This window comes from Hyperolius riggenbachi, chromosome 10, assembly GCF_040937935.1.
Source record: "Hyperolius riggenbachi isolate aHypRig1 chromosome 10, aHypRig1.pri, whole genome shotgun sequence".
NCBI lineage: Eukaryota > Metazoa > Chordata > Amphibia > Anura > Hyperoliidae > Hyperolius > Hyperolius riggenbachi.
The window spans coordinates 214,522,957-214,645,789 of NC_090655.1; the positions used below are offsets into that span (position 1 = coordinate 214,522,957).

General features: G+C 50.3%; 17 protein-coding genes across 18 annotated transcripts; 7 read left to right on the top strand and 10 right to left on the bottom strand.

The window, feature by feature from the left end:
- Positions 1 to 19,797: 19,797 nt before the first annotated feature.
- Positions 19,798 to 20,211, top strand: LOC137536261 (histone H3). Its single transcript, XM_068258400.1, has one exon. The coding sequence runs from the start codon at positions 19,798 to 19,800 to the stop codon at positions 20,206 to 20,208; it is 411 nt and encodes a 136-aa protein (XP_068114501.1). The 3' UTR covers positions 20,209 to 20,211.
- An 819-nt stretch (positions 20,212 to 21,030) lies between these two features.
- LOC137536262 (histone H1A-like) lies at positions 21,031 to 21,716 on the bottom strand. Its single transcript, XM_068258401.1, has one exon. It carries the CDS (start codon positions 21,714 to 21,716, stop codon positions 21,048 to 21,050), a length of 669 nt encoding a protein of 222 aa, XP_068114502.1. The 3' UTR covers positions 21,031 to 21,047.
- Positions 21,717 to 49,850: 28,134 nt separating this feature from the next.
- On the bottom strand, positions 49,851 to 50,200 carry LOC137536264 (histone H4). The gene has a single exon (XM_068258402.1). The coding sequence runs from the start codon at positions 50,187 to 50,189 to the stop codon at positions 49,878 to 49,880; it is 312 nt and encodes a 103-aa protein (XP_068114503.1). The 5' UTR covers positions 50,190 to 50,200; the 3' UTR covers positions 49,851 to 49,877.
- Positions 50,201 to 52,520: 2,320 nt separating this feature from the next.
- On the bottom strand, positions 52,521 to 53,811 carry LOC137536265 (histone H2A type 2-B). The gene is made up of 2 exons (XM_068258403.1): positions 53,613 to 53,811; positions 52,521 to 52,824 (listed from the first exon to the last, which is right to left on the bottom strand). The coding sequence occupies exons 1-2, from the start codon at positions 53,809 to 53,811 to the stop codon at positions 52,631 to 52,633; spliced, it is 393 nt and encodes a 130-aa protein (XP_068114504.1). The 3' UTR covers positions 52,521 to 52,630.
- Positions 53,812 to 54,974: 1,163 nt separating this feature from the next.
- Positions 54,975 to 55,358, top strand: LOC137536799 (histone H2B 1.1-like). Its single transcript, XM_068258999.1, has one exon. It carries the CDS (start codon positions 54,975 to 54,977, stop codon positions 55,356 to 55,358), a length of 384 nt encoding a protein of 127 aa, XP_068115100.1.
- Positions 55,359 to 56,549: 1,191 nt separating this feature from the next.
- On the top strand, positions 56,550 to 56,978 carry LOC137536266 (histone H3). The gene has a single exon (XM_068258404.1). The coding sequence runs from the start codon at positions 56,568 to 56,570 to the stop codon at positions 56,976 to 56,978; it is 411 nt and encodes a 136-aa protein (XP_068114505.1). The 5' UTR covers positions 56,550 to 56,567.
- An 844-nt stretch (positions 56,979 to 57,822) lies between these two features.
- LOC137536267 (histone H1B-like) lies at positions 57,823 to 58,491 on the bottom strand. Its single transcript, XM_068258405.1, has one exon. The coding sequence runs from the start codon at positions 58,489 to 58,491 to the stop codon at positions 57,823 to 57,825; it is 669 nt and encodes a 222-aa protein (XP_068114506.1).
- Positions 58,492 to 78,943: 20,452 nt separating this feature from the next.
- LOC137536268 (histone H4) lies at positions 78,944 to 79,282 on the bottom strand. The gene has a single exon (XM_068258406.1). The coding sequence runs from the start codon at positions 79,280 to 79,282 to the stop codon at positions 78,971 to 78,973; it is 312 nt and encodes a 103-aa protein (XP_068114507.1). The 3' UTR covers positions 78,944 to 78,970.
- A 2,328-nt stretch (positions 79,283 to 81,610) lies between these two features.
- LOC137536269 (histone H2A type 2-B) lies at positions 81,611 to 82,113 on the bottom strand. The gene has a single exon (XM_068258407.1). It carries the CDS (start codon positions 82,111 to 82,113, stop codon positions 81,721 to 81,723), a length of 393 nt encoding a protein of 130 aa, XP_068114508.1. The 3' UTR covers positions 81,611 to 81,720.
- A 394-nt stretch (positions 82,114 to 82,507) lies between these two features.
- On the top strand, positions 82,508 to 82,908 carry LOC137536272 (histone H2B 1.1-like). The gene has a single exon (XM_068258409.1). It carries the CDS (start codon positions 82,508 to 82,510, stop codon positions 82,886 to 82,888), a length of 381 nt encoding a protein of 126 aa, XP_068114510.1. The 3' UTR covers positions 82,889 to 82,908.
- A 1,196-nt stretch (positions 82,909 to 84,104) lies between these two features.
- LOC137536270 (histone H3) lies at positions 84,105 to 84,533 on the top strand. Its single transcript, XM_068258408.1, has one exon. It carries the CDS (start codon positions 84,123 to 84,125, stop codon positions 84,531 to 84,533), a length of 411 nt encoding a protein of 136 aa, XP_068114509.1. The 5' UTR covers positions 84,105 to 84,122.
- An 827-nt stretch (positions 84,534 to 85,360) lies between these two features.
- Positions 85,361 to 86,046, bottom strand: LOC137536273 (histone H1A-like). The gene has a single exon (XM_068258410.1). It carries the CDS (start codon positions 86,044 to 86,046, stop codon positions 85,378 to 85,380), a length of 669 nt encoding a protein of 222 aa, XP_068114511.1. The 3' UTR covers positions 85,361 to 85,377.
- A 22,875-nt stretch (positions 86,047 to 108,921) lies between these two features.
- Positions 108,922 to 109,260, bottom strand: LOC137536275 (histone H4). Its single transcript, XM_068258412.1, has one exon. The coding sequence runs from the start codon at positions 109,258 to 109,260 to the stop codon at positions 108,949 to 108,951; it is 312 nt and encodes a 103-aa protein (XP_068114513.1). The 3' UTR covers positions 108,922 to 108,948.
- A 2,410-nt stretch (positions 109,261 to 111,670) lies between these two features.
- Positions 111,671 to 112,092, bottom strand: LOC137536276 (histone H2A type 2-B). The gene has a single exon (XM_068258413.1). It carries the CDS (start codon positions 112,090 to 112,092, stop codon positions 111,700 to 111,702), a length of 393 nt encoding a protein of 130 aa, XP_068114514.1. The 3' UTR covers positions 111,671 to 111,699.
- Positions 112,093 to 112,485: 393 nt separating this feature from the next.
- LOC137536277 (histone H2B 1.1-like) lies at positions 112,486 to 112,886 on the top strand. Its single transcript, XM_068258414.1, has one exon. The coding sequence runs from the start codon at positions 112,486 to 112,488 to the stop codon at positions 112,864 to 112,866; it is 381 nt and encodes a 126-aa protein (XP_068114515.1). The 3' UTR covers positions 112,867 to 112,886.
- Positions 112,887 to 114,099: 1,213 nt separating this feature from the next.
- LOC137536279 (histone H3-like) lies at positions 114,100 to 115,323 on the top strand. Of its 2 annotated transcripts, none has more exons than XM_068258415.1 (2): positions 114,100 to 114,191; positions 114,992 to 115,323. In XM_068258415.1, the coding sequence occupies exons 1-2, from the start codon at positions 114,100 to 114,102 to the stop codon at positions 115,308 to 115,310; spliced, it is 411 nt and encodes a 136-aa protein (XP_068114516.1). In that variant the 3' UTR covers positions 115,311 to 115,323. The 2 variants fall into 2 exon arrangements, with proteins under 2 accessions (XP_068114516.1, XP_068114517.1); XM_068258416.1 differs by having other exon boundaries at positions 114,100 to 114,185; positions 114,986 to 115,323.
- An 826-nt stretch (positions 115,324 to 116,149) lies between these two features.
- Positions 116,150 to 116,818, bottom strand: LOC137536280 (histone H1A-like). Its single transcript, XM_068258417.1, has one exon. It carries the CDS (start codon positions 116,816 to 116,818, stop codon positions 116,150 to 116,152), a length of 669 nt encoding a protein of 222 aa, XP_068114518.1.
- Positions 116,819 to 122,833: the final 6,015 nt, after the last annotated feature.

Genomic DNA, 122,833 nt, shown 5'->3' on the forward strand with positions numbered 1-122,833 from the left:
TGCAACTGGAACTACTGCAGATGAAACATGTGGGTGTTGGGTGCAGGTACTGGGTATCACATAGGTGCAAATACTTGGTGCCATGCCTGTACTGGGTGCCAGCTCTGGGTGGGTGTTGTGTGTCACGTGGGTTCTGAGTGCAGGTACTTCGGGTGCTAGTACTGGTGAGTGGGTGCCATGTGGATGCTGTGTGCAGGTGTGAGTAGTGAGTGACATGTCAGAGCTGGGTGCAAGTACTGTGCCATGTAGGTTTGAGTACTGGGTGCCAGCTGTAGGGTAAAGGGGTGCAGGTATTGGGTGTCATGTGGCTGTTTGATGCAAGTACTAAGTGCCATATTGAGGCCGCATTTGTGTATTGGGTGCAGGGTGCTTGGTGCAAGTACTGGGTGCTTGCTATAGTGGGGGTTACTGGTTGAGTGTAATGTGGGTGCTGAATATTGGTGGGATTGCTGTGGGTGCAGGGAGTTGGAGGTCACTGTGGGTACTGCTATGAATGGCATAGTTGCTGCTAGGGGAGCTTGAGGTCAGTGTGGTTGATGGGGAAGGGTAGGTCACTGTGGGTGCTGGGGGGAGAAGTAACTGTGGGTGCTGTGGAAGGTAGAGGTCAGTATGGATGCTGGAGGAAAGGGAGGTCACTGTGGGTCCTTTGGGGGAGATCACTGTGGGTCTCGGGAGGTAGAGGTCATTGTGGGTGCAGGGGGTGGGAGGTCACTATGGGTGCTGCTATGAATGGCATAGTTGCTGCTAAGGGAGGTAGAGGTCAATGTGGGTGCTGGGGCAAGGGTAGGCCACTGTGGGTGCTGGGAGAAGTCAGTGTGGTTACTGGAGGAGGGAGTGGATGCTGGGTGTTGGGAGAAGCCACTGTGGGCGCTGGCAATGGGAGAGGTCACTGTAGGTGCTGCTTTTGGGATTGGAGGTCCCTGTGGGTGCTGCAGGGGACAGGAGGGTAGCCACTGGGGGAGGGAAAAATCACTGTGGGTGCTGGGGGAGTGATAGGTCAGTGTGGGTTCTGGGGTAGGCAGGATCACTGCTAGAGCTGGGGAGGGAGAGGTCACTGTGGGTGCTAGGTGGAGGGAGATGTCACTATGGGTCCTAGGTGGAGGTAGAGATCACTGTGGGTGCTAGGTGGAGGGAGAGGTCACTGTGGGTGCTGGGGGAGGGAGAGGTCACTGTGGGTGCTGGGGAAGGGAGAGGTCACTGTGGGTGCTGGGGAAGGGAGAGGTCACTGTGGGTGCTGGGGAGGGAGAGGTCACAATAGGTCTCAGGTGGAGGGAGAGGTCACCGTGGGTGCTGGGTAAGAGAGAGGTCACTGTGGGTGCTAGGTGGAGGGAGAGGTCACTGTGGGTGCTGGGGGAGGGAGAGGTCACTGTGGGTGCTGGGGGAGGGAGAGGTCACTGTGGGTGCTGGGGGAGGGAGAGGTCACTGTGGGTGCTGGGGGAGGGAGAGGTCACTGTGGGTGCTGGGGGAGGGAGAGGTCACTGTGGGTGCTGGGGGAGGGAGAGGTCACTGAGGGTGCTGGGGGAGGGAGAGGTCACTGTGGGTGCTGGGGAGGGAGAGGTCACAATGGGTCTCAGGTGGAGGGAGAGGTCACCGTGGGTGCTGGGTAAGAGAGAGTTCACTGTGGGTGCTAGGTGGAGGGAGAGGTCACTGTGGGTGCTGGGGGAGGGAGAGGTCACTGTGGGTGCTGGGGAGGGAGAGGTCACTATGGGTCTTAGGTGGAGGGAGAGGTCACTGTGGGTGCTAGGTGGAGGGAGAGGTCACTGTGGGTGCTGGGGGAGGGAGAGGTCACTGTGGGTGCTAGGTGGAGGGAGAGGTCACTGTGGGTGCTAGGTGGAGGGAGAGGTCACTGTGGGTGCTAGGTGGAGGGAGATGTCACTGTGGGTACTGGGTAGGGAGTGCATACCTTCCAACTTTTTGAGATGAGAAAGAGGGACACGTAAGCCACGCCCCCGCCACACCCTGATCACGCCCCCATCACACCACTAGTCATGCATACGATAGAAATTTCATTAGAAAAATATGTTATTTTATAATTCAAACCACACTGGTCCTTTCTATCCTGGTTCATTTTCCATCATTTTAACATTTTAAAATTAGTAATATATCAATTTAAAGGATGGGAATAAAGTTTAGAGTCAACCAAACACACTTTTTAGTAGAGAAATATATATATTTACACAGAAAGAGGGACAAAGTCCTGAAAGAGGGACAAATGAGGAGGAAAGAGGGACAGAGGGACAGGGCTCCCAAAGAGGGACTGTCCCTCTGAAAAAGGGACAGTTGGGAGCTATGGGAGTGGTCACGGGGTACTAGGTGGAGGGAGAGGTCACTATGGGTGCTGGGGGAGGTAGAGGTCAGTATGGGTCCTAGGTGGAGGGAGAGGTCAGTATGCCACACTAGAGTTCCTGTCTGGGCCTCTTCACTTGAAAGTGTCCCAGGCGGGGGCGGAGCTTCCCGCGGGTGGGCGGGGCTTACCACGGTCGGGGCGGAGCTTATTTTGCGCGGCGAGAGGGGCCTTTTTTGAAGATTTAAAAAAGGGGGGTGCCTGGGCACCCAGAGCACCCCCCTGTGCACGTGCCTGCCTCGGGTGTACATGGAGTTTATGATTTTTTGCATGTTTAAGGAATGCCGTTCATGTGAGAAATGTGAAAGTTATCTCATTCTGCTGGTCCGGATCTTGTGAATATTTTGATATTAAATTGGGGCCACTGATATAACCAGAACACAAGGTATTCCACTATTTCGTAACCGGGCATGCAAACGCGCCCAAGTTTGGTATCATATGAACTAGCATATTCTGAGAAATATGAATCCGTGGCCGTTAAGTGCGTGCGGGGAGCGTATGCCGAGGTATGGAAAATTTCATATTTGGTGGGCATCAGGAACCCATCCAGGGAGCTAACCGCCCCCTGTCCAGCCCCTGGGCTGAACCTGAGACTCCACCCAAAGATGGGTGTCAGTCAAAAGTGTTTGCAAGGGACTCCTCCCTCAGTCCTCCCCTGTGTACCATCACCTGATCAAGCCAGCCAGAGGACCATGTGGCTGGCGGCCATTTTCATGAACAGAAACAAAGGACATTACCCATGTGCTCAGATTTTCCCAGAAGGACATATTTCCATCAACTAAGTATTTTCTCCCTTTTTATTTTCATACTAGCTATTAATGTTTCTATACCGTATTTTTCGCCGTATAAGACGCACTTTTTCTCCCCCAAAAATAGGGAGAAAAAGTCCCTGCGTCTTATACGGCAAAGGCAGGGAATCCCCGACTTACGAGCGCCCGCCGATACGAACCGCCGACCCGCCTGTCGGGGATTCCCTGCCTTTCAGTGCCTGCTTGGGTGCCTTCCTTCCTCCCTCCCTCCCGCCCGCTCGAGTTTGCTGATCCCCCCGTCCGTCCCCGAGTGTCAATAGCGGAAACTTACCTTTCACATGCTCCCGCGCCGATCCCACATAATTGCGCTGCCCCCCCCGCTAGTGATGCTCAAATACCCCTTTTCAAAATTCGAGTTAGGTCGAATTCGAATAGTAAATTATTCGAGGTCAGTCGAATATTCGAGTCGAATAATTTTTACTATTCGATTCGACCTCGGACTTCGAGCTCACTATTCGAGTCGGTATTCGAGCTCACTATTCGAGCTGACTATTCGAATTGGCCTTAAATAGCTTCCAACACTTGTTTTGAGGGTGAATGATGCAAGAAACATCTTTTTTTCCAAGTAACAACAGCAAGTGATTATGTGGGGATGTTCCTTTAAAAAAAAATGTGGAAAGAGAAGTTGTGTCCTTAATTTTGTTCAGTAGTGTTACTGTATATACTTGTTCTTCTTCTTCTTTATCTTTCTTCTTCTTCTTCTAGATCTTCTTCTTCTATATCTTCTTCTTCTTCTTCTATATTGTCTTCTTCTTCTTCTTCTTCTTCTTCTTCTTCTTCATCATCTTCTTCTTCTTCTTCATCATCTTCTTCTTCTTCTTCTTCATCATCTTCTTCTTCTTCTTCATCATCTTCTTCTTCATCTTCATCTTCTTCATCTTCTTCTTCTTCTTCATCTTCATCTTCTTCATCTTCTTCTTCTTCATCTTCTTCTTCTTCATCATCTTCTTCTTCTTCTTCTTCATCTTCTTCTTCTTCTTCTTCTTCATCTTCTTCTTCTTCTTCTTCTTCTTCATCTTCTTCATCATCTTCTTCATCTTCTTCTTCTTCTTCTTCATCTTCTTCTTCTTCATCTTCTTCTTTTTCATCTTCTTCTTCATCATCTTCTTCATCTTCTTCTTCATCTTCTTCTTCATCTTCATCTTCATCTTCTTCTTTATCTTCATCTTCTCCTTCTTTTTCAATATCGTCTTCTTCTTCTTCACGTATTTCTCTTTTCAATTTTTTTTTTAAAGAAATGCAGCTATTTTTGAGCGTAACAAATAGCTGGTGGGCGCACGCATGTTGGAAGCGCCATTGTATGTGCTCCCTGGCAGTGGAAACACAAAGACAGCAGGAGGTAAATTCAGCAGCAGGAGGAGGAGGATGAGTGTGTGGCAGCAGGCAGTCAATGAGGCAGGCAGCTCGCCGTGACAAATAGCCCTGGTACCTAGCGGTGATACCAGGGCTGTAAATAAACACAACAGGAGGTCCCAGACAGCGGTCGTGCAGCCCACATTGTGTCCAATACACAACTGGGACAACACAGTTTTCAACCCGGGCACCTCAGAAAAATTAAACCTTTTTTTTTTTTTAATGGTTTGTTTGGTTTTGGTTTTGCAACCAATATAGCTATTGTTTGACGTAATAGCTGGTGGCAGAGTGGCAGCAGAAGGTAATTCTGTGTACCCGGTCCCTGGCAGTGGGAAACACAGACAGACAGCAACAGCAGCAGGAGGAATGGAGGAGTAATGTGAGCAGCTATTGTTTGACGTAATAGCTGGTGGCAGAGTGGCAGCAGAAGGTAAATCATCTGTGTAGTGTACCCTGGCAGTGGGAAACACAGACAGACAGCAGCAGCAGCAGCAGCAGGAGGAGGTATGGAGGAGTAGTGTGAGTGTGGCAGCAGGTAGGCAGCGTGACATAATAGCCCTGGTACCTAGCGGTGATACCAGGGCTGTAAATAAACACAACAGGAGGTCCCAGACAGCGGTCGTGCAGCCCACATTGTGTCCAATACACAACTGGGACAACACAGTTTTCAACCCGGGCACCTCAGAAAAATTAAACCTTTTTTTTTTTTTTTTAATGGTTTGTTTGGTTTTGGTTTTGCAACCAATATAGCTATTGTTTGACGTAATAGCTGGTGGCAGAGTGGCAGCAGAAGAAGGTAATTCTGTGTACCCTGGCAGTGGGAAACACAGACAGACAGCAGCAGCAGGAGGAGGAATGGAGGAGTAGGCGAGCAGCTATTGTTTGACGTAATAGCTGGTGGCAGAGTGGCAGCAGAAGGTAAATCATCTGTGTACCCTGGCAGTGGGAAACACAGACAGACAGCAGCAGCAGCAGCAGCAGGAGGAGGTATGGAGGAGCAGTGTGAGTGTGGCAGCAGGTAGGCAGCGTGACATAATAGCCCTGGTACCTAGCGGTGATACCAGGGCTGTAAATAAACACAACAGGAGGTCCCAGACAGCGGTCGTGCAGCCCACATTGTGTCCAATACACAACTGGGACAACACAGTTTTCAACCCAGGCACCTCAGAAAAATTAAACCTTTTTTTTTTTTTAATGGTTTGTTTGGTTTTGGTTTTGCAACCAATATAGCTATTGTTTGACGTAATAGCTGGTGGCAGAGTGGCAGCAGAAGAAGGTAATTCTGTGTACCCTGGCAGTGGGAAACACAGACAGACAGCAGCAGCAGCAGCAGGAGGAGGTATGGAGGAGCAGTGTGAGTGTGGCAGCAGGTAGGCAGCGTGACATAATAGCCCTGGTACCTAGCGGTGATACCAGGGCTGTAAATAAACACAACAGGAGGTCCCAGACAGCGGTCGTGCAGCCCACATTGTGTCCAATACACAACTGGGACAACACAGTTTTCAACCCGGGCACCTCAGAAAAATTAAACCTTTTTTTTTTTTTTATGGTTTTTTGGTTTTTGGTTTTACAACCAATATAGCTATTGTTTGACGTAATAGCTGGTGGCAGAGTGGCAGCAGAAGAAGGTAATTCTGTGTACCCTGGCAGTGGGAAACACAGACAGACAGCAGAAGGGCAGTACACAGCAGCCCACTGTAGGTGTAAAATGTGTGGCTGCAGGCGACGTAATAGTCAAAGTGAACCAGGCTGGCTTAGTGAGCAGGAGCCAGGAGGTGGTAAAGGGTGGTAAGGCACATTAACGATGGTTCCGGCAGCCAGTTCATGTCCCCCTCTCGCCGACAACAGGGGCCAGGAACTCGCCTTCCACCCACGCCTGGTTCATCTTGAGAAACGTCAGTCTGTCCACAGACTTGTGAGACAGACGTGAGCGTTTCTCGGTGACCACGCCACCAGCTGCACTGAAGCAGCGCTCGGACAGCACGCTGGAAGGGGGGCAGGACAGCACTTCCAGGGCGTACTGCGCCAGCTCGCTCCAGATCTCCATGCGCTTGACCCAATACTCCATGGGATCAACAGGGGCATCGCTGTCAAGCCCGCTGTACGACCCCATGTAGTCAGCCACCATGCGGGTCAGGCGCTGGCTGTGACCGGAGGAGGATGCTGCTGCATGCATCTCCTCTCTAGTCACTGCTGCCGGAGCCTCTACAGTCCTGTAGAGCTCGTGGCTGAGAGACAGCAGGTCTGTGGGGCGCTTGCTGCTGCTGGATGCAGGCACCTGCTGCTGCCTCTGTGCTGGCTGCTGGACAGTGGGGGTGGAAGGCTGGGGGAAGGCTTCCTCCAAGCGCTCAACAAGGGCCTGCTGCAAGCTCCTTATTTGTTGCGCTGGGTCTCCTCCTGCAGGCGGCAGGAACTGGCTCAACTTCCCCTTGAGGCGTGGGTCCAACATCATGCTGATCCAGATGTCCTCCCTCTGCTTCATCTGGATCACCCTGGGGTCCCTGCGCAGGCACGTCAGCATGTGCGCTGCCATTGGGAAGAGGCGGGCCACGTCTGCTGGCACATCGACGTCAGTGCTGTCCTCATCCTCCTCCTCTGCCGCCTCATCCTCTCTCCACCCCCGCACCAACTCAGCTGCGCTGTGCTGATCCCCCTCATCAGCAGCCAGGTCAGGGACCTCCACCAAGTCCTCCTCCTCCTCCCCCTCAGAGGTGGACTGCGCAGCTGGTTGCCGCTCCTGCTGGTCCAAGGCTGCCGCTCCCTGTTCCAGCAAAGCATCGAGGGCCCTGTTCAGCAGAGAAACCAGGGGCACCCACTCGCAGACCATAGCATGGTCCCTGCTCACCATGTTTGTGGCCTGCAGGAAGGGAGCCAGCACAAAGCACACCTGCTGCATGTGCCTCCAGTCATCATCGGGGACGATGGACGGGATGTTGCTGGTCTTGTCCCTTCTCTGAGCGGCGGAAACAGTGGCCAGGGCAAGGTACTGGTTGACAGCGTGCTTCTGTTCAACCAGACGCTCCAACATAGCCAGGGTGGAGTTCCAGCGAGTCGGAACGTCAAGGATCAGCCGATGGCGTGGCAGATCCAGCTCCTTTTGCACGTCTTCCAGGCTCGCACAGGCTGCAGCCGAGCGCCGGAAGTGACGCACAACATTCCTTGCCGTTTCCAGCAGTTCGCCCATCCCCTGGTAGGTGCGCAGGAACTTCTGCACCACCAGGTTCAGCACGTGGGCAAGACAGGGGATGTGGGTCAGGTTTCCCCTGTCTATTGCGGCAACCAGATTGGCCCCATTGTCGGCCACCACCTCTCCGACTCTGAGGCCTCTGGGGGTCAGCCAAATCCTCTCCTGCTCCTGGAGTTTGGCCAACACATGGGTTGCCGTCAGCTTGGTCTTCCCAAGGCTGACCAAGTGCAGCAGCGCTTGGCAGTGGCGGCCTGGCGGGCCTTCACGCTGCTGCTGAGGCGGGGGGTTTGGCCAGGTGTGCCGGAGGATGGCAGAGGATCGGAGGAACCTGCTGCAGTTCCCCTGACCCTGCGGGGTGGCACCACCCACTGTGTTGCTGCTGCTGCTGTGCCCGCTGCTGCTCTCCCATCCTCACCCCCTTCCACCAAGCTGACCCAGTGGACAGTGAAGGACAGGTAGCGGCCTGTCCCGAAGCGGCTGCTCCAGGAGTCCATGGTGACGTGGACCCTTTTACCAACCGCGTGCTCCAGCCCTCGCTCCACATTGGCCATCACAAAGCGGTGCAGTGCAGGAATGGCCTTGCGGGCAAAGAAGTGTCTGCTGGGGAGCTGCCAGTCTGGGGCTGCGCAAGCAAGCAGCGCACGAATGTCGCTCCCCTCCTGCACGAGCGTGTACAGCAGGAGTTGGGAGCACATGGCCCGTGCCAGCAAGCCGTTCAGCTGCCGCACGCGACGGCTGCTGGGAGGCAGAGCCCTAACCACCCCCTGGAAGGACTCGCTCAAAAGGCTCTGGCGTGGCCTTTTGCTGACACGGGAATCAGCAGACACAGCAGAGGAGGCCACTGAGGACTGGCTGCCAGAACAGGCCTCAGTGTCGGCGGCAGGAGTTGCAGAGGGGGGAGGAGCAGTGCGTTTCCGCACTCCTGCTGGTGCTGCTGGAGGAGCAGGAGGGCGGGTGGCTGCTGTTGCTGCTGCTGCTGCTGAAGGCTGTGCAGTGATGGGTGTGGTGCCACTGCCAGCACCAGATGCCTTCAGCCTCTGGAACTCCTCATGCTGGTGGAAATGTTTAGCCGCAAGGTGGTTGATGAGCGAGCTGGTGCAGAACTTTAAGGGGTCTGCACCTCTGCTCAACTTCCGCTGACAGTGGTTGCAAGTGGCGTACTTGCTGTACACAGTGGGCATGGTGAAATATCACCAGATTGGTGACTTAAACATCCCCCTACGGCATGGAAGCGCTGCTGCCTGTCTCCCTGTGGTGGTTGGGGGGGGGGGGCTTGGGGGGCTTGGGTGCGGCTGGTGGTGGTACTGGCAGATGCTGCTGCTGCTGCTGCTGAGCCTGAGACACCAGCAGGCTGTGGGACCTGCCTACTGCTGCTGCCAATGCTTGCAATGATGCGCCTCCTTGCAAGGCCCACAAGAGCATCCTCCTCCTCCTCCTCAGAGCTGCTGAGGACGACATCCCCTGGATGTGGTGGCACCCAGTCTCTGTCTGTCACCGGGTCATCATCATCCTCCCCCTCCTGAAACATGTCCTGCTGGGATGAGGACCCCCCAAACTCCTCTCCTGATGCATGGATGGGCTGCTTGACTGTCGCCACAGTCTTGCTGTCCAATCCCTCATCCCCCAAAGTGCCCATCAGCATCTCCTCCTCAAAATCGCCAACAACAGCAGACAATTGACTCATGATGCCTGGGGTCAAAAGACTGCTGAATGACAGGTCGCCAACTGACGGTGAACTGGCCTCCTCCCCAGGCCCTGCTGGGCGGCTGCTGCGAACAGGGGTGGTGGTGGTGGTGGTGGTGGTGGTGAGGGTGGAGGCCTCGGATGCAGAGCTGATGGCGGGCTGCTCATCCTCCGTCATGAGTTGCACCACAGTGTCTGCATCCTTTTCCTCAATGGGACGTTTCCGACCCGGCTGGAGGAAAATGGGAGCAGGTGCTACACGCTGCTGCTGCTGTGTCTCTGCAGCGTGAGTTGCAGATGCTCCTGCTGGGCGGCGCCCAAGGCGTCCACGGCCAGTGGCTATGGGAGGAATGTTAGCCACTGACGCTGCTGCTGCTGCGGAACTGTGCATGGTGGCGCGCCCGCGGCCGCGGCTTGCCACAATGCTGCTCCCTCTCCTCCTGATTCCCTTGCTGCCCTTGCCCTTGCCCAAACCGCGCTGGCTGCCACTTCCAGACATCTTCAATGTTTTGGGCGTATAGACAAAAGTTTTTTAAAAGGGCGGGTGAAAAGTGGGGTACTTTAATGAGGTGAGTTGGTTGGTTGGTGAGGTGACTGAGTGAGTGTCCCCTAGTACAGTAAGTAAGTAGTAACAGTCAGGAAGTACAACTAGCAGTTACAATAATCAGTAGTAATCACAAGTAAATTTAGTGTGTGTACACTCAGACAGTGAGTGCACGCACGCAGGAGCTAGTAGCCTATGAACACAGTGACTGAGTGTCCTAGACTCCTAGTACAGTAAGAGTAAGTAGTAACAGTAAGTAGAACTAACTAATTACAATAATCAATCAGCGATCAGAAGGAAATGGAGTGTGGGTGTGTGTACACTCAGACAGTGAGTGCACGCACGCAGGAGCTAGTAGCCTATGAACACAGTGACTGAGTGTCCTAGACTCCTAGTACAGTAAGAGTAAGTAGTAACAGTAAGTAGAACTAACTAATTACAATAATCAATCAGCGATCAGAAGGAAATGGAGTGTGGGTGTGTGTACACTCAGACAGTGAGTGCACGCACGCAGGAGCTAGTAGCCTATGAACACAGTGACTGAGTGTCCTAGACTCCTAGTACAGTAAGAGTAAGTAGTAACAGTAAGTACAACTAACTAATTACGATAATCAATCAGCGATCAGAAGGAAATGGAGTGTGGGTGTGTGTACACTCAGACAGTGAGTGCACGCACGCAGGAGCTAGTAGCCTATGAACACAGTGACTGAGTGTCCTAGACTCCTAGTACAGTAAGAGTAAGTAGTAACAGTAAGTAGAACTAACTAATTACAATAATCAATCAGCGATCAGAAGGAAATGGAGTGTGGGTGTGTGTACACTCAGACAGTGAGTGCACGCACGCAGGAGCTAGTAGCCTATGAACACAGTGACTGAGTGTCCTAGACTCCTAGTACAGTAAGAGTAAGTAGTAACAGTAAGTAGAACTAACTAATTACAATAATCAATCAGCGATCAGAAGGAAATGGAGTGTGGGTGTGTGTACACTCAGACAGTGAGTGCACGCACGCAGGAGCTAGTAGCCTATGAACACAGTGACTGAGTGTCCTAGACTCCTAGTACAGTAAGAGTAAGTAGTAACAGTAAGTAGAACTAACTAATTACAATAATCAATCAGCGATCAGAAGGAAATGGAGTGTGGGTGTGTGTACACTCAGACAGTGAGTGCACGCACGCAGGAGCTAGTAGCCTATGAACACAGTGACTGAGTGTCCTAGACTCCTAGTACAGCAAGAGTAAGTAGTAACAGTAAGTACAACTAACTAATTACAATAATCAATCAGCGATCAGAAGGAAATGGAGTGTGGGTGTGTGTACACTCAGACAGTGAGTGCACGCAAGCAGGAGCTAGTAGCCTATGAACACAGTGACTGAGTGTCCTAGACTCCTAGTACAGTAAGAGTAAGTAGTAACAGTAAGTAGAACTAACTAATTACAATAATCAATCAGCGATCAGAAGGAAATGGAGTGTGGGTGTGTGTACACTCAGACAGTGAGTGCACGCACGCAGGAGCTAGTAGCCTATGAACACAGTGACTGAGTGTCCTAGACTCCTAGTACAGTAAGAGTAAGTAGTAACAGTAAGTACAACTAACTAATTACGATAATCAATCAGCGATCAGAAGGAAATGGAGTGTGGGTGTGTGTACACTCAGACAGTGAGTGCACGCACGCAGGAGCTAGTAGCCTATGAACACAGTGACTGAGTGTCCTAGACTCCTAGTACAGTAAGAGTAAGTAGTAACAGTAAGTAAGTAGAACTAACTAATTACGATAATCAATCAGCGATCAGAAGGAAATAGAGTGTGTGTTGTGTGTGTACACTCAGACAGTGAGTGCACGCACGCAGGAGCTAGTAGCCTATGGACAGTGACTGAGTGTCCTAGACTCCTAGTACAGTAAGAGTAAGTAGTAACAGTAAGTACAACTAACTAATTACGATAATCAATCAGCGATCAGAAGGAAATAGAGTATGTGTTGTGTGTGTACACTCAGACAGTGAGTGCAGTGCGCACACGCAGGAGCTAGTAGCCTATATGAACAGTGACAGTGAGTGTCCCTACGGGTACAGTAAGAGTAAGTAGTAAGTAAGTACAACTAACTAACAATAATCTATCAGTAATCAGAAGGAAATAGAGTGTGTGTACACACAGACAGTGAGTGAGTGCACACACGCAGGAGCTAGCTAGTAGCCTATAAACAGTGACAGTCAGTGAGTGTCCTACTCCTAGTACAGTATAACTACAATACTATTAGTAAAGGACAGCAGAAATACTGGTATAGATGAGAGAAATAAACAGAGGACAGCTGCCCACAGAGGCAAGGCCCCCCTGAGGCCTAAACCTGTAAACTTGCAGCAGCTGCCTGTCTCTAATGTAACACACAAGCTACTAACTAAAATACAATGTCTAAATAACTAACAACAATATAGGTGTGTATAGGAGGTGTATGTGAGCAAAAACGCTAGGTAAATGACCACAATAGAGCTCTTGCTAAGCCAAAGCACAAAGGAGCAACTCTCTCTCTGTACAAGTCTCAGGCAAGCACGGAGAAACGTAACATGGCGGCCGCTATTTATAGGGTAGGGGCTGGCCAGGGTCCCCCTCTGTGATTGGCTGCCGTCAGAGGGCCTGGGAGCCCTCTGATTGGCTCTAAGGACATCAATCTGGGCTATGACGCTATTCGAGCTCGGTACCGAGCTCGAATAGTGCCGGGTTGCTCGAATAGCTCGAATAGTGAATGGGCTATTCGAGTGTACTCGGATAGCCCATTCGAATAGCTCCAGCTATTCGGAGCTCGAATACCGAGCTCGAATAGCTGAAAAAGAGCTCGAATATTCGAGCTACTCGAATATTCGAGCTCTGCTGAGCACCACTGCCCCCCGCTAGCATGCGCTCCCTCCCCCTTGCGGATCTGGCCCCCCCGGGTGTGTGAAGTAGCGGCAGCTTACCTCCACGATGCGCCCGCGATGACTGGAGACATCCCTCTCCCCGGCACTTCGCGCTCTAGTGACTGGCTTGAACTGATGACGCACAGTTCAAGCCAGTCACTAGAGCGCAAAGTGCCGGGGAGAGGGATGTCTCCAGTCATCGCGGGCGCATCGTGGAGGTAAGCTGTCGCTACTTCACACACCCGGGGGGGCCAGATCCACAAGGGGGAGGGAGCGCATGCTAGCGGGGGGCAGCGCAATTATGTGGGATCGGCGCGGGAGCATGTGAAAGGTAAGTTGCCGCTATTGACACTCGGGGACGGACGGAGGGATCAGAAAACACGGGTGGGAGAGAGGGAGGAAGGCAGGGGGCCACAGGAGGACACATGGGGGGACAGAGGCAATATGAGGGGCAAGTGGAGACACATTGGGGCCACAGGAGGACATGGGGGGCACAGAGGCGACATGAGGGGCAAATGAGGACACATTGGGGGCCACAGGAGGACATATGGGAGGCACAGAGGTGACATGAGGGGCAAATGAGGACACATTGGGGGCCACAGGAGGACATACAGAGGGCACAGAAGCACCCATGAGGGGGCACATAAGGACACACAGGACACATGGGGGGGCACACGAGGACCCATGGGGGGCACAGGAGGACACATGAAGGGCACATGGGGGGCACAGGAGGACACATGGGGGCACAGGAGGACATATGGAGGGCACAGGAGGACATATGGAGGGCACAGAAGCACACATGAGGGGGCACAGAAGGACACATGGGGGGCACATGAGGACACACAGGACACATGGGGGGCACAGGAGGACACACAGAAGGACACATGGGGATATGGAAAGCACAGGAGCACACATGAGGACACACAGGAGGACATGTACAAGACGCTGCTGGAATATGGACGCACCAGGTTTAGTATTTTTTTTTCCCCTGGTTTTTGCCCTCCAAACTTGGGTGCGTCTTATATTCCGGAGCGTCTTATACGGCGGAAAATACGGTAATTGTTGATTTTAATAATTTTCTTTATTTATTAATTATTTATATTGCATTTAATAAAACAGCGCTACCATCATTCTGTTTACTCAGCTACCCTGCTATTCAGCCGCACAAACTGAACCTGGTCTCTGAAGAGTCGCTACTATTGTTGCTAGCTAGACAGAATAGAGTGTGTTTAACCGTTTTTATTTGCAGGTCTAGACCAGTCAGTGGGCTCCTCTGTCCCATGGTAACAGAGGTGGTGGCAGTTATACCCTGAAATAGTGTGTAATTTGTAATTACCGTAACTCACAGGCTCCCTTCTAGTCGGTCTGCTGCCAAAATTCCAGCGGTTTCTGCACACCGAGTGCGACCATAGCTTGCATGGTCTGTGTGCTGAAACCGATTGGAAGGCATTTTGCGGTCCGGCCACTGGGGGTCCTGTGACAGTGTTTGGCAGAGTTTGGGATCTGTGTTGTGCTGAAAATATCTAAGATTGCGCTATCAAATTAGCCCTATCGAGAAACGAACTAATTTGTTGGTAGTAGCTGAATGCAATATATTTTTTATATATAAAGAAGAGACTGTGTAGCCAGTACCCCTCCTCAAAAGTTTTATTTTATTTGGCATGGAAATGTGCGGGAACTACAAGGTCATGTGCCTGGCAGACCTGCAAAATCTTTGCCAAGTCAGAGGCATTGACATCCGCCGCAAGAAACAACAGGACCTGATAACAGACTTGTACAGATGGGATAGCCAGCAGCTGCGGGAGCTGGATGTGTCCGCTGAGGTGGACTCCAGCCCATCTGACCCAAGTCGAGGGGAACCAGAGACTGAAGATGCTGACCGTACAGAGGTTGTGCATCCTGAGGGCCCTGCATCAACGGCTACGCAAGAGACTGTCAGTGTGGACCCCGATCTCAGAGTTTCTCCGAGTACTCGCAAGAAACCGGCCAGTACTGAAATGTCCATTTGTGCTGACCCGGTAATGCAGCTGGCATTACAAAAGCTGATAGACACTGACCTGGAAAAGTACCTGCAGTACATGCAAGCGCGAGAGGAGCGCCAAACTGCAGAAGCGTGAGAGGAGCGCCAGGCTTCAGAAGCGCGTGAGGCGCGCCAAGCTACAGAACGGGAGCTCCAACGACAGCATGAACTGAACATGGCAAAAGTTCAACAGGCCAGCCGGGGTTCCCCGTCCAGCCTCCCTGCTGAAGGAGCTGCATCACCGTAAGTGCAAAATTTAAATTTGCTAATATTGAAAAGGACACAGACATTGACTTGTTTTTGCGATCTTTTGAAAAAGCATGCCGTCAGTATCGTCTGTCCCAAGACCAGTTGGCCAGACATCTGACACTTTTGCTGCGCTACAAAGCCCTTCATGCTTTTGCAGAGTTACCTGCGGAAAAAGATAATGATTATGCAGCTATAAAAGATGCTATCATTACTAAATACCAGTTGACACCGGAAGCATATCGCAAAAAGTTCAGGTCCTGGCAGAAAAACTCTTCTGACTCTTATCGAGATGTGGTCAGCAGTCTACTCACCACACTCCGCCAGTGGACTCTAGGCCTCACCAAAAGGTCTTATGATGTATTGGAGTAGAGTTGAGCTGAAATTTTCGTAATTTCGCATTACTATAATTACGCATGCGAAATTTGTGATTACGATGCGAAATTAGCGTAGCGAAATTGCCATTAAAATCGTAATTGAAAATACCATAAGCGTAATTTTCAACGCGAAATTTCGCGTTTCGTTCATGCCGTAATTTCGCATTAAACGCTACCGTAATTTCGCGTTAAACGTAACGCTCCGTATAATATAAAAAAGCCGCCGACTTTAAGGGTTAATAGCAAAGCCCCCTTAAATGCTAAGAGCCTCAAATTTGGAGAATATATTAAGGAGATCAGGAGGAATAAGAGGAAAATTTTTTTTTTCAAAAAGACCTTATAGTTTTTGAGAAAATCGATGTTAAAGTTTCAAAGTAAAAATGTATACATTTAAAAACCCGCCGACTTTAACGGTTAATAGCAAAGCCTGCTTAAAGTTTAGGAACACCAAATTCCTAGGGTATATTAAGGGGATCAGTGGGAATAAGAGGAAAAAATTTTTTTTCAAAAAGACCTTATAGTTTTTGAGAAAATCGATTTTTAAGTTTCAAGGGCAAAAATGTCTTTTAAATGCGGAAAATGTCAGTTTTTTTTGCACAGGTAACAATAGTGTATTATTTTCATAGATTCCCCCAAGTGGGAAGAGTTTTACTTACTTCATTCTGAGTGTGGGAAATATAAAAAAAAAATGACGTGGGGTCCCCCTTTCAGACCTCTTTAACCCCTTGTCCCCCATGCAGACTGGGATAGCTAGAATGCGGAGCACCGGCCGCGTGGGGCTCCGCACCCTGACTATACCAGCCCGCATGGTCCATGGATTGGGGGGTCTCGGAAGGGGAGGGGCAGCCAAGCTTTCCCCTTCCCCTCCGAGCCCTTGTCCAATCCAAGGACAAGGGGCTCTTCTCCACCTCCGATGGGCGGTGGAGGTGGAGGCCGCGATTTCCTGGGTGGGGGGTTCATGGTGGAATCTGGGAGTCCCCTTTAAAAAGGGGTCCCCCAGATGCCCACCCCCCCTCCCAGGAGAAATGAGTATAGAGGTACTTGTACCCCTTACCCATTTCCTTTAAGAGTTAAAAGTAAATAAACACACAAACACATAGAAAAAGTATTTTAATTGAACAAAAAACATAACCACGAAAAAAAGTCCTTTAATATTCTTAATTAACCATTAATACTTACCTGTCCCTTTAAATAAATGATCCCACGCAATATCCTCGGAAATGTTCTATCAGTTACAATGTAACAAAGTTATTACAATGTAACAACTTTGTTACATTGTAACTACGCCGCACCCGACGTCACTCACCGCCGCCGCCGCCGCCGCCGCGTCTGCGCTGCAGGACCCGACAGAGCTCTGAGCTATATCTCAGAGCTCTCGAAAGCATCTTTGTATTTGGGCTCCAAGGAGCCCCATTGGTCCTTAGCAGACCAATGGGGTTCCTTCTGATTTGAAGGAACCCCATTGGTCTGCTAAGGACCAATGGGGCTCCTTGGAGCCCAAATACAAAGATGCTTTAGAGAGCTCTGAGCTATATAGCTCAGAGCTCTGTCGGGTCCGTGCAGGACGCTAAGTCCCCTCCGGCTCCGCTGCCCTCCCCGCCTCTCCCACATGTCACCCACATGTCACCCACATGTGGGTGACATGTGGGTGACAGATGTGGGCGGGGTGGACAGCGGGAGCTGCGGGGACTTAGCGTCCTGCACGGACGCGTATGCGGCGGCTGAGCGGCGAGTGGCGTCGGGTGCGGCGTAGTTACAATGTAACAAAGTTGTTACATTGTAATAACTTTGTTACATTGTAACTGATAGAACATTTCCGAGGATATTGCGAGGGATCATTTATTTAAAGGGACAGGTAAGTATTAATGGTTAATTAAGAATATTAAAGGACTTTTTTCGTGGTTATGTTTTTTGTTCAATTAAAATACTTTTTCTAAGTGTCTGTGTGTTTATTTACTTTAACTCTTAAAGGAAATGGGTATGGGGTACAAGTACCTCTATACTCATTTCTCCTGGGAGGGGGGGTGGGCATCTGGGGGACCCCTTTTTAAAGGGGACTCCCAGATTCCACCATGAACCTCCCCCCCAGGAAATCGCGGCCTCCACCTCCACCGCCCATCGGAGGTGGAGAAGAGCCCCTTGTCCTTGGATTGGACAAGGGCTCGGAGGGGGAGGGGAAAGCTTGGCTGCCCCTCCCCTTCCGAGACCCCCCAATCCATGGACCATGCGGGCTGGTATAGTCAGGGTGCGGAGCCCCACGCGGCCGGTGCTCCGCATTCTGGCTATCCCAGCCTGCATGGGGGACAAGGGGTTAAAGAGGTCTGGGAGGGGGGACCCCACGTCGTTTTTTTTTTATATTTCCCACACTCAGAACGAAGTAAGTAAAACTCTTCCCACTTGGGGGAATCTATGAAAATAATACACTATTGTTACCTGTGCAAAAAAAACTGACATTTTCGGCATTTAAAAGACATTTTCGCCCTTGAAACTTAAAAATCGATTTTCTCAAAAACTATAAGGTCTTTTTGAAAAAAAAATTTTTCCTCTTATTCCCACTGATCCCCTTAATATACCCTGGGAATTTGGTGTTCCTAAACTTTAAGCAGGCTTTGCTATTAACCGTTAAAGTCGGCGGGTTTTTAAATGTTTACATTTTTCCTTTGAAACTTTAACATCGATTTTCTCAAAAACTATAAGGTCTTTTTGAAAAAAAATTTTTTCCTCTTATTCCTCCTGATCTCCTTAATATATTCTCCAAATTTGAGGCTCTTAGCATTTAAGGGGGCTTTGCTATTAACCCTTAAAGTCGGCGGCTTTTTTATATTATACGGAGCGTTACGGTTTAACGCGAAATTACGGTAGCGTTTAATGCGAAATTACGGCATGATACGACTGTAATGCGAAAATTACGCGAAAATTACGCTTACGCGAAATTTCGCGAAATCCTTCTTCATTACGATTATGTACTTACGGCCATAATCGTAATTACACTAATTACGCGAAATTTCGCAAAATCGTAATTAGGTCATTACGCTCATCTCTAGTCACAAGTGATGTGTAGCTTCCCAGCCGGCTGCAGCTGCCTAGATAGATACAATATTTGGGCTGTTCATGTATCTATTTCTCTCATCTGTTACAATGTTTCCTCTCTGGCTCCGGTCTCCTCTCCTCCTCTGATCTGAGCCGATACATAACAGCTTGTGCTGTGTGAGCTGCAGAGAAACAAGTACTTTATTTTATGTTCCTAATCCTTCCACTATTTCCCGCGGCTTTATAATTATCTAGTATAGTTTTTTTTTATTTTTAGTTTAATTAATAGGCAAGAATGACCTCTTAGGGGAAATTGGCGGGCTGCTGCTGGAACAATAGCCTGGCGGTACATTTGAACAATAACGGATGCCCTCCAATAGCCAATCAGGGAGAGACAAGACACGCCCCGACCAATCAGAGGGCAGAGCTCAGTATAAATAGGAGTAGCGGCGGCTGTGTCTCCCCATATTCGCAGTAGAGATGAGAAGTTCGGATCTTTTCAATGATCCGGATGATTCGAATCGGATCATTGAAGAGATCCGGATCTTTGATCCGAATCTCGGATCATTTTACTACTGGAAGCATTCGGGGGTGAAATGAACAGCAGGACAGGTCTGTGGACAGGAGAAGGGGAGGGAGTGGACACACAGAGAAGGGGAGAAGATGGACAGAGGGCAGGGAGTGGACAGAGAAGGGAGGAGGGACGAGCAGAGAGCAGAAATGTTTGCACGTAATACCCACATGCTGAAGTCATATGCTTTACATATATTTCACCTATATGTTCATCTGTACACTTTGAAAGAAAAGGTCGCACAGTGAAAGAAAGCATTCCCAGAAGATAAGTGCAGCTGTTTAGTGCCGAGTGCAGGAGGATTATATTGCCTTTCAAGCACACTGTCTGCAAAGTTACTGAGCTGTGCTGAGCCAAAAGCTTCCAATGTGATCACTGTGCAGCACTACGGAACAGACAGCCTGTAATGGGCAGCACATTGCAGCCAGTATGTGTGCTCTACACATATCTGGCAGTGGCACCCATGTCCCCCTCTACCTCTCTCATCTACCTGTCTCCCTGCAAGGCTGCCTCCCGAGTCCCATCCAACAGAGCGATCCATCTCTGCTCTGCTTCCAGGACCCCCGCTGCCCGCTGAGAGGGGGCGTGTCGCTCCTGGCCCCGCCCCTTTTGAGATCCGAATCACTCATTTTGATGATTCGGATGATCGACTCATAAAATAGATTCGGATCAAAGATCCGAATCGTTCATGATCCGGACAACACTAATTCGCAGCAGCACATTAGTGACGCTGATTAGCAGGCATGGCCAGAACCAAGCAGACAGCCCGCAAGTCCACCGGCGGGAAGGCTCCCCGCAAGCAGCTGGCTACTAAAGCCGCCCGTAAGAGCGCTCCAGCCACCGGCGGAGTGAAGAAGCCCCACCGCTACCGGCCCGGCACTGTGGCTCTCCGCGAGATCCGCCGCTACCAGAAATCCACCGAGCTGCTAATCCGCAAGCTGCCCTTCCAGCGCCTGGTGCGGGAGATCGCCCAGGACTTCAAGACCGACCTGCGCTTCCAGAGCTCGGCCGTCATGGCTCTGCAGGAGGCCAGCGAGGCTTATCTGGTGGGGCTCTTCGAGGACACCAACCTGTGCGCCATCCACGCCAAGAGGGTCACCATCATGCCCAAAGACATCCAGCTGGCCCGCAGGATCCGCGGCGAGAGGGCCTAATCACGTCACGCAGCCATCCTATTACGTCACACAAAGGCTCTTTTCAGAGCCACCCCACGTTCTCCTTGCAGAGCAGTTTTACAAAGTGTATTATCACTAAACTCTTCCAATGTGCCAGTCTGATCCAAGGGGAAGGTGGGTGGCCGAGAGATTTGGAAATGCAAGGACACTACCGGCTCTCTACACGAGGAAACAATCTGAAGTATAACATTGTTCTAATTTCTAACAAGTATATATTACAGTAGCGGATTCTACATAGTACACAGCGGGTCAGATCAGCATTCAGCAACGCTGATCCCTCTGTAGGGACCGATCCTTCCGCCTTAATCACTAAACAAATGTATAGTAAGCCATTGCATTTGTCTCAGCCATTCACTTCGACATCGCCGACGGGTACTTGACTTGCAGACATTTGAGCAAAGCTACAAGCCACTGTAGTGCATATATATTACACATTGGATTTTTAAGAGGAAAGTGGCCTTAGCCGACATACGTTGAGCTGCGGTGAGTGAAGCAGCATGTTATAGAACAGCCATCACAGTAGCCATACATCTAAGCCTTCGGTACAGGGTGTGACTTGGAAGTGCTGGGATGCCGGTAGAGGAGTAACACCATTTAAACGTACTGCTGCCGGCAGTTTTAGCAATGAGCAGACTAGGATATATGGGGGTAACGGATCGCTTGAAAATTGCTGGACTCAATGACATGTCTAAGTTTGCAATGCACTCCGTTACATGTACTACCTACACGCCGACAAACAGAAAACATCACAGCCCTTTGGGGGAGAGATTGGGTGGCTCTGAAAAGAGCCTTTGGGTTTATGAGAGACAATCTTAGACTTATTTCTTCTTAGGAGCGGCCTTTTTAGGTTTGGCTGCCTTCTTTGCCGGGCTCTTAGCGGCTTTAGGCTTGGCTGCCTTCTTTGCCGGGCTCTTAGCGGCTTTATGCTTGGCTGCCTTCTTTGCCGGGCTCTTAGCGGCTTTAGGCTTGGCTGCCTTCTTAGCCGGGCTCTTAGCGGCTGCAGGTTTCTTGGCCGCTTTCTTCGGACTCTTCTTGGCAGCACTGGGGGCTTTCTTAGCTTTCTTTGGAGACTTGGCCGCAGCAGCCGGCTTCTTAGACTTAGCCGCAGCGGACGGCTTTTTCTTGGCGGCCGCCTTGTCTTTGCTGCCCTCCTTCTTGCTGATCTTGAAGGAGCCGGAGGCGCCGGTACCTTTGACATGGACAAGGGTGCCCTTTGTCAGCAAGCTCCTGACGGCCAGCTTGAGGCGGCTGTTATTCTTCTCTACATCGTATCCTCCGGCAGCCAGAGCCTTCTTCAGGGCGGCCAGGGAGACCCCGCTGCGCTCCTTAGAGGCGGACACGGCTCTGACGATCAGATCGGACACGCTGGGACCGGAAGGCTTCTTGCTGGCTTTCTTGGCTCCTCCGGTTGCCGCCTTCTTGCTCTGCTTCTTCTTGGCGGCGGGCTCCGCTGCGGGAGGGGCGGCTGCTGGTGCGGTCTCTGCCATCTTCCTGCACAACACAGTGTAACATTGCAGGGAGAGCACCAATCAGCGCATATATAGCCTCTCCGGCCGCGCTGCCATTGGCTGCTGATAGGAGCGCGCCTCGTCTTCCTATTGGAGGGATCCGGACTCTCTGCCGCCCCTCCTCTCCACACAGCTGTCACTGCTCGGCTCTCTGCTTGTGTTTCCTGCCGGGAGAAACGTGGGTTTATTCCCTCCGGTATATAGCAGTGTGCCCCCTGTGTGTGGCCGCCCGGCTGGCAGGGGTCTCCCCTCCCCCATTACAGCTCCGGGGGACTTCTGAGCGGAGGCTGCGGCCGGGAAATCCCGCTCTTATGTGACCAGCTCTGCTTACTGCTCCCCCGATCTCTTCTGTCTCCATCATTATCAGGGGGAATACAACGTCTAATATACAATGTTTTCTGTCACTCCCCCCTCAATATGAAGAAAAGTATCTCCGCCATGCATCATATGGGGCTGGGGGGCTACTGACCCCTGGAGGGGAATATCAGGCTGAGAAATGTGCAGGATACTAGCACATAGGATGGGCCTACATCACACATGAGATGTCTAGAGTGTTTGTATTTCCCAACTAGAATCTTAGACTTGCATTATAGATACTAGTAAACAAGTGTATGCTGACTGCTGGTCAGGCCGAGGCAGACACAGGGGACTGGGGGAGACTATGGGCAATGGTTACAGAGGGGATGAAAAGGAGGCACTTAATGGTTAATAGAATAGATGCAGAGTAGTGATGGGCGATCATCCAGATGTTCGGGTTCGGCCGAACATGCCCCCGATATTCGGCATGTTCGGGCCGAACCCAACCCGAACATGTCCCTTTGGGGCCCCTATAGGGTCTCTGCATAAAGGGAAAGCATGCCCCCGAGCGCGGGGGGGGGGGGGGGGGGGGGGTCGGAAATGCCCCCCACCCCTCCCCGCTAAGCTCTCCCTTCTGCTGGACCCTATAAAATTAAATCTAAGTCCCCCGAAGGTACCTTGCAGGCTGGCAGGAGGAGGGCAGGAAGCGGGCAGCCGGAGAGCATAGGCGCTAGTACCATCTGATACTTCCGCCCGCTCTCTGACGCACTTCCTGTTTACATTTGTAAGTCACGTCAAGAGAGAGCAGAACATGATGACACGTACCCTCGTACGCGTCATCGCGGTACTCCTGCTGTCTCTTGACGCGACTTACAAAAGTAAACAGGAAGTGCATCAGAGAGAGGGTGGAAGTAGTGTTGGGCGAACAGTGTTCGCCACTGTTCGGGTTCTGCAGAACATCACCCTGTTCGGGTGATGTTCGAGTTCGCCGAACACCTGACGGTGCTCGGCCAAACCGTTCGGCCACATGGCCGAACTAAGAGCGCATGGCCGAACGTTCCCCGAACGTTCGGCTAGCGCTGTGATTGGCCGAACGGGTCACGTGGTTCGGACCCGAACGCGCTCTGATTGGCCGAACGGTCACGTGGTTCGGGTAAATAAATACCCGAACCACGTCATATCTCCGCCATTTGTCTGTGGGTTTAGCTTTGGGTAGGCAGGCAGGGTAGTTCGCGCTCCAGCCACGCTAGCCAGGGTCCCCCCCAGTCATTGTGTGTCGCAGCTGGGAACAGTAGTACACCGCTCGCTCAGCCACACTATAAATAGCATTGTTTACTGCCACTGTGTACCTCGCTCAGCCACACTATATAGCATTCTGTGTACTGTTCTGTGTCTGCTGGGAACAGTAGTACACCGCTCGTTCAGCCACACTATATAGCATTCTGTGTACTGTTCTGTGTCTGCTGGGAACAGTAGTACACCGCTCGTTCAGCCACACTATATAGCATTCTGTGTACTGTTCTGTGTCTGCTGGGAACAGTAGTACACCGCTCGTTCAGCCACACTATATAGCATTCTGTGTACTGTTCTGTGTCTGCTGGGAACAGTAGTACACCGCTCGTTCAGCCACACTATATAGCATTCTGTGTACTGTTCTGTGTCTGCTGGGAATAGTGGTACACCGCTCGTTCAGCCACACTATATAGCATTCTGTGTACTGTTCTGTGTCTGCTGGGAACAGTAGTACACCGCTCGTTCAGCCACACTATATAGCATTCTGTGTACTGTTCTGTGTCTGCTGGGAACAGTAGTACACCGCTCGTTCAGCCACACTATATAGCATTCTGTGTACTGTTCTGTGTCTGCTGGGAATAGTGGTACACCGCTCGTTCAGCCACACTATATAGCATTCTGTGTACTGTTCTGTGTCTGCTGGGAACAGTAGTACACCGCTCGTTCAGCCACACTATATAGCATTCTGTGTACTGTTCTGTGTCTGCTGGGAATAGTGGTACACCGCTCGTTCAGCCACACTATATAGCATTCTGTGTACTGTTCTGTGTCTGCTGGGAACAGTAGTACACCGCTCGTTCAGCCACACTATATAGCATTCTGTGTACTGTTCTGTGTCTGCTGGGAATAGTGGTACACCGCTCGTTCAGCCACACTATATAGCATTCTGTGTACTGTTCTGTGTCTGCTGGGAACAGTAGTACACCGCTCGTTCAGCCACACTATATAGCATTCTGTGTACTGTTCTGTGTCTGCTGGGAACAGTAGTACACCGCTCGTTCAGCCACACTATATAGCATTCTGTGTACTGTTCTGTGTCTGCTGGGAATAGTGGTACACCGCTCGTTCAGCCACACTATATAGCATTCTGTGTACTGTTCTGTGTCTGCTGGGAACAGTAGTACACCGCTCGTTCAGCCACACTATATAGCATTCTGTGTACTGTTCTGTGTCTGCTGGGAATAGTGGTACACCGCTCGTTCAGCCACACTATATAGCATTCTGTGTACTGTTCTGTGTCTGCTGGGAACAGTAGTACACCGCTCGTTCAGCCACACTATATAGCATTCTGTGTACTGTTCTGTGTCTGCTGGGAATAGTGGTACACCGCTCGTTCAGCCACACTATATAGCATTCTGTGTACTGTTCTGTGTCTGCTGGGAACAGTAGTACACCGCTCGTTCAGCCACACTATATAGCATTCTGTGTACTGTTCTGTGTCTGCTGGGAACAGTAGTACACCGCTCGTTCAGCCACACTATATAGCATTCTGTGTACTGTTCTGTGTCTGCTGGGAATAGTGGTACACCGCTCACCCGCCACTGTATAGCATTGTGCTCTGTGTCGCTGCTGGGAATAGTGGTACACCGCTCACCCGTCACTGTATAGCATTGTGCTCTGTGTCGCTGCTGGGAATAGTGGTACTGTATAGCATTTCTGTACTGCCACTGTACTGCTGCCAGTCAGCGTGTACTGTAAGGATAAGTGAAATGAGGAAGAAATCCGGTGAAAGAGGGAGGGGCAAGGGAAGAGGTGTTTCCCCTGACGGTTCACGTACAGGCCACAGGGGAGCACCCAAGAAAACCCACTCAATACCGCCCATGTTGTCCAGGACAACAACCCTCACAAATCCAAAAGAACAGGACCAGATAATTACTTGGATGACCTCTCAAGCGTCCAGCAGTGGGTTAAGCAGCACCAGCACATCACGCACGAGGTCCGAGTCCTCAGCCAGTTACAAGGAGCCAGTGGGCACAAAGCTGACACAACCGGCAGCGACACCACGCACACAACTGCCAGATAACCAGTCCGATGAATTACCTCAGGACACAATGGGGTATTCGCAGGAGCTATTCCCAGCCCAACAAACTTCCACCTTTCAAAGGTCAATGGAGGAACAGCCAGAAATGTTGTGCCTGGATTCACAACCGTTAACTGTGGGAAATGCACCGCGCACTGAAATACAAGGCGAGTCCGAAGAGGACTCGGAAACCCAAATCCCAGAGCAATTTGGGCAGGAGGGGTTGCAATTGCAGGAGGTCGGCCGACAAGATCTGGAAGACGACGTTGGAGTGTGCTGCGCAGAGGTTGTTGTGGGGAGCTCTACTCCACGGCGGCGGCCCACAATGACATATGACGAGTTTGAGGAGATGGAAGAGGAGGGTATGGACAATGTGGACAGAGACCCAGATTTTGTTTGTGAACGAGAACATCGCCGTCGTAGCAGCAGCACAGATGAGTCTGTTGAAGAACCCACTGCTGCACGAGCTCGCCTTGTGCCACAAGGTAGGCGGCGCGCAATTTCAGGCACCACAAGCGTGGAAGTTCAAGTGAGAGGCAAAAGAGGAGCAAACAGAAATCGCCAGCAAGGAGGCAGGTGCTCCAAAGTCTGGGCTTTCTTTGAAGACTGCACTGAGGATGTTACCATGGCGATTTGCAAGGTGTGCAAGACCCGCCTGAGCAGGGGGAAAAGTATTAACAACCTCTCCACCACCAGCATGAGCCGTCACCGTCACATGCTATCCAAACATCCCACTCTTTGGGCAAACGCGTCAGGACAGGGTACCAGAAACAACACTGCCTCCCTTGGGTTCACCAGACCCGCCTCAGCAGCAGCAGTAGCCCAGCCATTGCGTGGTTCACAACATTCACAAACATCAGACGACGCTGACACTGTCACTTTCCGGAGTAGTGCTCTTGAGGTCTCCCAGTGTTCTTCAAACACAACAACCAACAGCCCTTCCGTGTGCAGCGCTACGGTTCAGTTGTCTGTGTCGGAGATGTTTGAGCGCAAGAGGAAATTGCCAGCAAATGACCCCCGGGCCGTGGCAGTAACAGCCAGCATAGCCAAGCTTCTGGCCTGCGAAATGCTGCCATATCGATTGGTGGAGACAAACAGCTTCAAGGGCATGATGTCCCCACGTTACGTGGTTCCCAGCCGCTACCACTTTGCACGCTCTGCAGTGCCTGAGTTGCATGAGCACGTGGTCAGCAAAATAACCCGAAGCTTGAAGAATGCCGTTGCCTGCAAGGTTCACCTCACCACTGACACCTGGACGAGTGCGTTCGGCCAGGGTCGATACATCTCCCTTACCGCGCACTGGATGAACCTTGTGGAGCCTGGCAGCGATTCCTCACCTGCTACGGCACGGGTGTTGCCCACGCCACAAACAGCTGCACCGCCGTCCCTCACACTGGATAACAGCAGCACCTACCTCTCTGACTCCTTCTCCTCCAACGCATCTCAAAGCTGTACCTCATCCGGAAACGCTAACCCAGCAGCAGTAGGATCGCGGAAGCAGTGCAGCACAGCTGTTGGCATGCGTCAGCAAGCGTTGCTGAAGCTAATCTGCCTTGGGGATAAGCAGCACACAGGGGAGGAAATTTGGAAGGGAATAAAGGAACAGACGGATTTGTGGCTGGCACCGCTGGACCTGAAACCGGGCATGGTTGTGTGTGATAATGGGAGTAATCTCATTCGCGCTTTAAGGTTGGCTAAGCTGACACACATCCCTTGCCTGGCGCACGTGATGAACCTAGTAGTTCAGCGGTTCCTGAGGACATACCCAGGCGTGGCCGATCTTCTGTTGAAGGTGCGTCGAGTGGCCAAACATTGTAGAACTTCCAGTACTGCTTCGGGGGCACTCGCCAAGATGCAGGAGCGCTTCAATCTCCCCCACCATCGCTTGCTGTGTGATGTCCCTACGCGCTGGAATTCTACGCTGCACATGCTAGCCCGCTTTTGCGAGCAGAAGAGTGCAGTGGTCCAGTACATGACGGCGCAGTACCGAGGCGCATCCGGCCAGCTGCCAAGCTTCTGTGGAACCGATTGGGCCAACATGTTGGACCTCTGCCAAGTCCTCCAAAATTTTGAGCAATCCACGTTGCTTGTGAGCAGTGACAACTCTTCAGTCAGCATTACCATACCACTGCTGTGTTTACTGAAGAGGTCGATGTTAAAAATCAAGGAAACAGCTGTCATGATGCAACTGGGGGAATCTGAAGGAGAAAACGATCAGCGTGATGGTACCAACATCAGGCCATCCGCCTCAGGGAACGCTGGCCCCAGCAGCTATGACGAAGAAGAGGAGGAGGAACAGCTGGAGTTGGAGCAGGAGTTTCATGCCACCACTGACGAGGGCCAGAGCGGTGCACGTTGGACTTCCACAATTCAACGCGAATGGTCAGCAGAAGCAGACCAGGAGGAAGGTGACGACTATGATGCATCACAACAACTATCACAACGCTCACAAGAGGATGATGAGGATTCTGGTGGGACTCTGGCACACATGGCTCAATTCATGCTAGACTGCATTGAACGTGACCCACGCATCGTGCGCATTCTGGACAACACCAATTACTGGGTTTATACCCTTCTGGATCCACGGTACAAACACAATGTTCCAAAACTGCTTGAAGAAAGAGTCAGACAGGTCAAAATGGAAGAATACCAGCAGGCCCTTGTGGAGACTTTAGAGAGGAGATTGACATCCTCCCCCTCCTCTAGCCAGTTGTACGCAGACAGACTGACTTCCGCAAACCCAGGACGACCAGGAGGGCAGCAAACAACGCAAGCCGCAGCTAGTACCCAAAAGGGAATGGTATCGGCAGTGTCCTTGGAGTGGGAAAATTTTCTGACACCCATGCAGCAGCAGCCCACTGAACAGCAAGCGTGCAGATCCACCTCCAACACCGATCGCCTGGAGAAGATGGTCAAGGACTACATGTCAGATGACGTAGCTCTGTCTAACAATCCATCTGCACCCTTCAACTATTGGGTATCGAAGCTAGACACCTGGCACGAACTGGCAATGTACGCAATAGAGGTGCTGGCTTGCCCGGCAGCGAGCGTTATGTCGGAACGCTGTTTCAGTGCTGCCGGAGGCATCGTCACAGATCGGCGTATCCGCCTCTCCACAGAAAATGCAGACCGTCTGACTCAAATTAAAATGAATCAATCCTGGATTGGAAACGACTACGCAACACTCCAGGACCCCAACCAAGTAACATGACCAATGAACATCTGGGATGGTTTAGCGTTTCCGGTCCCTGTTTATTGAACCTCTCATCTGTATTACACTTATGACTGCATGGCGGCAAAAAGCATTGCTATATCCGCACGCTTTTTGTCCTCATGCAAGGCCTGTGTTGTTGTGTCTCAAAAAGCTTGGCCTTCTCCTCCTGCGCCTGCTCCTGTTCCATCACGTCTGCTGCTGCTGGGTTAGCATTTCCAGTCCCTGTTTATTGAACCTCTCATCTGTATTATATTTATGACTGCATGGCGGCAAAAAGCATTGCTATATCCGCACGCTTTTTGTCCTCATGCAAGGCCTGGGTTGCGTCTCAAAAAGCGTGGCCTTCTCCTCCTGCGCCTCCTCCTGTTCCATCATGTGTGCTGCTGCTGGGTTAGCGTTTCCAGTCTCTGTTTATTGAACCTCTCATCTGTATTACATTTATGACTGCATGGCGGCAAAAAGCATTGCTATATCCGCACGCTTTTTGTCCTCATGCAAGGCCTGGGTTGTTGTGTCTCAAAGCGTGGCCTTCTCCTCCTGCGCCTCCTCCTGTTCCATCACGTGTGCTCTGTGCTGCTGCTGGGTTAGCGTTACCGGTCCCTGTTTATGGAACCTCTTCTCTTTATTACATTTATGACTGCATGGCGGCAAAAAGCATTGCTGCTATATCCGCACGCTTCTTGTCCTCATGCAAGGCCTGGGTTGTTGTGTCTCAAAAAGCGTGGCCTTCTCCTCCTGCGCCTCCTCCTGTTCCATCACGTGTGCTCTGTGCTGCTGCTGGGTTAGCGTTACCGGTCCCTGTTTATTGAACCTCTTATCTTTATTACATTTATGACTGCATGGCGGTAAAAAGCATGCTATCCGCACGCTTCTTGTCCTCATGCAAGGCCTGGGTTGTTGTGTCTCAAAAAGCGTGGCCTTCTCCTCCTGCGCCTCCTCCTGTTCCATCACGTGTGCTGCTGCTGCTGCTGGGTTAGCGTTACCGGTCCCTGTTTATTGAACCTCTTATCTTTATTACATTTATGACTGCCTGGCGGTAAAAACCATGTTACCTGTGCAAAGAAACATGACATTTTCAGCATTTAAAAGACAATTTTTCCTTTGAAACTTTACAATCAATTTTCTCAAAAACTATAAGCTCTTTTTGCTAAATTTTTTTTCCTCTTGTACCCACTCCCAAGGTGCACATACCCTGTAAATTTGGGGTATGTAGCATGTAAGGAGGCTTTACAAAGCACAAAAGTTCGGGTCCCCATTGACTTCCATTATGTTCGGAGTTCGGGTCGAACACCCGAACATCGCGGCCATGTTCGGCCTGTTCGGCCCGAACCCGAACATCTAGATGTTCGCCCAACACTAGGTGGAAGTACCAGATGGTACTAGCTCCTATGCTCTCCGGCTGCCTGCTTCCTGCCCTCCTCCTGCCAGCCTGCAAGGTACCTTCGGGGGACTTAGATTTAATTTTATAGGGTCCAGCAGAAGGGAGAGCTTAGCGGGGAGGGGTGGGGGGCATTTCCGACTCCCCGGGCTCGGGGCATGCTCTCCCTTTATGCTGGGACCCTATAGCGGGCTATGTTCGGCCGGACACGGCTGTGTTCGGCCGAAAAAAGAAGGCCTGTTCGGGTTCGGGCAGCGTGCCCGAGCACCCTCCCGAACACCATGAGGTGTTCGGGGGGTGCCGAACCGAACCCGAACAGGCCAAAATCCGGGCGAACCCGAACAGTGGCGAACACTGTTCGCCCATCACTAATGCAGAGTGAGTAGATCACAAAATGTGCAGATTCGGTGCAGAATTAGAGTAAATGAGAGGAGGGTAGATAGGATCCCAACCTGAACAGAGAACACTAAGGGCCCTTTTCCAAGGGCTGCAAAACTGCACATTCAGTGAGCACAGCAGTTAGCAGCGGGCACGGGCAGTTAGCAGGCAGCGGATAACAGTTATGAGTTGTGTGTCAGTCTTTCCACTGCCTATCAACTGCTCGTGGAAAAGGGTCTTATGATCTTTAGACAGTTAACATCGGCATCAAAATGTGAACCAGGTAACTTTCAGCAGCTGCAAGACATTGGGGAAGGTTTGTGGTCTGAGTATAGCCTAACCAGGGGAGAGAGGCAACAGGGAAGGGAGGTAGACTGCCAAGAGAACAAATGAAAAGAAATGAAATAAACAATTAAACAGTGTATGCTGAATACACCTTCAAGGGTGATACCGGGCCATGGTCGTTGGTCGGGGGCCAGATTATGAAACCATAGCCTGAGTACAATGACAAGCACCAGGCATGTGACAAACACTGCAAACCAATGTGGCAGAATTGTTCTTTTTATATCTGACCTTATTTTCCATCAGACTGTTCCTACAGGTGAGCATCCTCCTAATTCATGTTCAGAGTGTGGGAAATGTTAAAATAATAAAGGGTATTTATTTAACCGCCAAAGAAAATGAACAGGTGATCACGTGTATCCCTGTTCAGAGTGTGAGGAATAGTTAATTGATAAACATAAGCTTTGTAGACAGCAGAGAAGTCTCACGGGGAAGTGCCCTTTTTGTGCAGAGTGTGGGAAATGTTTCTGTGATAAACAATATCTTCTTTTACACCAGAGAAGTCACACAGTTGAACGGCCTTTTCCTGTTCAGATTGCGGGGAATGATCCATTTTGATAGGAAACCTTCTTAGACACCAGAGAAGTCCCACTGGTTAGCGTCTTAGTGCAGATTGTGGGAAATGCTTTATGCATAAGGCAACATTTGTTGCACACCAGATGCACCACAGCCTCTCTGAAGCTCATGACAGGCGTGTTGTAGTTTTAGGAGTGTTTTGTTACTGCAGCAACATGTTTGTATTTAGCACAAGTACATCACACCCCTGAGAGGATGCTAAAGGGTCATTCATGGGAAAGTGATATTGGTTTCTTAGCTGAAGTCTGAGGGAGAGAGCTAACCGACCAGGACAATGTCACACTTGGCCCTTGCCAGCTGGCCAGGTCACCTGCTATCGATGTCGCCTCCATGGAAGTTGGAGCCTCCTCACTCTACACAGGGATGCTCAGCAGAGCTCGAATATTCGAGTAGCTCGAATATTCGAGCTCTTTTTCAGCTATTCGAGGTCGAATACCGAGCTCGAATAGCTGCAGCTATTCGAATGGGCTATTCGAGTGAACTGGAATAGCCCACTCACTATTCGCGCTATTCGAGCAAACAGCGCTATTCGAGCTCGAATACCGAGCTCGAATAGCGTCATAGCCCAGATTGATGTCCTTAGAGCCAATCAGAGGCCTCCCAGGCCCTCTGACGGCAGCCAATCACAGAGGGGGACCCTGGCCAGCCCCTACCCTATAAATAGCGGCCGCCATGTTCGGTTTTTCCGTCCTTGCCTGACTTGTACAGAGAGAGATCTGCTCCTTTGTGCTTTGGCTTAGCAAGTGCTCTATTGTGGTCAATCACCTAGCGTTTTTGCTCACATACACCTGCTATATACACCTATATTGTTGTTAGCTAGATAGAGATTGTATTTTAGTTAGTAGCTTGTGTGTTACATAGAGACAGGCAGCTGCTGCAGGCAAGCTGTGTGGGCAGCTGTCCTCCTGTCCTCTGTTAGTTTATTTCTCATCTATACCAGTGTTCCTGCTGTGTATTCTACCCTGTCTTGTCCTTTACTTACTGAGTGATTATTGTATTTTGTAGTTATACTACTGTACTAGGGACACTCACTGTTACTGTTCATAGCTCCTGCGTGTGTGTGCGTGCACTGTCTGTAGTGTACACAGTACACAGTATTCCCTTCTACTGAATCATCTGATTAGTTACTACTGAATCTGATTATTGTATTTTCTAGTTGTACTTACTGTACTAGGGACACTCAGTCACTGTTCATAGGCGTGTGCGTGTGCGTGTGCGTGTGCGTGTGCGTGTGCGTGTGTGTGTGTGTGTGTGTGTGTGTACTGTACACACACTCTATTTCCTTCTACTGAATCTGATTACTACTGATTATTGTATTTTCTAGTTAGTGTACTAGGGGACACACTCACTGTTCACTGTTCACACTTACTGATTACTGATTATTGTATTTTGTATTTGTACTGTACTAGTAATCACTTAGCGATCTAATCACTTAGTGTCTGATTAGTGTCACCTCACCCACCAACCCACTCCATTAAAGTTCCCCACTTTTTCACCCGCCCTTTTAAAAAACTTTTTTGTTTACGCCCAAAACATCTAAGATGTCTGGAAGTGGCAGCCAGCGCGGTTTGGGCAAGGGGAAGGGCAGCAAGGGAATTAGGAGGAGAGGGAGCAGCATTGTGGCAAGCCGCGCCACCATGCACAGTTCCGCAGCAGCAGCAGCTGCGTCAGTGGCTAACATTCCGCCTATAGCCACTGGCCGTGGATGCCTTGGGCGCCCAGCAGGAGCATCAGCAACTCACGCTGCAGAGACACAGCCGCAGCAGCGTGTAGTACCTGCTCCTATTTTCCTCCAGCCGGGTCGGAAACGTCCCATTTAGGAAAAGGATGCAGCCACTGTGGTGCAACTGATGACGGAGGATGAGCAGCCCGCCATCAGCTCTGCATCCGAGGCCTCCACCCTCACCACCACCACCACCCCTGTTCGCAGCAGCCGCCCAGCAGGGCCGGGGGAGGAGGCCAGTTCACCGTCAGTTGGCGATCTGTCATTCAGCAGTCTTTTGACCCCAGGCATCATGAGTCAATTGTCTGCTGTTGTTGGCGATTTTGAGGAGGAGATGCTGATGGGCACTTTGGGGGAGGAGGGATTGGACAGCAAGACTGTGGCGACAGTCAAGCAGCCCATCCATGCATCAGGAGAGGAGTTTGGGGGGTCATCATCCCAGCAGGACATGTTTCAGGAGGGGATGATGATGATGATGATGACAGGGTGACAGACAAAGACTGGGTGCCACCACCAGCACCTGGGGATGTCATCATCAGCAGCTCTGAGGAGGAGGAGGAGGATGCACTTGTGGGCCTTGCAAGGAGGCGCATCATTGCAAGCATTGGCAGCAGTAGGCAGGTCCCACAGCCTGCTGGTGACTCAGGCTCAGCAGCAGCAGCTGCATCTGCCAGTACCACCACCAGCCGCACCCAAGCCGCCCCCCCCCCCCCCCCCAACCACCACAGGGAGACAGGCAGCAACGGCTCCAGGCCGTAGGGGGGTTTTCTTGTCACCAATCTGGCAATTTTTCTCCATGCCCACAGTTTACAGCAAGTACGCCACTTGCAACCACTGTCAGCGGAAGTTGAGCAGAGGTTCAGACCCCTTAAAGTTCAGCACCAGCTCTCTCATCAACCATCTTGCTGCTAAACATTACCACCAGCATGAGGAGTTCCAGAGGCTTAAGGCATCTGGTGCTGGCAGTGGCACCACACCCATCACTGCACAGCCTTCAGCAGCAGCAGCAGCAGCAACAGCAGCCACCTGCCCTCCTGCTCCTCCAGCACCACCAGCAGGAGTGCGGAAACGCACTGCTCCTCCCCCCTCTGCAACTCCTGCCGCCGACACTGAGGCCTGTTCTGGCAGCCAGTCCTCAGTGGCCTTCTCTGCTGTCTCCGCTGATTCCCGTGCTAGCAAAAGGCGACGCCAGAGCCTTTTGAGCGAGTCCTTCCAGGGGGTGGTTAGGGCTCTGCCTCCCAGCAGCCGTTGCGTGCGGCAGCTGAACGGCTTGCTGGCACGGGCCATGTGCTCCCAACTCCTGCCGTACACGCTCGTGCAGGAGGGGAGCGACATGTGTGCGCTGCTTGCTTGTGCAGCCCCAGACTAGCAGCTCCCCAGCAGACACTTCTTTGCCCGCCAGGTCATGCCTGCACTGCACCGCTTTGTGATGGCCAATGTGGAGCGAGGGCTGGAGCACGCGGTTGGTGAAAGGGTCCACGTCACCATGGACTCCTGGAGCAGCCGCTTCGGGACAGGCCGCTACCTGTCCTTCACTGTCCACTGGGACAGCTTGGTGGAAGGGGGTGAGGATGGGAGAGCAGCAGCGGGCACAGCAGCAGCAGCAACACAGTGGGTGGTGCCACCCCGCAGGGTCAGGGGAACTGCAGCAGGTTCCTCCGATCCTCTGCCATCCTCCGGCACACCTGGCCAAACCCCCCGCCTCAGCAGCAGCGTGAAGCCACGCCACTGCCAAGCGCTGCTGCAGTTGGTCAGCCTTGGGAAGACCAAACTGACGGCAACCCATGTGTTGGCCAAACTCCAGGAGCAGGAGAGGATTTGGCTGACCCCCAGAGTCGGAGAGGTGGTGGTCGACAATGGGGCCAATCTGGTTGCCGCAATCGACAGGGGAAACCTGACCCACATCCCCTGTCTTGCCCACATGCTGAACCTGGTGGTGCAGAAGTTCTTGCGCACCTACCAGGGGATGGGTGAACTGCTGGAAACGGCAAGGAATGTTGTGCGTCACTTCCGGTGCTCGCCTGCAGCCTCTGCGAGCCTGGAAGACGTGCAAAAGGAGCTGGAGCTGCCATGCCATCGGCTGATCCTTGACGTTCCAACTCGCTGGAACTCCACCCTGGCGATGTTGGAGCGTCTGGTTGAACAGAAGCACGCTGTCAACTAGTACCTTGCCCTGGCCACTGTGTCCGCCGCTCAGAAAAGGGACAAGACCAGCAACATCCCGTCCATCGTCCCCGATGACGACTGGGGGCACATGCAGCAGGTGTGCTTAGTGCTGGCTCCCTTTCTGCAGGCCACCAACATGGTGAGCAGGGACCATGCTATGGTGTGCGAGTGGGTGCCCCTGGTTTGTCTGCTGAACAGGGCCCTCGATGCTTTGCTGGAACAGGGAGCGGCAGCCTTGGCCCAGCAGGAGCGGCATGCAGCTGCACAGTCCACCTCTGAGGGGGAGGAGGAGGAGGAGGACTTGGTGGAGGTCCCTGACCTTGCTGCTGATGAGGGGGATCAGCACAGTGCAGCTGAGTTAGTGAGGGGGTGGAGAGAGGATGAGGCGGCAGAGGAGGAGGATGAGGACAGCACTGCCGTCGATGTGCCAGCACACGTGGCGCACCTCTTCCCAATGGCAGCGCACATGCTGACGTGCCTGCGCAGGGACCCCAGGGTGATCCAGATGAAGCAGAGGGAGGACATCTGGATCAGCATGATGTTGGACCCGCGCCTCAAGGGGAAGTTGAGCCAGTTCCTGCCTCCTACAGGAGGAGACCCAGCGCAACAAATAAGGAGCTTGCAGCAGGCCCTTGTTGAGCGCTTGGAGGAAGCCTTCCCCCAGCCTTCCACCCCCACTGTCCAGCCAGCACAGAGGCAGCAGCAGGTGCCTGCATCCAGCAGCTAGCGCCCCACAGACCTGCTGTCTCTCAGCAACGAGCTCTACAGGACTGTAGAGGCTCCAGCAGTGACTAGAGAGGAGGTGCATGCAGCAGCATCCTCCTCCGGTCACAGCCAGCGCCTGACCCGCATGGTGGCGCAGTATGCCCTGGAAGTGCTGTCCTGTCCCCCTTCCAGCGTGCTGTCCGAGCGCTGCTTCAGTGCAGCTGGTGGCGTGGTCACCGAGAAACGCTCACGTCTGTCTCACAAGTCTGTGGACAGACTGGCGTTTCTCAAGATGAACCAGGCGTGGGTGGAAGGCGAGTTCCTGGACCCTGTTGTCGGCGAGAGGGGGACATGAACTGGCTGCCGGAACCATCGTTAATATGCCTTACCACCCTTTACCACCTCCTGGCTCCTGCTCACTACTAAGCCAGCCTGGTTCAGTTTGACTATTACGTCGCCTGTAGCCACACATTTTACACCTACAGTGGGCTGCTGTGTACTGCCCTTCTGCTGTCTATCTGTGTTCCCACTGCCAGGGTACACAGATTTACCTTCTGCTGCCACTCTGCCACCAGCTATTACATCCAACAATAGCTATATGTGTAATTTGCTGTAAAAAAAAAAAAAAAAAAAAAAAAAGATAAAAAAAAAAAAAGGTTCAATTTTTCAGAGGTGCCCGGGTTGAAATCTGTGTTGTCCCAGTTGTGTATTGGACACGATGTGGGCTGCACGACCGCTGTCTGGGACCTCCTGTTGTGTTTATTTACAGCCCTGGTATCACCGCTAGGTACCAGGGCTATTATGTCACGCTGCCTACCTGCTGCCACACTCACACTACTCCTCCATTCCTCCTGCTGCTGCTGCTGTCTGTCTGTGTTCCCCACTGCCAGGGTACACAGATTTACCTTCTGCTGCCACTCTGCCAAGATATAGAAGAAGAAGAAGAAAAAGAAGAAGAAGAAGAAGAAGAAGAAGAAGAAGAAGATATAGAAGAAGAAGAAGATATAGAAGAAGAAGAAGAAGAAGTATACAGTACTGAACAGAATTTTGGACACAACTTCTCTTTCCACTTTTTTTTTTTTAAAGGAACATCCCCACATAATCACTTGCTGTTGTTACTTGGAAAAAAAGATGTTTCTTGCATCATTCACCCCCAAAACAAGTGTTGGAAGCTATTTAAGGCCAATTTGAATAGTCAGCTTGAATAATGAGCTCAAATACCGACTCGAATAGTGAGCTCGAATTTCGAGGTCGAATCGAATAGTAAAAAATATTCGACTCGAATATTCGACCGAACTCGAATAATTTACTATTCGAATTCGACCTAACTCGAATAATAAAAAGGGGTATCCGAGCATCACTGATTGCCAGCTGCTGCCCAGAGGAGCCAGGCTACCGGATACGTACCATCCCTCTTCCCTGTCAGGCCACCACTGCTACTGCATGCCAGCAAGGACATTGCAGCCCTCCCTACATGGACCCACTGCTCTGCAACAAATTGGATGTTAAAGGGAAACAGGCCTCCCCCTCGCATCCAGTGACGGCAGGTTCACCATTGCCAGCCACCTCGGATCACCATCCAGGCCAGTCAGCCAACTGGACATCAGGACCTAGGCCTTTCCTTGTGTAATGTACAGTACTCTCTCTTCTCCAAGGACAGACCACGGGATCCAATTCAAGTATCACTGCAAAATGTTTGAGTGCCACAGATGGCAGCGGATTACCAGCCTTGTCCTTCTCCTTGTTGGTACATCTCTCTGTATCTCTTCATCCATGCTTAACCTGTAAATGTACTGTATTCACTGGATGCATAAGAACTGGCTTACTGTACCACTGTATGTTTACTGCACCATCACCGACTCTGTAGTGCCAAAACTAGGGATGGGACGAATCCACAATTTCTTCAAATCCAAATCCGGATCCGAATTTCAAAAGGTTCTCGAATATCTCGAACCTTTCGATTCTCGAAGCTAACAAATTCTGCACATAAGAATTGTGCGATCCGTGGTATAGTTGCCCAGTATCCGCTCTGGATAATGAGTTGATGCTAATTATGCGGGCGGGGGGGGGGGGGGGGGGAGGCGCGGGGGGATCGGAGGAGGACGAGAGAGAGCGGGGGGAGCCGTGGATGTGCGGCGATGCAGCGTCGGGATTCGGCGGGTTTCGGAAAATGAAAAATGGCATCGGGATTCGAATTCATGAATCTCGAATATTCCCCAATATTTGAGGGATTTGTGGATTCGCCGGATTCGTCGTCCCATCCCTAGCAAAAACCAACAACCCCAATTTTCTTCACTGTGTTAGGCTTGTGATGCAAGGCAGGAGGACCTGATGATGAAGCACTAGCAATTAGCGTGGACTCTTCCAAGACATGGGGCTTGAGTCACTAAGACAAATAAACAAACACAGAACATTCATATCGCGCTTTTCTCCTGGCGGACTCAAAGCGCCAGAGCTGCAGCCACTAGGACGCGCTCTATAGGCAGTAGCAGTGTTAGGGAGACTTGCCCAAGGTCTCCTACTGAATAGGTGCTGGCTTACTGAACAGACAGAGCCGAGATTCAAACTCTGGTCTCCTGTTTCAAAGGCAGAGCCCTTCGCCTTATTAAAGTTACCACGCCTTATCAAAGTAGCATTGCAAACTTATGCCTGCTAATTGGCAATGACGAGAGCTCCACTTGTCCTGCCCTGAGCCCCTGGGGGTTTGTAGCGCTCGCTATGCTACTCTGATAAGGCGTGAAAACTTTGATAAGGCGTGCTATTTGTCTTAGTGAATCAAGCCCATGGGGTCTAAAAATGGTTATGTGTCTTCACTAGAGCACTCCACAAGGCATGATGGGCTGCTACCCCTACGGGATGACAGACTACTTTGCTGCCTGGTGTCTACCAGGTAATGACCGCCGGGACTACCCCAACGTTGACCAGGGAGAACAGAAGAAGCTGCAATGCAGTCAATCAATAAAGTGATACCAGGCCAAAGGTCAGGGCAGGCCAGGCACCGATCAGAACATAATTGAGATCATAAGCAAAGGTCAAGGCAGGTGTAACGCATAACGCCATAAGTTATTATGCTCCTTGAAAAACCGATGAAGTTGTGGTTAGCCTTGCACGCACGTGTATATGCATGTGCATGAGAAGAAGCGCGAGCATGAGAAGAAGGATGTTGCAAAGGAGAGCCTGGCACAATGAATTTGCCTGGGATTGTGTGAAAAGACAGAAGAAGCCAAGACAGTCTATATCCATAGAAGTGTTCTAAAATTCATTCTACTCTGGAAATTTATCTCACAAAGCTATTATTGGGGTTTTAGAATAAAGTTTTCCTTTGACTGTTTACTTACCTATAGTTAAATATCTTTCACACTTGTCACTTTTAAACTAATGTCAAATAAAGCTCCCTAAAACATATCCTGCTTTGTGGTTTGTCCTATGGGGTATATGGAAGCACCAGATGTACCTCTTTCACAGGTGCACACTGCACATGAGCTGTCTGTCTGTGATTTGAGTTCTAATCTCTTCTTGCCTAGATCATTTTGAATTGTGAACACTAGAGATGTCCCGAATTGTTCACCGGCAGACAGTATTATGCCAACTTCCACTGTTCACTAGAGATGGCCCGAACGGTTCGCTGGCGAATGGTTCCCGGCGTACTTCCGGGGTTCACGATTGCGGAGAACCGCAAACTTTTCCGGAAGTTCGGTTCGCCCCCATAGTTAATCATGAGGGTCAACTTCGACCCTCTACATCACAGTCAGCAGCAGGCACATTGTAGCCAATTAGGCTACACTCCCAATTGGAGCCACTCCCCCCCCCCCCCCCTTATAAAGGCAGGCAGCGTCAGGCTTTGGACTCACTCGTGTGCCTGCATTAATTAGAGAAGGCAAAGCTGCTGCAGACTCTCATAGGGAATCATATGGCTATATATGATAAATGGGGATCATGTGTTTACCTATCCTAACTGGGGGTCATCTAGCTACCTATACTTTAAATGGGGGGCCTCCTCTGGCTACCTGTGCAATAAATGGGGGGTTACTTTACCTGTAGTAAAGGGCAATTTCTCAAATTACAATTGTGATTATTCACAGATGAGGGGGAATTAGACAGGCTAAATTAAATACATACAGGGTGCATTTATATGTTTTCATTCTGTCCTGCGCAAGAGTTGAGGTCCCACTTTAAGGCTGCTTACACACAGGGACGTTACACGCGCACGCTAGTGCGCCTGTAACGCTCCCCCAACGCACAGCAATGTAACACAAGTGGGCTGTTCACACAGCCCACGTTGCGTTACATGTAACGCTGCACGTTCTCCTGAAAGTGCAGCATGCTACGGCGTTAGAGCGGCTTAAGCCACGTTAGACTGTCTGCACATGCGCAGTCATGTTGGGGAGGAGCGGAGAGCGGCCAGGCACATGGCTAATTAATATTCACTGCACGTTGTGACGTGCAGTGTTTACTTCCTGAAGCTGACGCTCTGTGCGGTGATTGGCCGGCGGGACCGCACAAGAGTACGCATCAAGGCATCACGGACGCCAGAGTGAGCTGCACAACGCGGCTCACTCTGACGTCCACATAGAAGAGCACCAGGCGTCGCGTTAGGTGCACGTTATGCGACCTTAACGTGGCACCTAACGCAACGTCTTAGTGTGCAAGTAGCCTAAATGTGACAGGCTTTCCTGGGTCGTCTCTGTGTAATGGGTGACAAGCATATGGGCTGCCCTACAGTGGTCAAAAAAACCTTTATTTCCGTACATATTACTGACTGTTTTACTGCACTTTTATCAAACATTTATCACACTTGGTACATTTTTAGTGAATACTCACTATTTTCACTATTTTTAGTGAATTATCACTGGAGGTAATTTTTCACCCAAAAAAGTTACTGTCACAGGAGCCCTCAGTGGCTGACCGCACTTAGCCTTCTAAACGGTGCCAGCGCACAGATCGTGCGAACTCTGGTCGCAGTCAATGCGCAGGAACCGTTAAGAATTAGCCGCAGACAACTCAGAAGGGAGCCTGTGAGACACGGGTGATTACCACGTCACCTACTGGTTCAGAGTAAACTGCCACCACCGCGGTTACTATGGGACCGTGGGGCCCACTAACTGACTGACTAATCCTGCGAATAAAACGGTTAAACACACGATATTCTGTCTAGCCAACAACAAACAAACAGTAGCGTATCTTCAGAGACCCGGGATCATTTCTGTGTGTGCTGATAAGCAGGGTAGCGAAACAGTGAATGACTTGGGGAAGTCGTTTATTCACGCAATATAAATAATTAATATATACAGACAATTATGAAAATCAACAATTATGAAAACAGTAATAGCCAGTATGAAAAATAAAAGAAGGGAGAAAAAATACTTAGTTCCTGGAAAGATGTCCTTATTGTGGGAAGAATCATAAAGTCCTTGGTTTCAAAGTCCAGAGTTCAGACCAGGTGGATACCAGCATATCCTCAAGCTGGCATCTGATGAGTGCAAGATGTTTCAGTGTGGAGGACACAGCCCGCCTGCTGGCTCTGTGCTTTTGATGAAGCTGGTTTGGGGGTGTGGCAATGCCAGCCCCCTCTGAGCTACCAGCAAATGACAGTTCATTCCCTCTGAGAGATTTTAGAGCTAAACTTATGAATTGCTGTAACTCCTGAACCATACACGTTACATTTAGGGGGGTAACAGCTTCATACTTGGAGGAAAATACAGATTAATATGATACCTGACATGGCTAGTGCATCAGATCAGGGTCCTGAGTAGATTCATACCTGGGTGGTAGGGGCCCCGGGCCCCTCTCGACTGGTATCAAGAGATCCAGCCTGACCCTACGGATCCAATGATACCGCTCTCATAACCACCCTATTTATTGTATTCTGTAAATGGGCAAAAGATTATATTGTACATTCATTTCTTCCTGCTAAGGCCGGAGTCAGCCTGACTGGAGTCCAGCTGTGTCTGCTTCTTGGCTATGAAAGGCCCTGTTGGCTCCTTCAATTAACATCTGAATGTGAAATCTGCTTAGACAACTGAGTTTACACCTCTGGCTTGATCAGCAGTCACAGGGCCAGTCTTCCTGCCAGCTGCTTGTCACCTTATACCTGATGGATGGGCCATCAGCACAGCTTGAAGCCAGGGACTCTCTGGGCCCAGGCTCATTAGCATATCAAAAGGGCCAACCAGCATTTGGAATGGTGCTCTCTTTGCTAAGAAAAGGACTGCAGACCTCCTACACAATAAATCCAGATTGTACCGATTTGAAGCGCAATCGACGCAGGAATCGAGTGCGATCGTTCTTTTCTTCACGGGCGATTCCAGGACGCGCCTGCGTCCCCGCAATCGTCCGTGACAGCCCCCCCCCCTGTCCGTGGCTTAGCCACTCATCCGCAAGATGTGTGGCGGCGCCGCTAACCTGGCTGACGGGCCTCGAGTTGCCGGTACGGCGGGAAAACCTATTGGAGCCTGTGGCTCGGTTCCCCTGGACCGGTCGCGGTCTGCTACCCTCAGGGTTGACCCAACATGGACCGTTCTGGACAGGGCGTTTGCGCCACTGCAGTCGGACGTGGTGTCTGCCGGGACTGCGGACAACGGGCAGTGGGTTGGTTAGGTCAACAGCCAGCCCACGCAGGGTTCCCCTGCTGAGTGGCTGTGGACCTAAGGGAACCCCGCGGGAATCCCTGGACCTGCCCAGCTCCTGACAGACGGCACATGCCCTGCAGTAGTTTGCTACATCCCTGTTCATCCGGGGCCAATAAAACTGGTTCCGAATACCGGCGAGTGTCTTGCGGACCCCTGAGTGCCCTGTCAGAGGATTACCATGTGCGGATTTCAGCACATGTCCCCTGAACGCACTCGGGACCACAAGCCATTTGGTATTCGCGTGGGATCTACCTGTAGGGGGCTGTGCAGACTCACTGTACAGTCTCCCACCTTCCCAGTACCCCTTGAAAGCGGCCCCGTCTGCGAGGGGCTCAGCGGCTTGCTGCATGAGCACCCTCAGGCTTGGGTCACTTTGTAGTGCGGCTGAGAATACGGCGCTGTCAGTTTCAGCCAACTGGCTCATGTCACACGAGGCCAGCGGCTGAAAGGTCTCATCCCTGCGGTCAGAGGAGGGGGAGGAGGCCGGAACCCCCTCCACCTGTTCTGAGCTCGGGTTCTGAGCAGTGCAGCTGCGTGGTATTGCTAGCACAGGTACACTGTCAGAATGGCACAGACGGACATTACTCGGATCATCATTGCATGCAGTAATGACATTGACAGGTATAGACATTTTTTCATTACAGACAGGTTGTACAGGAGACTCAGGTACAGTTACAGCATCATCACAACAGACAGTCTGTACCTCAAACTCAGGTGCCTTTGAAGCAGGCACTATTGAACCTGGTACCCTTGAACTGGGCACATTCAACCCACCTCCCCCTGGTGCTCCCCCAAGTGTATAAAGTACCTGGTGGTGGGTGGAGAGTCCGTCTCCTTCCGTGAGCGACAAGGCGGTCGTGGCAGGTTCATAGTAGGACACAAGCTTGCCCAAATCAGTCCCTAGCAACACAGGGACTGGGAGATCCTTCATAACCCCAACAACCCTTTCGTGGACCCCTCCCACTCCCCAATCCAGCTTCACTCTGGCGTGGGCTATGTGGAAAAGGGTGCCCTCTACTCCAGTAAGGGCAAGGGATCGGCTGGAGCTGATGCTCTCCTTTGGCACAAGATGTGAGTGAACTAACGTGATGTCTGCTCCGGTGTCTCGAAATCCGGTGACAACTTTGCCGTTCACTCTAACAAGTTGCTGCTGGTCGGTTCGGTCGCGGATTTCCTGTCCGCGTGCAAACAGGACAAAATCCGATGATCCAGGCTGTGGTTCGCTGGCGGGTTGCCTCTGCTGTGGGTGAGGTGCAGGTGATGCAGATGATCCAGGTGCTGGTGGTGTCTGTCTCCGCTCCGGACAGTCGAATTTCATGTGTCCGGGCTGGCGGCAGTAGTGACAGGTGACCTCTCCAGGCGCTGCGGGCCTGGGTGCAGCAGCTGCGCTGGGTGGCCTCTGTGGCGGACGGCTCACAGGGGCAGGAGGGTCTGCCGAGGTATTGGGCTGACCTCCTCTCCAGCTGGATGGGACAGTTCTGCGTGTATCAGCCACCCGGGTAGTTGCAAAAGTCTCAGCAAGGTCTGCAGCGACAGTTGCTGAAGTCGGCTTGCGTTCTAACACAAATTGTCGTACATCAGCAGGGCAAATGTTCAGAAATTGCTCGAGGACTATCAAGTCCTCCAGGACGCCATAAGACCCTTTGGTGAGGCCTAGAGTCCACTGACGGAGTGTGGTGAGCAAGCTGCTGACCACATCTCGGTACGAATCAGAAGACTTTTTCTGCCAGGCCCTGAACTTTTTCCGATAGGCTTCTGGCGTCAGCTGGTACTTAGTAATGATAGCGTCTTTTATAGCAGCATAATCATTATCCTTCTCCGCAGGCAATTCTGCGAAGGCATCAAGCGCTTTGTAGCGCAGCAAAGGTGTCAGATGTCTGGCCCACTGGTCTTGGGACAGACGATACTGACGGCATGCTTTTTCAAAAGACCGCAAAAACAAGTCAATGTCAGTGTCTTTTTCAATATTGGCAAATTTAAATTTCGCACTTACGGGTGCTGCAGCTCCTTCAGCGGGGAGGCTGGGCGGTGAACTCCGGCTGGCCTGTTGAACCTTTGCCATGTTGAGCTCATGCTGTCGTCTCTCCCGCGCCTCTGCGGCATCCCTCTCCGCGTGGCGTTCAGCAGCAGCAGCAGCAGCTTTGCGTTCCGCAGATTGGCGCTCCCGTTCCTCTCGTGCTTCCATGTACTGCATGTACTTCTCCAGGTCAGTCTCCATCAGCTTTTGTAATGCCTGCTGCATTACCGGGTCAGCACCCCTGGACAGTCCAGTACTGGCCGGTTCCAGGCGAGTACTTTCAGAAACTCTGGGATTGGGGTCCATACTGACAGTCTCTGGCGTAACTGTTGCAACAGGGCCCGCAGGATGCTCAACCTCTGTACGCCTAGGATCTTCAGCCTCTGGTTCCCCTCGATTGTCAGATGGGCTGGTATCCACCTCAGCGGACACTCCCGGCTCCCGCAGTTGCTGGGTATCCCATCTGGACAAGTCTGCTATCAGGTCCTGTTGTTTCCTGCGGCCGACGTCAATGCCTCTCACTTGGCAAAGATTTTGCAGGTCCGACAGGCACATGTTCTGGTAGTTCCCGGACATTTCCATGCCAAATAAAATAAAACTTTTGGGGAGGGGTACTGGCTACACAGTCTCTCTGTATATATAAAAAATATATTGCTTTCCAGCTACACCAACGAATTAGTTCGTTTCTCGATAGCGCTAGCGCTATCGTGGATACTTTCAGCACAACACAGATCCCACCGCTGCCACCACTGTCACAGGAGCCCTCAGTGGCTGACCGCACTTAGCCTTCTAAACGGTGCCAGCGCACAGATCGTGCGAACTCTGGTCGCAGTCAATGCGCAGGAACCGTTAAGAATTAGCCGCAGACAACTCAGAAGGGAGCCTGTGAGACACGGGTGATTACCACGTCACCTACTGGTTCAGAGTAAACTGCCACCACCGCGGTTACTATGGGACCGTGGGGCCCACTAACTGACTGACTAATCCTGCGAATAAAACGGTTAAACACACGATATTCTGTCTAGCCAACAACAAACAAACAGTAGCGTATCTTCAGAGACCCGGGATCATTTCTGTGTGTGCTGATAAGCAGGGTAGCGAAACAGTGAATGACTTGGGGAAGTCGTTTATTCACGCAATATAAATAATTAATATATACAGACAATTATGAAAATCAACAATTATGAAAACAGTAATAGCCAGTATGAAAAATAAAAGAAGGGAGAAAAAATACTTAGTTCCTGGAAAGATGTCCTTATTGTGGGAAGAATCATAAAGTCCTTGGTTTCAAAGTCCAGAGTTCAGACCAGGTGGATACCAGCATATCCTCAAGCTGGCATCTGATGAGTGCAAGATGTTTCAGTGTGGAGGACACAGCCCGCCTGCTGGCTCTGTGCTTTTGATGAAGCTGGTTTGGGGGTGTGGCAATGCCAGCCCCCTCTGAGCTACCAGCAAATGACAGTTCATTCCCTCTGAGAGATTTTAGAGCTAAACTTATGAATTGCTGTAACTCCTGAACCATACACGTTACATTTAGGGGGGTAACAGCTTCATACTTGGAGGAAAATACAGATTAATATGATACCTGACATGGCTAGTGCATCAGATCAGGGTCCTGAGTAGATTCATACCTGGGTGGTAGGGGCCCCGGGCCCCTCTCGACTGGTATCAAGAGATCCAGCCTGACCCTACGGATCCAATGATACCGCTCTCATAACCACCCTATTTATTGTATTCTGTAAATGGGCAAAAGATTATATTGTACATTCATTTCTTCCTGCTAAGGCCGGAGTCAGCCTGACTGGAGTCCAGCTGTGTCTGCTTCTTGGCTATGAAAGGCCCTGTTGGCTCCTTCAATTAACATCTGAATGTGAAATCTGCTTAGACAACTGAGTTTACACCTCTGGCTTGATCAGCAGTCACAGGGCCAGTCTTCCTGCCAGCTGCTTGTCACCTTATACCTGATGGATGGGCCATCAGCACAGCTTGAAGCCAGGGACTCTCTGGGCCCAGGCTCATTAGCATATCAAAAGGGCCAACCAGCATTTGGAATGGTGCTCTCTTTGCTAAGAAAAGGACTGCAGACCTCCTACACAATAAATCCAGATTGTACCGATTTGAAGCGCAATCGACGCAGGAATCGAGTGCGATCGTTCTTTTCTTCACGGGCGATTCCAGGACGCGCCTGCGTCCCCGCAATCGTCCGTGACAGTTACCGCACATGGTTTTGTGAAAAGAGCCCAATGTATCAAATCTCAGCTACTGCTACAGTGTACAGAAACTGCTCAATACTTCCTCCTTCCCTATGTATAATAATGTATCAAATCTCACCTACTGCTACATTATTATACATAGGGAAGGAGGGAGTATTGAGCAGTTTCTATACACTGTATCAAATCTCACCTACTGCTACAGTGTACAGAAACTGCTCAATACTCCCTCCTTCCCTATGTATAATAATGTATCAAATCTCACCTACTGCTACAGTGTACAGAAACTGCTCAATACTCGCTCCTTCCCTATGTATAATAATGTATCAAATCTCAGCTACTGCTACAGTGTACAGAAACTACTCAATATACTCCCTCCTTCCCGATGTATAATGTATTAAATCTCAGTTCCTGCTACAGTGTATATGAACTTCTCAACGGTGGCAGCACTTTATTGTACAAGAAGGATCCTTGTACAATAAAGTGCTGCCACCGTGTGGTGAACATTAAACCTGTGGTCTGAAAAACGACTGTAGTCCCCGATACTATAACGGAAATTAATGTAACAAACAATATAACATGGATGCACAAAGTACTACCATAGCGCTTTCTATAGAGGCAGTGGGTGGTCCTGAGAATGTGGGTGAAACTTTGTTTCCTCAGATGGATACATACTAAGCTCACATCTAACAGCTGCACGATTTACATTTACGTGTTTGTATCTGCTCTGCGCCAAGCACAAGCTGCCAAAGCGTTCAGGCAAGTGGGAGTACCGGGGCCATACGGTTACAATGGGCTCTATTCTCAAAACTTCAAATAAAATGACTTCTAACCCGATTTTTTTTTTTTTTTAGTAACAACCTTTCAGTATATTTACAAGCAAGATAATCACTTATAGGAAGTGGTTCCTAGCTACCTTCAATGTTACTTTTCTTACTTTAATTACATTTTAGATTGCTCTTTGGAAGCTTTCAAATGTAACCTAGATAAAGTGAAAACCAAGACGATCACAACGCTTTGTGAACCATACCTATTGTATCCCCAGATGTGTCATACTGACCTCACATACAGAATCAGAATCATTTATTTTGCAAAGTACAATGGGGGTTGTACCCGGAATTGTTTTTGGCTCATACAGGGTCGGAGATGGTACAAACACATACATGCAATCCTTAAAACAGGGGTCTCAAACGCAATTTACCTGGGGGCCGCAGGAGGCAAAGTCAGGATGAGGCTGGGCCGCATAAAGGATTTCACAATCGCAGTGCATCACCGCCTCTGCCTGCCCCTCTGGCCCTCTCACTCTTCCTTCACAGAGAGAGGCGGGGAGAAGCAGCGATGCGCGGCGATTGACGTCAGGAGGGGCAGAGCTGAAGTTGAAAGCTCTGCCCCTTCCAGGAAATGCCGGCGGATAAAATATTGTATCGAGGGCCGCAAATGGCCCGTGAGTTTGAGACCCCTGCCTTAAAACATCCAATCAGGTACAGTATGGAACAAAGTAAGCATATACTTATATATACATACAGCACATAATAACTATAGTGAAGGACGCGTGGGGAAGTCTGGAGTGCTGTGTGAGGGGAGCAGCCACATCTACCGGCGGTGCTCGCTCCGCAGCAGTTCCAGATGTCCCGCAATGTGCCCTGGTAAAGAGTGGATAGAGAAAGAGAGAAGGGATAGCTAAAAAAGAAAGAATAAGGAAGAAAGAGAGAGATAACCCCAGGTAAAGGACTAGGGGGGTAATCCGCTGCCGTCCATGGCACTCAAAATGCTTTGCAGCGATACTTTGAATCAGATGCCCCCCAGTCTAACCCTAGGAGAGAGACAGAGAGGAGAGAGGAAAGTGGAAAGGACAGTGATAGAGTCCCCTTAGGATTGCGGCACAACCTGGTCGGTTAGTGTCCATTTGTGTCTCACTGGCTGGCTTTGTCCACTGCAGAGATTGGTACCCAAAGTTAGGGATAGTGCTAGGTGTCGAAGTGGCTGAAGTCGGTGCGTTGTCGGTAAAGCCATTTCTCCAATGCAGCTTACACAACTTCCCTGCAGGGCTAGGGCCGCGTCAGACCCACGGCTAGGGCTAGTAGTGTTGTCCGGATTATGAACGATTCGGATCTTAGATCCGAATCATCAAAATGAGTGATTCGGATCGCAAATGGGGCGGGGCCAGGAGCAACACGCCCCCTCTCAGCGGGGTCCTGGAAGCAGAGCAGAGATGGATCGCTCTGTTAAAGGGGAGGCAGCCTTGCACAGCCACAGGTAGATGAGAGAGAGGAGACATCGGTGCCACTGCCAGATATGTGTAGAGCACACATACTGGCTGAAATGTGCTGCTCATTATAGGCTGTCTTGTTCCGTAGTTGAGCACAGTGAACACATTGGAAACTTTTGGCACAGCTCAGTAACGTTACAGGCAGCAGGCTGGGCTAGAAAAGGGCAGGCACTGTAATTGCTGAGCAATATGATCCTCCTGCACTGCTCTATACAGCTGCACTTCACTTCTGGGAATGCTTTGGGGAATGGGAGTTGGGAGTATACAGATGAACATATAGGTGACATGTAAAGCATGATTGCAGCAAGTGGGTATTACGTGCAAACAAACATTTCTGCTCGTCCCTCCCTTCTCTGTCCACTCCCTGCCCATCTTCTCCCCTTCTCTGTGTGTCCACCCCCCTCCCCTTCTCCTGTCCTGTTAGTCATCTCACCCACGAATTCTTCCCTTGTAAAATGATCCCAGATTCGGATCAAAGATCAAGATCTTTTCAATGATCCGATTCGAATCATCCAGATCATTGAAAAGATCCGAACATCACATCTTAGGGGTAGTCCCATGCTGGATCTGTAGCTTGGAGGGCTGCTTGATGGAGTGCAAGTGGCCTAGCCCCTGGGAAGATATAAGTTACAGGCAGAAGACTCCAGGATGGTTAACTGGGGGAGTATGGAGGCAGCAGCAGCAGCATCTGATGGCCTCGAGGTGTGGTGTGCAGGCAGCTATAGTAGCATCGGACCTACTATGGCGGTGAAGCTGTGCCTTTAAATGCGGCGTCCTCCGGTTCCCCTGGCAGCGGCGTGCCTCAGCTGTCAGGTAATAGGTCAATACTTCTAGCGGTAGTACTGCAGAGCGCTTCTAGAGGTGGTGGGTGGCCCTGAGAAGGGCCGTTTGTTTTTGTGTAGTCGGGATGGAGTCAGGGTAGTTTAGCCGCCGAAGCCGTAGAGGGTGCGCCCCTGGCGTTTCAGGGCGTACACCACATCCATGGCGGTGACGGTCTTCCTCTTGGCGTGCTCGGTGTAGGTGACGGCATCGCGGATGACATTCTCCAGGAAAACCTTCAGCACTCCGCGGGTCTCCTCATAGATGAGGCCGGAGATACGCTTGACACCCCCTCTGCGGGCCAGGCGGCGGATGGCGGGCTTAGTGATGCCCTGGATGTTGTCCCGGAGCACCTTCCTGTGCCGCTTGGCGCCTCCTTTCCCGAGACCTTTGCCGCCCTTTCCTCTGCCAGACATGATGCTTCTTCTCTGCTGGAGATACACAATGCTGTGCGCTGCCGCCTCCCCTCCTCTTATACAGGCTGAGCGGACCTGACAGGAGACTGCGCAGAGGGGGAGGAGCCAAGGGCGGGTTAGTCATTATACGTCTAATTTGTAGTTGTTCTGCTTCCTCTACTTTTAATATTACATACAATGTTACATTTCTGACATTTAGCAGCAGCGCTCCCTACAGGTCAGGGCTTATATTGGCAGTGATGTGCTCTGTCAGCTCACAAAGCATCACAAGTAACACTTCTGCATAGGCTCTCCGGCATGTTTCCCCTCACACTGGGCATAATGTAACAGCTGTGCTGCTAAATGACGATCTATTTGTCCCTCCAGGAATAGAATATCATAATGTTGCTGTTATCCTTTTAATTTCTTACGGGGTCTGGTCGCTCTACTTTTACTATATCTTGACGTTTGGCAGCGCTGCGTACAGAGAGACCAGTGATTATATTCGGTAATTGGTTTTCTCTCCTCAGAAGCCAACATAAATATCACTCCTAATGGATTCCTGTCCTGTTTATCTCACACTGGACATGTTATGACAGCTGTACTAAATGATCTCTTTGTCTCCTCCAGATGATCTATTTGTTCCCTTGTAGTAAATGACATTGTTACGACATAAACTCAATCCTGCATATCTCTTATGGCTGAACTCTGAGCTGGCATTGCAGGGAGCAGCACAGCCGGGGAAATGCTGAATATTATGGGGCAGCTGCCGGTGCAGCATCACATAATAGCCGCAACAGAGAGCGGCACATCCATCCCGCCTGTTCCACGGAAATTCGGCGGCAAATTTGAAAATCGCAACTGCTCTGCCTTAGCCAATCACAGCTACACAAACGTCTCCGCTCAGCCAATAGCTTTGCCAGAGTATTACTGCCTCTACATTGTGAATCAGACATTGGCCGTGCAGATACATATGCCTTTGTTGGCGCTACTGGGTGTTTCTAATGAATACCCCAAATGATGAAATACATTAATTGTAAAAGATTATAATGTGATGACTATTTTAATTAAAACAAGCCTGTTACGATCCATCCTGAATAGGAACGATCCCTCCACCACACATGATGCTCTCTATTGCTGTGCTAATAGCGCTAATGCTTCCGTATAGGAGTGCTGCCTGCAGGCTGATCTGCTTATGGGATTGTGGATCAGGATTACTGTACAGCCGTATAACATTGCATCTGATTCAGAGCCAGGAACACGTGTGGCTGCCAAACAGGAGGATCCATCTGATTCTTTTACATGGTATTTGGCAATATGGAGCTTGGCTTTAGTCTATGAAATATTGTTTGTAACGTTAACCTATCATCTCCGTTAATATGGTGTGGACTTTGTAAGCACACCATCGTGTGACACGTCTCTGCATGCAGCAGAGGAAACAATATAATGCGCATCAGGCTCTGTATAGACCGTGTGGGTGGCTCTGAGAAGAATATGTAACCATATTGCTCTCCTACACGCACGTGTCTGAGCCATTTAGCAGTTTGGGTTGAGCACAAAAGAGATGCAGAAGTGTAAGCTATTCGTGGAGAATGTATTTCATGCAGAAAGGTAAATGTACAGTATATTTAATCGCTGAACAAGCTGCCAGGAACCCTCTGTTGCCAGCTTTACCTGTTCCTCGAATTATGTTCAGTTTGACCTAAAGGCTCATTGTCCGACCGCTCTGCCCATGACCGATAGAGGAGCGATCTATTGGCTGTTGCTCAAATATCTGGGGAAATACTTCAATGAGATTAAAATATATTTGGGGAAAGTATAGCCTTGGCAAATGCTGAAGGAAATACCGGCAGAGCGATAGGTAAAATGGAGGCGGAATGCATTGCCGATACTCGCAGGGAATTTATATTTTAGAATGAGCAAATCGAGATATATCGGTCACGGGTTAGTTTGTGCAGATCTATAGTGGCGGGAAAAACCGTTACCATTTCAAATTGATAATTAAACTATCAACTGATTTGACCCAACCAATCACCGTGTACAATTTCTCTCCCTTCATCCATAAACGCGCAAAACCTAAATGGATTGGATGTCTGACACCTGCTCCGCTGCACTGTCACACAAGCAGCTATATTGCTGCCGAATTGAACATTTTGCTGTATTTAACTATTTTTACTGCGGAACAATGACTTGACAAAATCCGTCCCGCAGATTGCCAGCAATTAGTGCCTAATATATACCCGCAAATAAGATTATTCAATTATGATAGTTTTTGAGAAAACCATCCATCGATCTTTACTTCATACCGATACATCAGTGTGCGCGCTAAAATATTGTATACCCGACCTACATGTGACAATATGATAAGTATGTTCTGTACTCGGCTCTGTATAGACCGTGTGGGTGGCTCTGAGAAGAGCCTTTGTGGTTCTGTACTGTGTGTGTCCGGCTGCTGCAGGGAATTACTTGCTCTTGGCCGCCTTGTGGCTCTCGGTCTTCTTGGGCAGCAGCACGGCCTGGATGTTGGGCAGGACTCCCCCCTGGGCGATGGTCACCCCACCCAGCAGCTTGTTGAGCTCCTCGTCGTTGCGGACAGCCAGCTGCAGGTGGCGGGGGATGATGCGGGTCTTCTTGTTGTCCCGGGCGGCGTTGCCAGTAGTGTTGTCCGGATCATGAACGATTCGGATCTTTGATCCGAATCTATTTTATGAGTCGATCATCCGAATCATCCAAATGAACGATTCGGATCGCAAAAGGGGCGGGGCCAGGAGAGCCACGCCCCCTCTCAGCGGGCAGTGGGGTCCTGGAAGCAGGGATCGCTCTGTTGGATGGGAGGCAGCCTTGCAGGGAGACAGGTAGATGAGAGAGAGGGGACATGGGTGCCACTGCCAGATATGTGTAGAGCACACATACTGGCTATAACGTGCTGCCCATTATAGGCTGGCTGTTCCGTAGTGCTGCACAGTGATCACATTGGAAGCTTTTGGCTCAGCACAGCTCAGTAACTTTGCAGACACTGTGATTGAAAGGCAATATAATCCTCCTGCACTCGGCACTAAACAGCTGCACTTATCTTCTGGGAATGCTTTCTTTCACTGTGCGACCTTTTCTTTCAAAGTGTACAGATGAACATATAGGTGAAATATATGTAAAGCATATGACTTCAGCATGTGGGTATTACGTGCAAACATTTCTGCTCTCTGCTCTCCCCTCCTCCCTTCTCTGTCCACTCCCTGCCCTCTGTCCATCTTCTCCCCTTCTCTGTGTGTCCACCCCCTCCCCTCCTCCTGTCCACAGACCTGTCCTGCTGTTCATTTCACCCCCGAATGCTTCCGGTAGTAAAATGATCCGAGATTCGGATCAAAGATCCGGATCTCTTCAATGATCCGATTCGAATCATCCGGATCATTGAAAAGATCCGAACTTCCCATCTCTAGTTGCCAGCCAGCTCCAGGATCTCAGCGGTCAGGTACTCCAGCACTGCGGCCAGATAGACCGGAGCTCCGGCCCCCACCCGCTCCGCATAGTTGCCCTTCCTCAGCAGACGGTGCACACGGCCGACTGGGAACTGCAGGCCGGCCCGGGAGGAGCGAGTCTTGGCCTTAGCACGGGCCTTGCCGCCTTGTTTGCCGCGTCCAGACATGATGATGGCAGATAATCAGGATGTGTCTCTCCAATGTAAGTATCCTAATCCAGCCCTCCTCCTTCTATATATACTCTGCAGGCTGTGTCCCGCGCTGTCACCTGATTGGCTGCTATTCAGTACTGCCAATGGCGGCTCGGTCTAGCAATCCGCCAATCAGCGACTGGGGCGGTGCTCTGCATGTTATACCTGAATAGCCGGTGTGTAGTTGTGCTAAACCAATGAGGGAGAAGGGGCGGTGATCGGGCAGTGCCAGTGACGCTGCCAATCAGCACAGCAGCTCCTCAGTAGCTGCGTTTGCATAGGCCGCCCATATAAGGAGGGGAGGCGGCGCTGTGGCCTCTCTGTATATCTCCGCACTAGAGATGGGAAGTTCGGATCTTTTCAATGATCCGGATGATTCGAATCGGATCATTGAAGAGATCCGGATCTTTGATCCGAATCTCGGATCATCTTACACCATTCGGGGGTGAACAGGTCTGTGGATAGGAGAAGGGGAGGGAGTGGACACACAGAGAAGGGGAGAAGATGGACAGAGGGCAGGGAGTGGACAGAGAAGGGAGGAGGGACGAGCAGAGAGCAGAAATGTTTGCACGTAATACCCACATGCTGAAGTCATATGCTTTACATGTATTTCACCTATATGTGCATCTGTACACTTTGAAAGAAAAGGTCGCACAGTGAAAGAAAGCATTCCCAGAAGATAAGTGTAGCTGTTTAGTGCCGAGTGCAGGAGGATTATATTGCCTTTCAATCACACTGTCTGCAAAGTTACTGAGCTATGCTGAGCCAAAAGCTTCCCATGTGATCACTGTGCAGCACTACGGAACAGACAGCCTATAATGGGCAGCACGTTATAGCCAGTATGTGTGCTCTACACATATCTGGCAGTGGCACCCATGTCCCCTCTCTCTCTCATCTACCTGTCTCCCTGCAAGGCTGCCTCCCCTCCAACAGAGCGATCCCTGCTTCCAGGACCCTGCTGCCCGCTGAGAGGGGGCGTGTCGCTCCTGGCCCCGCCCCTTTTGCGATCCGAATCGTTCATTTTGATGATTCGGATGATCGACTCATAAAATAGATTCGGATCAAAGATCCGAATCGTTCATGATCCGGACAACACTACTCCGCACTCCGCAGTGACTGAGAAGCAGCATCTTCCAGCCATGCCTGAGCCAGCCAAGTCCGCTCCTGCCCCCAAGAAGGGCTCCAAGAAAGCTGTGAGCAAGAACCAGAAGAAGGACGGCAAGAAGCGTAGGAAGAGCAGGAAGGAGAGTTACGCCATCTACGTGTACAAGGTGCTGAAGCAGGTACATCCCGACACCGGCATCTCCTCCAAGGCCATGAGCATCATGAACTCCTTCGTCAATGACATCTTCGAGCGCATCGCCGGGGAAGCTTCCCGTCTGGCTCATTACAACAAGCGCCACACTATCACCTCCCGGGAGATCATCCAGACCGCCGTCCGCCTGCTGCTGCCGGGAGAGCTGGCCAAGCACGCCGTGTCCGAGGGCACCAAGGCCGTCACCAAGTACACCAGCGCCAAGTAACAGCGCTGCCCGGAAGAGCCACCCACCAAATCACTACAGAGCTGTCCTATGCAATTTTAACACACATGAAGTTAAATGGTTTGCCTGATGCATCTTTATAATTTGCTCTATAACGTAACTTATCAGCTCTCTTCAAATTGCTAAAGTCCTTCAACTTATTGTTGACTTTCTATGGGGTTTTAGGTGTAAGTAAGGACACTAGAATTACGGAGAGAACACGTGGCGGGCCCATATCGGCTATGATATCCTGACTATACATTACGGCTATTCCTATCGCAGTCAGAGCAATGGAATCCCCGTCTGGCTGCTTAGTTGGTCACAAGTTGGGAGTGAATTAATAGGGGAAATATATGTACTCACACCTATTGTTTAGGACGCTGCAAATTCTTTAGGCTCTCATATGCCGCAAAGTATTTTCCCAGAATACAGTGATATATATCTATATGTATATTTAAGAATTGCGAGGTGCCGAAACCTTGCAGTATCTTTTTTAATTTTCGTTTGTCCGCTATCCTAAGCGTCCAATCACGTTTCCTCGATACATACTGGGATGTGTGTAATAATATCTATGAATGAAGATCTGCAGTGAGCGTTGCTGTGATCCATGTGTATTCTTTCCAGTGATCCTCGCCGCACATAACAGCACAGCGGCCTGTAACTGGTGGCTGATAAATGGTGCCAGGGAGGGACAGGGATCCTCCGTCCCGCCAATCTGTAGTCACAAGTGATGTGTAGCTTCCCAGCCGGCTGCAGCTGCCTAGATAGATACATGAACAGCCCAAATATTGTATCTATTTCTCTCATCTGTTACAATGTTTCCTCTCTGGCTCCGGTCTCCTCTCCTCCTCTGATCTGAGCCGATACATAACAGCTTGTGCTGTGTGAGCTGCAGAGAAACAAGTACTTTATTTTATGTTCCTAATCCTTCCACTATTTCCCGCGGCTTTATAAATATCTAGTATAGTTTTTTTATTTTTAGTTTAAGTAATAGGCAAGAATGACCTCTTAGGGGAAATTGGCGGGCTGCTGCTGCTGGAACAATAGCCTGGCGGTACATTTGAACAATAACGGATGCCCTCCAATAGCCAATCAGGGAGAGACAAGACACGCCCCGACCAATCAGAGGGCAGAGCTCAGTATAAATAGGAGTAGCGGCGGCTGTGTCTCTCCATATTCGCAGCAGCACATTAGTGACGCTGATTAGCAGGCATGGCCAGAACCAAGCAGACAGCCCGCAAGTCCACCGGCGGGAAGGCTCCCCGCAAGCAGCTGGCTACTAAAGCCGCCCGTAAGAGCGCTCCAGCCACCGGCGGAGTGAAGAAGCCCCACCGCTACCGGCCCGGCACTGTGGCTCTCCGCGAGATCCGCCGCTACCAGAAATCCACCGAGCTGCTAATCCGCAAGTTGCCCTTCCAGCGCCTGGTGCGGGAGATCGCCCAGGACTTCAAGACCGACCTGCGCTTCCAGAGCTCGGCCGTCATGGCTCTGCAGGAGGCCAGCGAGGCTTATCTGGTGGGGCTTTTCGAGGACACCAACCTGTGCGCCATCCACGCCAAGAGGGTCACCATCATGCCCAAAGACATCCAGCTGGCCCGCAGGATCCGCGGCGAGAGGGCATAATCGCGTCACGCAGCCATCCTGTTACGTCACACAACACAAAGGCTCTTTTCAGAGCCACCCCACATTCTCCTTGCAGAGCAGTTTTACAAAGTGTATTATCACTAAACTCTTCCAATGTGCCAGTCTGATCCAAGGGGAAGGTGGGTTGCCGAGAGATTTGGAAATGCAAGGACACTACCGGCTCTCTACACGAGGAAACAATCTGAAGTAAAACTTTGTTCTAATTTCTAACAAGTATATATTACAGTAGCGGATTCTACATAGTACACAGCGGGTCAGATCAGCATTCAGCAACGCTGATCCCTCTGTAGGGACCGATCCTTCCGCCTTAATCACTAAGCAAATGTATAGTAAGCCATTGCATTTGTCTCAGCCATTCACTTCGACATCGCCGACGGGTACTTGACTTGCAGACATTTGAGCAAAGCTACAAGCCACTGTAGTGCATATATATTACACATTGGATTTTTAAGAGGAAAGTGGCCTTAGCCGACATACGTTGAGCTGCGGTGAGTGAAGCAGCATGTTATATAACAGCCATCACAGTAGCCATACATCTAAGCCTTCGGTACAGGGTGTGACTTGGAAGTGCTGGGATGCCGGTAGAGGAGTAACACCATTTAAACGTACTGCTGCCGGCAGTTTTAGCAATGAGCAGACTAGGATATATGGGGGTAACGGATCGCTTGAAAATTGCTGGACTCAATGACATGTCTAAGTTTGCAATGCACTCCGTTACATGTACTACCTACACGCCAACAAACAGAAAACATCACAGCCCTTTGGGGGAGAGATTGGGTGGCTCTGAAAAGAGCCTTTGGGTTTATGAGAGACAATCTTAGACTTATTTCTTCTTAGGAGCGGCCTTTTTAGGTTTGGCTGCCTTCTTTGCCGGGCTCTTAGCGGCTTTAGGCTTGGCTGCCTTCTTTGCCGGGCTCTTAGCGGCTTTATGCTTGGCTGCCTTCTTTGCCGGGCTCTTAGCGGCTTTAGGCTTGGCTGCCTTCTTTGCCGGGCTCTTAGCGGCTGCAGGTTTCTTGGCCGCTTTCTTCGGACTCTTCTTGGCAGCACTGGGGGCTTTCTTAGCTTTCTTTGGAGACTTGGCAGCAGCAGCCGTCTTCTTAGACTTAGCCGCAGCGGATGGCTTTTTCTTGGCGGCCGCCTTGTCTTTGCTGCCCTCCTTCTTGCTGATCTTGAAGGAGCCGGAGGCGCCAGTACCTTTGACATGGACAAGGGTGCCCTTTGTCAGCAAGCTCCTGACGGCCAGCTTGAGGCGGCTGTTATTCTTCTCTACATCGTATCCTCCGGCAGCCAGAGCCTTCTTCAGGGCGGCCAGGGAGACCCCGCTGCGCTCCTTAGAGGCGGACACGGCTCTGACGATCAGATCGGACACGCTGGGACCGGAAGGCTTGTTGCTGGCTTTCTTGGCTCCTCCGGTTGCCGCCTTCTTGCTCTGCTTCTTCTTGGCGGCGGGCTCCGCTGCGGGAGGGGCGGCTGCTGGTGCGGTCTCTGCCATCTTCCTGCACAACACAGTGTAACATTGCAGGGAGAGCGCCAATCAGCGCATATATAGCCTCTCCGGCCGCGCTGCCATTGGCTGCTGATAGGAGCGCGCCTTGTCTTCCTATTGGAGGGATCCGGACTCTCTGGCGCCCCTCCTCTCCACACAGCTGTCACTGTTCGGCTCTCTGCTTGTGTTTCCTGCCGGGAGAAACGTGGGTTTATTCCCTCCGGAATATAGCAGTGTGCCCCCTGTGTGTGGCCGCCCGGCTGGCAGGGGTCTCCCCTCCCCCATTACAGCTCCGGGGGACTTCTGAGCGGAGGCTGCGGCCGGGAAATCCCGCTCTTATGTGACCAGCTCTGCTTACTGCTCCCCCGATCTCTTCTGTCTCCATCATTATCAGGGGGAATACAACGTCTAATATGCAATGTTTTCTGTCACTCCCCCCTCAATATGAAGAAAAGTATCTCCGCCATGCATCATATGGGGCTGGGGGGCTACTGACCCCTGGAGGGGAATATCAGGCTGAGAAATGTGCAGGATACTAGCACATAGGATGGGCCTACATCACACATGAGATGTCTAGAGTGTTTGTATTTCCCAACTAGAATCTTAGACTTGCATTATAGATACTAGTAAACAAGTGTATGCTGACTGCTGGTCAGGCCGAGGCAGACACTGGGGACTGGGGGAGACTATGGGCAATGGTTACAGAGGGGATGAAAAGGAGGCACTTAATGGTTTAATAGAATAGATGCAGAGTAGTGATGGGCGAACATCCAGATGTTCGGGTTCGGCCGAACATGCCCCCGATATTCGGCATGTTAGGGCCGAACCCAACCCGAACATGTCCCTTTGGGGCCCCTATAGGGTCTCTGCATAAAGGGAAAGCATGCCCCCGAGCGTGGGGGGGGGGGGGGGTCGGAAATGCCCCCCACCCCTCCCCGCTAAGCTCTCCCTTCTGCTGGACCCTATAAAATTAAATCTAAGTCCCCCGAAGGTACCTTGCAGGCTGGCAGGAGGAGGGCAGGAAGCGGGCAGCCGGAGAGCATAGGCGCTAGTACCATCTGATACTTCCGCCCGCTCTCTGACGCACTTCCTGTTTACATTTGTAAGTCACGTCAAGAGAGAGCAGAACATGATGACACGTACCCTCGTACGCGTCATCGCGGTACTCCTGCTGTCTCTTGACGCGACTTACAAAAGTAAACAGGAAGTGCATCAGAGAGAGGGCGGAAGTACCAGATGGTACTAGCTCCTATGCTCTCCGGCTGCCTGCTTCCTGCCCTCCTCCTGCCAGCCTGCAAGGTACCTTCGGGGGACTTAGATTTAATTTTATAGGGTCCAGCAGAAGGGAGAGCTTAGCGGGGAGGGGTGGGGGGCATTTCCGACCCCCCCCCCCCCCCCCGGGCTCAGGGCATGCTCTCCCTTTATGCTGGGACCCTATAGGGGGCTATGTTCGGCCGGACACGGCTGTGTTCGGCCGAAAAAAGAAGGCCTGTTCGGGTTCGGGCAGCGTGCCCGAGCACCCTCCCGAACACCATGAGGTGTTCGGGGGGTGCCGAACCGAACCCGAACAGGCCAAAATCCGGGCGCACCCGAACAGTGGCGAACACTGTTCGCCCATCACTAATGCAGAGTGAGTAGATCACAAAATGTGCAGATTCGGTGCAGAATTAGAGTAAATGAGAGGAGGGTAGATAGGATCCCAACCTGAACAGAGAACACTAAGGGCCCTTTTCCAAGGGCTGCAAAACTGCACATTCAGTGAGCACAGCAGTTAGCAGCGGGCACGGGCAGTTAGCAGGCAGCGGATAACAGTTATGAGTTGTGTGTCAGTCTTTCCACTGCCTATCAACTGCTCGTGGAAAAGGGTCTTATGATCTTTAGACAGTTAACATCGGCATCAAAATGTGAACCAGGTAACTTTCAGCAGGTGCAAGACATTGGGGAAGGTTTGTGGTCTGAGTATAGCCTAACCAGGGGAGAGAGGCAACAGGGAAGGGAGGTAGACTGCCAAGAGAACACATGAAAAGAAATGAAATAAACAATTAAACAGTGTATGCTGAATACACCTTCAAGGGTGATACCGGGCCATTGTCGTTGGTCGGGGGCCAGATTATGAAACCATAGCCTGAGTACAATGACAAGCACCAGGCATGTGACAAACACTGCAAACCAATGTGGCAGAATTGTTCTTTTTATATCTGACCTTATTTTCCATCAGACTGTTCCTACAGGTGAGCATCCTCCTAATTCATGTTCAGAGTGTGGGAAATGTTAAAATAATAAAGGATATTTATTTAACCGCCAAAGAAAATGAACAGGTGATCACGTGTATCCCTGTTCAGAGTGTGAGAAATAGTTAATTGATAAACATAAGCTTTGTAGACAGCAGAGAAGTCTCACGGGGAAGTGCCCTTTTTGTGCAGAGTGTGGGAAATGTTTCTGTGATAAACAATATCTTCTTTTACACCAGAGAAGTCACACAGTTGAACGGCCTTTTCCTGTTCAGATTGCGGGGAATGATCCATTTTGATAGGAAACCTTCTTAGACACCAGAGAAGTCCCACTGGTTAGCGTCTTAGTGCAGATTGTGGGAAATGCTTTATGCATAAGGCAACAATTGTTGCACACCAGATGCACCACAGCCTCTCTGAAGCTCATGACAGGCGTGTTGTAGTTTTAGGAGTGTTTTGTTACTGCAGCAACATGTTTGTATTTAGCACAAGTACATCACACCCCTGAGAGGATGCTAAAGGGTCATTCATGGGAAAGTGATATTGGTTTCTTAGCTGAAGTCTGAGGGAGAGAGCTAACCGACCAGGACAATGTCACACTTGGCCCTCGCCAGCTGGCCAGGTCACCTGCTATCGATGTCGCCTCCATGGAAGTTGGAGCCTCCTCACTCTACACAGGGATGCTCAGCAGAGCTCGAATATTCGAGTAGCTCGAATATTCGAGCTCTTTTTCAGCTATTCGAGGTCGAATACCGAGCTCGAATAGCTGCAGCTATTGATAGCCCAGATTGATGTCCTTAGAGCCAATCAGAGGGCTCCCAGGCCCTCTGACGGCAGCCGATCACAGAGGGGGACCCTGGCCAGCCCCTACCCTATAAATAGCGGCCGCCATGTTCGGTTTTTCCGTCCTTGCCTGACTTGTACAGAGAGAGATCTGCTCCTTTGTGCTTTGGCTTAGCAAGTGCTCTATTGTGGTCAATCACCTAGCGTTTTTGCTCACATACACCTGCTATATACACCTATATTGTTGTTAGCTAGATAGAGATTGTATTTTAGTTAGTAGCTTGTGTGTTACATAGAGACAGGCAGCTGCTGCAGGCAAGCTGTGTGGGCAGCTGTCCTCCTGTCCTCTGTTAGTTTATTTCTCATCTATACCAGTGTTTCTGCTGTGTATTCTACCCTGTCTTGTCCTTTACTTACTGAGTGATTATTGTATTTTGTAGTTATACTACTGTACTAGAGACACTCACTGTTACTGTCCATAGCTCCTGCGTGTGTGTGCGTGCACTGTCTGTAGTGTACACAGTACACAGTATTCCCTTCTACTGAATCATCTGATTAGTTACTACTGAATCTGATTATTGTATTTTCTAGTTGTACTTACTGTACTAGGGACACTCAGTCACTGTTCATAGGCTAGCTCCTGCGTGTGTGTGTGTGTGTGTGCGTGCACTGTCTGTAGTGTACACACACTCTATTTCCTTCTACTGAATCTGATTACTACTGATTATTGTATTTTCTAGTTAGTGTACTAGGGGACACACTCACTGTTCACTGTTCACACTTACTGATTACTGATTATTGTATTTTGTATTTGTACTGTACTAGTAATCACTTAGCGATCTAATCACTTAGTGATTAGTGTCACCTCACCCACCAACCCACTCCATTAAAGTTCCCCACTTTTTCACCCGCCCTTTTAAAAAACTTTTTTGTTTACGCCCAAAACATCTAAGATGTCTGGAAGTGGCAGCCAGCGCGGTTTGGGCAAGGGGAAGGGCAGCAAGGGAATCAGGAGGAGAGGGAGCAGCATTGTGGCAAGCCGCGCCACCATGCACAGTTCCGCAGCAGCAGCAGCTGCGTCAGTGGCTAACATTCCGCCTATAGCCACTGGCCGTGGATGCCTTGGGCGCCCAGCAGGAGCATCAGCAACTCACGCTGCAGAGACACAGCCGCAGCAGCGTGTAGTACCTGCTCCTATTTTCCTCCAGCCGGGTCGGAAACGTCCCATTGAGGAAAAGGATGCTGCCACTGTGGTGCAACTGATGACGGAGGATGAGCAGCCCGCCGTCAGCTCTGCATCCGAGGCCTCCACCCTCACCACCACCACCACCCCTGTTCGCAGCAGCTGCCCAGCAGGGCCGGGGGAGGAGGCCAGTTCACCGTCAGTTGGCGATCTGTCATTCAGCAGTCTTTTGACCCCAGGCATCATGAGTCAATTGTCTGCTGTTGTTGGCGATTTTGAGGAGGAGATGCTGATGGGCACTTTGGGGGAGGAGGGATTGGACAGCAAGACTGTGGCGACAGTCAAGCAGCCCATCCATGCATCAGGAGAGGAGTTTGGGGGGTCATCATCCCAGCAGGACATGTTTCAGGAGGGGAGGATGATGATGATGATGACAGGGTGACAGACAAAGACTGGGTGCCACCACCAGCACCTGGGGATGTCATCATCAGCAGCTCTGAGGAGGAGGAGGAGGATGCACTTGTGGGCCTTGCAAGGAGGCGCATCATTGCAAGCATTGGCAGCAGTAGGCAGGTCCCACAGCCTGCTGGTGTCTCAGGCTCAGCAGCAGCAGCTGCATCTGCCAGTACCACCACCAGCCGCACCCAAGCCCCCCCCCCCCCCCCCCCCCAACCACCACAGGGAGACAGGCAGCAACGGCTCCAGGCCGTAGGGGGGTTTTCTTGTCACCAATCTGGCAATTTTTCACCATGCCCACAGTTTACAGCAAGTACGCCACTTGCAACCACTGTCAGCGGAAGTTGAGCAGAGGTTCAGACCCCTTAAAGTTCAGCACCAGCTCTCTCATCAACCATCTTGCTGCTAAACATTACCACCAGCATGAGGAGTTCCAGAGGCTTAAGGCATCTGGTGCTGGCAGTGGCACCACACCCATCACTGCACAGCCTTCAGCAGCAGCAGCAGCAACAGCAGCCACCTGCCCTCCTGCTCCTCCAGCACCACCAGCAGGAGTGCGGAAACGCACTGCTCCTCCCCCCTCTGCAACTCCTGCCGCCGACACTGAGGCCTGTTCTGGCAGCCAGTCCTCAGTGGCCTCCTCTGCTGTCTCCGCTGATTCCCGTGCTAGCAAAAGGCGACGCCAGAGCCTTTTGAGCGAGTCCTTCCAGGGGGTGGTTAGGGCTCTGCCTCCCAGCAGCCGTTGCGTGCGGCAGCTGAACGGCTTGCTGGCACGGGCCATGTGCTCCCAACTCCTGCCGTACACGCTCGTGCAGGAGGGGAGCGACATGTGTGCGCTGCTTGCTTGTGCAGCCCCAGACTAGCAGCTCCCCAGCAGACACTTCTTTGCCCGCCAGGTCATGCCTGCACTGCACCGCTTTGTGATGGCCAATGTGGAGCGAGGGCTGGAGCACGCGGTTGGTGAAAGGGTCCACGTCACCATGGACTCCTGGAGCAGCCGCTTCGGGACAGGCCGCTACCTGTCCTTCACTGTCCACTGGGACAGCTTGGTGGAAGGGGGTGAGGATGGGAGAGCAGCAGCGGGCACAGCAGCAGCAGCAACACAGTGGGTGGTGCCACCCCGCAGGGTCAGGGGAACTGCAGCAGGTTCCTCCGATCCTCTGCCATCCTCCGGCACACCTGGCCAAACCCCCCGCCTCAGCAGCAGCGTGAAGCCACGCCACTGCCAAGCGCTGCTGCAGTTGGTCAGCCTTGGGAAGACCAAACTGACGGCAACCCATGTGTTGGCCAAACTCCAGGAGCAGGAGAGGATTTGGCTGACCCCCAGAGTCGGAGAGGTGGTGGTCGACAATGGGGCCAATCTGGTTGCCGCAATCGACAGGGGAAACCTGACCCACATCCCCTGTCTTGCCCACGTGCTGAACCTGGTGGTGCAGAAGTTCTTGCGCACCTACCAGGGGATGGGCGAACTGCTGGAAACGGCAAGGAATGTTGTGCGTCACTTCCGGCGCTCGCCTGCAGCCTCTGCGAGCCTGGAAGACGTGCAAAAGGAGCTGGAGCTGCCCAGCCATCGGCTGATCCTTGACGTTCCAACTCGCTGGAACTCCACCCTGGCGATGTTGGAGCGTCTGGTTGAACAGAAGCACGCTGTCAACTAGTACCTTGCCCTGGCCACTGTGTCCGCCGCTCAGAAAAGGGACAAGACCAGCAACATCCCGTCCATCGTCCCCGATGACGACTGGGGGCACATGCAGCAGGTGTGCTTAGTGCTGGCTCCCTTTCTGCGGGCCACCAACATGGTGAGCAGGGACCATGCTATGGTGTGCGAGTGGGTGCCCCTGGTTTGTCTGCTGAACAGGGCCCTCGATGCTTTGCTGGAACAGGGAGCGGCAGCCTTGGACCAGCAGGAGCGGCATGCAGCTGCACAGTCCACCTCTGAGGGGGAGGAGGAGGAGGAGGACTTGGTGGAGGTCCCTGACCTTGCTGCTGATGAGGTGGATCAGCACAGTGCAGCTGAGTTAGTGAGGGGGTGGAGAGAGGATGAGGCGGCAGAGGAGGAGGATGAGGACAGCACTGCCGTCGATGTGCCAGCACACGTGGCCCACCTCTTCCCAATGGCAGCGCACATGCTGACGTGCCTGCACAGGGACCCCAGGGTGATCCAGATGAAGCAGAGGGAGGACATCTGGATCAGTTGGACCCGCGCCTCAAGGGGAAGTTGAGCCAGTTCCTGCCTCCTACAGGAGGAGACCCAGCGCAACAAATAAGGAGCTTGCAGCAGGCCCTTGTTGAGCGCTTGGAGGAAGCCTTCCCCCAGCCTTCCACCCCCACTGTCCAGCCAGCACAGAGGCAGCAGCAGGTGCCTGCATCCAGCAGCTAGCGCCCCACAGACCTGCTGTCTCTCAGCAACGAGCTCTACAGGACTGTAGAGGCTCCAGCAGTGACTAGAGAGGAGGTGCATGCAGCAGCATCCTCCTCCGGTCACAGCCAGCGCCTGACCCGCATGGTGGCTGACTACATGGGGTCCTACAGCGGGCTTGACAGTGATGCCCCTGTTGATTCCATGGAGTATTGGGTCAAGCGCCTGGAGATTTGGAGCGAGCTGGCGCAGTATGCCCTGGAAGTGCTGTCCTGTCCCCCTTCCAGCGTGCTGTCCGAGCGCTGCTTCAGTGCAGCTGGTGGCGTGGTCACCGAGAAACGCTCACGTCTGTCTCACAAGTCTGTGGACAGACTGACGTTTCTCAAGATGAACCAGGCGTGGGTGGAAGGCGAGTTCATGGACCCTGTTGTCGGCGAGAGGGGGACATGAACTGGCTGCCGGAACCATCGTTAATATGCCTTACCACCCTTTACCACCTCCTGGCTCCTGCTCACTACTAAGCCAGCCTGGTTCAGTTTGACTATTGCGTCGCCTGTAGCCACACATTTTACACCTACAGTGGGCTGCTGTGTACTGCCCTTCTGCTGTCTATCTGTGTTCCCACTGCCAGGGTACACAGATTTACCTTCTGCTGCCACTCTGCCACCAGCTATTACATCCAACAATAGCTATATGTGTAATTTGCTGTAAAAAAAAAAAAAAAAAATTAAAAAGAAAAAAGGTTTAATTTTTCAGAGGTGCCCGGGTTGAAATCTGTGTTGTCCCAGTTGTGTATTGGACACGATGTGGGCTGCACGACCGCTGTCTGGGACCTCCTGTTGTGTTTATTTACAGCCCTGGTATCACCGCTAGGTACCAGGGCTATTATGTCACGCTGCCTACCTGCTGCCACACTCACACTACTCCTCCATTCCTCCTGCTGCTGCTGCTGTCTGTCTGTGTTCCCCACTGCCAGGGTACACAGATTTACCTTCTGCTGCCACTCTGCCAAGATATAGAAGAAGAAGAAGAAAAAGAAGAAGAAGAAGAAGAAGAAGAAGATATAGAAGAAGAAGAAGATATAGAATAAGAAGAAGAAGTATACAGTACTGAACAGAATTTTGGACACAACTTCTCTTTCCACTTTTTTTTTTTTTAAAGGAACATCCCCACATAATCCCTTGCTGTTGTTACTTGGAAAAAAAGATGTTTCTTGCATCATTCACCCCCAAAACAAGTGTTGGAAGCTATTTAAGGCCAATTTGAATAGTCAGCTTGAATAATGAGCTCGAATACCGACTCGAATAGTGAGCTCGAATTTCGAGGTCGAATCGAATAGTAAAAAATATTCGACTCGAATATTCGACCGAACTCGAATAATTTACTATTCGAATTCGACCTAACTTGAATAATAAAAAGGGGTATCCGAGCATCACTGATTGCCAGCTGCTGCCCAGAGGAGCCAGGCTACCGGATACGTACCATCCCTCTTCCCTGTCAGGCCACCACTGCTACTGCATGCCAGCAAGGACATTGCAGCCCTCCCTACATGGACCCACTGCTCTGCAACAAATTGGATGTTAACCCTCCTGGCGGTTTGCAAAAAAATCGCCAGGGGGCAGCAAATCTTTTTTTTTAAATTTTTTTTTTTTTTTTTCATGTAGCGAGACAAAGTCTCGCTACATGATAGCCGCTGCTCAGCGGCATCCCCCCAGCCCCTCCGATCGCCGCCGGCGATCGGAGATCCGGAGATCCCGTTGAAAGAACGGGATCTCCTGGAGGGCTTCCCCCGTCGCCATGGCGACGGGCGGGATGACGTCACCGACGTCATCGACGTCGTGACGTCAGAGGGGACTCCGATCTGCCCCATAGCGCTGCCTGGCACTGATTGGCCAGGCAGCGCACGAGGTCTGGGGGGGGGGGGGCGGCCGCGGCGAGAGGAATTGCGGCGGATCGGCGGGTAGCGGCGGCGATCGGGCACTGCACGCAGCTAGCAAAGTGCTAGCTGCGTGCAGCAAAAAAAAAATTATGCAAATCGGCCCAGCGGGGCCTGAGCGGTGCCTTCCGGCGGCATAGCCCGAACTCAGTTCGGGCTTACCGCCAGGAAGGTTAAAGGGAAACAGGCCTCCCCCTCCCATCCAGTGACGGCAGGTTCACCATTGCCAGCCACCTTGGATCACCATCCAGGCCAGTCAGCCAACTGGACATCAGGACCTAGGCCTTTCCTTGTGTAATGTACAGTACTCTCTCTTCTCCAAGGACAGACCACGGGATCCAATTCAAGTATCACTGCAAAATGTTTGAGTGCCACAGATGGCAGCGGATTACCAGCCTTGTCCTTCTCCTTGTTGGTACATCTCTCTGTATCTCTTCATCCATGCTTAACCTGTAAATGTACTGTATTCACTGGATGCATAAGAACTGGCTTACTGTACCACTGTATGTTTACTGCACCATCACCGACTCTGTAGTGCCAAAACTAGGGATGGGACGAATCCACAATTTCTTCAAATCCAAATCCGGATCCGAATTTCAAAAGGTTCTCGAATATCTCGAACCTTTCGATTCTCGAAGCTAACAAATTCTGCACATAAGAATTGTGCGATCCGTGGTATAGTTGCCCAGTATAGGTACCCAGGCATAGGTAGCGAGGTAAAGGTGCCTTCAGTATAGCTAGCTAGGTATGGGTGCCTTCAATATTGGTAGCTTTCGGTATAGGTAGCAAGGTATAGGGGCCTTCGGTATAGGTAGCAAGGTATATGGGCCTTCAGTATAGGTAGCAGGGTATATGGGCCTTCAGTATAGGTAGCAGGGTATATGGGCCTTCAGTATAGGTAGCAGGGTATATGGGCCTTCAGTATAGGGAGCAGGGTACGTGTGCCTTCAGTGTTGGTAGCAAGGTACGTGTGCCTTCAGTATAGGTAGCAAGGTATAGGGGCCTTCAGTATAGGTAGCACGGTACATGTGCTTTCAGTATTGGTAGGTAACTAGGTATAGGGGCCTTCAGTATAGGTAGCAGGGTATATGTGCCTTCAGTATAGGTAGGTAGCTAGGTATAGGGGCCTTCAGTATAGGTAGTAAGGTACATGTGCCTTCAGTATAGGTAGGTAGGTAGGTAAAGGGACCGTCAGTATAGGTATCAGGGTATAGGGCCTTAAGTATAGGTAGGTATGTAGGTAGGTATAGGGACCTTTAGGTAGGTAGGTAAAGGGACCTTCAGTGTAGGTAGCAGGGTATAGGGCCTTAAGTATAGGTAGGTATAGGGGCCTTTAGGTAGGTATAGGGGCCTGTAGGTAGGTAGGCATAGGGGCCTTTAGATAGGTAGGTAGGTAGGTAGGTATAGGGGCCTTTAGGTAGGTAGGTGGGTAGGTAGGTATGGGGCCTTTAGGTAGGTAGGTATAGGGGCCTTTAGGTGGGTAGGTAGGTATATAGGCCTTTAGGTAGGTGGGTAGGTAGGTATAGTGGCCTTCATGTAGGTGGCCTTCATGTAGGTAGCCCCCCCCCCCCCCCCACACACACACGTGCCTCCTCCTCTCACAGCCAACAACCCCCCCCCCCCCCACCTCCCCCCATGGCCTCCTCTGTCCCCGTGCGTCCTCCGCTCACAGACCTCTTCGTTTCTTCCCTGTTCCCTCTAGTGGCCGGACCGGCTTTTACTGAAGATGTCATTGTAAAAGCCGGTCACTAGGGGGAACCAGGAAGTCAGCGAGAGGTCTGCCGCTCTGCGCTCCGCTCTGGATAATGAGTTGATGCTAATTATGCGGGCAGGGGGGGGGTGGAGGAGGCGCGGGGGGGTCGGAGGAGGACGAGAGAGAGAGCGGGGGGAGCCGTGGATGTGCGGCGATGCAGCGTCGGGATTCGGCGGATTCGGAAGGTGAAAAATGGCATCGGGATTCGAATTCACGAATCTCAAATATTTCCCAATATTTGAGGGATTTGTGGATTCGCCGGATTCGTCGTCCCATCCCTAGCAAAAACCAACAACCCCAATTTTCTTCACTGTGTTAGGCTTGTGATGCAAGGCAGGAGGACCTGATGATGAAGCACTAGCAATTAGCGTGGACTCTTCCAAGACATGGGGCTTGAGTCACTAAGACAAATAAACAAACACAGAACATTCATATCGCGCTTTTCTCCTGGCGGACTCAAAGCGCCAGAGCTGCAGCCACTAGGACGCGCTCTATAGGCAGTAGCAGTGTTAGGGAGACTTGCCCAAGGTCTCCTACTGAATAGGTGCTGGCTTACTGAACAGACAGAGCCGAGATTCGAACTCTGGTCTCCTGTTTCAAAGGCAGAGCCCTTCGCCTTATTAAAGTTACCACGCCTTATCAAAGTAGCATTGCAAACTTATGCCTGCTAATTGGCAATGACGAGAGCTCCACTTGTCCTGCCCTGAGCCCCTGGGGGTTTGTAGCGCTCGCTATGCTACTCTGATAAGGCGTGATAACTTTGATAAGGCGTGCTATTTGTCTTAGTGAATCAAGCCCATGGGGTCTAAAAATGGTTATGTGTCTTCACTAGAGCACTCCACAAGGCATGATGGGCTGCTACCCCTACGGGATGACAGACTACTTTGCTGCCTGGTGTCTACCAGGTAATGACCGCCGGGACTACCCCAACGTTGACCAGGGAGAACAGAAGAAGCTGCAATGCAGTCAATCAATAAAGTGATACCAGGCCAAAGGTCAGGGCAGGCCAGGCACCGATCAGAACATAATTGAGATCATAAGCAAAGGTCAAGGCAGGTGTAACGCATAACGCCATAAGTTATTATGCTCCTTGAAAAACCGATGAAGTTGTGGTTAGCCTTGCACGCACGTGTATATGCATGTGCATGAGAAGAAGCGCGAGCATGAGAAGAAGGATGTTGCAAAGGAGAGCCTGGCACAATGAATTTGCCTGGGATTGTGTGAAAAGACAGAAGAAGCCAAGACAGTCTATATCCATAGAAGTGTTCTAAAATTCATTCTACTCTGGAAATTTATCTCACAAAGCTATTATTGGGGTTTTAGAATAAAGTTTTCCTTTGACTGTTTACTTACCTATAGTTAAATATCTTTCACACTTGCCACTTTTAAACTAATGTCAAATAAAGCTCCCTAAAACATATCCTGCTTTGTGGTTTGTCCTATGGGGTATATGGAAGCACCAGATGTACCTCTTTCACAGGTGCACACTGCACATGAGCTGTCTGTCTGTGATTTGAGTTCTAATCTCTTCTTGCCTAGATCATTTTGAATTGTGAACACTAGAGATGTCCCGAATTGTTCACCGGCAGACAGTATTATGCCAACTTCCACTGTTCACTAGAGATGGCCCGAACGGTTCGCTGGCGAATGGTTCCCGGCGTACTTCCGGGGTTCACGATCGCGGAGAACCGCAAACTTTTCCGGAAGTTCGGTTCGCCCCCATAGTTAATCATGAGGGTCAACTTTGACCCTCTACATCACAGTCAGCAGCAGGCACATTGTAGCCAATTAGGCTACACTCCCAATTGGAGCCACCCCCCCCCCCCCCCCCTTATAAAAGGCAGGCAGCGTCAGGCTTTGGACTCACTCGTGTGCCTGCATTAATTAGAGAAGGCAAAGCTGCTGCAGACTCTCATAGGGAATCATCTGGCTATATATGATAAATGGGGATCATGTGTTTACCTATCCTAACTGGGGGTCATCTAGCTACCTATACTTTAAATGGGGGGCCTCCTCTGGCTACCTGTGCAATAAATGGGGGGTTACTTTACCTGTAGTAAAGGGCAATTTCTCAAATTACAATTGTGATTATTCACAGATGAGGGGGAATTAGACAGGCTAAATTAAATACATACAGGGTGCATTTATATGTTTTCATTCTGTCCTGCGCAAGAGTTGAGGTCCCACTTTAAGGCTGCTTACACACAGGGACGTTACACGCGCACGCTAGTGCGCCTGTAACGCTCCCCCAACGCACAGCAATGTAACACAAGTGGGCTGTTCACACAGCCCACGTTGCGTTACATGTAACGCTGCACGTTCTCCTGAAAGTGCAGCATGCTACGGCGTTAGAGCGGCTTAAGCCACGTTAGACTGTCTGCACATGCGCAGTCATGTTGGGGAGGAGCGGAGAGCGGCCAGGCACATGGCTAATTAATATTCACTGCACGTTGTGACGTGCAGTGTTTACTTCCTGAAGCTGACGCTCTGTGCGGTGATTGGCCGGCGGGACCGCACAAGAGTACGCATCAAGGCATCACGGACGCCAGAGTGAGCTGCACAACGCGGCTCACTCTGACGTCCACATAGAAGAGCACCAGGCGTCGCGTTAGGTGCACGTTATGCGACCTTAACGTGGCACCTAACGCAACGTCTTAGTGTGCAAGTACAGAATTCAAGTATACCAGCACTCCAATTTTCTCAAAGAATCACGCTCTTTTATTGAGCTTTCATATCCACAAAAATGACCGATTCTCAAAGAATCACGCTCTTTTATTGAGCTTTCATATCCACAAAAATGACCGACAATTGTTTCGGGGCCTCGCAGGGTCCCCCTTTCTCAAGGCGTGTGTGGTCAACCACACACGCCTTGAGAAAGGGGGACCCTGCGAGGCCCCGAAACAATTGTCGGTCATTTTTGTGGATATGAAAGCTCAATAAAAGAGCGTGATTCTTTGAGAAAATTGGAGTGCTGGTATACTTGAATTCTGGACTTACGCTTTGGTGGTTTGCCTATACCACAATACCAAGCACCCTGCCTTTGATGGTGTGCCCAGTCACAACTCTTCTTGTCTTAGTGTGCAAGTAGCCTAAATGTGACAGGCTTTCCTGGGTCGTCTCTGTGTAATGGGTGACAAGCATATGGGCTGCCCTACAGTGGTCAAAAAAAACCTTTATTTCCGTACATATTACTGACTGTTTTACTGCACTTTTATCAAACATTTATCACACTTGGTACATTTTTAGTGAATACTCACTATTTTCACTATTTTTAGTGAATTATCACTGGAGGTAATTTTTCACCCAAAAAAGTTACCGCACATGGTTTTGTGAAAAGAGCCCAATGTATCAAATCTCAGCTACTGCTACAGTGTACAGAAACTGCTCAATACTTCCTCCTTCCCTATGTATAATAATGTATCAAATCTCACCTACTGCTACATTATTATACATAGGGAAGGAGGGAGTATTGAGCAGTTTCTATACACTGTATCAAATCTCACCTACTGCTACAGTGTACAGAAACTGCTCAATACTCCCTCCTTCCCTATGTATAATAATGTATCAAATCTCACCTACTGCTACAGTGTACAGAAACTGCTCAATACTCGCTCCTTCCCTATGTATAATAATGTATCAAATCTCAGCTACTGCTACAGTGTACAGAAACTACTCAATATACTCCCTCCTTTCCGATGTATAATGTATTAAATCTCAGTTCCTGCTACAGTGTATATGAACTTCTCAACGGTGGCAGCACTTTCAGTGGCGTTCCTTCCATTGGGCGCAAGGGGGCGGGGCGCACCGGGTGATTGACAGGGAGGGGGGTGTCACAAAGCAGGGTTGCTAACCGTCCATCTAGATTAATCACCTGAAATTAATCATGTCTGTATTGTTTTAAAGTCGCTTTGTGAGCATTACACAGTTCCCACTATTATTATTATTATCTGATTCATTAGTATTATTGTTTAGCAAGCCTGAAAAGTTACGTCCGAGATATCAGGCTGCTGCCGCCGCCTCCTCCTCCCTCCCTCCAATCAGAAGCTTTCTTTTCGGCTGTCAGATCTCTCTAGCCAATAGAAGGGAGAGAGACAGCCAAGCAAACCCGCCCCCATAGCCCCGAAGTCCTGGTCTCTACTCTCGATCAGCATGGAGAGAAGGTAACTCTCTATCACTCAAGTGTACTGGTGTATTATTGTCCTCATACCTGCAATCCGCTTCTTATCCCTGCCAGTTACACAGCCTGTCAGTATAATTCAGCACAAGGAAGCTGATCACTGTGTGCATGCAGTGGCACTTCAGCTACAGGAGTCCTCCGTGCTCTGGACTGTTATCTTCTCTGCTTGGCAGCATTCCTTAGAAGCTTTGATGGGGTTACAGGAGGGATGGGAGCAGGGAAGCCTTTCTATAGGCAGAACATGGGGGTTGTTTATGTTGATAAGAGGTGTAGGGTGATTCACAGATAAAGCCAGACCGAGCTTTGTAAAGATAAAATCACCTTCACATGGAATCTTGCTCTGAAAGGGAAATTTGCATTGTTTTGTTTTATAAATGATTTGTTGTGAGCTGTTCTGATGATCAGGCAGGCAGCTTTCCCCCTGTATTTGCTATGGAAGCTGGTGTCTATAGATTGTGAGCTAGTCTGAGAACAGTTAAAGTGTACCAGAGCTGACTAATAAGTTTTATACATACCTGGGGCTTCCTCTAGCTCCATCTGCATGGATTGCTCCCACTCCGCTGTCCTCAGCCATCTCCTGCTTCGGTACCAGGTCCCGTCACTTCTGCCAGTCGTGGTCTGTCTGACACAAGAGAAGTGCGCTCTTTACGCAGCCACTGGAGAGATACGTAGAGAGCGCACTTCTCTTGCACAGACTGGCCACAACAGGTTGAAGTTACGGGACCCGGTACCAGAGAAGGCTGAGGACGGCGGCGTGGGAGCGATCCGTGTGGATGGGGCTAGAGGAAGCCCCAGGTATGTATAAAACTTACTGTCATTCAGCTCTGGTTTCCTTAAAGTGTTGCAGAAGATGTCAGTGATATATAATACATAATAATAATATGGTAGGACATTAGGCTATGGTAGGATTAGATTGTGAGCTCCTCTGAGGCCAGTCAGTGACATGACTATGTACTCTGTAAAGTGCTGCAGGTGATGTCAGGGCTATATAAATACATAATATGGTAGGCCATACAACTATGGTAGGATTAGATTGTGAGCTCCTCTAAGGACAGTCAGTGACATGACTATGCACTCTGTAATGTGCAGCAGGAGATGCCAGTGCTATATAAATACATAATAGTAATATGGTAGGACATCACATTAGACTATAACTATGGTAGGGATTAGAGTGTGAGCTCCTCTGAGGACAGTCAGTGACATGACTATGTACTCTGTAATGTGCTGCAGGAGATGTCAGTGCTATATAAATGCATAATAATAATATGGTAGGACATAACACTATGACTATGGTAAGATTAGAGTGTGAGCTCCTCTGCGGACAGTCAGTGACATGACTATGTACTCTGTAATGTGCTGCAGAAGATGTCAGTGCTATATAAATACATAATAATAATATGGTAGGACATTGCACTATGACTATGGTAGGATTAGAGTGTGAGCTCCTCTAAGGACAGTCAGTGACATGACTATGCACTCTGTAAAATGCTGCAGAAGATGTCTGCTATATAAATGCATAATTATAATATGGTAGGACATTACATTACACTCTGACTATGACAGGGATTAGACTATGAGCTCCTCTGAGGACAGTGACATGACTATGTACTCGGTATAGTGCTGCAGAAGTTATCAGTGCTATATACATAATAATAATACAGCAGACATTGCATTATGACTGTGGTAGGGTGGGATTCGATTGTGAGCTTCCCTGAGGACAGTGAATAACCTGACTATGTAAAGTGCTGTGGAAGATCATCTCAATGCTATATAAATACTAAAAAAAAAAAAAAAAATGTGCAGAGCTTAGCCCCACCCACAACTCTACTTAAAAGTACGCTTCTGACTCAGCCCCCGCTCCATCCAAAATGTTGCGCTTTTTTGGGGCCTTTTGTCCTTCAAAAATAGAAATAAGGTTGGCAACCCTGTCGCAAGGACCTCCCACAGAGGCCATGAGCAGGAGGAAAGCAGCACACAAAGGAGGAACAGTGGAGAGGGGTGCCACATACCCCCCTCACTTGGGTCCCCTCCTTCCACGGTCTCCCCCTCCAGATATGAGACGGGCATGCAGGAAATACTTCAACTGACTCCTGTGTTCCAAGCGCTGGAGCGCTGCATCACCATCACGTGCCACAGGTCTCCACCTTCACTGTTGCTCGCTGTGCTGATGCATATCTGGAGGGGGGAGAGTGTGTAAGGAGGAAACCCAGGTGGGGGGGTCTGGCATAACCCACCTTGGCGCGCTTAGTATGCCGCTCTCTCTCCTTTCCTTTTTTTTTGGGGGGGGGGGGTGTCTTTTAATACCCAGCACCGGGTGTCAAATACCCTAGGTACGCCACTGAGCACTTTATTGTACAAGGAGAAGGATCCTTGTACAATAAAGTGCTGCCACCGTGTGGTGAACATTAAACCTGTGGTCTGAAAAACGACTGTAGTCCCCGATACTATAACGGAAATCAATGTAACAAACAATATAACATGGATGCACAAAGTACTACCATAGCGCTTTCTATAGAGGCAGTGGGTGGTCCTGAGAATGTGGGTGAAACTTTGTTTCCTCAGATGGATACATACTAAGCTCACATCTAACAGCTGCACGATTTACATTTACGTGTTTGTATCTGCTCTGCGCCAAGCACAAGCTGCCAAAGCGTTCAGGCAAGTGGGAGTACCGGGGCCATACGGTTACAATGGGCTCTATTCTCAAAACTTCAAATAAAATGACTTCTAACCCGTTTTTTTTTTTTTTTTTTTTTTTTTTTTGTAACAACCTTTCAGTATATTTACAAGCAAGATAATCACTTATAGGAAGTGGTTCCCAGCTACCTTCAATGTTACTTTTCTTACTTTAATTACATTTTAGATTGCTCTTTGGAAGCTTTCAAATGTAACCTAGATTGCGGGCTCTATTCATAAAACCTTCCCGCAAGTTTTCCGCTCAAAACAGTGGATTTTCCCGTCCATTTAGCAAAGTCGGCATTCATAAAAGCTGTTCCCGCATGAAAATCTACAATCCCCCAGCAGAGCGAGAAATTTCCGCCTTCTCCAGTGTTTTTCTAGATTAATCTAGAAAAAAGTAACAAAATGGCCATTCATAAAGATTAGAGGAAGCGGTATGTGGACGGGAAATACCGCTTCCTCTGATTTTGCGGATTACATACAAGTGAATGGGACAGACCTCCCAGAGAGAGCAGTGCACGGAGGGACTCTGCCGGCTGAAGTGTTTCCGCATGCCTTCCGACAGCTTACCGCCAGCCTTCAGCGGGAGATCTCCGCACTTGCATCGCAGCTGGCAAGATTTCTTTGAATGACCACCCAAAAGTGTGAAATACCGCTGCGGTATTTTCCCTCCAGGAGTTTTCTTGCAACAACTTTTTTATGAATAGAGCCCAAAGTGAAAACCAAGACGATCACAACGCTTTGTGAACCATACCTATTGTATCCCCAGATGTGTCATACTGACCTCACATACAGAATCAGAATCATTTATTTCGCAAAGTACAATGGGGGTTGTACCCGGAATTGTTTTTGGCTCATACAGGGTCGGAGATGGTACAAACACATACATGCAATCCTTAAAACAGGGGTCTCAAACGCAATGTACCTGGGGGCCGCAGGAGGCAAAGTCAGGATGAGGCTGGGCCGCATAAGGGATTTCACAATCGCAGTGCATCACCGCCTCTGCCTGCCCCTCTCACTCTTCCTTCACAGAGAGAGGCGGGGAGAAGCAGCGATGCGCGGCGATTGACGTCAGGAGGGGCAGAGCTGAAGTTGAAAGCTCTGCCCCTTCCAGGAAATGCCGGTGGATAAAATATTGTATCGAGGGCCGCAAATGGCCCGTGAGTTTGAGACCCCTGCCTTAAAACATCCAATCAGGTACAGTATGGAACAAAGTAAGCATATACTTATATATACATACAGCACATAATAACTATAGTGAAGGACGCGTGGGGAAGTCTGGAGTGCTGTGTGAGGGGAGCAGCCACATCTACCGGCGGTGCTCGCTCCGCAGCAGTTCCAGATGTCCCGCAATGTGCCCTGGTAAAGAGTGGATAGAGAAAGAGAGAAGGGATAGCTAAAAAAGAAAGAATAAGGAAGAAAGAGAGAGATAACCCCAGGTAAAGGACTAGGGGGGTAATCCGCTGCCGTCCATGGCACTCAAAATGCTTTGCAGCGATACTTTGAATCAGATGCCCCCCAGTCTAACCCTAGGAGAGAGACAGAGAGGAGAGAGGAAAGTGGAAAGGACAGTGATAGAGTCCCCTTAGGATTGCGGCACAACCTGGTCGGTTAGTGTCCATTTGTGTCTCACTGGCTGGCTTTGTCCACTGCAGAGATTGGTACCCAAAGTTAGGGATAGTGCTAGGTGTCGAAGTGGCTGAAGTCTGTGCGTTTTTGTCGGTAAAGCCATTTCTCCAATGCAGCTTACACAACTTCCCTGCAGGGCTAGGGCCGGGTCAGACCCACGGCTAGGGCTAGTAGTGTTGTCCGGATTATGAACGATTCGGATCTTAGATCCGAATCATCAAAATGAGTGATTCGGATCGCAAATGGGGCGGGGCCAGGAGCAACACGCCCCCTCTCAGCGGGGTCCTGGAAGCAGAGCAGAGATGGATCGCTCTGTTAAAGGGGAGGCAGCCTTGCACAGCCACAGGTAGATGAGAGAGGAGACATCGGTGCCACTGCCAGATATGTGTAGAGCACACATACTGGCTGAAATGTGCTGCTCATTATAGGCTGTCTTGTTCCGTAGTTGAGCACAGTGAACACATTGGAAACTTTTGGCACAGCTCAGTAACGTTACAGGCAGCAGGCTGGGCTAGGAAAGGGCAGGCACTGTAATTGCTGAGCAATATGATCCTCCTGCACTGCTCTATACAGCTGCACTTCACTTCTGGTAATGCTTTGGGGAATGGGAGTTGGGAGTATACAGATGAACAGGTTATACATGGGGCCCCCCCAATAACTTTATACATAGCAATTGATACAGCGCACCAAAACTTGCCAAGGACAACCACAGTGTCAGAGGTGCAAGAAGGGGATTGGGAACAGTGTGTTAAGGATTACTACTATTCAAAGCATCTATAGAAGTGATTATTACCAGCACAGGACCAATAGAGAGCTAATACTGTGATAGAAGGTGGACCCTTTGGGGCCCCTCTGGCCCAAGGGCCCCGGTGCTGTCGCTACCTCTGCACCCCCTATTGCTACGCCCCTGGGTAGTCCCATGCTGGATCTGTAGCTTGGAGGGCTGCATGATGGAGTGCAAGTGGCCTAGCCCCGGGGAAGATATAAGTTACAGGCAGAAGACTCCAGGATGGTTAACTGGGGGAGTATGGAGGCAGCAGCAGCATCTGATGGCCTCGAGGTGTGGTGTGCAGGCAGCTATAGTAGCATCGGACCTACTATGGCGGTGAAGCTGTGCCTTTAAATGCGGCGTCCTCCGGTTCCCCTGGCAGCGGCGTGTTTTACCACGCCCCTTCCTCAGCTGTTAGGTAATACGTCAATACTTCTAGCGGTAGTACTGCAGAGCGCTTCTATAGAGGTGGTGGGTGGCCCTGAGAAGGGCCGTTTGTTTTTGTGTAGTCGGGATGGAGTCAGGGTAGTTTAGCCGCCGAAGCCGTAGAGGGTGCGCCCCTGGCGTTTCAGGGCGTACACCACATCCATGGCGGTGACGGTCTTCCTCTTGGCGTGCTCGGTGTAGGTGACGGCATCGCGGATGACATTCTCCAGGAAAACCTTCAGCACTCCGCGGGTCTCCTCATAGATGAGGCCGGAGATACGCTTGACACCCCCTCTGCGGGCCAGGCGGCGGATGGCGGGCTTAGTGATGCCCTGGATGTTGTCCCGGAGCACCTTCCTGTGCCGCTTGGCGCCTCCTTTCCCAAGACCTTTGCCGCCCTTTCCTCTGCCAGACATGATGCTTCTTCTCTGCTGGAGATACACAATGCTGTGCGCTGCCGCCTCCCCTCCTCTTATACAGGCTGAGCGGACCTGACAGGAGACTGCGCAGAGGGGGAGGAGCCAAGGGCGGGTTAGTCTTTATATGTCTAATTTGTGGTTGTTCTGCTTCCTCTACTTTTAATATTACATACAATGTTACATTTCTGACATTTAGCAGCAGCGCTCCCTACAGGTCAGGGCTTATATTGGCAGTAATGTGCTCTGTCAGCTCACAAAGCATCACAAGTAACACTTCTGCATAGGCTCTCCGGCATGTTTCCCCTCACACTGGGCATAATGTAACAGCTGTGCTGCTAAATGACGATCTATTTGTCCCTCCAGGAATAGAATATCATAATGTTGCTGTTATCCTTTTAATTTCTTACGGGGTCTGGTCGCTCTACTTTTACTATAGCTTGACGTTTGGCAGCGCTGCGTACAGAGAGACCAGTGATTATATTCGGTAATTGGTTTTCTCTCCTCAGAAGCCAACATAAATATCACTCCTAATGGATTCCTGTCCTGTTTATCTCACACTGGACATGTTATGACAGCTGTACTAAATGATCTCTTTGTCTCCTCCAGATGATCTATTTGTTCCCTTGTAGTAAATGACATTGTTACGACATAAACTCAATCCTGCATATCTCTTAGGGCTGAACTCTGAGCTGGCATTGCAGGGAGCAGCACAGCCGGGGAAATGCTGAATATTATGGGGCAGCTGCCGGTGCAGCATCACATAATAGCCGCAACAGAGAGCGGCACATCCATCCCGCCTGTTCCACGGAAATTCGGCGGTAAATTTGAAAATCGCAACTGCTCTGCCTTAGCCAATCACAGCTACACAAACGTCTCCGCTCAGCCAATAGCTTTGCCAGAGTATTACTGCCTCTACATTGTGAATCAGACATTGGCCGTGCAGATACATATGCCTTTGTTGGCGCTACTGGGTGTTTCTAATGAATACCCCAAATGATGAAATACATTAATTGTAAAAGATTATAATGTGATGACTATTTTAATTAAAACAAGCCTGTTACGATCCATCCTGAATAGGAACGATCCCTCCACCATGATGCTCTCTATTGCTGTGCTAATAGCGCTAATGCTTCCGTATAGGAGTGCTGCCTGCAGGCTGATCTGCTTATGGGATTGTGGAACAGGGTTACTGTACAGCCGTATAACATTGCATCTGATTCAGAGCCAGGAACACGTGTGGCTGCCAAACAGGAGGATCCATCTGATTCTTTTACATGGTATTTGGCAATATGGAGCTTGGCTTTAGTCTATGAAATATTGTTTGTAACGTTAACCTATCATCTCCGTTAATATGGTGTGGACTTTGTAAGCACACCATCATGTGACACGTCTCTGCATGCAGCAGAGGAAACAATATAATGCGCATCAGGCTCTGTATAGACCGTGTGGGTGGCTCTGAGAAGAATATGTAACCATATTGCTCTCCTACACGCACGTGTCTGAGCCATTTAGCAGTTTGGGTTGAGCACAAAAGAGATGCAGAAGTGTAAGCTATTCGTGGAGAATGTATTTCATGCAGAAAGGTAAATGTACAGTATATTTAATCGCTGAACAAGCTGCCAGGAACCCTCTGTAGCCAGCTTTACCTGTTCCTCGTATTATGTTCAGTTTGACCTAAAGGCTCATTGTCCGACCGCTCTGCCCATGACCGATAGAGGAGCGATCTATTGGCTGTTGCGCAAATATCTGGGGAAATACTTCAATGAGATTAAAATATATTTGGGGAAAGTATAGCCTTGGCAAATGCTGAAGGAAATAACGGCAGAGCGATAGGTAAAATGGAGGCGGAATGCATTGCCGATACTCGCAGGGAATTTATATTTTAGAATGAGCAAATCGAGATATATCGGTCACGGGTTAGTTTGTGCAGATCTATAGTGGCGGGAAAAACCGTTACCATTTCAAATTGATAATTAAAACTATCAACTGATTTGACCCAACCAATCACCGTGTACAATTTCTCTCCCTTCATCCATAAACGCGCAAAACCTAAATGGATTGGATGTCTGACACCTGCTCCGCTGCACTGTCACACAAGCAGCTATATTGCTGCCGAATTGAACATTTTACTGTATTTAACTATTTTTACTGCGGAACAATGACTTGACAAAATCCGTCCCGCAGATTGCCAGCAATTAGTGCCTAATATATACCCGCAAATAAGATTATTCAATTATGATAGTTTTTGAGAAAACCATCCATCGATCTTTACTTCATACCGATACATCAGTGTGCGCGCTAAAATATTGTATACCCGACCTACATGTGACAATATGATAAGTATGTTCTGTACTCGGCTCTGTATAGACCGTGTGGGTGGCTCTGAGAAGAGCCTTTGTGGTTCTGTACTGTGTGTGTCCGGCTGCTGCAGGGAATTACTTGCTCTTGGCCGCCTTGTGGCTCTCGGTCTTCTTGGGCAGCAGCACGGCCTGGATGTTGGGCAGGACTCCCCCCTGGGCGATGGTCACCCCACCCAGCAGCTTGTTGAGCTCCTCGTCGTTGCGGACAGCCAGCTGCAGGTGGCGGGGGATGATGCGGGTCTTCTTGTTGTCCCGGGCGGCGTTACCAGCCAGCTCCAGGATCTCAGCGGTCAGGTACTCCAGCACTGCGGCCAGATAGACCGGAGCTCCGGCCCCCACCCGCTCCGCATAGTTGCCCTTCCTCAGCAGACGGTGCACACGGCCGACTGGGAACTGCAGGCCGGCCCGGGAGGAGCGAGTCTTGGCCTTAGCACGGGCCTTGCCGCCTTGTTTTCCGCGTCCAGACATGTTGATGATGGCAGATAATCAGGATGGGTCTCTCCAACGCAAGTATCCTAATCCAGCCCTCCTCCTTCTATATATACTCTGCAGGCTGTCCCGCGCTGTCACCTGATTGGCTGCTATTCAGTACTGCCAATGGCGGCTCGGTCTAGCAATCCGCCAATCAGCGACTGGGGCGGTGCTCTGCATGTTATACCTGAATAGCCGGTGTGTAGTTGTGCTAAACCAATGAGGGAGAAGGGGCGGTGATCGGGCGGTGCCAGTGACGCTGCCAATCAGCACAGCAGCTCCTCAGCAGCTGCGTTTGCATAGGCCGCCCATATAAGGAGGGGAGGCGGCGCTGTGGCCTCTCTGTATATCTCCGCACTCCGCAGTGACTGAGCAGCAGCATCTTCCAGCCATGCCTGAGCCAGCCAAGTCCGCTCCTGCCCCCAAGAAGGGCTCCAAGAAAGCCGTGAGCAAGAACCAGAAGAAGGACGGCAAGAAGCGTAGGAAGAGCAGGAAGGAGAGTTACGCCATCTACGTGTACAAGGTGCTGAAGCAGGTACATCCCGACACCGGCATCTCCTCCAAGGCCATGAGCATCATGAACTCCTTCGTCAATGACATCTTCGAGCGCATCGCCGGGGAAGCTTCCCGTCTGGCTCATTACAACAAGCGCCACACTATCACCTCCCGGGAGATCCAGACCGCCGTCCGCCTGCTGCTGCCGGGAGAGCTGGCCAAGCACGCCGTGTCCGAGGGCACCAAGGCCGTCACCAAGTACACCAGCGCCAAGTAACAGCGCTGCCCGGATACTAAGCACACCCCAAAGGCTCTTCTAAGAGCCACCCACCAAATCACTACAGAGCTGTCCTATGCAATTTTAACACACATGAAGTTAAATGGTTTGCCTGATGTATCTTTATAATTTGCTCTATAACGTAACTTATCAGCTCTCTTCAAATTGCTAAAGTCCTTCAACTTATTGTTGACTTTCTATGGGGTTTTAGGTGTAAGTAAGGACACTAGAATTACGGAGAGAACACGTGGCGGGCCCATATCGGCTATGATATCCTGACTATACATTACGGCTATTCCTATCGCAGTCAGAGCAATGGAATCCCCGTCTGGCTGCTTAGTTGGTCACAAGTTGGGAGTGAATTAATAGGGGAAATATATGTACTCACACCTATTGTTTAGGACGCTGCAAATTCTTTAGGCTCTCATATGCCGCAAAGTATTTTCCCAGAATACAGTGATATATATCTATATGTATATTTAAGAATTGCGAGGTGCCGAAACCTTGCAGTATCTTTTTTAATTTTCGTTTGTCCGCTATCCTAAGCGTCCAATCACGTTTCCTCGATACATACTGGGATGTGTGTAATAATATCTATGAATGAAGATCTGCAGTGAGCGTTGCTGTGATCCATGTGTATTCTTTCCAGTGATCCTCGCCGCACATAACAGCACAGCGGCCTGTAACTGGTGGCTGATAAATGGTGCCAGGGAGGGACAGGGATCCTCCGTCCCGCCAATCTGTAGTCACAAGTGATGTGTAGCTTCCCAGCCGGCTGCAGCTGCCTAGATAGATACATGAACAGCCCAAATATTGTATCTATTTCTCTCATCTGTTACAATGTTTCCTCTCTGGCTCCGGTCTCCTCTCCTCCTCTGATCTGAGCCGATACATAACAGCTTGTGCTGTGTGAGCTGCAGAGAAACAAGTACTTTATTTTATGTTCCTAATCCTTCCACTATTTCCCGCGGCTTTATAATTATCTAGTATAGTTTTTTTATTTTTAGTTTAAGTAATAGGCAAGAATGACCTCTTAGGGGAAATTGGTGGGCTGCTGCTGGAACAATAGCCTGGCGGTACATTTGAACAATAACGGATGCCCTCCAATAGCCAATCAGGGAGAGACAAGACACGCCCCGACCAATCAGAGGGCAGAGCTCAGTATAAATAGGAGTAGCGGCGGCTGTGTCTCTCCATATTCGCAGCAGCACATTAGTGACGCTGATTAGCAGGCATGGCCAGAACCAAGCAGACAGCCCGCAAGTCCACCGGCGGGAAGGCTCCCCGCAAGCAGCTGGCTACTAAAGCCGCCCGTAAGAGCGCTCCAGCCACCGGCGGAGTGAAGAAGCCCCACCGCTACCGGCCCGGCACTGTGGCTCTCCGCGAGATCCGCCGCTACCAGAAATCCACCGAGCTGCTAATCCGCAAGTTGCCCTTCCAGCGCCTGGTGCGGGAGATCGCTCAGGACTTCAAGACCGACCTGCGCTTCCAGAGCTCGGCCGTCATGGCTCTGCAGGAGGCCAGCGAGGCTTATCTGGTGGGGCTCTTCGAGGACACCAACCTGTGCGCCATCCACGCCAAGAGGGTCACCATCATGCCCAAAGACATCCAGCTGGCCCGCAGGATCCGCGGCGAGAGGGCATAATCGCGTCACGCAGCCATCCTGTTACGTCACACAACACAAAGGCTCTTTTCAGAGCCACCCCACATTCTCCTTGCAGAGCAGTTTTACAAAGTGTATTATCACTAAACTCTTCCAATGTGCCAGTCTGATCCAAGGGGAAGGTGGGTGGCCGAGAGATTTGGAAATGCAAGGACACTACCGGCTCTCTACACGAGGAAACAATCTGAAGTATAACATTGTTCTAATTTCTAACAAGTATATATTACAGTAGCGGATTCTACATAGTACACAGCGGGTCAGATCAGCATTCAGCAACGCTGATCCCTCTGTAGGGACCGATCCTTCCGCCTTAATCACTAAACAAATGTATAGTAAGCCATTGCATTTGTCTCAGCCATTCACTTCGACATCGCCGACGGGTACTTGACTTGCAGACATTTGAGCAAAGCTACAAGCCACTGTAGTGCATATATATTACACATTGGATTTTTAAGAGGAAAGTGGCCTTAGCCGACATACGTTGAGCTGCGGTGAGTGAAGCAGCATGTTATAGAACAGCCATCACAGTAGCCATACATCTAAGCCTTCGGTACAGGGTGTGACTTGGAAGTGCTGGGATGCCGGTAGAGGAGTAACACCATTTAAACGTACTGCTGCCGGCAGTTTTAGCAATGAGCAGACTAGGATATATGGGGGTAACGGATCGCTTGAAAATTGCTGGACTCAATGACATGTCTAAGTTTGCAATGCACTCCGTTACATGTACTACCTACACGCCGACAAACAGAAAACATCACAGCCCTTTGGGGGAGAGATTGGGTGGCTCTGAAAAGAGCCTTTGGGTTTATGAGAGACAATCTTAGACTTATTTCTTCTTAGGAGCGGCCTTTTTAGGTTTGGCTGCCTTCTTTGCCGGGCTCTTAGCGGCTTTAGGCTTGGCTGCCTTCTTTGCCGGGCTCTTAGCGGCTTTATGCTTGGCTGCCTTCTTTGCCGGGCTCTTAGCGGCTTTAGGCTTGGCTGCCTTCTTAGCCGGGCTCTTAGCGGCTGCAGGTTTCTTGGCCGCTTTCTTCGGACTCTTCTTGGCAGCACTGGGGGCTTTCTTAGCTTTCTTTGGAGACTTGGCCGCAGCAGCCGGCTTCTTAGACTTAGCCGCAGCGGACGGCTTTTTCTTGGCGGCCGCCTTGTCTTTGCTGCCCTCCTTCTTGCTGATCTTGAAGGAGCCGGAGGCGCCGGTACCTTTGACATGGACAAGGGTGCCCTTTGTCAGCAAGCTCCTGACGGCCAGCTTGAGGCGGCTGTTATTCTTCTCTACATCGTATCCTCCGGCAGCCAGAGCCTTCTTCAGGGCGGCCAGGGAGACCCCGCTGCGCTCCTTAGAGGCGGACACGGCTCTGACGATCAGATCGGACACGCTGGGACCGGAAGGCTTGTTGCTGGCTTTCTTGGCTCCTCCGGTTGCCGCCTTCTTGCTCTGCTTCTTCTTGGCGGCGGGCTCCGCTGCGGGAGGGGCGGCTGCTGGTGCGGTCTCTGCCATCTTCCTGCACAACACAGTGTAACATTGCGGGGAGAGCGCCAATCAGCGCATATATAGCCTCTCCGGCCGCGCTGCCATTGGCTGCTGATAGGAGCGCGCCTCGTCTTCCTATTGGAGGGATCCGGACTCTCTGCCGCCCCTCCTCTCCACACAGCTGTCACTGCTCGGCTCTCTGCTTGTGTTTCCTGCCGGGAGAAACGTGGGTTTATTCCCTCCGGAATATAGCAGTGTGCCCCCTGTGTGTGGCCGCCCGGCTGGCAGGGGTCTCCCCTCCCCCATTACAGCTCCGGGGGACTTCTGAGCGGAGGCTGCGGCCGGGAAATCCCGCTCTTATGTGACCAGCTCTGCTTACTGCTCCCCCGATCTCTTCTGTCTCCATCATTATCAGGGGGAATACAACGTCTAATATACAATGTTTTCTGTCACTCCCCCCTCAATATGAAGAAAAGTATCTCCGCCATGCATCATATGGGGCTGGGGGGCTACTGACCCCTGGAGGGGAATATCAGGCTGAGAAATGTGCAGGATACTAGCACATAGGATGGGCCTACATCACACATGAGATGTCTAGAGTGTTTGTATTTCCCAACTAGAATCTTAGACTTGCATTATAGATACTAGTAAACAAGTGTATGCTGACTGCTGGTCAGGCCGAGGCAGACACAGGGGACTGGGGGAGACTATGGGCAATGGTTACAGAGGGGATGAAAAGGAGGCACTTAATGGTTAATAGAATAGATGCAGAGTAGTGATGGGCGATCATCCAGATGTTCGGGTTCGGCCGAACATGCCCCCGATATTCGGCATGTTCGGGCCGAACCCAACCCGAACATGTCCCTTTGGGGCCCCTATAGGGTCTCTGCATAAAGGGAAAGCATGCCCCCGAGCGCGGGGGGGGGGGGGGGGGGGGGTCCGGAAATGCCCCCCACCCCTCCCCGCTAAGCTCTCCCTTCTGCTGGACCCTATAAAATTAAATCTAAGTCCCCCGAAGGTACCTTGCAGGCTGGCAGGAGGAGGGCAGGAAGCGGGCAGCCGGAGAGCATAGGCGCTAGTACCATCTGATACTTCCGCCCGCTCTCTGACGCACTTCCTGTTTACATTTGTAAGTCACGTCAAGAGAGAGCAGAACATGATGACACGTACCCTCGTACGCGTCATCGCGGTACTCCTGCTGTCTCTTGACGCGACTTACAAAAGTAAACAGGAAGTGCATCAGAGAGAGGGTGGAAGTAGTGTTGGGCGAACAGTGTTCGCCACTGTTCGGGTTCTGCAGAACATCACCCTGTTCGGGTGATGTTCGAGTTCGGCCGAACACCTGACGGTGCTCGGCCAAACCGTTCGGCCACATGGCCGAACTAAGAGCGCATGGCCGAACGTTCCCCGAACGTTCGGCTAGCGCTGTGATTGGCCGAACGGGTCACGTGGTTCGGACCCGAACGCGCTCTGATTGGCCGAACGGTCACGTGGTTCGGGTAAATAAATACCCGAACCACGTCATATCTCCGCCATTTGTCTGTGGGTTTAGCTTTGGGTAGGCAGGCAGGGTAGTTCGCGCTCCAGCCACGCTAGCCAGGGTCCCCCCCAGTCATTGTGTGTCGCAGCTGGGAACAGTAGTACACCGCTCGCTCAGCCACACTATATATAGCATTGTTTACTGCCACTGTGTACCTCGCTCAGCCACACTATATAGCATTCTGTGTACTGTTCTGTGTCTGCTGGGAACAGTAGTACACCGCTCGTTCAGCCACACTATATAGCATTCTGTGTACTGTTCTGTGTCTGCTGGGAACAGTAGTACACCGCTCGTTCAGCCACACTATATAGCATTCTGTGTACTGTTCTGTGTCTGCTGGGAACAGTAGTACACCGCTCGTTCAGCCACACTATATAGCATTCTGTGTACTGTTCTGTGTCTGCTGGGAACAGTAGTACACCGCTCGTTCAGCCACACTATATAGCATTCTGTGTACTGTTCTGTGTCTGCTGGGAATAGTGGTACACCGCTCGTTCAGCCACACTATATAGCATTCTGTGTACTGTTCTGTGTCTGCTGGGAACAGTAGTACACCGCTCGTTCAGCCACACTATATAGCATTCTGTGTACTGTTCTGTGTCTGCTGGGAACAGTAGTACACCGCTCGTTCAGCCACACTATATAGCATTCTGTGTACTGTTCTGTGTCTGCTGGGAATAGTGGTACACCGCTCGTTCAGCCACACTATATAGCATTCTGTGTACTGTTCTGTGTCTGCTGGGAACAGTAGTACACCGCTCGTTCAGCCACACTATATAGCATTCTGTGTACTGTTCTGTGTCTGCTGGGAATAGTGGTACACCGCTCGTTCAGCCACACTATATAGCATTCTGTGTACTGTTCTGTGTCTGCTGGGAACAGTAGTACACCGCTCGTTCAGCCACACTATATAGCATTCTGTGTACTGTTCTGTGTCTGCTGGGAATAGTGGTACACCGCTCGTTCAGCCACACTATATAGCATTCTGTGTACTGTTCTGTGTCTGCTGGGAACAGTAGTACACCGCTCGTTCAGCCACACTATATAGCATTCTGTGTACTGTTCTGTGTCTGCTGGGAACAGTGGTACACCGCTCGTTCAGCCACACTATATAGCATTCTGTGTACTGTTCTGTGTCTGCTGGGAATAGTGGTACACCGCTCGTTCAGCCACACTATATAGCATTCTGTGTACTGTTCTGTGTCTGCTGGGAACAGTAGTACACCGCTCGTTCAGCCACACTATATAGCATTCTGTGTACTGTTCTGTGTCTGCTGGGAATAGTGGTACACCGCTCGTTCAGCCACACTATATAGCATTCTGTGTACTGTTCTGTGTCTGCTGGGAACAGTAGTACACCGCTCGTTCAGCCACACTATATAGCATTCTGTGTACTGTTCTGTGTCTGCTGGGAATAGTGGTACACCGCTCGTTCAGCCACACTATATAGCATTCTGTGTACTGTTCTGTGTCTGCTGGGAACAGTAGTACACCGCTCGTTCAGCCACACTATATAGCATTCTGTGTACTGTTCTGTGTCTGCTGGGAACAGTAGTACACCGCTCGTTCAGCCACACTATATAGCATTCTGTGTACTGTTCTGTGTCTGCTGGGAATAGTGGTACACCGCTCACCCGCCACTGTATAGCATTGTGCTCTGTGTCGCTGCTGGGAATAGTGGTACACCGCTCACCCGTCACTGTATAGCATTGTGCTCTGTGTCGCTGCTGGGAATAGTGGTACTGTATAGCATTTCTGTACTGCCACTGTACTGCTGCCAGTCAGCGTGTACTGTAAGGATAAGTGAAATGAGGAAGAAATCCGGTGAAAGAGGGAGGGGCAAGGGAAGAGGTGTTTCCCCTGACGGTTCACGTACAGGCCACAGGGGAGCACCCAAGAAAACCCACTCAATACCGCCCATGTTGTCCAGGACAACAACCCTCACAAATCCAAAAGAACAGGACCAGATAATTACTTGGATGACCTCTCAAGCGTCCAGCAGTGGGTTAAGCAGCACCAGCACATCACGCACGAGGTCCGAGTCCTCAGCCAGTTACAAGGAGCCAGTGGGCACAAAGCTGACACAACCGGCAGCGACACCACGCACACAACTGCCAGATAACCAGTCCGATGAATTACCTCAGGACACAATGGGGTATTCGCAGGAGCTATTCCCAGCCCAACAAACTTCCACCTTTCAAAGGTCAATGGAGGAACAGCCAGAAATGTTGTGCCTGGATTCACAACCGTTAACTGTGGGAAATGCACCGCGCACTGAAATACAAGGCGAGTCCGAAGAGGACTCGGAAACCCAAATCCCAGAGCAATTTGGGCAGGAGGGGTTGCAATTGCAGGAGGTCGGCCGACAAGATCTGGAAGACGACGTTGGAGTGTGCTGCGCAGAGGTTGTTGTGGGGAGCTCTACTCCACGGCGGCGGCCCACAATGACATATGACGAGTTTGAGGAGATGGAAGAGGAGGGTATGGACAATGTGGACAGAGACCCAGATTTTGTTTGTGAACGAGAACATCGCCGTCGTAGCAGCAGCACAGATGAGTCTGTTGAAGAACCCACTGCTGCACGAGCTCGCCTTGTGCCACAAGGTAGGCGGCGCGCAATTTCAGGCACCACAAGCGTGGAAGTTCAAGTGAGAGGCAAAAGAGGAGCAAACAGAAATCGCCAGCAAGGAGGCAGGTGCTCCAAAGTCTGGGCTTTCTTTGAAGACTGCACTGAGGATGTTACCATGGCGATTTGCAAGGTGTGCAAGACCCGCCTGAGCAGGGGGAAAAGTATTAACAACCTCTCCACCACCAGCATGAGCCGTCACCGTCACATGCTATCCAAACATCCCACTCTTTGGGCAAACGCGTCAGGACAGGGTACCAGAAACAACACTGCCTCCCTTGGGTTCACCAGACCCGCCTCAGCAGCAGCAGTAGCCCAGCCATTGCGTGGTTCACAACATTCACAAACATCAGACGACGCTGACACTGTCACTTTCCGGAGTAGTGCTCTTGAGGTCTCCCAGTGTTCTTCAAACACAACAACCAACAGCCCTTCCGTGTGCAGCGCTACGGTTCAGTTGTCTGTGTCGGAGATGTTTGAGCGCAAGAGGAAATTGCCAGCAAATGACCCCCGGGCCGTGGCAGTAACAGCCAGCATAGCCAAGCTTCTGGCCTGCGAAATGCTGCCATATCGATTGGTGGAGACAAACAGCTTCAAGGGCATGATGTCAGTGGCCATCCCACGTTACGTGGTTCCCAGCCGCTACCACTTTGCACGCTCTGCAGTGCCTGAGTTGCATGAGCACGTGGTCAGCAAAATAACCCGAAGCTTGAAGAATGCCGTTGCCTGCAAGGTTCACCTCACCACTGACACCTGGACGAGTGCGTTCGGCCAGGGTCGATACATCTCCCTTACCGCGCACTGGATGAACCTTGTGGAGCCTGGCAGCGATTCCTCACCTGCTACGGCACGGGTGTTGCCCACGCCACAAACAGCTGCACCGCCGTCCCTCACACTGGATAACAGCAGCACCTACCTCTCTGACTCCTTCTCCTCCAACGCATCTCAAAGCTGTACCTCATCCGGAAACGCTAACCCAGCAGCAGTAGGATCGCGGAAGCAGTGCAGCACAGCTGTTGGCATGCGTCAGCAAGCGTTGCTGAAGCTAATCTGCCTTGGGGATAAGCAGCACACAGGGGAGGAAATTTGGAAGGGAATAAAGGAACAGACGGATTTGTGGCTGGCACCGCTGGACCTGAAACCGGGCATGGTTGTGTGTGATAATGGGAGTAATCTCATTCGCGCTTTAAGGTTGGCTAAGCTGACACACATCCCTTGCCTGGCGCACGTGATGAACCTAGTAGTTCAGCGGTTCCTGAGGACATACCCAGGCGTGGCCGATCTTCTGTTGAAGGTGCGTCGAGTGGCCAAACATTGTAGAACTTCCAGTACTGCTTCGGGGGCACTCGCCAAGATGCAGGAGCGCTTCAATCTCCCCCACCATCGCTTGCTGTGTGATGTCCCTACGCGCTGGAATTCTACGCTGCACATGCTAGCCCGCTTTTGCGAGCAGAAGAGTGCAGTGGTCCAGTACATGACGGCGCAGTACCGAGGCGCATCCGGCCAGCTGCCAAGCTTCTGTGGAACCGATTGGGCCAACATGTTGGACCTCTGCCAAGTCCTCCAAAATTTTGAGCAATCCACGTTGCTTGTGAGCAGTGACAACTCTTCAGTCAGCATTACCATACCACTGCTGTGTTTACTGAAGAGGTCGATGTTAAAAATCAAGGAAACAGCTGTCATGATGCAACTGGGGGAATCTGAAGGAGAAAACGATCAGCGTGATGGTACCAACATCAGGCCATCCGCCTCAGGGAACGCTGGCCCCAGCAGCTATGACGAAGAAGAGGAGGAGGAACAGCTGGAGTTGGAGCAGGAGTTTCATGCCACCACTGACGAGGGCCAGAGCGGTGCACGTTGGACTTCCACAATTCAACGCGAATGGTCAGCAGAAGCAGACCAGGAGGAAGGTGACGACTATGATGCATCACAACAACTATCACAACGCTCACAAGAGGATGATGAGGATTCTGGTGGGACTCTGGCACACATGGCTCAATTCATGCTAGACTGCATTGAACGTGACCCACGCATCGTGCGCATTCTGGACAACACCAATTACTGGGTTTATACCCTTCTGGATCCACGGTACAAACACAATGTTCCAAAACTGCTTGAAGAAAGAGTCAGACAGGTCAAAATGGAAGAATACCAGCAGGCCCTTGTGGAGACTTTAGAGAGGAGATTGACATCCTCCCCCTCCTCTAGCCAGTTGTACGCAGACAGACTGACTTCCGCAAACCCAGGACGACCAGGAGGGCAGCAAACAACGCAAGCCGCAGCTAGTACCCAAAAGGGAATGGTATCGGCAGTGTCCTTGGAGTGGGAAAATTTTCTGACACCCATGCAGCAGCAGCCCACTGAACAGCAAGCGTGCAGATCCACCTCCAACACCGATCGCCTGGAGAAGATGGTCAAGGACTACATGTCAGATGACGTAGCTCTGTCTAACAATCCATCTGCACCCTTCAACTATTGGGTATCGAAGCTAGACACCTGGCACGAACTGGCAATGTACGCAATAGAGGTGCTGGCTTGCCCGGCAGCGAGCGTTATGTCGGAACGCTGTTTCAGTGCTGCCGGAGGCATCGTCACAGATCGGCGTATCCGCCTCTCCACAGAAAATGCAGACCGTCTGACTCAAATTAAAATGAATCAATCCTGGATTGGAAACGACTACGCAACACTCCAGGACCCCAACCAAGTAACATGACCAATGAACATCTGGGATGGTTTAGCGTTTCCGGTCCCTGTTTATTGAACCTCTCATCTGTATTACACTTATGACTGCATGGCGGCAAAAAGCATTGCTATATCCGCACGCTTTTTGTCCTCATGCAAGGCCTGTGTTGTTGTGTCTCAAAAAGCTTGGCCTTCTCCTCCTGCGCCTGCTCCTGTTCCATCACGTCTGCTGCTGCTGGGTTAGCATTTCCAGTCCCTGTTTATTGAACCTCTCATCTGTATTACATTTATGACTGCATGGCGGCAAAAAGCATTGCTATATCCGCACGCTTTTTGTCCTCATGCAAGGCCTGGGTTGCGTCTCAAAAAGCGTGGCCTTCTCCTCCTGCGCCTCCTCCTGTTCCATCATGTGTGCTGCTGCTGGGTTAGCGTTTCCAGTCTCTGTTTATTGAACCTCTCATCTGTATTACATTTATGACTGCATGGCGGCAAAAAGCATTGCTATATCCGCACGCTTTTTGTCCTCATGCAAGGCCTGTGTTGTTGTGTCTCAAAAAGCTTGGCCTTCTCCTCCTGCGCCTGCTCCTGTTCCATCACGTCTGCTGCTGCTGGGTTAGCATTTCCAGTCCCTGTTTATTGAACCTCTCATCTGTATTACATTTATGACTGCATGGCGGCAAAAAGCATTGCTATATCCGCACGCTTTTTGTCCTCATGCAAGGCCTGGGTTGCGTCTCAAAAAGTGTGGCCTTCTCCTCCTGCGCCTCCTCCTGTTCCATCACGTGTGCTCTGTGCTGCTGCTGGGTTAGCGTTACCGGTCCCTGTTTATGGAACCTCTTCTCTTTATTACATTTATGACTGCATGGCGGCAAAAAGCATTGCTGCTATATCCGCACGCTTCTTGTCCTCATGCAAGGCCTGGGTTGTTGTGTCTCAAAAAGCGTGGCCTTCTCCTCCTGCGCCTCCTCCTGTTCCATCACGTGTGCTCTGTGCTGCTGCTGGGTTAGCGTTACCGGTCCCTGTTTATTGAACCTCTTATCTTTATTACATTTATGACTGCATGGCGGTAAAAAGCATGCTATCCGCACGCTTCTTGTCCTCATGCAAGGCCTGGGTTGTTGTGTCTCAAAAAGCGTGGCCTTCTCCTCCTGCGCCTCCTCCTGTTCCATCACGTGTGCTGCTGCTGCTGCTGGGTTAGCGTTACCGGTCCCTGTTTATTGAACCTCTTATCTTTATTACATTTATGACTGCCTGGCGGTAAAAACCGTGTTACCTGTGCAAAGAAACATGACATTTTCAGCATTTAAAAGACAATTTTTCCTTTGAAACTTTACAATCAATTTTCTCAAAAACTATAAGCTCTTTTTGCTAAATTTTTTTTCCTCTTGTACCCACTCCCAAGGTGCACATACCCTGTAAATTTGGGGTATGTAGCATGTAAGGAGGCTTTACAAAGCACAAAAGTTCGGGTCCCCATTGACTTCCATTATGTTCGGAGTTCGGGTCGAACACCCGAACATCGCGGCCATGTTCGGCCTGTTCGGCCCGCACCTGAACATCTAGATGTTCGCCCAACACTAGGTGGAAGTACCAGATGGTACTAGCTCCTATGCTCTCCGGCTGCCTGCTTCCTGCCCTCCTCCTGCCAGCCTGCAAGGTACCTTCGGGGGACTTAGATTTCATTTTATAGGGTCCAGCAGAAGGGAGAGCTTAGCGGGGAGGGGTGGGGGGCATTTCCGACTCCCCGGGCTCGGGGCATGCTCTCCCTTTATGCTGGGACCCTATAGCGGGCTATGTTCGGCCGGACACGGCTGTGTTCGGCCGAAAAAAGAAGGCCTGTTCGGGTTCGGGCAGCGTGCCCGAGCACCCTCCCGAACACCATGAGGTGTTCGGGGGGTGCCGAACCGAACCCGAACAGGCCAAAATCCGGGCGAACCCGAACAGTGGCGAACACTGTTCGCCCATCACTAATGCAGAGTGAGTAGATCACAAAATGTGCAGATTCGGTGCAGAATTAGAGTAAATGAGAGGAGGGTAGATAGGATCCCAACCTGAACAGAGAACACTAAGGGCCCTTTTCCAAGGGCTGCAAAACTGCACATTCAGTGAGCACAGCAGTTAGCAGCGGGCACGGGCAGTTAGCAGGCAGCAGATAACAGTTATGAGTTGTGTGTCAGTCTTTCCACTGCCTATCAACTGCTCGTGGAAAAGGGTCTTATGATCTTTAGACAGTTAACATCGGCATCAAAATGTGAACCAGGTAACTTTCAGCAGCTGCAAGACATTGGGGAAGGTTTGTGGTCTGAGTATAGCCTAACCAGGGGAGAGAGGCAACAGGGAAGGGAGGTAGACTGCCAAGAGAACAAATGAAAAGAAATGAAATAAACAATTAAACAGTGTATGCTGAATACACCTTCAAGGGTGATACCGGGCCATGGTCGTTGGTCGGGGGCCAGATTATGAAACCATAGCCTGAGTACAATGACAAGCACCAGGCATGTGACAAACACTGCAAACCAATGTGGCAGAATTGTTCTTTTTATATCTGACCTTATTTTCCATCAGACTGTTCCTACAGGTGAGCATCCTCCTAATTCATGTTCAGAGTGTGGGAAATGTTAAAATAATAAAGGGTATTTATTTAACCGCCAAAGAAAATGAACAGGTGATCACGTGTATCCCTGTTCAGAGTGTGAGGAATAGTTAATTGATAAACATAAGCTTTGTAGACAGCAGAGAAGTCTCACGGGGAAGTGCCCTTTTTGTGCAGAGTGTGGGAAATGTTTCTGTGATAAACAATATCTTCTTTTACACCAGAGAAGTCACACAGTTGAACGGCCTTTTCCTGTTCAGATTGCGGGGAATGATCCATTTTGATAGGAAACCTTCTTAGACACCAGAGAAGTCCCACTGGTTAGCGTCTTAGTGCAGATTGTGGGAAATGCTTTATGCATAAGGCAACATTTGTTGCACACCAGATGCACCACAGCCTCTCTGAAGCTCATGACAGGCGTGTTGTAGTTTTAGGAGTGTTTTGTTACTGCAGCAACATGTTTGTATTTAGCACAAGTACATCACACCCCTGAGAGGATGCTAAAGGGTCATTCATGGGAAAGTGATATTGGTTTCTTAGCTGAAGTCTGAGGGAGAGAGCTAACCGACCAGGACAATGTCACACTTGGCCCTTGCCAGCTGGCCAGGTCACCTGCTATCGATGTCGCCTCCATGGAAGTTGGAGCCTCCTCACTCTACACAGGGATGCTCAGCAGAGCTCGAATATTCGAGTAGCTCGAATATTCGAGCTCTTTTTCAGCTATTCGAGGTCGAATACCGAGCTCGAATAGCTGCAGCTATTCGAATGGGTTATTCGAGTGAACTGGAATAGCCCACTCACTGTTCGCGCTATTCGAGCAAACAGCGCTATTCGAGCTCGAATACCGAGCTCGAATAGCGTCATAGCCCAGATTGATGTCCTTAGAGCCAATCAGAGGCCTCCCAGGCCCTCTGACGGCAGCCAATCACAGAGGGGGACCCTGGCCAGCCCCTACCCTATAAATAGCGGCCGCCATGTTCGGTTTTTCCGTCCTTGCCTGACTTGTACAGAGAGAGATCTGCTCCTTTGTGCTTTGGCTTAGCAAGTGCTCTATTGTGGTCAATCACCTAGCGTTTTTGCTCACATACACCTGCTATATACACCTATATTGTTGTTAGCTAGATAGAGATTGTATTTTAGTTAGTAGCTTGTGTGTTACATAGAGACAGGCAGCTGCTGCAGGCAAGCTGTGTGGGCAGCTGTCCTCCTGTCCTCTGTTAGTTTATTTCTCATCTATACCAGTGTTCCTGCTGTGTATTCTACCCTGTCTTGTCCTTTACTTACTGAGTGATTATTGTATTTTGTAGTTATACTACTGTACTAGGGACACTCACTGTTACTGTTCATAGCTCCTGCGTGTGTGTGCGTGCACTGTCTGTAGTGTACACAGTACACAGTATTCCCTTCTACTGAATCATCTGATTAGTTACTACTGAATCTGATTATTGTATTTTCTAGTTGTACTTACTGTACTAGGGACACTCAGTCACTGTTCATAGGCGTGTGCGTGTGCGTGTGCGTGTGCGTGTGCGTGTGCGTGTGCGTGTGCGTGTGCGTGTGTGTGTGTGTGTGTGTGTGTGTGTACTGTACACACACTCTATTTCCTTCTACTGAATCTGATTACTACTGATTATTGTATTTTCTAGTTAGTGTACTAGGGGACACACTCACTGTTCACTGTTCACACTTACTGATTACTGATTATTGTATTTTGTATTTGTACTGTACTAGTAATCACTTAGCGATCTAATCACTTAGTGTCTGATTAGTGTCACCTCACCCACCAACCCACTCCATTAAAGTTCCCCACTTTTTCACCCGCCCTTTTAAAAAACTTTTTTGTTTACGCCCAAAACATCTAAGATGTCTGGAAGTGGCAGCCAGCGCGGTTTGGGCAAGGGGAAGGGCAGCAAGGGAATCAGGAGGAGAGGGAGCAGCATTGTGGCAAGCCGCGCCACCATGCACAGTTCCGCAGCAGCAGCAGCTGCGTCAGTGGCTAACATTCCGCCTATAGCCACTGGCCGTGGATGCCTTGGGCGCCCAGCAGGAGCATCAGCAACTCACGCTGCAGAGACACAGCCGCAGCAGCGTGTAGTACCTGCTCCTATTTTCCTCCAGCCGGGTCGGAAACGTCCCATTTAGGAAAAGGATGCAGCCACTGTGGTGCAACTGATGACGGAGGATGAGCAGCCCGCCATCAGCTCTGCATCCGAGGCCTCCACCCTCACCACCACCACCACCCCTGTTCGCAGCAGCCGCCCAGCAGGGCCGGGGGAGGAGGCCAGTTCACCGTCAGTTGGCGATCTGTCATTCAGCAGTCTTTTGACCCCAGGCATCATGAGTCAATTGTCTGCTGTTGTTGGCGATTTTGAGGAGGAGATGCTGATGGGCACTTTGGGGGAGGAGGGATTGGACAGCAAGACTGTGGCGACAGTCAAGCAGCCCATCCATGCATCAGGAGAGGAGTTTGGGGGGTCATCATCCCAGCAGGACATGTTTCAGGAGGGGATGATGATGATGATGATGACAGGGTGACAGACAAAGACTGGGTGCCACCACCAGCACCTGGGGATGTCATCATCAGCAGCTCTGAGGAGGAGGATGCACTTGTGGGCCTTGCAAGGAGGCGCATCATTGCAAGCATTGGCAGCAGTAGGCAGGTCCCACAGCCTGCTGGTGACTCAGGCTCAGCAGCAGCAGCTGCATCTGCCAGTACCACCACCAGCCGCACCCAAGCCGCCCCCCCCCCCCCCCCCCAACCACCACAGGGAGACAGGCAGCAACGGCTCCAGGCCGTAGGGGGGTTTTCTTGTCACCAATCTGGCAATTTTTCTCCATGCCCACAGTTTACAGCAAGTACGCCACTTGCAACCACTGTCAGCGGAAGTTGAGCAGAGGTTCAGACCCCTTAAAGTTCAGCACCAGCTCTCTCATCAACCATCTTGCTGCTAAACATTACCACCAGCATGAGGAGTTCCAGAGGCTTAAGGCATCTGGTGCTGGCAGTGGCACCACACCCATCACTGCACAGCCTTCAGCAGCAGCAGCAGCAGCAACAGCAGCCACCTGCCCTCCTGCTCCTCCAGCACCACCAGCAGGAGTGCGGAAACGCACTGCTCCTCCCCCCTCTGCAACTCCTGCCGCCGACACTGAGGCCTGTTCTGGCAGCCAGTCCTCAGTGGCCTTCTCTGCTGTCTCCGCTGATTCCCGTGCTAGCAAAAGGCGACGCCAGAGCCTTTTGAGCGAGTCCTTCCAGGGGGTGGTTAGGGCTCTGCCTCCCAGCAGCCGTTGCGTGCGGCAGCTGAACGGCTTGCTGGCACGGGCCATGTGCTCCCAACTCCTGCCGTACACGCTCGTGCAGGAGGGGAGCGACATGTGTGCGCTGCTTGCTTGTGCAGCCCCAGACTAGCAGCTCCCCAGCAGACACTTCTTTGCCCGCCAGGTCAGGCCTGCACTGCACCGCTTTGTCATGGCCAATGTGGAGCGAGGGCTGGAGCACGCGGTTGGTGAAAGGGTCCACGTCACCATGGACTCCTGGAGCAGCCGCTTCGGGACAGGCCGCTACCTGTCCTTCACTGTTCACTGGGACAGCTTGGTGGAAGGGGGTGAGGATGGGAGAGCAGCAGCGGGCACAGCAGCAGCAGCAACACAGTGGGTGGTGCCACCCCGCAGGGTCAGGGGAACTGCAGCAGGTTCCTCCGATCCTCTGCCATCCTCCGGCACACCTGGCCAAACCCCCCGCCTCAGCAGCAGCGTGAAGCCACGCCACTGCCAAGCGCTGCTGCAGTTGGTCAGCCTTGGGAAGACCAAACTGACGGCAACCCATGTGTTGGCCAAACTCCAGGAGCAGGAGAGGATTTGGCTGACCCCCAGAGTCGGAGAGGTGGTGGTCGACAATGGGGCCAATCTGGTTGCCGCAATCGACAGGGGAAACCTGACCCACATCCCCTGTCTTGCCCACATGCTGAACCTGGTGGTGCAGAAGTTCTTGCGCACCTACCAGGGGATGGGTGAACTGCTGGAAACGGCAAGGAATGTTGTGCGTCACTTCCGGTGCTCGCCTGCAGCCTCTGCGAGCCTGGAAGACGTGCAAAAGGAGCTGGAGCTGCCATGCCATCGGCTGATCCTTGACGTTCCAACTCGCTGGAACTCCACCCTGGCGATGTTGGAGCGTCTGGTTGAACAGAAGCACGCTGTCAACTAGTACCTTGCCCTGGCCACTGTGTCCGCCGCTCAGAAAAGGGACAAGACCAGCAACATCCCGTCCATCGTCCCCGATGACGACTGGGGGCACATGCAGCAGGTGTGCTTAGTGCTGGCTCCCTTTCTGCAGGCCACCAACATGGTGAGCAGGGACCATGCTATGGTGTGCGAGTGGGTGCCCCTGGTTTGTCTGCTGAACAGGGCCCTCGATGCTTTGCTGGAACAGGGAGCGGCAGCCTTGGCCCAGCAGGAGCGGCATGCAGCTGCACAGTCCACCTCTGAGGGGGAGGAGGAGGAGGAGGACTTGGTGGAGGTCCCTGACCTTGCTGCTGATGAGGGGGATCAGCACAGTGCAGCTGAGTTAGTGAGGGGGTGGAGAGAGGATGAGGCGGCAGAGGAGGAGGATGAGGACAGCACTGCCGTCGATGTGCCAGCACACGTGGCGCACCTCTTCCCAATGGCAGCGCACATGCTGACGTGCCTGCGCAGGGACCCCAGGGTGATCCAGATGAAGCAGAGGGAGGACATCTGGATCAGCATGATGTTGGACCCGCGCCTCAAGGGGAAGTTGAGCCAGTTCCTGCCTCCTACAGGAGGAGACCCAGCGCAACAAATAAGGAGCTTGCAGCAGGCCCTTGTTGAGCGCTTGGAGGAAGCCTTCCCCCAGCCTTCCACCCCCACTGTCCAGCCAGCACAGAGGCAGCAGCAGGTGCCTGCATCCAGCAGCTAGCGCCCCACAGACCTGCTGTCTCTCAGCAACGAGCTCTACAGGACTGTAGAGGCTCCAGCAGTGACTAGAGAGGAGGTGCATGCAGCAGCATCCTCCTCCGGTCACAGCCAGCGCCTGACCCGCATGGTGGCGCAGTATGCCCTGGAAGTGCTGTCCTGTCCCCCTTCCAGCGTGCTGTCCGAGCGCTGCTTCAGTGCAGCTGGTGGCGTGGTCACCGAGAAACGCTCACGTCTGTCTCACAAGTCTGTGGACAGACTGGCGTTTCTCAAGATGAACCAGGCGTGGGTGGAAGGCGAGTTCCTGGACCCTGTTGTCGGCGAGAGGGGGACATGAACTGGCTGCCGGAACCATCGTTAATATGCCTTACCACCCTTTACCACCTCCTGGCTCCTGCTCACTACTAAGCCAGCCTGGTTCAGTTTGACTATTACGTCGCCTGTAGCCACACATTTTACACCTACAGTGGGCTGCTGTGTACTGCCCTTCTGCTGTCTATCTGTGTTCCCACTGCCAGGGTACACAGATTTACCTTCTGCTGCCACTCTGCCACCAGCTATTACATCCAACAATAGCTATATGTGTAATTTGCTGTAAAAAAAAAAAAAAAAAAAAAAAAGATAAAAAAAAAAAAAGGTTCAATTTTTCAGAGGTGCCCGGGTTGAAATCTGTGTTGTCCCAGTTGTGTATTGGACACGATGTGGGCTGCACGACCGCTGTCTGGGACCTCCTGTTGTGTTTATTTACAGCCCTGGTATCACCGCTAGGTACCAGGGCTATTATGTCACGCTGCCTACCTGCTGCCACACTCACACTACTCCTCCATTCCTCCTGCTGCTGCTGCTGTCTGTCTGTGTTCCCCACTGCCAGGGTACACAGATTTACCTTCTGCTGCCACTCTGCCAAGATATAGAAGAAGAAGAAGAAAAAGAAGAAGAAGAAGAAGAAGAAGAAGAAGAAGAAGATATAGAAGAAGAAGAAGATATAGAAGAAGAAGAAGAAGAAGTATACAGTACTGAACAGAATTTTGGACACAACTTCTCTTTCCACTTTTTTTTTTTTAAAGGAACATCCCCACATAATCACTTGCTGTTGTTACTTGGAAAAAAAGATGTTTCTTGCATCATTCACCCCCAAAACAAGTGTTGGAAGCTATTTAAGGCCAATTTGAATAGTCAGCTTGAATAATGAGCTCAAATACCGACTCGAATAGTGAGCTCGAATTTCGAGGTCGAATCGAATAGTAAAAAATATTCGACTCGAATATTCGACCGAACTCGAATAATTTACTATTCGAATTCGACCTAACTCGAATAATAAAAAGGGGTATCCGAGCATCACTGATTGCCAGCTGCTGCCCAGAGGAGCCAGGCTACCGGATACGTACCATCCCTCTTCCCTGTCAGGCCACCACTGCTACTGCATGCCAGCAAGGACATTGCAGCCCTCCCTACATGGACCCACTGCTCTGCAACAAATTGGATGTTAAAGGGAAACAGGCCTCCCCCTCGCATCCAGTGACGGCAGGTTCACCATTGCCAGCCACCTCGGATCACCATCCAGGCCAGTCAGCCAACTGGACATCAGGACCTAGGCCTTTCCTTGTGTAATGTACAGTACTCTCTCTTCTCCAAGGACAGACCACGGGATCCAATTCAAGTATCACTGCAAAATGTTTGAGTGCCACAGATGGCAGCGGATTACCAGCCTTGTCCTTCTCCTTGTTGGTACATCTCTCTGTATCTCTTCATCCATGCTTAACCTGTAAATGTACTGTATTCACTGGATGCATAAGAACTGGCTTACTGTACCACTGTATGTTTACTGCACCATCACCGACTCTGTAGTGCCAAAACTAGGGATGGGACGAATCCACAATTTCTTCAAATCCAAATCCGGATCCGAATTTCAAAAGGTTCTCGAATATCTCGAACCTTTCGATTCTCGAAGCTAACAAATTCTGCACATAAGAATTGTGCGATCCGTGGTATAGTTGCCCAGTATCCGCTCTGGATAATGAGTTGATGCTAATTATGCGGGCGGGGGGGGGGGGGGGGGAGGCGCGGGGGGATCGGAGGAGGACGAGAGAGAGCGGGGGGAGCCGTGGATGTGCGGCGATGCAGCGTCGGGATTCGGCGGGTTTCGGAAAATGAAAAATGGCATCGGGATTCGAATTCATGAATCTCGAATATTCCCCAATATTTGAGGGATTTGTGGATTCGCCGGATTCGTCGTCCCATCCCTAGCAAAAACCAACAACCCCAATTTTCTTCACTGTGTTAGGCTTGTGATGCAAGGCAGGAGGACCTGATGATGAAGCACTAGCAATTAGCGTGGACTCTTCCAAGACATGGGGCTTGAGTCACTAAGACAAATAAACAAACACAGAACATTCATATCGCGCTTTTCTCCTGGCGGACTCAAAGCGCCAGAGCTGCAGCCACTAGGACGCGCTCTATAGGCAGTAGCAGTGTTAGGGAGACTTGCCCAAGGTCTCCTACTGAATAGGTGCTGGCTTACTGAACAGACAGAGCCGAGATTCAAACTCTGGTCTCCTGTTTCAAAGGCAGAGCCCTTCGCCTTATTAAAGTTACCACGCCTTATCAAAGTAGCATTGCAAACTTATGCCTGCTAATTGGCAATGACGAGAGCTCCACTTGTCCTGCCCTGAGCCCCTGGGGGTTTGTAGCGCTCGCTATGCTACTCTGATAAGGCGTGAAAACTTTGATAAGGCGTGCTATTTGTCTTAGTGAATCAAGCCCATGGGGTCTAAAAATGGTTATGTGTCTTCACTAGAGCACTCCACAAGGCATGATGGGCTGCTACCCCTACGGGATGACAGACTACTTTGCTGCCTGGTGTCTACCAGGTAATGACCGCCGGGACTACCCCAACGTTGACCAGGGAGAACAGAAGAAGCTGCAATGCAGTCAATCAATAAAGTGATACCAGGCCAAAGGTCAGGGCAGGCCAGGCACCGATCAGAACATAATTGAGATCATAAGCAAAGGTCAAGGCAGGTGTAACGCATAACGCCATAAGTTATTATGCTCCTTGAAAAACCGATGAAGTTGTGGTTAGCCTTGCACGCACGTGTATATGCATGTGCATGAGAAGAAGCGCGAGCATGAGAAGAAGGATGTTGCAAAGGAGAGCCTGGCACAATGAATTTGCCTGGGATTGTGTGAAAAGACAGAAGAAGCCAAGACAGTCTATATCCATAGAAGTGTTCTAAAATTCATTCTACTCTGGAAATTTATCTCACAAAGCTATTATTGGGGTTTTAGAATAAAGTTTTCCTTTGACTGTTTACTTACCTATAGTTAAATATCTTTCACACTTGCCACTTTTAAACTAATGTCAAATAAAGCTCCCTAAAACATATCCTGCTTTGTGGTTTGTCCTATGGGGTATATGGAAGCACCAGATGTACCTCTTTCACAGGTGCACACTGCACATGAGCTGTCTGTCTGTGATTTGAGTTCTAATCTCTTCTTGCCTAGATCATTTTGAATTGTGAACACTAGAGATGTCCCGAATTGTTCACCGGCAGACAGTATTATGCCAACTTCCACTGTTCACTAGAGATGGCCCGAACGGTTCGCTGGCGAATGGTTCCCGGCGTACTTCCGGGGTTCACGATCGCGGAGAACCGCAAACTTTTCCGGAAGTTCGGTTCGCCCCCATAGTTAATCATGAGGGTCAACTTTGACCCTCTACATCACAGTCAGCAGCAGGCACATTGTAGCCAATTAGGCTACACTCCCAATTGGAGCCACCCCCCCCCCCCCCCCCCTTATAAAAGGCAGGCAGCGTCAGGCTTTGGACTCACTCGTGTGCCTGCATTAATTAGAGAAGGCAAAGCTGCTGCAGACTCTCATAGGGAATCATCTGGCTATATATGATAAATGGGGATCATGTGTTTACCTATCCTAACTGGGGGTCATCTAGCTACCTATACTTTAAATGGGGGGCCTCCTCTGGCTACCTGTGCAATAAATGGGGGGTTACTTTACCTGTAGTAAAGGGCAATTTCTCAAATTACAATTGTGATTATTCACAGATGAGGGGGAATTAGACAGGCTAAATTAAATACATACAGGGTGCATTTATATGTTTTCATTCTGTCCTGCGCAAGAGTTGAGGTCCCACTTTAAGGCTGCTTACACACAGGGACGTTACACGCGCACGCTAGTGCGCCTGTAACGCTCCCCCAACGCACAGCAATGTAACACAAGTGGGCTGTTCACACAGCCCACGTTGCGTTACATGTAACGCTGCACGTTCTCCTGAAAGTGCAGCATGCTACGGCGTTAGAGCGGCTTAAGCCACGTTAGACTGTCTGCACATGCGCAGTCATGTTGGGGAGGAGCGGAGAGCGGCCAGGCACATGGCTAATTAATATTCACTGCACGTTGTGACGTGCAGTGTTTACTTCCTGAAGCTGACGCTCTGTGCGGTGATTGGCCGGCGGGACCGCACAAGAGTACGCATCAAGGCATCCCGGACGCCAGAGTGAGCTGCACAACGCGGCTCACTCTGACGTCCACATAGAAGAGCACCAGGCGTCGCGTTAGGTGCACGTTATGCGACCTTAACGTGGCACCTAACGCAACGTCTTAGTGTGCAAGTAGCCTAAATGTGACAGGCTTTCCTGGGTCGTCTCTGTGTAATGGGTGACAAGCATATGGGCTGCCCTACAGTGGTCAAAAAAACCTTTATTTCCGTACATATTACTGACTGTTTTACTGCACTTTTATCAAACATTTATCACACTTGGTACATTTTTAGTGAATACTCACTATTTTCACTATTTTTAGTGAATTATCACTGGAGGTAATTTTTCACCCAAAAAAGTTACCGCACATGGTTTTGTGAAAAGAGCCCAATGTATCAAATCTCAGCTACTGCTACAGTGTACAGAAACTGCTCAATACTTCCTCCTTCCCTATGTATAATAATGTATCAAATCTCACCTACTGCTACATTATTATACATAGGGAAGGAGGGAGTATTGAGCAGTTTCTATACACTGTATCAAATCTCACCTACTGCTACAGTGTACAGAAACTGCTTAATACTCCCTCCTTCCCTATGTATAATAATGTATCAAATCTCACCTACTGCTACAGTGTACAGAAACTGCTCAATACTCGCTCCTTCCCTATGTATAATAATGTATCAAATCTCAGCTACTGCTACAGTGTACAGAAACTACTCAATATACTCCCTCCTTTCCGATGTATAATGTATTAAATCTCAGTTCCTGCTACAGTGTATATGAACTTCTCAACGGTGGCAGCACTTTATTGTACAAGGAGAAGGATCCTTGTACAATAAAGTGCTGCCACCGTGTGGTGAACATTAAACCTGTGGTCTGAAAAACGACTGTAGTCCCCGATACTATAACGGAAATCAATGTAACAAACAATATAACATGGATGCACAAAGTACTACCATAGCGCTTTCTATAGAGGCAGTGGGTGGTCCTGAGAATGTGGGTGAAACTTTGTTTCCTCAGATGGATACATACTAAGCTCACATCTAACAGCTGCACGATTTACATTTACGTGTTTGTATCTGCTCTGCGCCAAGCACAAGCTGCCAAAGCGTTCAGGCAAGTGGGAGTACCGGGGCCATACGGTTACAATGGGCTCTATTCTCAAAACTTCAAATAAAATGACTTCTAACCCGTTTTTTTTTTTTTTTTTTTTGTAACAACCTTTCAGTATATTTACAAGCAAGATAATCACTTATAGGAAGTGGTTCCCAGCTACCTTCAATGTTACTTTTCTTACTTTAATTACATTTTAGATTGCTCTTTGGAAGCTTTCAAATGTAACCTAGATTGCGGGCTCTATTCATAAAACCTTCCCGCAAGTTTTCCGCTCAAAACAGTGGATTTTCCCGTCCATTTAGCAAAGTCGGCATTCATAAAAGCTGTTCCCGCATGAAAATCTACAATCCCCCAGCAGAGCGAGAAATTTCCGCCTTCTCCAGTGTTTTTCTAGATTAATCTAGAAAAAAGTAACAAAATGGCCATTCATAAAGATTAGAGGAAGCGGTATGTGGACGGGAAATACCGCTTCCTCTGATTTTGCGGATTACATACAAGTGAATGGGACAGACCTCCCAGAGAGAGCAGTGCACGGAGGGACTCTGCCGGCTGAAGTGTTTCCGCATGCCTTCCGACAGCTTACCGCCAGCCTTCAGCGGGAGATCTCCGCACTTGCATCGCAGCTGGCAAGATTTCTTTGAATGACCACCCAAAAGTGTGAAATACCGCTGCGGTATTTTCCCTCCAGGAGTTTTCTCGCAACAACTTTTTTATGAATAGAGCCCAAAGTGAAAACCAAGACGATCACAACGCTTTGTGAACCATACCTATTGTATCCCCAGATGTGTCATACTGACCTCACATACAGAATCAGAATCATTTATTTCGCAAAGTACAATGGGGGTTGTACCCGGAATTGTTTTTGGCTCATACAGGGTCGGAGATGGTACAAACACATACATGCAATCCTTAAAACAGGGGTCTCAAACGCAATGTACCTGGGGGCCGCAGGAGGCAAAGTCAGGATGAGGCTGGGCCGCATAAGGGATTTCACAATCGCAGTGCATCACCGCCTCTGCCTGCCCCTCTCACTCTTCCTTCACAGAGAGAGGCGGGGAGAAGCAGCGATGCGCGGCGATTGACGTCAGGAGGGGCAGAGCTGAAGTTGAAAGCTCTGCCCCTTCCAGGAAATGCCGGTGGATAAAATATTGTATCGAGGGCCGCAAATGGCCCGTGAGTTTGAGACCCCTGCCTTAAAACATCCAATCAGGTACAGTATGGAACAAAGTAAGCATATACTTATATATACATACAGCACATAATAACTATAGTGAAGGACGCGTGGGGAAGTCTGGAGTGCTGTGTGAGGGGAGCAGCCACATCTACCGGCGGTGCTCGCTCCGCAGCAGTTCCAGATGTCCCGCAATGTGCCCTGGTAAAGAGTGGATAGAGAAAGAGAGAAGGGATAGCTAAAAAAGAAAGAATAAGGAAGAAAGAGAGAGATAACCCCAGGTAAAGGACTAGGGGGGTAATCCGCTGCCGTCCATGGCACTCAAAATGCTTTGCAGCGATACTTTGAATCAGATGCCCCCCAGTCTAACCCTAGGAGAGAGACAGAGAGGAGAGAGGAAAGTGGAAAGGACAGTGATAGAGTCCCCTTAGGATTGCGGCACAACCTGGTCGGTTAGTGTCCATTTGTGTCTCACTGGCTGGCTTTGTCCACTGCAGAGATTGGTACCCAAAGTTAGGGATAGTGCTAGGTGTCGAAGTGGCTGAAGTCTGTGCGTTTTTGTCGGTAAAGCCATTTCTCCAATGCAGCTTACACAACTTCCCTGCAGGGCTAGGGCCGGGTCAGACCCACGGCTAGGGCTAGTAGTGTTGTCCGGATTATGAACGATTCGGATCTTAGATCCGAATCATCAAAATGAGTGATTCGGATCGCAAATGGGGCGGGGCCAGGAGCAACACGCCCCCTCTCAGCGGGGTCCTGGAAGCAGAGCAGAGATGGATCGCTCTGTTGAAGGGGAGGCAGCCTTGCACAGCCACAGGTAGATGAGAGAGGAGACATCGGTGCCACTGCCAGATATGTGTAGAGCACACATACTGGCTGAAATGTGCTGCTCATTATAGGCTGTCTTGTTCCGTAGTTGAGCACAGTGAACACATTGGAAACTTTTGGCACAGCTCAGTAACGTTACAGGCAGCAGGCTGGGCTAGGAAAGGGCAGGCACTGTAATTGCTGAGCAATATGATCCTCCTGCACTGCTCTATACAGCTGCACTTCACTTCTGGTAATGCTTTGGGGAATGGGAGTTGGGAGTATACAGATGAACAGGTTTTACATGGGGCCCCCCCAATAACTTTATACATAGCAATTGATACAGCGCACCAAAACTTGCCAAGGACAACCACAGTGTCAGAGGTGCAAGAAGGGGATTGGGAACAGTGTGTTAAGGATTACTACTATTCAAAGCATCTATAGAAGTGATTATTACCAGCACAGGACCAATAGAGAGCTAATACTGTGATAGAAGGTGGACCCTTTGGGGCCCCTCTGGCCCAAGGGCCCCGGTGCTGTCGCTACCTCTGCACCCCCTATTGCTACGCCCCTGGGTAGTCCCATGCTGGATCTGTAGCTTGGAGGGCTGCATGATGGAGTGCAAGTGGCCTAGCCCCGGGGAAGATATAAGTTACAGGCAGAAGACTCCAGGATGGTTAACTGGGGGAGTATGGAGGCAGCAGCAGCATCTGATGGCCTCGAGGTGTGGTGTGCAGGCAGCTATAGTAGCATCGGACCTACTATGGCGGTGAAGCTGTGCCTTTAAATGCGGCGTCCTCCGGTTCCCCTGGCAGCGGCGTGTTTTACCACGCCCCTTCCTCAGCTGTTAGGTAATACGTCAATACTTCTAGCGGTAGTACTGCAGAGCGCTTCTATAGAGGTGGTGGGTGGCCCTGAGAAGGGCCGTTTGTTTTTGTGTAGTCGGGATGGAGTCAGGGTAGTTTAGCCGCCGAAGCCGTAGAGGGTGCGCCCCTGGCGTTTCAGGGCGTACACCACATCCATGGCGGTGACGGTCTTCCTCTTGGCGTGCTCGGTGTAGGTGACGGCATCGCGGATGACATTCTCCAGGAAAACCTTCAGCACTCCGCGGGTCTCCTCATAGATGAGGCCGGAGATACGCTTGACACCCCCTCTGCGGGCCAGGCGGCGGATGGCGGGCTTAGTGATGCCCTGGATGTTGTCCCGGAGCACCTTCCTGTGCCGCTTGGCGCCTCCTTTCCCAAGACCTTTGCCGCCCTTTCCTCTGCCAGACATGATGCTTCTTCTCTGCTGGAGATACACAATGCTGTGCGCTGCCGCCTCCCCTCCTCTTATACAGGCTGAGCGGACCTGACAGGAGACTGCGCAGAGGGGGAGGAGCCAAGGGCGGGTTAGTCTTTATATGTCTAATTTGTGGTTGTTCTGCTTCCTCTACTTTTAATATTACATACAATGTTACATTTCTGACATTTAGCAGCAGCGCTCCCTACAGGTCAGGGCTTATATTGGCAGTAATGTGCTCTGTCAGCTCACAAAGCATCACAAGTAACACTTCTGCATAGGCTCTCCGGCATGTTTCCCCTCACACTGGGCATAATGTAACAGCTGTGCTGCTAAATGACGATCTATTTGTCCCTCCAGGAATAGAATATCATAATGTTGCTGTTATCCTTTTAATTTCTTACGGGGTCTGGTCGCTCTACTTTTACTATAGCTTGACGTTTGGCAGCGCTGCGTACAGAGAGACCAGTGATTATATTCGGTAATTGGTTTTCTCTCCTCAGAAGCCAACGTAAATATCACTCCTAATGGATTCCTGTCCTGTTTATCTCACACTGGACATGTTATGACAGCTGTACTAAATGATCTCTTTGTCTCCTCCAGATGATCTATTTGTTCCCTTGTAGTAAATGACATTGTTACGACATAAACTCAATCCTGCATATCTCTTAGGGCTGAACTCTGAGCTGGCATTGCAGGGAGCAGCACAGCCGGGGAAATGCTGAATATTATGGGGCAGCTGCCGGTGCAGCATCACATAATAGCCGCAACAGAGAGCGGCACATCCATCCCGCCTGTTCCACGGAAATTCGGCGGTAAATTTGAAAATCGCAACTGCTCTGCCTTAGCCAATCACAGCTACACAAACGTCTCCGCTCAGCCAATAGCTTTGCCAGAGTATTACTGCCTCTACATTGTGAATCAGACATTGGCCGTGCAGATACATATGCCTTTGTTGGCGCTACTGGGTGTTTCTAATGAATACCCCAAATGATGAAATACATTAATTGTAAAAGATTATAATGTGATGACTATTTTAATTAAAACAAGCCTGTTACGATCCATCCTGAATAGGAACGATCCCTCCACCATGATGCTCTCTATTGCTGTGCTAATAGCGCTAATGCTTCCGTATAGGAGTGCTGCCTGCAGGCTGATCTGCTTATGGGATTGTGGAACAGGATTACTATACAGCCGTATAACATTGCATCTGATTCAGAGCCAGGAACACGTGTGGCTGCCAAACAGGAGGATCCATCTGATTCTTTTACATGGTATTTGGCAATATGGAGCTTGGCTTTAGTCTATGAAATATTGTTTGTAACGTTAACCTATCATCTCCGTTAATATGGTGTGGACTTTGTAAGCACACCATCATGAGACACGTCTCTGCATGCAGCAGAGGAAACAATATAATGCGCATCAGGCTCTGTATAGACCGTGTGCGTGGCTCTGAGAAGAATATGTAACCATATTGCTCTCCTACACGCACGTGTCTGAGCCATTTAGCAGTTTGGGTTGAGCACAAAAGAGATGCAGAAGTGTAAGCTATTCGTGGAGAATGTATTTCATGCAGAAAGGTAAATGTACAGTATATTTAATCGCTGAACAAGCTGCCAGGAACCCTCTGTTGCCAGCTTTACCTGTTCCTCGAATTATGTTCAGTTTGACCTAAAGGCTCATTGTCCGACCGCTCTGCCCATGACCGATAGAGGAGCGATCTATTGGCTGTTGCGCAAATATCTGGGGAAATACTTCAATGAGATTAAATATATATTTGGGGAAAGTATAGCCTTGGCAAATGCTGAAGGAAATACCGGCAGAGCGATAGGTAAAATGGAGGCGGAATGCATTGCCGATACTCGCAGGGAATTTATATTTTAGAATGAGCAAATCGAGATATATCGGTCACGGGTTAGTTTGTGCAGATCTATAGTGGCGGGAAAAACCGTTACCATTTCAAATTGATAATTAAACTATCAACTGATTTGACCCAACCAATCACCGTGTACAATTTCTCTCCCTTCATCCATAAACGCGCAAAACCTAAATGGATTGGATGTCTGACACCTGCTCCGCTGCACTGTCACACAAGCAGCTATATTGCTGCCGAATTGAACATTTTACTGTATTTAACTATTTTTACTGCGGAACAATGACTTGACAAAATCCGTCCCGCAGATTGCCAGCAATTAGTGCCTAATATATACCCGCAAATAAGATTATTCAATTATAGTTTTTGAGAAAACCATCCATCGATCTTTACTTCATACCGATACATCAGTGTGCGCGCTAAAAATATTGTATACCCGACCTACATGTGACAATATGATAAGTATGTTCTGTACTCGGCTCTGTATAGACCGTGTGGGTGGCTCTGAGAAGAGCCTTTGTGGTTCTGTACTGTGTGTGTCCGGCTGCTGCTGCAGGGAATTACTTGCTCTTGGCCGCCTTGTGGCTCTCGGTCTTCTTGGGCAGCAGCACGGCCTGGATGTTGGGCAGGACTCCCCCCTGGGCGATGGTCACCCCACCCAGCAGCTTGTTGAGCTCCTCGTCGTTGCGGACAGCCAGCTGCAGGTGGCGGGGGATGATGCGGGTCTTCTTGTTGTCCCGGGCGGCGTTGCCAGCCAGCTCCAGGATCTCAGCGGTCAGGTACTCCAGCACTGCGGCCAGATAGACCGGAGCTCCGGCCCCCACCCGCTCCGCATAGTTGCCCTTCCTCAGCAGACGGTGAACACGGCCGACTGGGAACTGCAGGCCGGCCCGGGAGGAGCGAGTCTTGGCCTTAGCACGGGCCTTGCCGCCTTGTTTGCCGCGTCCAGACATGATGATGGCAGCTAATCAGGATGTGTCTCTCCAACGCAAGTATCCTAATCCAGCCCTCCTCCTTCTATATATACTCTGCAGGCTGTGTCCCGCGCTGTCACCTGATTGGCTGCTATTCAGTACTGCCAATGGCGGCTCGGTCTAGCAATCCGCCAATCAGCGACTGGGGCGGTGCTCTGCATGTTATACCTGAATAGCCGGTGTGTAGTTGTGCTAAACCAATGAGGGAGAAGGGGCGGTGATCGGGCGGTGCCAGTGACGCTGCCAATCAGCACAGCAGCTCCTCAGTAGCTGCGTTTGCATAGGCCGCCCATATAAGGAGGGGAGGCGGCGCTGTGGCCTCTCTGTATATCTCCGCACTCCGCAGTGACTGAGAAGCAGCATCTTCCAGCCATGCCTGAGCCAGCCAAGTCCGCTCCTGCCCCCAAGAAGGGCTCCAAGAAAGCTGTGAGCAAGAACCAGAAGAAGGACGGCAAGAAGCGTAGGAAGAGCAGGAAGGAGAGTTACGCCATCTACGTGTACAAGGTGCTGAAGCAGGTACATCCCGACACCGGCATCTCCTCCAAGGCCATGAGCATCATGAACTCCTTCGTCAATGACATCTTCGAGCGCATCGCTGGGGAAGCTTCCCGTCTGGCTCATTACAACAAGCGCCACACTATCACCTCCCGGGAGATCCAGACCGCCGTCCGCCTGCTGCTGCCGGGAGAGCTGGCCAAGCACGCCGTGTCCGAGGGCACCAAGGCCGTCACCAAGTACACCAGCGCCAAGTAACAGCGCTGCCCGGATACTAAGCACACCCCAAAGGCTCTTCTAAGAGCCACCCACCAAATCACTACAGAGCTGTCCTATGCAATTTTAACACACATGAAGTTAAATGTTTTGCCTGATGTATCTTTATAATTTGCTCTATAACGTAACTTATCAGCTCTCTTCAAATTGCTAAAGTCCTTCAACTTATTGTTGCCTTTCTATGGGGTTTTAGGTGTAAGTAAGGACACTAGAATTACGGAGAGAACACGTGGCGGGCCCATATCGGCTATGATATCCTGACTATACATTACGGCTATTCCTATCGCAGTCAGAGCAATGGAATCCCCGTCTGGCTGCTTAGTTGGTCACAAGTTGGTAGTGCATTAATAGGGGAAATATATGTACTCACACCTATTGTTTAGGACGCTGCAAATTCTTTAGGCTCTCATATGCCGCAAAGTATTTTCCCAGAATACAGTGATATATATCTATGTACATTTAAGAATTGCGAGGTGCCGAAACCTTGCAGTATCTTTTTAAATTTTCGTTTGTCCGCTATCCTAAGCGTCCAATCACGTTTCCTCGATACATACTGGGATGTGTGTAATAATATCTATGAATGAAGATCTGCAGTGAGCGTTGCTGTGATCCATGTGTATTCTTTCCAGTGATCCTCGCCGCACATAACAGCACAGCGGCCTGTAACTGGTGGCTGATGAATGGTGCCAGGGAGGGACAGGGATCCTCCGTCCCGCCAATCTGTAGTCACAAGTGATGTGTAGCTTCCCAGCCGGCTGCAGCTGCCTAGATAGATACAATATTTGGGCTGTTCATGTATCTATTTCTCTCATCTGTTACAATGTTTCCTCTCTGGCTCCGGTCTCCTCTCCTCCTCTGATCTGAGCCGATACATAACAGCTTGTGCTGTGTGAGCTGCAGAGAAACAAGTACTTTATTTTATGTTCCTAATCCTTCCACTATTTCCCGCGGCTTTATAATTACCTAGTATAGTTTTTTTTATTTTTAGTTTAATTAATAGGCAAGAATGACCTCTTAGGGGAAATTGGCGGGCTGCTGCTGGAACAATAGCCTGGCGGTACATTTGAACAATAACGGATGCCCTCCAATAGCCAATCAGGGAGAGACAAGACACGCCCCGACCAATCAGAGGGCAGAGCTCAGTATAAATAGGAGTAGCGGCGGCTGTGTCTCCCCATATTCGCAGCAGCACATTAGTGACGCTGATTAGCAGGCATGGCCAGAACCAAGCAGACAGCCCGCAAGTCCACCGGCGGGAAGGGTCCCCGCAAGCAGCTGGCTACTAAAGCCGCCCGTAAGAGCGCTCCAGCCACCGGCGGATAGAGATGGGAAGTTCGGATCTTTTCAATGATCCGGATGATTCGAATCGGATCATTGAAGAGATCCGGATCTTTGATCCGAATCTCGGATCATTTTACTACCGGAAGCATTCGGGGGTGAAATGAACAGCAGGACAGGTCTGTGGACAGGAGAAGGGGAGGGAGTGGACACACAGAGAAGGGGAGAAGATGGACAGAGGGCAGGGAGTGGACAGAGAAGGGAGGAGGGACGAGCAGAGAGCAGAAATGTTTGCACGTAATACCCACATGCTGAAGTCATATGCTTTACATATATTTCACCTATATGTTCATCTGTACACTTTGAAAGAAAAGGTCGCACAGTGAAAGAAAGCATTCCCAGAAGATAAGTGCAGCTGTTTAGTGCCGAGTGCAGGAGGATTATATTGCCTTTCAATCACACTGTCTGCAAAGTTACTGAGCTATGCTGAGCTGAGCCAAAAGCTTCCCATGTGATCACTGTGCAGCACTACAGAACAGCCAGCCTGTAATGGGCAGCACATTGCAGCCAGTATGTGTGCTCTACACATATCTGGCAGTGGCACCCATGTCCCCTCTCTCTCATCTACCTGTGGCTGCAAGGCTGCCTCCCATACAACTCAGCGATCCATCCCTGCTGTGCTTCCAAGACCCTGCTGCCCGCTGAGAGGGGGCGTGTCGCTCCTGGCCCCGCCCCTTTTTCGATCCGAATCACTCATTTTGATGATTCGGATGATCGACTCATAAAATAGATTCGGATCAAAGATCCGAATCGTTCATGATCCGGACAACACTACCGGCGGAGTGAAGAAGCCCCACCGCTACCGGCCCGGCACTGTGGCTCTCCGCGAGATCCGCCGCTACCAGAAATCCACCGAGCTGCTAATCCGCAAGCTGCCCTTCCAGCGCCTGGTGCGGGAGATCGCTCAGGACTTCAAGACCGACCTGCGCTTCCAGAGCTCGGCCGTCATGGCTCTGCAGGAGGCCAGCGAGGCTTATCTGGTGGGGCTCTTCGAGGACACCAACCTGTGCGCCATCCACGCCAAGAGGGTCACCATCATGCCCAAAGACATCCAGCTGGCCCGCAGGATCCGCGGCGAGAGGGCCTAATCACGTCACGCAGCCATCCTATTACGTCACACAAAGGCTCTTTTCAGAGCCACCCCACATTCTCCTTGCAGAGCAGTTTTACAAAGTGTATTATCACTAAACTCTTCCAATGTGCCAGTCTGATCCAAGGGGAAGGTGGGTGGCCGAGAGATTTGGAAATGCAAGGACACTACCGGCTCTCTACACGAGGAAACAATCTGAAGTATAACATTGTTCTAATTTCTAACAAGTATATATTACAGTAGCGGATTCTACATAGTACACAGCGGGTCAGATCAGCATTCAGCAACGCTGATCCCTCTGTAGGGACCGATCCTTCCGCCTTAATCACTAAACAAATGTATAGTAAGCCATTGCATTTGTCTCAGCCATTCACTTCGACATCGCCGACGGGTACTTGACTTGCAGACATTTGAGCAAAGCTACAAGCCACTGTAGTGCATATATATTACACATTGGATTTTTAAGAGGAAAGTGGCCTTAGCCGACATACGTTGAGCTGCGGTGAGTGAAGCAGCATGTTATATAACAGCCATCACAGTAGCCATACATCTAAGCCTTCGGTACAGGGTGTGACTTGGAAGTGCTGGGATGCCGGTAGAGGAGTAACACCATTTAAACGTACTGCTGCCGGCAGTTTTAGCAATGAGCAGACTAGGATATATGGGGGTAACGGATCGCTTGAAAATTGCTGGACTCAATGACATGTCTAAGTTTGCAATGCACTCCGTTACATGTACTACCTACACGCCGACAAACAGAAAACATCACAGCCCTTTGGGGGAGAGATTGGGTGGCTCTGAAAAGAGCCTTTGGGTTTATGAGAGACAATCTTCGACTTATTTCTTCTTAGGAGCGGCCTTTTTAGGTTTGGCTGCCTTCTTTGCCGGGCTCTTAGCGGCTTTAGGCTTGGCTGCCTTCTTTGCCGGGCTCTTAGCGGCTTTAGGCTTGGCTGCCTTCTTTGCCGGGCTCTTAGCGGCTTTAGGCTTGGCTGCCTTCTTAGCCGGGCTCTTAGCGGCTGCAGGTTTCTTGGCCGCTTTCTTCGGACTCTTCTTGGCAGCACTGGGGGCTTTCTCAGCTTTCTTTGGAGACTTGGCCGCAGCAGCCGGCTTCTTAGACTTAGCCGCAGCGGATGGCTTTTTCTTGGCGGCCGCCTTGTCTTTGCTGCCCTCCTTCTTGCTGATCTTGAAGGAGCCGGAGGCGCCGGTACCTTTGACATGGACAAGGGTGCCCTTTGTCAGCAAGCTCCTGACGGCCAGCTTGAGGCGGCTGTTATTCTTCTCTACATCGTATCCTCCGGCAGCCAGAGCCTTCTTCAGGGCGGCCAGGGAGACCCCGCTGCGCTCCTTAGAGGCGGACACGGCTCTGACGATCAGATCGGACACGCTGGGACCGGAAGGCTTGTTGCTGGCTTTCTTGGCTCCTCCGGTTGCCGCCTTCTTGCTCTGCTTCTTCTTGGCGGCGGGCTCCGCTGCGGGAGGGGCGGCTGCTGGTGCGGTCTCTGCCATCTTCCTGCACAACACAGTGTAACATTGCAGGGAGAGCGCCAATCGGCGCATATATAGCCTCTCCGGCCGCGCTGCCATTGGCTGCTGATAGGAGCGCGCCTCGTCTTCCTATTGGAGGGATCCGGACTCTCTGCCGCCCCTCCTCTCCACACAGCTGTCACTGCTCGGCTCTTTGCTTGTGTTTCCTGCCGGGAGAAACGTGGGTTTATTCCCTCCGGTATATAGCAGTGTGCCCCCTGTGTGTGGCCGCCCGGCTGGCAGGGGTCTCCCCTCCCCCATTACAGCTCCGGGGGACTTCTGAGCGGAGGCTGCAGCCGGGAAATCCCGCTCTTATGTGACCAGCTCTGCTTACTGCTCCCCCGATCTCTTCTGTCTCCATCATTATCAGGGGGAATACAACGTCTAATATACAATGTTTTCTGTCACTCCCCCCTCAATATGAAGAAAAGTATCTCCGCCATGCATCATATGGGGCTGGGGGGCTACTGACCCCTGGAGGGGAATATCAGGCTGAGAAACAGGAAAACTGTATACTCACCTTTGGGTAGTTTTCCTTTCCTAGTGTTTGTCCATGTCAGTATACTAATGGGCAAAGCCCCGCCTCCTTTGCCCTACAGGACGTCCCACAGAGATAAAAGGTGCATACTGACCTATACTGTCATTCCATGTAACTAGAACGAGCCGACAGCATAGGGTGGGCCCGTATACTGACATGGACAAACACTAGGAAAGGAAAACTACCCAAAGGTGAGTATACAGTTTTCCTGTTTCCCCAGTGTTTGTCATGTCAGTATACTAATAATGGGCACTAACTAGATAAGAAAAAAGGGGTGGGAAATGCTGCATAAACACATATTTTAATCCAAAATGATCGAAATGACACATCAATAATCATGATATAATAACTACAATGCATTATTCATGGCAGAGGAAATAATTTTCTTTCCAAATTCTACCGTTGAAAGAGAAGCTGGTTCTACACAATAATGTTTTAAGAAAGTATGCTCTGAAGTCCAATTAGCAGCTTTGCACACAGTTGATAAAGACACTTTACTTATTGCTGCCCACGAAGAAGATATGCTTCTAGTCGAGTGAGCATTGATGTCCTGCGGAGGCTCTAAGTTATTTGACTTGTAAGCCTTTTGTATCAGATTTACAATCCAGCTAGCTAAAGTTCTTGCTGAAGCAGACTTTCCCTTTCTGTAGCCTGCCGGGATAACAAATAGGCGATCTGAGTCCCTTATATCTTTTGTTGCTTCTATATAAGTTTTAATTGTGGATGGAATATCCAAGCTGTGAGGAATAGCAGGATCAATCTGAGATTTAAGACTTGGAAGTGTCCATTCCTGATTGAAATGAGCAAACGAGGAACACTTCGGAAGAAATGACTGCACTGGAAACAGGACTACTCTATCTTGATAAAATACAAGATAAGGTTCCTTATAGGACAATGCCTGTAACTCTGAGATCCTCCTCGCTGAAGTTATGGCGATTAGAAATAGTGCTTTCCAAGACAGATTTTGAAGTGTGGCCGAATCATTTTGGAAATCTCTGGAAGAAGCTAGAAAGTTCAATACTAAGGGTAATTCCCATTTTGGGAATCTAGGTCTAATAGGCGGTTTTAATTTCATTGCTGCCTTGAAGAATTGTTTTATTAAGGGGTGAGAGGACCATAATACGCCCGACACTGAAGATATTGCAGATATATGTCTACGCAAAGTAGAGTAGGATAAATTGAGGTTCAAACCTCTTTGTAAAAAGGATAATAAATCACATGCTTTGAAGTTATCCACTGGAAAATCATTCTCCAAGGCGAAATCACAAAACGTTTTCCAAACTCTATTGTAAGATGCATTAGTTGTCGGTTTTTTTGCTTTTAGTAAAGTATCAACTACCTCCTCAGAGCACCCAGACGATATTAACCTAGCCCTTTCAAATTCCAGGCCGTCAGATGTAACTGTTCGAGATTTTCGTGTGTCACAGGGCCCTGGGTCAACAGATCTTTGAATGTCGGTAGCGATATCGGCTCCTCCACTGACATTTGCAGAACCAGAGAAAACCACGGCCTGGCTGGCCAAAATGGAAGGATCGCAATCACTGACATCTTGTGGTAGCTTAGCTTCTGAAGGAATCTGAAAATGAGTGGTACTGGAGGGAAAGCGTATGCTGTCCTGAACCACCATCTTTGGGACAAAGCGTCCACTGCTAGACAGTGGTGATCCGGAAATCTTGAAAAGTATAGGGGAGTTTTGTGATTTTTCTCCGATGCGAATAAGTCTATCTGGGGCATGCCCCACTTCTTGACTAATTGTTGAAATACTGTCGGATGTAACGACCATTCGTTGTTGTTGAGTAGGTGTCGGGACAGGTAATCCGCCTGATGGTTTTGGTTTCCTGGAAGATATATTGCTGAAATATCTTTGAAATGGCTTTCTGCTAGTGTCATGATTGGATGAACCTCTGTCATCAAAGCCTTGCTGTGTGTCCCACCTTGTTTTTTTACATAGGATACTGCAGCTACGTTGTCCATCCTCAACAGTACTGCCTCCCCCTTTAGTATTGGTAGAAAATGACATAGAGCTTGATATGCCGCCCTGAGCTCCAAAGCATTCGAGACTATTGATCGTCCTTGAAGGTTCCATGAGCCCTGAGCTGAACACTTGTCTAGGACTGCTCCCCAACCTACATGACTGGCATCTGTAGTTACTACTTTCATCGGCAAGGGAAACAGGCTTTTGTAGTTCTTTAGGTTGCGAGGTTTTTGCCACCATGCAAGAGACTTCTTTACTGATACTGGGATCTTTATGAGTTGATTCATACTTATCTTGTCCCATTGGCTTAGGAAATTTAGTTGAAAAGGCCTCAAATGCCAGTGGGACCATGGTACCATTTGGATTGTTGATGACATTAGGCCTATGAGCCTTAAGCACGTCTTTGCAGAGACTTTGTCCATCTGTTTTACACTCTGAACTAATTGTTGAATTTTCAGCATCTTTTCTTGCGGCAAAGAAATTGATCGTTGTACTGTGTCTAGAATCGCCCCTAGAAAAGTCATTCTCTGAGTAGGCTGAAGCTGACTCTTCGTGTAATTTATAATCCAACCGAAGTCCACTAGAGTTTTCAACAGTATTGTCTGGTGCTGTAACAGTAGCTGCTTTGATGCGGCCAGGAGAATGATGTCGTCCAGATAATGAAGGACACGCACTCCCTGCAGTCTCACGAACGCAATCACTGCAAGCAAAACCTTTGAGAAAGTTCGCGGAGAGGTAGCGAGCCCGAACGGCAAGCAGACGAACTGTAAATGAAGATGGCCTACCGCGAAACGAAGGAATTTTTGAAAATTTTGGTGCACCGGAACGTGGAAGTACGCATCCTTCAGATCTATGGACGACATCCAATCCCCTGGCCGCATTGACATGGTAACTGAAGAAAGGGTCTCCATCTTGAATTTCGGAATGCGTATGTATCTGTTTAATTTTTTCAGATCTAGAACCGGTCTGAACTCTCCCGATTTCTTTTTTACTAAAAATATTGGAGAGTAGAAGCCTGTATTTTCCTCTGATGTAGGCACTAAACGTACGGCTTTTTGTTTCAACAATTGGGAAACGTAATCCACTAACACCAGCCTTTTTTCCCTTGTTTTTGGAATCTTTGTTCTTACAAAGTTGATCTTTGGTGGACGATTTCTGAAAGACCACTCGTGACCTAGAGATACTGTATTTATTATCCAACTGCTCTTTATGTTTCCCGCCCAGACATTCCGGAATTGTAACAATCTTGCCCCCACCGGAATATCTTGGACGGGCCTTATTTCAAAAAGGTTTGACAGATTCTGAGGTAGTATTCGCGGCCCTGGATCTATTACCCTTAGGGAAAGTCTGTGATGACTTCCAGTTTCTTCTGTACTCTCTTCCCGGCCTATATGATTTTGACTCAGAGAATTTATTAAACACCTGTTTTCTATATTGGGGAAATCTTTGCTTTCTAAATTTCCTATCTTGAGGGAGAAGGCCAGATTTCCCCCCCGTTACCCTTGAAATTGCTACGTCCATTTTGGAGCCGAACAAGTATTTTCCATCGAATGGAATCCTCGCCCAAGACTGTTTGGACGTGGGATCCGCTGCCCATGGCTTCAAATATAAACATCTTCTTGCCATTATCGCGAATAACATGGATCTACTAATAGACCTCACCAAGTCTACGCTTGCGGCTCCTACGAATTCTGAAACCAACGACAACTCTTGAAAGGCAAACGAGATCTTGTCTACATCGTCCTTCCTTCTTATAGACCTTTGCAAATCCTCAATCCATACTTTGGCCGCTTTTGCTACTGAAGTCAAAGAGACTGCAATCCTGGCTGATTCCCCAGAGGACAGATAAGATCTTTTGAGTTCTTGATCGATTTGACGATCTAAAACATCCCTAAACACATTAGAATCTTCAATCGGTAGTGTAACGTTCCTGATTATCCTCATCAATGAAGCATCTACCATTGGATTAGAGTCAAACATAGATTCATCTTCCTCTGATAAGGGATACATTTTTTGAAAACGATTTCTTAATGGAGATTTTTTAACAGTCTTATACCATTCTTCCTGAATGAGATCTTTAATTTCTTCCATTAAGGGAAAAGCTATTCTTTCTTTGCTGAGGTATTTGTAATACCTTCTCTTCTTAGATTTGGGGGATGATATCCCCTCTTCCCAGTTAATAGCTTGCTTGACCCGTGAGATAAATGGGGGAATTAATGAAAAATCAAACGCTATGTCCTCTTCCTCAGATTCTGAGTTAGATGTAAATCTTTCCGGAGAAGAATAGTAATGAGATGAACCTTGACGGGAAGACTCTTTGGAAGGACCTGGTTGTGGTGACCCCCTAGCAGACCCTGAGCGGGGTGATCTGTTATGTACAGCGAGCTCTGATACAGTATCTTTAACAACCTGTCTAATTAGAGTCGACACTTCCCTGTCTTCTCTTGCAATGTCCAAATGACATAAATCGCAGACTTTCTTCTTTGGTAAAGAAGCTCTACCACAGATCCAACAAGTATCCGTGGGAGGTAAACGTGATTGCTGATCTGCATTTCTTGGTATCTCTCGATAATTTCCCGAAAAAGATCGTTCACTTGAAGAAGATCTTATCGTAATCTTTTCTTTTTGGGGACTCTTGGATTTAGATTTAGGACGGAGCTCTCTGTCCTTTTCTTTAGAACGACTTCTATGGTCAGAACTTGTACTAGGTATAGCATCCCTTGGTTTATCTGTAACCCGGCTCCCCGAGACATCCTTTGAGTCTTCCCGTTGGGAACTCTCTTTCCTTTCAGGATCGGGATTGGGCCTGTGAAACACATGACGAAGAAATCGTCAGAGTCTTCAATGACAATCTTCAGCTCACAAACAACAAATACTTACCCCCCTTACCTATTTGTTTTTGATTTAGATTTTGAATGTGGGTACTCTCCAGAATGTTTTCCCATGATAGCAGCTGAAATAAAAAAAAGGAACCAAATTGGTGCCTTTTAAATCGTAATAATATTACAATAAAATTATAATATAATTATAATAATAATAAGGGCCATCTTAACCTGACATATAAGCGGAAGGATGGAACCTAAAACATGACTACTAAGATACATGTACCTATACAATGTAATATGTGCATCCTGTACACATACAACCTAGATCAAATGCAAATATTTCAACCTATTAAGTGAACCTGAAAACAGAAAATAAAATAGCTTAATGCTCATTACCTTGTCCAGATGACAGATAGGCCCAGAGGGTGACCGGGACTCCAGCGCACGAGGAGCGGCGTCCAACAGGCTGAACAACCTTCTCAGGACGCCGCTACCTCCTCCTGTTTATTTAAGCATGTCCGGCGGAAGGCCGGGCCGGAAAAGCGCATCTGCCCAAAAGAAAGATGGCCGCTGATGCACTTCCGCCCTTATCCGACTGACTTCCGCCCAGCAAATAAAGGATAGGAAATTCTCGCGCGCCCGCGCGAGAGCTGGATCCA

What these genes read in the sequence shown, in the direction of transcription:
- LOC137536264 (XM_068258402.1), bottom strand. Translation starts at nt 50,189, where the DNA reads ATGTCTGGCAGAGGAAAGGGCGGCAAAGGTCTCGGGAAAGGAGGCGCC.
- LOC137536268 (XM_068258406.1), bottom strand. Translation starts at nt 79,282, where the DNA reads ATGTCTGGCAGAGGAAAGGGCGGCAAAGGTCTTGGGAAAGGAGGCGCC.
- LOC137536276 (XM_068258413.1), bottom strand. Translation starts at nt 112,092, where the DNA reads ATGTCTGGACGCGGCAAACAAGGCGGCAAGGCCCGTGCTAAGGCCAAG.
- LOC137536262 (XM_068258401.1), bottom strand. Translation starts at nt 21,716, where the DNA reads ATGGCAGAGACCGCACCAGCAGCCGCCCCTCCCGCAGCGGAGCCCGCC.
- LOC137536269 (XM_068258407.1), bottom strand. Translation starts at nt 82,113, where the DNA reads ATGTCTGGACGCGGAAAACAAGGCGGCAAGGCCCGTGCTAAGGCCAAG.
- LOC137536266 (XM_068258404.1), top strand. Translation starts at nt 56,568, where the DNA reads ATGGCCAGAACCAAGCAGACAGCCCGCAAGTCCACCGGCGGGAAGGCT.
- LOC137536799 (XM_068258999.1), top strand. Translation starts at nt 54,975, where the DNA reads ATGCCTGAGCCAGCCAAGTCCGCTCCTGCCCCCAAGAAGGGCTCCAAG.
- LOC137536279 (XM_068258415.1), top strand. Translation starts at nt 114,100, where the DNA reads ATGGCCAGAACCAAGCAGACAGCCCGCAAGTCCACCGGCGGGAAGGGT. An exon ending in GCCGCCCGTAAGAGCGCTCC is followed by an intron (nt 114,192 to 114,991) that starts AGCCACCGGCGG and finishes TGATCCGGACAA; the next exon opens with CACTACCGGCGGAGTGAAGA.
- LOC137536265 (XM_068258403.1), bottom strand. Translation starts at nt 53,811, where the DNA reads ATGTCTGGACGCGGCAAACAAGGCGGCAAGGCCCGTGCTAAGGCCAAG. An exon ending in CGCTGAGATCCTGGAGCTGG is followed by an intron (nt 52,825 to 53,612) that starts CTGGCAACTAGA and finishes CGGACAACACTA; the next exon opens with CTGGCAACGCCGCCCGGGAC.
- LOC137536277 (XM_068258414.1), top strand. Translation starts at nt 112,486, where the DNA reads ATGCCTGAGCCAGCCAAGTCCGCTCCTGCCCCCAAGAAGGGCTCCAAG.
- LOC137536273 (XM_068258410.1), bottom strand. Translation starts at nt 86,046, where the DNA reads ATGGCAGAGACCGCACCAGCAGCCGCCCCTCCCGCAGCGGAGCCCGCC.
- LOC137536272 (XM_068258409.1), top strand. Translation starts at nt 82,508, where the DNA reads ATGCCTGAGCCAGCCAAGTCCGCTCCTGCCCCCAAGAAGGGCTCCAAG.
- LOC137536270 (XM_068258408.1), top strand. Translation starts at nt 84,123, where the DNA reads ATGGCCAGAACCAAGCAGACAGCCCGCAAGTCCACCGGCGGGAAGGCT.
- LOC137536280 (XM_068258417.1), bottom strand. Translation starts at nt 116,818, where the DNA reads ATGGCAGAGACCGCACCAGCAGCCGCCCCTCCCGCAGCGGAGCCCGCC.
- LOC137536275 (XM_068258412.1), bottom strand. Translation starts at nt 109,260, where the DNA reads ATGTCTGGCAGAGGAAAGGGCGGCAAAGGTCTTGGGAAAGGAGGCGCC.
- LOC137536261 (XM_068258400.1), top strand. Translation starts at nt 19,798, where the DNA reads ATGGCCAGAACCAAGCAGACAGCCCGCAAGTCCACCGGCGGGAAGGCT.
- LOC137536267 (XM_068258405.1), bottom strand. Translation starts at nt 58,491, where the DNA reads ATGGCAGAGACCGCACCAGCAGCCGCCCCTCCCGCAGCGGAGCCCGCC.